General features: G+C 39.5%; 7 protein-coding genes, 3 long non-coding RNA genes and 2 pseudogenes across 13 annotated transcripts; 6 read left to right on the top strand and 6 right to left on the bottom strand.

The window, feature by feature from the left end:
* Positions 1–4,013: 4,013 nt before the first annotated feature.
* Positions 4,014–9,878, bottom strand: LOC149095866 (uncharacterized). Its single transcript, XM_089281714.1, has 7 exons — positions 9,751–9,878; positions 9,429–9,521; positions 9,132–9,197; positions 8,709–8,888; positions 6,878–6,979; positions 5,244–5,442; positions 4,014–4,505 (listed from the first exon to the last, which is right to left on the bottom strand). Exons 2-7 carry the CDS (start codon positions 9,432–9,434, stop codon positions 4,285–4,287), a joined length of 774 nt encoding a protein of 257 aa, XP_089137840.1. The 5' UTR covers positions 9,435–9,521; positions 9,751–9,878; the 3' UTR covers positions 4,014–4,284.
* A 2,939-nt stretch (positions 9,879–12,817) lies between these two features.
* LOC149095867 (uncharacterized) lies at positions 12,818–13,689 on the top strand (annotated as a pseudogene).
* Positions 13,690–14,620: 931 nt separating this feature from the next.
* On the top strand, positions 14,621–32,198 carry LOC149095868 (proprotein convertase subtilisin/kexin type 4-like). Its single transcript, XM_089281699.1, has 13 exons — positions 14,621–14,841; positions 18,855–18,959; positions 19,079–19,168; positions 22,164–22,289; positions 23,443–23,513; positions 25,106–25,194; positions 26,415–26,599; positions 27,311–27,526; positions 28,008–28,108; positions 28,612–28,845; positions 28,997–29,289; positions 29,639–29,809; positions 30,824–32,198. Exons 1-13 carry the CDS (start codon positions 14,668–14,670, stop codon positions 31,174–31,176), a joined length of 2,208 nt encoding a protein of 735 aa, XP_089137825.1. The 5' UTR covers positions 14,621–14,667; the 3' UTR covers positions 31,177–32,198.
* Positions 32,199–45,434: 13,236 nt separating this feature from the next.
* On the bottom strand, positions 45,435–47,166 carry LOC149095869 (uncharacterized). The gene has a single exon (XM_089281728.1). The coding sequence runs from the start codon at positions 46,641–46,643 to the stop codon at positions 46,107–46,109; it is 537 nt and encodes a 178-aa protein (XP_089137854.1). The 5' UTR covers positions 46,644–47,166; the 3' UTR covers positions 45,435–46,106.
* A 637-nt stretch (positions 47,167–47,803) lies between these two features.
* On the bottom strand, positions 47,804–91,987 carry LOC149095870 (proprotein convertase subtilisin/kexin type 4-like). 2 transcript variants are annotated; one of them, XM_089281697.1, is made up of 20 exons: positions 91,534–91,987; positions 89,443–89,553; positions 88,788–88,847; positions 88,083–88,208; positions 84,752–84,816; positions 81,531–81,616; positions 79,229–79,407; positions 78,525–78,749; positions 78,049–78,149; positions 73,862–73,992; positions 70,840–70,954; positions 69,295–69,620; positions 65,610–65,732; positions 65,137–65,325; positions 61,970–62,155; positions 61,114–61,224; positions 60,111–60,296; positions 59,303–59,413; positions 58,864–58,974; positions 47,804–51,221 (listed from the first exon to the last, which is right to left on the bottom strand). In XM_089281697.1, the coding sequence occupies exons 2-20, from the start codon at positions 89,530–89,532 to the stop codon at positions 51,217–51,219; spliced, it is 2,526 nt and encodes an 841-aa protein (XP_089137823.1). In that variant the 5' UTR covers positions 89,533–89,553; positions 91,534–91,987; the 3' UTR covers positions 47,804–51,216. The 2 variants fall into 2 exon arrangements, with proteins under 2 accessions (XP_089137823.1, XP_089137824.1); XM_089281698.1 differs by lacking the exon at positions 58,864–58,974.
* Positions 91,988–93,688: 1,701 nt separating this feature from the next.
* Positions 93,689–101,933, top strand: LOC149095871 (uncharacterized). 3 transcript variants are annotated; one of them, XM_089281717.1, is made up of 8 exons: positions 93,689–93,946; positions 95,176–95,296; positions 97,619–97,712; positions 97,940–98,008; positions 98,256–98,429; positions 99,168–99,269; positions 99,454–99,652; positions 101,636–101,933. In XM_089281717.1, exons 3-8 carry the CDS (start codon positions 97,710–97,712, stop codon positions 101,848–101,850), a joined length of 762 nt encoding a protein of 253 aa, XP_089137843.1. In that variant the 5' UTR covers positions 93,689–93,946; positions 95,176–95,296; positions 97,619–97,709; the 3' UTR covers positions 101,851–101,933. The 3 variants fall into 3 exon arrangements, with proteins under 3 accessions (XP_089137843.1, XP_089137844.1, XP_089137842.1); XM_089281718.1 differs by lacking the exon at positions 93,689–93,946 and having other exon boundaries at positions 95,175–95,296; XM_089281716.1 differs by lacking the exons at positions 93,689–93,946; positions 95,176–95,296 and adding an exon at positions 97,187–97,313.
* A 6,968-nt stretch (positions 101,934–108,901) lies between these two features.
* Positions 108,902–110,306, top strand: LOC149095872 (uncharacterized; annotated as a pseudogene).
* Positions 110,307–111,232: 926 nt separating this feature from the next.
* LOC149095873 (uncharacterized) lies at positions 111,233–112,021 on the bottom strand. The gene has a single exon (XM_089281462.1). It carries the CDS (start codon positions 112,019–112,021, stop codon positions 111,248–111,250), a length of 774 nt encoding a protein of 257 aa, XP_089137588.1. The 3' UTR covers positions 111,233–111,247.
* Positions 112,022–112,153: 132 nt separating this feature from the next.
* Positions 112,154–113,440, bottom strand: LOC149095874 (uncharacterized). The gene is made up of 3 exons (XM_089281463.1): positions 113,333–113,440; positions 112,414–113,242; positions 112,154–112,215 (listed from the first exon to the last, which is right to left on the bottom strand). The coding sequence occupies exons 1-3, from the start codon at positions 113,423–113,425 to the stop codon at positions 112,154–112,156; spliced, it is 984 nt and encodes a 327-aa protein (XP_089137589.1). The 5' UTR covers positions 113,426–113,440.
* Positions 113,441–132,929: 19,489 nt separating this feature from the next.
* On the top strand, positions 132,930–136,710 carry LOC149095875 (uncharacterized). The gene is made up of 2 exons (XR_016204696.1): positions 132,930–133,299; positions 136,542–136,710. It is a non-coding gene; the product is annotated as an uncharacterized LOC149095875 (long non-coding RNA).
* A 3,141-nt stretch (positions 136,711–139,851) lies between these two features.
* Positions 139,852–140,756, bottom strand: LOC149095876 (uncharacterized). Its single transcript, XR_016204703.1, has 2 exons — positions 140,617–140,756; positions 139,852–140,183 (listed from the first exon to the last, which is right to left on the bottom strand). It is a non-coding gene; the product is annotated as an uncharacterized LOC149095876 (long non-coding RNA).
* Positions 140,757–141,084: 328 nt separating this feature from the next.
* LOC149095877 (uncharacterized) lies at positions 141,085–142,431 on the top strand. Its single transcript, XR_016204700.1, has 2 exons — positions 141,085–141,221; positions 141,984–142,431. It is a non-coding gene; the product is annotated as an uncharacterized LOC149095877 (long non-coding RNA).
* Positions 142,432–143,698: the final 1,267 nt, after the last annotated feature.

Below are 143,698 nucleotides of genomic sequence, written 5' to 3' on the forward strand. Positions count from 1 at the left end.
AAACAAAGGAAAAGAAACGCCAAAGGATTGCGCAACTAAATGACAAGTACGTGTTTTGAGTCTCCTTATTTACAGGGGACGGGACCAAAACGGACGAGGGCGGGAGTCGGGAGATAAAGGTACGGGAAGCGGGAGAACAGGGTACGAGAAACAGGAGGTTCTGACCCCCTGTTTCGCCACCCTTCTTCCCCCCCCCCCCCTCCCCGCCCCACAAACAAAAAAAAAAATGTTAAACAGCAACTTAACTGAACCCGATTAATTTTTTTTTAGTTAGAGCACAAAATAATTATATATAAATGGAACAAATAGAACTGCAGTTTCATTACATAGGTCACAGGGGTCCTTATGAAGTGGCTAGCATAGTTAATAATTTCCACCCTCAGTAACTAGTCTAAGAAAATGTAAATGACACATGATGAAATTGGCGCGAAATAAGCAGAAAATTCCCCTGTGGTAGTGATCACATCAAAGCCATGCTTCGACATTGAAAGATGGATTCTTCAAGTAGTTTACAAGATTCTTTGTCTTCCGATAAAGAAATATTTGTGTCCAGGTACGATGAAGTATACAGGGTGAATTCTGAATATGTGACAGACACTATAAGTAAATTTATTATTTGGATATTAGACAAAGAGTTTGGTTCAAAAGGTCAGTGCACTATTTAAAAAAAATTATGACCTTGTCCTAGCATTTATTTTTCCCCTTGCAATTACCAGGGCTTGTTTAAGTGGATTAGTCATTAAATACTGATGCGGTATTGTACAGTGTCACTAAATTGTACTGTATACTATTTCTGCTGAAGAGGTAAAGTTTTGGCCAGGTTTGCGACGTCTGATGACGGCTTCTCTTCCGTGGACGACAGCGACAAACAAGCTGTCCCTATGGCCAGTAGTATTTTCAAGATCCTACCGGCTAGAGGACCTAGAGCGACCAGATCACAGGAAACTGAAAATATTTAACTGTAGAGTGATTCTAGTGTAGAGGGTCGTGAAGGTGTAAAATGGGAACTGGGATTTGCCCTTTTTTGGGCTGGGAAAATGGGATTTACTGCACTGGGACTGGGATTCAACCGCTGGGAATGGGATAAACAATTTCGAAAATGGGAAAGGGATTATTATTTTCAGTGCTCTCTGACCCTAATTTTTGACACCACTGCTTAATTGAGTCTATCCTTTTGAATAAAGGATTGAAATTCTGCATCATTAGACCTCAATAGACACATCGAATCATTACAGTTTTCGTTTCCGCGTTCTGGCAACCAGGCTCCACACGGTTTTATTGTTAAGTTTTGTCAGTTTTCCTGGTCAACGGTTTGTTGTGGATGGAATGATATGCGCATGTTTGCACGTGGCGGGAAAGATAAAAATCGTGTCCAAGTCGCGGACTATGATCATCGAAATCAAATATATTATCGCAAAAAATGCTGCAATACACACGGAAAATTGTCAACTTTCGTTAAACTTAAGCTGCAGCCCGAGAGAATTACAAAAGATAATTATGGAAAACTGTGGAGTTGAGGATTCTGCTGCGAAGAGGGGGTTTGCGGACCATGTACTAGAAATGTTTTGTGTGGACCACATTGAACCAGGTAACCCTAAAAAAAGCGCCTTTTGTAGTGCGAACTAATGATCAGATCGAAATGCGTAGAGAGTCAGAGTGAATCACGCGCCTTGTTCACCCGAGAGATTCAGCGAGTGCCACCTTTCAAAAAGGAACAGTAAACAACGTGTTTGAGAGTTCATCGTCTTCAACCTCAGGCTCAGCGGCTGCAACTTGTTGTGACACTGCTACCTGCACGAGCAACACAGACAATGACTTGGGTAAAACACCCAAAACGCCAACAAAGACCAGGAGGAAAAGTGGGGAGCGAGTTGCCCAGATATGGTGAAGCAGAGATGAGAGTGTGGTCAAAACGATACGTAAGTGTGTAAGCCAGCGAAGCGTACGACAAGACAACACCATGGAAAGAGCTGGGACACTGCCTCTGAATTTGTATGAAACACAGACATTGCTTCATCCATTAGATTTGCAGTTTGTACTTCCTCATGCGCAAAGCTCAGTGCCAGGGGAAAGTGCAGAACGTCCAGATGGTCAGTCTGACGAACAGCCTACGGAGGTTCTCACCTGCACTGATTAACGTGACGAGTATAACAGCAGCGCAAGTGGAGACAGCGAGTGTGACGAGGATTGTACAGATGATACAACTTGAAGTGGTTTGAATATGGTTATTCCAACAAGGGTTGGAAGACAAAGACTGCTCACCAGAAGAATGAGAGATTTTCTTCAGTCCAGGTGAAGGTATGTGAATCCAAACGACGTCAGTCCACGCTTTTAATTAATTATTCACATTAGTTTGCAAACAATTACTGGGAATAGGATTTTAGATTTGGTAACTGAGATTTAGACCAAATTTAAGCTAGGAACCGGGATTTGGCAAAAATTTGGGCTGGGAACTGGGATTTGGTACCCCCCTTCACGACCCTCTAGTGTAGTATAAAGCTAAAAAACAACGTATCAAACTATTCTACAAAGATAACTGTGCATGGACTTAAGTCCAATTACCTCATACACAAGCTGCCTCTCTGGCCGGTACTATTTTCAAGATCCTACCGGGTATAGGGACAAGGCAAAGGAAGTTTGAGTTCGGGGATCCACGGAATGAAGAGCTCAATAAAAAAAATTCGTCCTCAAGGAAAGACGTATTTAAAACTCTTGTGCCTAAGTCAAAGACGTCTACAGTGTGTTAGGGTACAAATTCACGGTTTAGGGTACAAACCCAAGATTAAAAGTTAACCAAATAATAACTTTTTCTTCTATGCAAATGTTTTTTGCTGCTTTGTTTTGTGTGTATTGTGATTATTAAAACTCAAAACAGAAGGCCAAACAATATACAGAAAACCTCAACGCAAAGTTACAAAACTCAAATCGAAATTTTACCTTTTCCTGGGTTATTTGGCTCTGAACAACCCGGCTCAGGAGCTACGCTTGTAGGCTGGCCTAAATCTATATATTATGATAATTTAAGTTCTCATATGATAAATATTGATTGGACAAAGTTTGAAAAAAAATCTATGTGCAGTTTTATTTCAGGAGAATAGAGCTTTTTCGACTGGGCGGTTTGTTGCCCCATTTCAGACCATGTGATGATTCTACTGAGAATTCTTCCTTTCAAATTTTCAAATAGTCATATGCATATGAATAAATAATTCTTAGGTGGATAAAAGAACAATTCTCTAGAGAATATCACGTGGTCTGTAATGGGACAACGAACGGCCCAAACGAAAAAGGTCTATTAAGGACTTTTACGCTACTTGTTTCTACGCATCCTTACTGCGCACGCAAATTCACACGCCACGTCATGCATGAGAGCGCGCGCTAATTGATAAAACGAACAATGATAATGCAGGTGGCCATTGCTATAGCTTTGCCTGGATTTAACGATCTTGGACGTTCGGTGCCCCCGAAAATCTATTTCTTTCAAGAAACAGATTTTATTTACGATTATCTCCACATTGTCCAAAAAATCAATGTGCGAGGTTAGAAAAAAATTCAAGATTTCTGTCCACGGGACATCGAATCCTGCCATCTTGCGGCTACAAGACGCTTGGAACTATGGTCGCTAAATGCAAACCTGTTCTTTAAGAAACCTCACCAGTTGCCTAAATTCACTTAATTGGTCCACTTAAACAATATTTGGCAGGGAACATTTCACTTCAAAGATCCAATTGCAAGCAATATTTTTGGGCTTAAAGACACTTTGGCCACACTTCGCTAACGAAGCCCTATTTTTTCAGATTTAGGGTGTTCTTCCGGGCCTGTTCTCTCCAAAACAAAGTCGGTGACCCCCCATTTTTTTTATATTTCTGACATAAAAAAATTCATCATCTTACAGTGGTAAAAGTCTCAGGAAAATAATTAATGTTGTAAAATTTTCACGCGAACGTCCTTAAATTAATGCCGGCGCCGCGTTATCAAGCAGTTTTTTACTGGTTTTTTTTTTCTTTTTTTCCACCTTTTGGTTCCTTTATGTGGGAGAAGCAGATAGATTCGTCAGCTGGGGTGACCAAGAATTCATTTCTCAAGGAAAACTTGCCACTACCGCTTTGTTTGTTGTTCTGAATACGTTTAAGGGATAAAAAATCCTAAGAAACAATGATGCTTTTCCTTAATCTCCACAAATTAGTTTTAACAAAATAACAAGTTTAGTTTTCAAAGCTGTATTTTATTTCTCCATGTGCATCCAATTTTGAACTATTTCGCTCACGATAGGACATTCCAATTCATTTAAGGACAACGAGTTGTGTAGCAAATCATGCTATTGAACAAGTGCTCATATTCCTCGCATACTAAACTAGATTGCGTGTTGAACTTGCAGTTTCTCACCCACCAAGTGCAGTGACGTTGACGGATCTCAAAACTATAGAGCCACGTTTCTGGATTGCATCTTCCTCCTGGAGCAATATTTTGCTCACAGAAAGGTAAGTTGTTAACGTCGATCTTTCTTGCTGTGGACACAAAAGAGGAATAAAAATGATATTAAGGCATGAACATATTTAAAAGCACTCGTATGAATAGTAATGGTGATAGTGACCACCGTGCGAGTCATATATGAATGACAAAATTCCAAGATTGCCAGTGGGGTTCAGCAAGTTTTTCAAGGGCACACAAAGAATAAGACGACGGTGAGTTCTGTAACAATTAATTTTCTTTTAAAACTTGAGAGTCAAATAGTAATAACTTCTAACTGTTTTTATATATGCATTTAATAATGTAACTTCTAGTTTCTGTCCACCCTTCAAACCGTCCATTTATTTCACTCCCGCCCAAGGGCACCACACTTTATCCAGGTGGGCAATTCCCTGGGCATAGACTATAAAACAGTCGGTCTATTTGGCTTGGCGTGACGAGCCGAAAGCGTTGATCCTAAGAACGATTCATGCGCAAGCTTAACGTGCCCAAAGCGAGTGAAGGTAATCAACCTCTCTGTGTCTCTCCCCAGTCTCACTCACCGTTTTGGCCTCTGCTCTGGACCTTACGTTCGAGGACAGGAGACTTAAGAAAAAAAGAGCCGAATATTTTACAGTCTACCTTAAGCATGGTTACCATTGTGAACACTAAAACTAAACTAAAGAAAGAAAATTAAGAGTAAGCATCCTAGTCAACAGAAGGAGAATTGAGCACGTCTATAAGACCATACTCGGGGTTACAAGAGGAAACACAACAGAAGTCAAGGTAGTATTTACCAGAACGAGTTCGTCCATCGTCCCTAAGGCCAGCTGCCGCAGAGCTCAACATGTTCAAGTCAACTTCTTGCAAGCGAAAGACTGGAAACAGGCCACAGAAGTCCTGCACTGCTTCTCTGAGGAGAGCTTTGTCGACCTCTTCTGAAACAGCCCAGTGCTTTTGGACAATGACCTTTCTTTTTGAAGAAGCTTCAGATACCTATGAGAAGTAAAAAAAAAAGAATAAGTTGCGAGTCGATAAAGAGATTTTTCAATACTTCCCGACGTTTAGCAAAGGAAAAGCGCAGCGCCTACTTAATTAAAACTCGGATTATAAGCTTACCACTGCATTAAAATAAGACCTCACCAACCCCCCCTCTCCCCCCCCCCCCCCAATTTCATTCACTATATTTATATCTAACCTTAAGAAAAGATGTTAAACTTGTTCTGATTATGATTCCCTATCTTAAAACGTGTTCGGTAGTGAGTGAGTGAGAACAGTTAGTCTAATGTTTCCAGAGCATGCTCATTGATATGATGTTTACGCTCATGTATCACTTGTGAAATCATTTGTGGTGTTCATTTATTGTCTGTAGAACTTGCTTTGTCCTTGATGTCCTTAGATTCAGAGAGTTTCACCACGCACTATGCGTCACGCTTTGAAGTAATACTAATACTTTTAAAACGAAAGATTCCTTCCTACGAAAAATTCCTTCCAATAAACAGTCCTCCAAAAAACTGTTTCGAATAAATATATACCCAAAATTTAAGATCTTGAAGTAAGAAAAAAATGTGGAGGACTACATGGTAAAACTATGTCACTCTTTTTAGCACATTTTTTATTATCACTTTTCATTTTTTTTATAGATGTCCAGTAAGCTGCACAAAGTTAGAGCAGCTTGAGTTGATTCATTGATCCTATGCGTTTCTCATGATACTACAAATTTCTTCAGGGATATGTTTCAAGGGACATATATTTTATCTTTACACCTGTGCGGTCTTTACGAGTTTCTCGGGTTACCTCACCCATCCAATTTTTGCGTTAGGTAATTGTGTATATCTCACCTGATGGCTCAATGGTATGTCAAAACCTTAGAAGCCAACTTTATAAAGATCTTTAGTTGAAACAAAACATATCCCTGAAGAAGTTTGTCATGTCAATCGAAATTCGTAGGATCAACAAATCTTGGGCTGCTCACTGAATATCCATAAAAGTCGTGTACAATACCCATTGTACGTTATTGTACTGAGATGACAGAAATTATAATATATAATTATAATATATCCCTGAAGAAGTTTGTCATGTCAATCGAAATTCGTAGGATCAACAAATCTTGGGCTGCTCACTGAATATCCATAAAAGTCGTGTGCAATACCCATTGTACGTTATTGTACTGAGATGACAGAAATTATAATATTAAATCAAATTCCTTTTAAGTCAATTATTCATCAATGGCCTTCGGGCTTGCCTTAAAGGCAACCTCGAAAGCTTCCTTTCTTTTCACTCCGCCATAGACTCAGGACAGCTACCATATTGACAATAGTTAATACTTTTTAAGATTTTCACTGTCTCTGGAAAAAAAAAAACCTTGCCTAATGTGTTTTTTTTTTTTTTTTATCTCGGGTCTTTGGCAACTTTTCAGTGATATTCGTACCCTTTGTAATCCAGTTCTTAGGTCAGCGGGTTTTGGCAAGTCGTTTGGCAGTGGCCCCAAATAACAAGTGGCCTTGGCATTGTCTCGACGCATCGATATATTCTAGAAAAAACAAAGTGACACAGGTTAGTATGGCAACTGCAGCCAGACTGAGATCGGGACATCCTCAATTGCAGAAGCTAATCAGATTGTCAAGGGAGTGTTCATTGTCCCTTCCGAATGTCGGAACAAGGAGGTGTTCGTGTTGTTGCACAGTGAAAAAAAAAAAAAACTGGGAAGAAGTTTGAAGCTTACGACCACGCGGCTAAATATTTAGTTAACCTTTATTTGCTAAGAAAAATAAACTGTTTCCTCGTTTCTAAGAAAAAATGCATTGTTTGTTTAATAGCGCGTTACTCGTCACGCAATTAGCGTTAAAGATATTAATTTTAAAAGTTCGTCAGTTGGCGTTGCGTCTGTGTTGTCTTAGACAGCCGTTACTTTGAAGCCCGGACAAACAAGGGAATAAAAGGACTTTGCTACTTTCTATGTATACCTAATTTTATTTTGTCATCCACGCTACGTCGAAAATAGGACAGTATTCGAAACGTTACTGTGAGACTGAGGAGCTAATCCGATTGTCAATTTCAACATAAGCATGAACTATTTTTGCACGTGACCTATGCGAGAATGAATCATTATATTATTGTTGATGCAAGATCACCACTTTGAGGCAATGACGTAATGGCATAAAGTCCAGACAAGGTTGCTTTCACAACATGAATATTTAGTGCTCGCTTCTGGCTAAGCTCTTCAATGATATCGAAAGAGACATAAACACACTGAATAAGGAGCAGAACTTTTGCTCCTTATAAATAGGGAGCAGAATTAATTTTGCATTTGATCAATTTTACACATCAAAAGTTGGCCGAGAGTCATTCATGACTAAAATTTATTAGCAATCTTTGCTTGTTTATAAGAAACCTTTAAAAAGACATTGGCTGATGCACACGTGTTTAAAACTCATATATTTCTTAGTTATATGACCTACATTTGTTTTCTACTATTTTACAGTAGTTTTTCTTGTTATACGATCAAAAAAGTGTGAATAAAGATTTAATTGACTTCTTCTTCAAAAAAAGTGTGAGGAAAAAAAATAATAAAAACAAAAACAATGGAAATTAAAAAATAAAAACTGCAACAGAAAGCTCAAAAATGCCCGGTTAAAGATTAATTTCTTTAGTGAAACCAACCAACCAACCAACAAACAAACAAAGAAAACCAAGCAAATTTTGATCTCTTTACCCATTTCCAATATTGTTAAATAAACTAGTCTTCGAGTAACCACTGCGTAAAGCCCCGGCCACGCGATCGCAACATTTCAACGCAGTATATTGCAACATTGTTGCCGCATGAAGTTGCGTGCGTTTGGCCACCCGGTTTCGACGTGTTGCAACATGCTGGGTGTTGTTGGCTCAAATTTGAAAATAGTCAAATTTTTAATGCGACAGTTGCCTACATTGCATTTGTACTCGTTTGGCCAGGTTCGTGCAACAATGTTGCGGCCGGGCATGCGCACTAGTTCGATTTTTAACACCCAACATGTACATGTCACAACAGGTCGCAACAGAGTGGCCAAACGCGCGCAGCATGTTGCACCCAACAATGTTGCGATATGTTGCGTTGAAGAGTTGCGATCGTTTGGCCGGAGCTTGCAAATGTTGGGCCAACAATGTTGTGATATGTTGTGCTGAAATGTTGCAATCGTTTGGCTGGGGCTTAAGGCTGGCTGCTAAACGTCATTTTTACGGCTTCGCAGATCGATTCGCACAAAACAACTACACACACTTACACTTTTGAAGTCATAAAGGTAGTCGGCTTCAGTGAGTCCATTGTGAGCTGGGACATGGAAGAACTCAAGATCATTTTTCTCGTCAATTGAGATTTTCTCAACATACTTTGTTCCTCTCTCCACAATATGAACTTTGATCTCATCCGAATTCTCAAATTCCACTGCATTTTCAGAGGGAATCTGTTAAACGAGAAATCCAAAACATTGGTTCTATTGAGTGATTTGAGGATAAGTAAGAGATCCGGATAAGTACACTTTCACTCTTGGCTGCATCAAAGTTTACGATCTGTTAAACTCCAAATTTCTTTCATAGTAAAGAACAAAAATAGTTACATAAGAGCCTCCCAAACGTGCCCGACCTTCCGGGCGAAAGTTACTAACTCCTCTTTAGATTACGATATTACGAATGAGGTAGTAACTTACCACTGAAGCACTTGCGTCAGAGATGCAGAAAAACAGAATAGAAACGATCACAGCAGTTGAAAAACTCTAAAAGAAAACGAAAACACTGAGAATTAGATCGTGAAAGATGCGACAATGCAAGTACTTGATCTTAACTACGCCAGATACGAGCAATATGAACTATACGGTCTGTCATATTAAATTATAGCATTTCTGTAAGTAAATAAATGGAGCTTTGATAAAACCAACTGTGTACTGCAGACGTGCATGGCTATAAATGTGCGAAAGGATAAATTGAATGAAGCATGATCAACTTACGGTCATCTTGGCAGTGAATTCAAGGCACTTTCTCAGCTTCTCCCACCTCGACAAACTGTTTTCAAAGGAACATTTTGTCGCTTTTATCTTGTTCTGAAAAGGAAATGAAACAAGAAACTCAAACATTATAACAATAATAATGATAATACCTGCGAGACGTAAATAATCTGTTTAGCACCTGAGGAAAAAGTGATTGCCCAAAACCATTCATTTCCTTAAACGCTAAACCTACAAATTGTTTTACTAGTTTTTGGCGCTGATTTACGAAGCAGTTATTAAGTTAGAGAAAGAGCAATTTGGAAAGATACAACTTAGCACGTACTATTTTTGAACGTAAGTTAAACGAAAAACTGTCTTAGCTTCTCTCTCCTTCACATACAACAAACTTTGCTTGCTTTTGTCTTCTTTGTCTCACAAGGATGAGAAAGCGACATAAGGAAGTACAACGAGATGATTATGAGAGGAAGATAATCTGTTTCAGTGACAAACAAAGGAAATATCAGTTCAACGAACTTCAATTTCCTTATTCGATACGTGCCATCATTAGTTCGTCTAACGCTGAAACTACTAACTGTTTACTGGATTTTTGTTTGTTCAATATGCCTCCGTGAAAAGGTCATCAGGCTGGAAGGGCATCACGTGTCTCAGTTGAAACGACGCCGTAAGTGAATTATTGGATGTCGCCACGGATTTCCGTGAAAGTATTATCACGTCACTAATAGTTAAAGCGAAGCGCTTTTTTTTCTTTGGCGCGGGGTGGGGGGGGGGGGGGTTAGGGGGGGTCACTTCTATTTACAACCCCGTCTTAACAGTAAAATCCCTGACAAGCGTGCGTAATGTAAGCTGTAAATAACAATCACAAACAGTTCGTCGGGAAAATATCAAAAGCAGTAAATATTTAATCGAATAACGATTCAAGGGATTCTGAAGAGGGATAATAAAAGTTACAAATCTATTAGTTAACAAATTACTTTCCAGTTTTCACGAGGAAGAAAACAAGAACTTTGACTCGTAGTGTAAATCCTCAATTACACTCGGATCCGTACGATTACCCATAGTAATACTTTCCGAGTTCTCTCGCTATTTTTAAAACAGGAGCGGCGTTTCAGGTTTCAGGTTTTAGGTTTTAGGTTTTACTTTACGCAGCACATAAAAACTACGCAAAGTCCCAATTGTGTCACATAACAAAATAAGTAACGCTTACTTATGCCGATCATAGGTTAGTAGGTTAGTTAATTGATAGTGTTTGGAAATCGCGCTCTTACGCTGGCGCTTTGAAGGAAAACCCCATCAAGCTATTCATTTTCTGAAAGCTTAATAGTTATAGAATACAACTACATCTTTGAAATTTTCTAAAAAGTTATTGTTGCAGTGATATTAAAAGAAATACCCAGAAATAATGCTTTGCTTAAACTGGTTCGCTTCCGCGCGTGAATCATCGGAGCGGCGCGATTAACATCGGAAATGTTTTCGCACACATCACCCTCAAAAAGGGTGTCGGCGATTTTCCAGATGTGGTTTGGTTTTTTTTTCTACGCCCTCCTAAACTTTGATATTTTCAATTCGGACGTTTCCTTCCACTAAAGAGACCATCCCTTTGAAACGGATGCAAAATTAAAGAAAGGCCGACACCCTTTTTCGAAGGGAATTCAGCCAATTCTGTCGGAAGACGCGCGTAAACCAACTAAAAATGTGCAGTTTTATTTTATTGAGAGAAAGACGAAAAATCTTTTATGAGATTGTTATGATTAGGTGTTAAAAATCCCCTCCGCACTGACAGACGTCGGCATGGGTGAATTTACCACAACAATGGCTTATGAAGACTTGAAATAAACAGACGTCGGAAACCCGTCGCAGTGAAATCGTCCGCCGAGAAGCGACAAACTACCAAGAGCTTGCTTTATACAGGTTTGTTTTTAAACTGCCATGATTTCTTTTACTTAGAAGAATTCGTCGACGGCATTGGTATTTTGTTGCTAGAGTTAAGGCTTCTTCGTTCTTCAGACATTTTTTGAGACCATGCCTCGTGAGGCGAAAAGAGGAAACCTCAAGATCCACACCGTCTACATCTACATCTGCGCTTGACTCTCTCGTTGTCGAAGTTTCGGAATCGCGTCCGTTCTCTAGCAATTTCCTGCGACTAGCACTTGTTGTATTTTGTCCTTCAGCTTCATTGGCGGGACTAGTGTCCTCGAGTTCCTTCAACCATTCTTCTTGGTTACAGTGCGACCCACGGTCGCTCAGAGGTTCTACCAGCTAAAGATCTTGTTCGGCGTTCGGTTTTTTCGCATTTTTCGTAAAAATCCACCAACCATGATACCTTTATATATCAAATGCGTAACAGGCCCGCTCTTGAATGTTTATTATTATCATTATTATTATCATTATTATTATTATTATTATTATTATTATTATTATTATTATTATCATTATCATTATCATTGTTATTGTTAAATGTTCCATTTGCTTTTTCGACCAAGGTACGCGTTATTTTGAAGATAGTGAATTGATTTTCATTGGAATCAAAACTAATCAAATTTGTACTGTGCACTTAAATGAGGAATTTTCTTGTTCTTCACACAGACCCCGCGTTTTCCACGCAGACCCCGTGTTTTTCACGTGCAGTCCCCGTGTTTTCCACGCAGACCCCGTGTTTTCCATGCAGACCCCGTGTTTTCAGGGCAGTTATGGAGTTTACGGAGATTCGGCCTCTAGTCATGATTGTATTTTTAACACGGTATTGTAACTGTCAAAAAACCGTCAAATAGGCTGAGCAATATTACAGGAATCTCTTTGTGTTTTGATCCAGAAGGTTTTGTTGAAATTGTCCTTGGATTTTAGGGACCGTTCATTTTTTATAAGGTGGGGGCGGGGGGGGGGGGATTGGTGGGATTTGGGGGGTCCATGCGAAAAATGGCTTTCGAGGGGGGGCCATTCCAAAAAAATAAGGGAAAAAGGGGGGGTCACGTGAAATATTTTAGTAAAACTTTAAAATGGCATAATGTTTGAATATCAAAAAAATTGCTATAGAATAAACATAGAAGGCAGGATACAAATTTATTACAAATTTCCCCTCTGCTTTAAAAAAACGTTTGGCGACGATAAGCATTTGTAGCTACTGAAAAGAAGTATTTAACACTGTTATTTTCGAATGCAACTTTCACTGGCACTCATCTTCATCTTCGCTGTCGTCGAGTTCTTCGTCGCCGCTTGTGCTGCTATGGGAGTCTCTTTCACCAATGCTGCAAGAGGCAGCAATGCTTTCCGTCAGAGTGTACTCTTCAGGGTACATGAAGGTGTAAACATAATCTCTGACTTCCTGCTCAAGGTTGGTGGTGATTCTGCTTCTTGCAGCATTAGTGAAATAATTCCCTTCCAAGAGCTGTGCGATGTATGGCCCATCTCTTCAAAATAACGACGTGGCGTGGACTGGACTACCCATAGAAAGATACCCTAAACCAGTTACTGACCATTCCTGCCTACCGGAATTCCACTACCTCTCCTACCAGAAGACCCCAAAAGAAGGGCGTGATCGAGATGACTGGCAGCCAAGGGTCCAAGCGAAGAAAGAGCATGGAAGTGGCAGGCTGGCTTTCTGACCCAGAGAGCGTTGCTCTATTTGGAGATAAGTTTATTGTCAAATCAAAGTTTGTGGTGGATTATCTTCAGCATCTTGAAGTGCTGGAATTTAAAAGGAAAAAGAGAGCAGAAGAAAAGGCAAAGTTAAGTAGGGACGCGAAAGATAAATCATATGAGGATTATCCTTGGACTGAGTTGTGCGAAGATCTAACCAAGCTAAAAAAGCTACGTGTTCCAGAACTAAACAAGTACTTGAACCACCACGGGCTGAAGCAGCATTTGAAAAGCAGTAAGAGTGAGAACGTAAAGGCAATTATAAGACATTCATGCTCGCAGCAGAAGAGTCCTCTCAGAGCTGGCCAACCAACACTGAGAAATGCCAGGACAGTGATGCCATTGACTCTGGGGGAGAAGATGACTCAAGTGACGTCATTCTTGCATTCATCAATTCAGATGAGGAAGATGCCAATGAGAGGCTAAATGCCACACGCTCAGGGCGAGTCATAACTAGGAGATCCGAAATTGACTTCTCTTTCTTTTGATTTGTTTTTTAAACAACAGCTCTCTGTAGTATAGGAATTGTAAATATTGTCTTCATGGTGAGCACAATAACGTGAAGTAGGGGGATAATAGATAAATATTAAAAAAGTTGAAATCTAAATATTGTTTGTTCAATTTTTTTGGGGGGGTGTCATCCCAAAAAATGACCGCCATAAGGGGGGGGATGTGAAAAAATTGGTAAGCCGAGGGGGTCATGCGATCTTTAAATGGTGTTTCCCAAATCCCACCAGCCCCCCCCCCCCCCTCCCTCATAAAAAATGAACGGTCCCTTATCACTTGTGAACGAATCATCTTAAAGGCTTTTGTTGTTGGGCCATCGTATTTTAACGAGGAATAAAACACAAATAGCGGTGATAAACATATTAAACTTACGCATTTTAATAACTTGACGTTTCGTATGCTACGCAACATACATTTTCAAAAGTGGAATAAAGACCGTTACAATTTTTGAAAACTATATATGAAATGTCAATAAGAGGTCTGGAAGCGAGATTAAGAAACATCTGTTTCTTAACAGTAAAACAATAAAAGCCTAAGCTTATTAATAAAGTATCAGCTTCTCACTGCTGACGTTTACATTAAGAGCCGGCTTAAGTTGTTGGATAAGCAAAGTTTCGAAGTTAATTCACGGTGAATTCTGGTTATTTTCAAGAATTTTAATTATTACAACGTACAGCCATTTTTACTTTCTAAATGTAATACCCAGCAATAAGTATTCTGGTCACGTTCTTCAGTCAACAAACTGAAATACGTGTTCGAAAAAACGAAACATTGATAAGCTCATTCAGTTTCCGCATATTTTATTCAAACGAAATGGGGAGGGGTGGGGAGATCTTTCATACCACTCAGAAAATTAAATTTATTTAATAAAGAGCAATCATAAAGTTCGAAAAAATACTGTAGATCTGCAGTGCGATGCGATCTTTTGAAGCTAGGTCAGACACTAATGGAAAAAAAAAAAAAAAACCATGCCAAACAGAGGTAACAAACAAGGGTCTCTCCACCTACCCTTAGTCGTGAAGAAAATGCATGCCAGGTCACTCAGCACAACTATAGCCAAAACAGCTCAACAGGAAGCGTTAATTCAACACTTGCTAAGATGGAGAACGCGAGCAAGGCAGTACTTTTGTGCTCTATTCTCCTACTGTTCCTCAGTGGAAATCAAATTTTTGCCACGGACATTTACACTAATATTTGGGCCGTGAAAGTTTATGGTGGTGTGCAAGACGCCAAGAAGTTAGCCGTCAAACATGGCTTGTCCTATGAAAGACACGTAAGTTAACTCAGTACACTTTAGTTTTTTGTCTGTGACTCTCGGATCCATTGAGGAAGTAAAGAACGGGACCTTCTCGGCATCTCACTAATGCAACATCGTACGACTGGATTCTCACAAATCGCTTGTGTATGTGGTTTAAAACTACAAATTCCGCCTTACTAATTATGAACGTTCTATTTTAGTCCATCGAGTTATGTAAGCTTTAAAGCTTACATTGTTTTTTCCTAAAAACGCCCTGATCTTCCAGCCAAAGATTGTTTAAATACACCTCCAATTTCGCAGGAGACCCGTTAAATTAGAGCGTAGTATTTTATCTGATGTTCCCCAGAATATTGAGCTAAAAGCTGTAGACAGCACATCACTTGATCAACACAAACTGTATTATTGCACCCTTTGTGAAATCTATGATGACATAATGGTCTTAATCTGGAAGTTCGATCTAGGTCGGCTTTAACCAACTTAAAAGCCTCGGAAATGGCCTTAGCCATAATTCCTGACACTGTTGCAAATCCTTCTTGCATGGCAGCTAAGGATATCTTCCTCTTGAAATTCTGTCATAGGAAATTTCCATAGGTTGGCAAAGCCTCGGAAATGGCATCAGCCATATTTCTGGACAGTGTTGCAATCTATCTTCCTCTTGAATTTCCTCATCTAGGATGTCTCTAGGTTGGCCTTAGCCAACTTAAAAGCCTCGGAAATGGCATTAGCGATATTTCTGGAAAGTGTTCCAATCTATCTCCCCGTCGAATTTCCTCATCTAGGATGTCTCTACAATCTTGGACAAAATAAATGGAACATCTGGACATCTGGACCACCCCTCCCCCCATTTCAATGATGCCAAAATGGCGCGTTTTTGCTCCTTCGCGCCTTCATCATTGCTTTGGGGGGGTTGGGGGATAATTGTTCCATTTTATTCTGTCCAAGATTGTAGGTCGGCCTTAGCCAACTTAAAAACCTCAGAAATGGTATTAGCCATATTTCTGGACAGTGTTGCAATCTGTCTTCCTCTTGAGTTTCCTCGGCTAGGATGTCTCTAGATTGACCTTAGCCGACTTAAAAGCCTTAAAAATGGCATTAGCCATATTCCGGGCAGTGCTACAAATCCTTCTTGCATGGCAGCTAAGGGAGCTGTCGAGGGTCCTTCACAAAGGAGAAATGCCAATCTTGGTGCCATTTTCCACAACAAATTGGACTTCAATAGGTGATTCCAGAAAATATCCATGCCATAGTACGAGCGGCATCTTGGATTTCCGAGGGAGAGGGGGGTTTCTTGGACTGGAATTCTGAAGGCATGGGAGGGTAACGCAGTTTGGAATTCCAAACGCATTTGGGGGTTTCAGCCCTGAATTTTCACAGGGGGAAGATGACGAAAGCTTCACTTGAAATCGCTGATCTGATAACTTTTCCAGTTTATATATCATCAAGCACGAACCAACTGTGGAAGAAGGGTAAACATTGATCAGGCAGGTGTTAGCAATCACGCAGAAAAGTGAGCGTATGGATGTTGTGGCAAGCTCCATATCAAATAGGTCTTACAGTTAATGGATGAATAAAATACAAAACAAGCTTGTGTTTGTTTCCAATCTAAAATTGTCAATCAACGATCTTGTTACGTGAGAAAAACTAGCACCAGTCTCTCGTTTCCAAATGGAACACCTGACAGATTTGTAGGCTGCATCACTAGTGGTCAGCAATTGTTACCTCTCATGCGAAAACGTACACTATGGCTATCCGTTCAAATGCCTAAAAACCGTTCGCTTGCCGTTTGCCATTCGTTTGTCATCCGTTCGTGATCGATGGGATGCCGTTCGAACAGATTGGATCATCTGTTCAGAAAAATTTCTAGCTGCTGCTATCTGTTCTAAAAAAGTCTTCATCCGTTCGAACGGCTGAGGTCTCCTGTTCGAATAAAATCTTAATCTGTTCGAATGACTGAAGTTATCTGTTCAAAAAAAATCTTCATCCGTTCGAAAGGCTGAGGTTATCCGTTCGAAAAAAATCGTCATCCGTTTGAATGGCTGCTGCTATCCATTCACAAAACCATTCAGCCGTTCGATCGGCCAACAGCATCCGATTGGATTCAGGTTTTCGAACGGCTGGGATTGTCTGCTCAGAAGGAACTTTATACAGCCACCCAAATGGCTGTGTTCGTTTAAAACAAACATTCAACTTTTCCGATTTAAACAGCCATATTTGTCCATTCTGAAAGAGAAACTGTATTTAAAATCATGGTTCAAGAAATCAATACTTTGAACAGATGTCATAACAGCTCATGTTATGCTGTGTTACGATTGTTTGCCGGTTCTATTCTGTTATAAGCTTTTGGTGTCCATTTCTAAGTTTTGTCAAGTTTTGAAAGCAGAATTGAAGAAGTGTGTAATAAAAATTGCAGCAATAGACCTACGGAAGGGAAGCAAAAACACATCCTTTATCAAAACGTCAAGATCTCCTGCATTTAGCCGCTAAGCCGTTTATAGCCATTCGTTCAACACAAACTGTTTTCCTCCGCCATTTGAACATCTGGAATCATATGTTCCAAATGTTTCTTTAGCAGTTTGAACGCCTGACGTCACCCGTTCGAAATTTTTCGTTAGCCATTCGAATGGCTGGCATCATCCGTTCAAAATTTTTCGTTAGCTGTTCAAACAGCTAGCATCACCCGTGCGAAATTTTTTATTCGCCGTTCGAATGGCTGACATCACCCGTTTGAATTTTTTCATACGCCGTTCGAACGGCTGGCGTCATCCTTTCGAAATTTTTCCTGTGCCGTTCGAATAGCAGGCATCATCTGTTCGAAATTTTTCCAGTGCTGTTCGAACATTTACAGCAACCGTTCGAAGTTTTCCCGTGGCCATTCAAACAGTATTTGGAACCGTTTTGAATGGCTGGAACATCCGTTTCTCATCTGTTCGTTAGCCGTTCGCCAGCCGTTCGTTTTGACCGTTTAACGGTTATTGGTTAGTGACATTTTCGCGTAAGAGGTCACAATTACTCAATGAACACAATTTTCAATATGGCAGGTGACGGCACATCATGAACTTTACTTTTGTCTTCCACTGGTATGAATATGATCTACTTTCCTGAAAATATGAGGGTAATGAATTGTAAACAAAAAGTTTTATTTGGTGGTAAGCAACTTATAGATAACACTTAGAAGGGAAAGCTACAGTGTACTTTATTAAACGTTAACAAACTTGAGTTGCTTGTTTGCGTGAGCAAAAATTGTGAGTAGAATTTTCTTGGAGGGGGAAAAAAGCGCAAGTTTCCCGTTCGGTAGAAGTTTTAGACAGTTAAACAGGATTTCCAAAGGGTATGAAAAAAAAATCAGAAATTCTGAAGGGGAAGAGGGGTTAACAATTTTGGAATGTCGAGGGCATGGGGGGTAGAGCATTTTGGAATTTCCTAAGGCAAGGGGGAGTCAAAATGTTCATGCCACCAGTGGTAAGGAATGGATATTTTCTGGAATCACCCAATGTCCTTGGACACTTTTACCTTGAGAGCTATAGCTGCTTTACTTTTTCTATCCAGATGTTTCCTTCCTCTGACTGGTATCTGTGTCTTTGTCAGGAATTCTAACGTACTTTAGAGCAAATTATTGCTGCAAATGTTCACTAGACATAAAAGACTTCTGTTCGCTTGAAAAGGTGACAACACACTGAGTTTGCGCAGGCACAATGCTATCTCATGTAAGACCTCAATGCGGTTACGGAATAGAATTCTGAATATACAAATATACATAATTTGACATAATTTGATCATTTTGATGCCCATTTCAAACCCATATTTTGATTTAATAGGCCACGTTATAACTTCAAGGGGGAAAAAAAATGACAGGAAGCAATACTAAAAATGTTTGAATTATCATTTGGAGATGTAGGTTTTGGGTTGAAAGGTCCACTTACATCTTCTGAAATTAAACAACTTACATGCAATTATATTTATGAGTGTTTACTAGGAAGCATAATGAATATATAAAGTACAAAACTAAATTTGATTTATTTACTTCTTAGCTCTTTGAGGACTATTACACTTTTAAAAGTCACGAGATACAGCATCGAGCAGAAAAGAAATCTGAGTCACTTGAGATTGACAGTAAGCTAGATTTGGATCAAAAGGTTAGAATTTCAAAAAGTTTTGTTTGATTTTGTATGTAGATACCATCCAAAAATTATAAATTTCCTTTATTGTAAATTCTAATTTACAGTTTATGTCCTAATAGTTTCTTTTTTAATAGGTTGAATGGTTTATGCAGCAGAAGGAAAAAGAATATCAACTACTGTCTACAGTTATCAGAGACCCTTTACTTAAGGAACAGTGGTATATTGTGAGTTGCCCATTTTATCTACTTTTAAAGAGTAGTTTGACACACAGTAGTTACTGATGACCATTGCCTAATGTTAACTTGCTAATGGATGTACATATGTACATTGTAACATTATACTTCTAGTTGCTTTATAAATTTCCGCTTACTCTAAACACAATATTGATGGTGACACCCATAACTGTGATATGTTTTTATCTTGGAAAATAACACTTCAATTGGTATGGATATCGATGGACACTCACTCCTGACCATCACCTCTTTGCTTCCTGTTCTGAAGACATTTCAAACATCCACTGACCATTGTAAAGAACTTTATTAGAGAGGCACAAGCTAGGTGTTCAAAGCGATTTTTCAGTTGTAGAGGGAATAGACCTCATGGTTCTTCTTACATAATTTGATTGTGAAGGAAAGTCTTTTTTGTTTTTTCTTCGCAAACCCATGTGACACTAGTGGTAATTTAGGGCGCAACAAAGGCAGCTAGCATATTTTGAGTTCAAAAATGATGAAAAAAAAAGTCATATATCAAATGATGAAAAGCTCCAGGTGATTTTTTAAACTTGCAAGAAATGGAAAGGCAAATACATTTCTTCAGGTAAATGGTTTCATGACAATAAATGAATGTGATAAAAATAACAACAGTGAAAAAGAAAGATTATTGCTATCCACAGAATGCGAACCTGAAACCTCCTGCATGTGAGGCAATTGACTAAGCAACTGTGCCACATCTACAACACCATTCATGATGGGAAGAATATTCATATTAATTAATGTGTACTGAAGTGCTGGGTAATTTACACAGCATGTTCAAGTGAGTTCTGAGTACGTACAGTTGAGCTGAAGTTCAAGTGAGTTGAAAACTGGCTCTGATCCTGTAAGTGAGTTGTTGCCGAGCTTGTACAAGTGGAGATGACACAATTTAACCTTGATTAAACTTTGGATGAAAAATGGCGAGGAGAATTGAGAGAACTTGAACATTGCATTTTGCTAGATACAGTAAGCTTATACGGTTGCTGTAAATTGATACATGTACAAGTATGGCCATGGTAAAATGATATGCCTTTCTTTGGTTGAACAAATGGTTGATGAAGAGAAGAAAAGACATTGCACATGGTTGCAAGTTTTGCAGTCACTGATATTGCCTTGGAAAGAGAAGAAAAAATTAATATTTATAAATTATTTACAAGGTAAACAAGAAATCATTCACAGTACAACACATAGGCATTTTACTTGGTCACGCAACCAAGTACTGACTCTGCCAAACAGGTCTTAACTTTGTTGATCTGACGAGACACGCTGCTGTTCTTGTGGTATTAATATTGATTCCATGCTGAACATAGAAAGGCAAAACAAATTTCAAAGCCCACACTTACCTAACCCTAGAGCCTATAATGTTGTTATCAATGCCTTCATAACTGAAGATCAGTTTTAGAACTCATCAAAGATATTAATATGCTAATTTGTAACCTTACATACATACATACATACATACATACATGCATACATTAATATACACGCATACATACACCCATAGGTACACACACATACATACATACATTTTGTTTTGTTTTCAAACCATTTTATTTTCATTTTTTAACCTTATATTTGTTGAGTGAAACAATGGAACTGGGCTAAGCTAAAGAGAATGCAGCTGTCAGTAATAACAAGATTTGGCAGGGAAATATTATTGAAGAACAAAAAATATGTATGGGTTATTGACCAAGTGTGAGGTCAAGATGGCTGGATATTGGCCAAGCTCTTTTTTTGCGTGGTCATGGACCGAGACGTAGTTGAGGTCCATAAACTCGCAAAAAAAGAACGAGGCCAATATCAAGCCATCTTGAATGAACAAGCTTGGTCAATAAAGGATTTTTTATGTGGCTTTTGGGGAAATTTTTCTTGCGGGACACGGCAGGTAGTCCCGAGCGGGCAAGATAGCTCCATCTTGCCCGCTCGGGTAGCCAATCACAGCGCAGGATTTGATTCATCTTGCTTGCTCACGGAACTAGCCATATAATAAATAATTATATAACTTAGAAAAGGAAAACCCAAAATACAGGGATTTTATTACTTGGTCGCGCATCTGGCCAGTACTATGCTTACCCTAATAGCTGTAGTTATTATATAAGAAGCTGTACTTTCCTTGTGATAGCATCTTCAAGAAGGATGACTTCATGAATGTTAATCTACAGTGCCACAATTCTCCTTACGTTTTCTGTTACTGTTACATTTTGTACTATTTCTTGCCAGGCCAGTGCACTTTAGCTTCATTCTTCACCTCTCTGGCTCAATATACATTTATATGATAATTGTATAAATTTTATAAGATATTGTAGGTCAAAATGAAATTCAGGTTAAAATGAAATTCCTTTCTTTGTCTCATAACCCTAATTATTCAGGGATCATGATTAATTAGGGTTAGAAGACAAATAGGAAATTGAGAATCAAACTAGGTTAAAATCATTTTAACCTGAATTTCATTTTTGCCTGGATTACTGTATGACCTTATGCATTAAAAACCCAGTTCAGTGGCATTAAAGCTGCCATACTTACTGATGATCCATTTTCCAGGTTGAGTGGTTCATAGCCACTTAAAGTTCCTAACAAGAAAATTCAGTAGTGCAACAACTAACTGTGACCAGCCAATCACATGCAGGCTGAGTCTTAAACAAAAAGGTCTGGCTAATTTTAGCTGCTAGCAGTAATTAAAATATAGAGTTTTAAAAATAATTTTACACCCTGTATTAAAAACTTTAAACCCTGGGTGCAGACAAAGCAACTGAAACCAGAAGCTTTGAAAAATAATTTGTTTTTGTCCTAGTGACTAAAAGCAATAACAAAAGGAGAGAACTATAGGACTACAGCTGCTGTAGGAGTATGCAATACTTTGTTTGGTCAACTGTTTTAATTTACCCAACTACATCTTGTATATAGACATATTAAATGATTTATAAATCTCTCCTATTTATGTTGAATCTTTCCTTGAATCTCTTTTTAGGAGAGACCTAAATATCCAACATACAACATCACTTCAGTTTGGCCGACGTACACAGGGAGAGGAATTCTGGTGGCAGTACTTGATGATGGAGTTAATGGGAATCATCCTGAACTATCATCTAATTATGTACTGATTTTGAATTGTTCAGTTTCCTTTTATTCTGTGCATTAACACTGGGGGTGGTGAATGGCAAAATCCAAGGTTTATGGAAAACCCTTCTTAACATCTGCATGAGACTGAGACTTTCAACAGGTTTTTAAAATCTGGGCCTAGGAATATGCTTTACAGAGAATAGCAAATGGGAGACTTGTTAGCTAATTGACTAACAATTGTGGCAAACCTGGTCATTAAGTGGTGACTTGGTATTTATTAACCTATATTCTTTTGAACCAGTTAGAATGACAGTCGTGAACAGTACAGGTGATCGTGAGTTCTAGCAATTGAAGAGCTGTGTTTGTATCAATCAGCCTTATGTTGCATTTTAGGCCGTTTTTTCTTTTTCTTGGCTCTGATCTGAAATAGCAAAATCAACATTGTTTCAGGGAGAAGGGGGGAAGATTGAGGGTCAGGGAGAGAAATGTTTTCAAGATGCTCAGAAATCAAATTTTACTGCTGAGTGTCCCATTACTTTGTCGCCCATTGTGGCTCTGATCTGCCTCAATCTCAGCAACTGGGCTACAAATTATATTTTAAACACTCACCTGGACTTTTTTCACTCATTTACACATTTTTTGGAAGAAAATCTGCCTGGGTCTAGATAGCTTTCTTTCAACCAACGATGGCTGTGTCTTATGCCAATACGATACATGTACATGTACATAAAATAATGATGCTTCTGTTTATAGTGTTCAAAGTTAAAATCAAATCCCTGAGAATCTTAGCTGTCTTCTAGTAACAGGGTTCGTACGGGTCCTGGAAAACCTGGAAAGTCCTGGAATTTTATTGTGGCATTTTCCAGGACTGGAAAGTCCTGGAAAAGGGCTACTGGTCCTGAAAAGTTCTGGAAATCTGTTAAACTCAAGTAAAAAAATATGAAATGTATGGCAGATAGTAAGGAGAATTAACATTAAGATCCTTGGAGTGAAAGGGTGAATGTGAATTTTAGAGTCCTGGAAAAATCAATCTGAGTCGTGGAAAAGTCCTGGAAAAGTCCAGGAAAAGTCCTGGAAATTTGTTTCTGAAAAAGGGTGCAAACCCTGTAGTAAGTCAAAGGAAAATAGGAAACAGAGCAGCGAATCTGAGGAACATTTTTGTTTGAAAAATATTTCTTCTCTTCCAGGTTGCATCTGCAAGTTATGATTATGTAGAAAATAATCCAGTACCAGTTCCAAGTGGAGGAACAGTGTCAGGGTATTTTATTTCCTTATTTTGGTTTGGTTTTTGTTTAAGATCTACCTTCAGAATAATTGGATCAAAATTTGAGTACTGCTCAATTAATGTACAATTAGAGACAGGCCTAACGGTGGAAGAGGGGGTGCTACTTCCCAAAAAAATTGGGTGGGGGTGGGTTGCCCGCTTCCCAAAACCCTTACCCTATTTATGACCAAAATCTGTGATTTTCCTCACCTATTTATGACCTGACCCAAAATTTGGTACCCTATTTATGACACAACCCTTAAATCAATACCCTGTTTCAGGCCCGCTTAATATAATTAGTTTCCTAGTTCAGACCAATGTTAAATTAATTAGAAGTTGACTGCAATTATTGCTGCAAACTTCTAGTCTTAAAAACATACTGTCCCAGAGTGCAAAAACCACAGTACCCTATTTATGACCAGAATGGCAAAAATCAATACCCTATTTTATGAGGAAAACAGCTGAAAAACCATACCCTTCTGGGGCCACACATACCTATACAGGGAGTACCCCCCTTCCAGGGGGAGGCTTATTTGAGAACAGATGCACTTTTTTGCCATCTCTTTTGAAGTGTTTATGTACCCAAACTGTAAACTGTAACATGGTTAAATCTTCTCAATATAGGGATTGAATTTACTCTTAAATGAACAAGACAAGTTTTTCCTAACTCAACATCAAACTAACCTTGATACACATAAATATTGAAAGATAGGAGCTAGCATATTGTTAAGTGCACTTGCATGTATCAGTAGCAAGCTTTTGTTAGTAGAATAGGGGTGTTGCTAAAAGAAATCACAATTAGGACTGAGTGGAATCCAATTTGATCTGTAAGTCAAATGCATGATTAGCAAAGTTGGACAACCCTTCAGGGGCAGTTCAGAACAAATTGGATGACACCCAGTCCTGTTACTAAATTTGCTCTGGACAGAAATTGCATACAATTTCACCAGAAGTAAGGCTGTGTTTTCTAGCCTGTGGATGAATGTTCATAAGTTCTGAGATAAAAAACGCTACAAATGGGTGCAAGTGCACGTCACATAACATTGTTGGATTCCTGGTTGTGGTATATAGTTAAAGAGTGTTTTTCAATTGAGTGTCGCAAAACCAAAACCAAGTCAGCTACTTACCAATTAGACTACTCACCCAATCTTAAACCATAATTAATAGTAAAACCAAAGTCAAAACCAAAATATTTGCCTTATTACTTTCTACACCCAATTGTACAGTATACTGATCTATTCTAATTCATGAACAAATAACTGAAGAAAGTTAGTATGTTTCATTTCCTTCTCACTTCCTGCCCTCTTAAGAGTCCCACTTCCTGCCCTTTTTCTTTCATACCACTCTGCCCCCTCTTCTCCTGAGCTCCTGCCCCAGCCCCCTGTCCACACCAATAAATTGTGGATGATGTAAAAAAAAATAAAGAAAGAAATACATGTACATCAGAAAAAGCAATTAGCCTTAGTTTACTGTGAGTCTTGGTTTAGAAAATACAAGGTTAAATTTGTTAGTTGTGTCTTATTTATTCACAGAATAATAAAATGTAGCTCTTCATGATAATGATTCTAAGTTGTTGATGATCCTAGACATGGTAACATGTGTGCTGGGGTTATAGCTGGAGCAGCTAATAACAACTTGTGTGGTGTGGGATTGGCATACAATGCCAAAATTGCAGGTAAGTCAGCTGGTCAAGATTAATAGCTTACAAAAAGCTGAATAACTGCCCTTATCTTGATACTGGTACATTGATAAATGGTGTGGGATTTAGAGGGTTTTTTCAGGTTTTTGGCCCCATGAAAGCCATCTTCCAAGATAGTTCCCAAGCATATAAATTTACACTCTGTTCAAAGCATACATGTATAATGATATACATGTAAGATCTAATTTAACTATTTACTAATGTTAAACTAATTTTAAGTCTATTTTATAAAAAAGCTATTTGGCCAGAACTCATTGCAGGTTATACACTGTAGTCTATTTAATTCTATTTTTTAAAACTCTTTTTCAATACATTTAATTACAATTCTGTTTAAAATAATAAAATAGATTAGAACTTAGGTTTAGTCAAAATATAGTTTGGAGGATTCAATCAGCCTGTTCTGTCTGCTTTCTGAAAAAGATTACACTAAAAGAATTTCTTTATTGGACGAAGAGGAAAATAGAATTGAAATAGTGGTATTTACAATCTATTCTTACAGTTTTGAGTGACTGTTTTTTGTTTGCATTGTATCTAAAAAGACAGCTAGTATTCGAAATACATCTACTTGTAAATACGTTCTTCTAAGGTAGAGAGCAGGTAGAATTGTATTAGTTTTATTGGAATTTGAATTTTGCAGTTTAGTATATATCACTGGATTCTATTTGGTTCCTACATGAATCAAAAGAGAATTTACTACCAGGCGGATCTGTTTTAAAAGACATTTGAAGCAGTAGTTGTTTGTCCCATGAAACTTGATAGCAGTTTAGGGTGGTCACAAAGTTTGGAGTTGGCAACTTAATGGTTGAAGTAGGTAGTTGATTTTGCCTTTCCTTGTAAAGACTGAGACAGTCATATACCGTAATAGATCAAAGTAACTGGCCAAGAACATGAAGTAATTGACGATTTGTGCTGGCAGTGGGCTGGTTTTGATGGCCCTGAGCAGGGAACCAATTTTCGTGGACCATAAAGCTGCTGCAAAAAAAGCCTTGAAAGTAGTAAGAAAATCTCGTTCTCCATTAAATATCCTCCGTTAATTAACTAATTTGGACTAAATGGATGTTATTAAATATATATATCAAGTGTACATAAGTAGAGATTAAATGGAAAAAAAAAAGAGAGAATAGATGTGAGACATGCCTTTGATGAAGAGGCAAAGAACTAAAGTAACTGCAAACTTTCAATCTCCCATACCTCAGGAGTTCGACTTTTCGATGACGATATTGGTGTCAGGTCAACAGATGCCACAGAGTCAGCTGCCCTGCTTCACAAAATCGAAATTGTTCATATTTACTCAAACAGCTGGGGACCAGGGGATGGGGGCTGGCAGGTTGCAGGTCCTGGAGTGCTGGCCAATCAAGCTTTAAAAAATGGAGCTAAAAAGGTACATTTTGAGTATAAGTTATGTGGTTTAACATGCTTTTCTACTAAGAGTAATGTAATAATTATTGATATTATAAAAATTAATACTAAGCCATTTAGCTGAGAGAAGCCACCGGCCTGCTGGCAAATAACACTGAACAGAGATTAATGGAGGATGATAGATGTTGCCTAGATGGAACAAAGAGGACTGGTGTTCATAGGTTTTACTTCTGTCAGGAAAAAAAAAAGAGAGAGAGAGAGAGAGAAAAGAAGAACCTTTTCCATATAGGGAGGGGGGCTAGGGAGGCGTCATCATGGTCTCATTATTAGTGTGCTCACCACCTGATCATGCGGTCCGAGTTTGAGTTTTGGCCGAGAACGTCGTGTTCTGTTCCTTGGTAAGACACTTTACCCTCACAGTGCCTCTCTCCAACCAGGTGCATACATGTAAATGAGTGCCGGTGAATTTAATGCTGGGGGTAACCCTGCGATGGAATAGCATCCCATCCAGGGGGGAGTAGAAATACTCCTAGTCACTTATGCTACAGAAACCGGGATTAGCACCAGCCTGATGGGCCACTTAGCTTGTATTCAGACTTAATCTTACTTTATTGGAAGCGCCATAAGCAAGAACGTTCTACCAGTCTCTCAGAAAATTAAGCAACAACAACAAAAGGAAAAGGAGACATAACCACTAACAACAAAGGAAACAGAACATTTTTTTTTCTTTCAGGGTAGAAGGGGCTTGGGTGCGATTTATGTCTTTGCAGCTGGAAATGGCGGCGTTTTTCAAGACAGTTGTGCCTATAACGGTTATGTTAATAGTATTTACACTATTGCAATCACCGGTTTAAACAAAAATGGTTCGAATCCAACCTATGCTGAAGACTGCCCTGGAATCATGGCCACAACTTACAGCAGAGACACATGGAAAGGATACGGAAAAGTTGTGAGTGAAACAGCTGTCAGCTTATGAAAGGTTTTACAGTTCTCCCCTTATCCCCCAACGCTTCTTTGCTTTTTCCCAAGAAGAAAGGGCCAGTAACCTTCTCTTTGGGGGCTGTGAAAACTAGTAAACTTTTTAATTAAGAGTACACTCTGAGTACCGCACTCTCTTCAATCCACTGTATATATCGGTATTGGTTGTTTGGTCTGGATATTTGGCCCTTTTATGAAACCCAATAATGACCAACAAGGTCTCTTTTTACGAACTTAAACTGTAAAGTGTTAAGCTGTGTACAATGAGAGCTGCGAATTCTAAGCTTGAAATTGAATTTAAAAACATTGAAGGGATATTTTAGTCTGGACGCCATGCAATTGTGGTGCCGTTGTGAAACCAGTTATCAGTTAATTAAAGTGGTTGTAAATGAAGAATAACTGCGTTGAATTAATCTCTTTCCCCTCGTTTGCCTATTTTTCCTTTCATGCAGATAACCGCTGATAAACAGTCTGGATGTATTGACAATTTTGGAGGAACGTCCGCAGCGGCAGCGATGGCTTCTGGTCTCATTGCACTGACACTTGAAGCAAAGTAATTGAAGACTTTATTTCTGAGTTTCAGTGTGAACATTGCTGTGTGGAGGGTGACATGATGGTAGAACGTAACTTTCTGCTTCGCCTCCCCTTTCCTATCGACCCCACTTGCCTCCCTCCCCTCGCGGTTAAATGGCCATTATTGTGCCGTAAGAAAATAAATCAAATTTTGTGTTAGCCCTCGCTGTAAGCGACCCTAACATTCTATGCCTTTAAGAGTGATCAGTTCCAAACCGTCCTTAGTTTTAGCTCTGACAACATCATGCACTTGGAGAACGTGTTTGATACAACTGACTTAATAGTAGAATTAAATTGAAGCACATTTCTCTCTGAATCGCAAACAAGGGAAGACTCCTCTAGAATATCATTGACCGTCACTGATGTTTACTACGTTTACTACTTCTTTGTAAGTTGATATTTTCTAGTGTGAAGTTATGTTAAAGCAGAATTATTAATCTATTTTGTGTGATGATCGTTACACCACTAGTTTTTGTCTTACAGTCCCGACTTAACATGGCGAGACGTGCAACACGTGATAGCCAGAAGCGCGAGACCAGCGCCTGGGGGAGTCCCACTAGAAAATGGAGAATGGGTAAGGAACAAAGCTGGCTTAACCTTCAGCAAGAGTTATGGCTTTGGACTGATGGATGCTGGCAAGATGGTGCACTTGGCCAAACACTGGAGAACAGTTCCGCAGCAACGAAGATGCGAGTTTAAAGGTCAAGATGAAAACAGGTTTGACTCAGTTTGTGGTTTGTGTTAAAAGTTTGTTGATGTGATTGCAGACTTCCGGTGATATAAAAAAAAAATGAAGCAGTTGAGACATAAAGCCTGCTACTATATGTATAAAATATTAATTACGATGCTTCTCTTCTTTCAATTACAGACCAATCCCTTCTGAGGTGTCGGTAACATTCGCTAGCTGCGAGATAAAATTCCTGGAACATGTTCAGGTCAAGGTAAATCTTGATTTCACGCGCCGAGGAGATCTGTATCTGGAGCTGGAGGCTCCTAGTGGTACAAAATCACCACTAACTAATCGACGGCATCTTGACAACTTCACCGGATTTAAAAATCTTACAAACTGGGTTATCGCTACCCTTTTTCATTGGGGAGAGAATCCTGAGGGACAATGGAAGGTGAAAATTGGAAATTTGGATAGGAGGTACCAAACTAAGGGTAAGTACAGATCGGCGACTTTCATCTCGAAATATTCCGTTAGTGTTAAATTGTACAGTAACTGAATAGTGTGAAAATGGTTTTGTTTTGTTTTGTGTATTTTTTGTTCTTAGTGCACAGTGCTTTCTACTTGTAACGAAAGCATTTTGGACCACGCCTGATTGTCTTCCTTTTATGTTCCACCTCAGAAACCTCAAGTTACCTGATCATAAAAATGCGGGTTAAATCTTCATTCATGTACATTGGTCGTTTGATTCATTAGTTAAACTGATTGCAGCCTTCTGAATCACATAGTGCCTTATGGAAGAGGACTTAAAACTAATGCTTGCGCTGTGTTTCTTCATTCTAGGTACACTTTATAGCTGGTCGTTAATTTTGTATGGAACCTCTGAGGATCCCCTTTCAAGGAACCGTCATGCCCCAAATAATTCCGGAAGCTTCACATTTCCAACATATGCAACAACATCATATCCTACAAAAGAACCTGCTACAATCTCGCCGCGACCAACTTCTAAACCTGGTAGGCGAAACTTGTCGGTTCGTCTTTTGTTTTTGTCGCCAAACACGAGATAATTAGGGACACTATTTAAAAATTGATTTTATGTTTACGGAGAATGCTGTTAAAGACCGGCAAAAAAAGTTTCATACAAGACTATTCATTCTAATAATATAAAGTAAGCACCACAGACAGCCAACCGATATTGCACAGACCATCCACTAATTCACACACAGTGGACAATTAATGCAGCTGTTAATTAGAAGCTCAGCGATGTTTACTTTCCTTAATTACGAAAAATTAGTTAAACTACAACTATGGACTAATTCTTCTGGAAAATGCGCAAAAACGTGAAATCATAACTACAGTACCTACAGAATAAGAGCACCCCTATTCCCCTTTTCAATGTTTGAAAATGGTAAAATGTAAACTTCTGTTAGATGAAAGTGTTATGCCAACATTACACAGTGGTGGGCAGGGGCAAAATGCGTATAGGATGACGTTTACTAACCCTTGTGACTAAGCTTGTTGCTTTTTGGGACATCTGGATCTGTTTTGATAAATCAGAATAAGTTTCCTGAAATGCCGTCAAAGTGATGGTGACTGGATAGTGGTCAGGAGTTTGTCCACTTGCTCAAAGGTTACAACCATTTTGTACGGCATCACAATCGGCACCACAGAAAAACACTGTTGATGTTTTTATACTCTTTTTGTGTGCTTGAAGGGCAAGGCTTTTTGATTCTTGCAGTCGTTTTGAGAAAACGGTATCTTTATCAGTGAGATAAAACGCTACTAAGCAAACACGCGTACGGTAATTTTACATGTATTTGCATCGACGACATACGCGTGTGTGCTGAAAAGTATCGGACGGAATTCTGACTGCAAGTTTCTTTAATTCCTCTTCTTTATAAACTTGCAAATGTGGAACAACTATACTCATTGCTTAGTGCTGCCCGCGTGACCTTTCAAGAGTAACAATTTCATTGACATGAGGTTCTTCAACATTTTTTCATGAAATTCCAATCTGTTTTTCCATAGGTCCCAAGAAGGTAATCCTGATCATCCTTATTAGTGTTGGCGTTCTTGTCCTAGCTGGGATTTGTCTTTATCTTTCTAATCGTCTGTGTCCTGAGTGTGTTCCTGTGTGCTGTGTGCTGTGTCTTGGTGTGTTATCTCGCCTGCTGGACCGTGTGCTCTCGTGTCTCTCTGAGCTGTGCCGATGCTGCCATGGTGACCGGAAGACAATCCACAGTGGGATAAACCAGACGCAAACAGAGCAGCAAGAAAAGCAACAGAAAGAGAAATGCGACGACCTTGCTAAATATCCCAGACCTGTCCGCCATGGCTCATCTGTATATTCGCCGGATACTAGTAAAGGATATATGGTTTAGAGCGTTATTTAAGGACGCTGGCTTGAAAATCTGCTAATGCATTTTTTTTTCAAACTTTAACTGCCATTAGGTAATGAGTAGGTCAGCTATTTCATTCCAGGTCTATATCGTGTGGAAAAATACCCTAATATTAAAAAAATGACGCAAGAAACTCGTCATGATCTCTAAGGATGTTAGTTCTGTTGCGTCATCCAAATTTTGCGATCCTTTTTCATAAAACTTAACCATTGAAGAAGCCGTGGCAGAGAGAGAGCTCAAAACACGGTAGAAAATTAGGGGCCACCGAGTGTCAAAGATCGTTAAATCTACGCAAACTGCGGTAACTAATAACACTATTGTTCAATTTTATTGCTTGACGAGCATGCTCATTACATGAAGTGTGCGGGATTGTGCGTTATTTGCGTGCGCAGTAATCATGCGCACCAACAATCAGCGCGAACATCCTTAATATAAAGAGACAGGAACGTCACTAAAGGCCAGGAAAAGAAAAAATAGCGCCATTGTATTTATTAAAAACAGGAAACAGAAAACAGAATTTATTCAATTAATGCCCGAAGGGGTTTAAACGTTTTCAGATATATGTGCAGTTTGAGTTTGATTGTTTGAACAATTGACAAGTTTTGTTTTATTTATTTGTTTGTTTGTATTTTTTTTAAATTAATATGTATTATAGGAGCGGTAACAGAAAAAGAAACAGAACTTGGTAAATTAAACCCCGAAGGGGCTTAAACGTTTTCAGATATATATGTACATTTTCATTTTGATTGTTTGAATACTTGACATGTTTTGTGTTTAGAACTTGGTTTTAGAAGAAAATAGCATTAAACATGATATTGTAGTAGCGATAAGGCCTTAGTAATTTAGTAATATTGTTCCTACAATTTTCATAGGGTATGGAATGTGCATGTTGAGTAAGGCTTATAAGACTGGTATAAAGTTTGTCGACAGTCATTGATCGGTCGTAGTACGTTCCTATCCAACAATTGTTAGATCAATAAATCATCTTTATGGCTTTCCTTGTATGATTTTCATTATCATTATTGCTTTCATTTCTTTCTTTCTTTCTTTCTTTCTTTCTTTCTTTCTTTCTTTCTTTCTTTCTTTCTTTCTTTTTTTTTCGTTTTTGGTCCGTGTGCCATTAAGTTGTAACGAATAAATAAATTAGTTATTGTAAATTCACACAAGACGAACGAGCGGTCAAATTTCGGGTAATCAGAATGGGCTCACCTTCAAACGCTCTTCACATGAGAATAAGCTATGATATGATAGAGTTATACTCGTTTTCTCATGGTTTGCCATCAAATAGCACCAGATTTCGACCTTGGACCCTCACTCCTCTCCAGAGACACTTAACAAGGTAGTTTTTAAGAAGTCATCTGGGACCTCCATGGCCACCAAATGCCTAACAGATTCTTTTTAGTTGCTGGGAAATTTCTATCAATCTACTCGTTTTTTTGTGTGTGTGTTTTTTTTTCAGCAGGAATGTCTCAACTGCACCATGATCTAGCAACTCGTCTTGTTAACGCTAGTCAACTGGCAGACACGTGACCCAGACTTGCGTCATGTGACAGTGGGGACGAGTCTACACCCGTTTAGTAGGGAGAGGAATGGGTGTGGCTCCAGAGGGCTTAGGTGATAGCAATTAGCTGTGGATCCATGGTCGTATCTAAACCTTCAGTGAGGAGAGGGAGGAATTCACACGGGTAAACAAAATTCAACAAGCTAGCGAGTACAAGCAATCTGCGTGAAATACCCGCATTCCAGCTTAGAGTAAGGTTAATGACGGTGAGTGCCCAGGAGTTTCCCAGACAGCGAGAAAACGGCTGGGAAACATAACTCAAAGAGCAGATCCGTTGAGTGTCCTTAACGCGTAGAAAAAGTCAGGCAGGGTTCGATTTTTTGTAATAGATTACGTTTTCAATTCCAAGCTCTTGCGCTGAATGGCAGTAAACTGGCGGTCCGAGAGAGCTGTCGCGTGATGACTGGGTTTACGGTTAGGGTGTGCCATATTGGTACCCTTCCGAAGGAGACCAACATTGCGTGTCCACACAAACCTCTATAAATGTGGGTGAAAAATGTCTGAATAACGCAGGTATGAAAAACGGTGGTGGTTCAAATATCAGACATCTATCAAATCTTGGATTCCTGATTGAACATATTGAATGGTCACCGTTTTTTCTTTCCAATGGCACGACAGTAAACTGACCAGCTATAGCGTGAAAGTGTCAAGCTCTTGGTTTTCGTCTTCTTTGACAATGGAACGCTCCACGGTAAAAAAGCAAACAAGACTTTTTGAGACATTAACCGAGATGAAAATCATTGGTCCTCCATAATTGTTATCCTTTAACTTGCCGCCAGTTTGTAAAGATGAACTTTATCGGTGTACAGATGGACTTCCGCTATCTGACAGCTCTCTTTAAAAAGTGGACAGTTAGAAATGGTCCCAACCACATAGAAACACTCTATTTTGAACCTTCCATGAGCAGACACCTGTCTTAAGCGGATAGTTTTTCTGGTCCAGAGGCCGTGTCTGCTTACGGGGAGGTTCGACTGGATTGGCTTCAGCGGGTCGTGTTCGGAGGGATTCCGGACACCGCTTCTGTGCGCTGTAATCACTTCGATTTTCCTCTCCAAATTCATGTGACGAAGGGGCGTTATGGTTTGACAGCGCCTGCCCTTAAGAGGAAGGGACGAGCTGAATATTCCCAAAATCTCGATTCCTTATGACTGCAAAAATGTCATCGACTGGATAAGGAAACGGGCTCCTTCGTCGGGCGCTATGATAAACAGGTGAACCATGTAAAGATCGGGAACATGAATATATATTCCATAAACCTTCCCTACAGATATGTTTGCGTCATCCAAACTCATGATGGTATATAGAAGAGAATGTAGCTAAATAAATATAGATGAATTCGGTTGAAATAGAGAAATTTTCACACCGCAGACGTTAAAAGTACATTTAAAACTTGTCTGTAGTGATCCGTAGTGGGATTTTGTTTTGTTTAGCATGTTGAGGAAAACCTTTTTTATCTCAGAATTTCTTGTGACTGGAAAACTGTGTCGTGAATCCGAAAGACGATATCATTGCTTCTGAGCCATTGTTATCCTCTTTTTCATCGGTCGAGTCTTCTCGTCGATTCTTAACCAACTCGAACTCTTTAAAGGTGTCAGTTAGGTGCTAAGACACGATCTACGATGCCATGTTTGTTTTGGATGCTGCGACTAAGAAAATTTGCTTTCGCGGACTCCCTAAAATATGTGAATGAACAAACACAATAAGAACCAAAAGACCTCTGGGGAGTAGGACAGAGGCAATTTCGTAATCTTTTCAAAGAGCCACTTGCTTCACCTTATCCGCAATGAAGTCTATTATTCCACTCGCGCTTGTTGTTGGATATGGGACGATTATAGCCGACTCATATCCAACGCGCGCTCGATTGTATTTCACAGACTCCGTTCGAAATATATAAGGGAACAAATGTTACACCGCTATTATAAGCAATGAGCATTTTATTATGAGCATAATAAAATATCTTAATAGTTTAACTATAAATAATAAAATTCAACCGAAGAGTAGAGGAGCATAGAGCTACTTTGGGGATAAGACCCCAACCCCAGACTGAATTTAAAAAGGGTTTATAGTAAAATGCTCTGAAAGTTGAAGCAGACGACCAGTCTGGATAAAAGCATTGCCAGCTGCTGTTGTAGATATACCACGCAAAGAGTGAGCTTTAAAAATTTGATTGTCTATTCCTGCTGCACTTACAAAAGTTCGTAGCCAACGCCCCAAAGTTGTGGAAGTGAAGTCCTGCGGGGCGTTTAAATGAAATGAAAAAAAAAAAAAAAACTTACCAGGAAGAGAAGACGAGATAACCGCACGAACTCATAGGTTGTTTACCATTTACCCAAAAATTCCGGAAATTTCGGATGGAATGTAAATGGAAAGCTTAATTTTGTCTCTCCGCAGGGAAATTTTCTCGGGAAAACGGGATTTTTTGGAAGGTAGACCAAAATTCCCAAACGGAAGTTTCGAATGGAAATGAGCGTTTCATTTGCTTGTTTTTACTAGTTCAAGGCCTTTTGGCTTGGATTGCCTTTGATCGCGAGGCTATTGAGCTCATCAATGATGAAAGATGGTTTCACAAATGCTTCAGTGCGGAGCATGTGATCTGCTTGCGCCTGGTATGTCTCTCTTTCATCTCATAAGTATGTTGGTGATCCCTCGACCCACCACGATGAGTAATCGGAGTAATATACCGTTATACGCTTTCTGGGGGTAGTTCCTCATGTGGAAAACCACACACATTAGGAAGCTTTACTTTTCGCGGGCGTATGGTGTTGTGGACCAGCAATGTTTTCGTATGTGCTTAGTGAAGTAGAATACAAACAGATACCAAAAAGCAGTGCCGCAGTAAATGAATATCCCCGTTGTTCATCTTATCGGAGCTTGTACGCTGAATTTAAATTTTTTGCAGCCTACAATAATTTAACTCCAAGAAATGGTGTGAATACTGAATGATGAATTCTTTTGTAACATGTTTATTTTTACTTATGGTTTTGATATGCCAATGGAAATAATATTCTGCACGATTTATTGACCCGTCTCCACTCTTGTAGTTCTCGAGGAAACTAGGAGACGTAGGGCGAAGGAAAAACACACACTTTAATTACACGAGCACGATGTAGCAAAAAGTCACAAGTTGCATTATGAATAGTGCTTATATATATTGGGGGCCTGGGAACTAACAAGCGACCGCAGACCGGAAGCCGAGGCAGGTTTCTAAGCGATACTACGACATCCCCCTTTTCTTAAGGGAAAAAAAACTGATCACAACAACTCTACGCTTAGAAATGAAAGCAAATGCGAAGACGCACGTACACACTGCATGCTTATAAGTTCAGGTTATCTGGAGCCTTGATTCTTCCACTGGATCTACAAAGTGGCTGTACAGGAGAAGGATCCGCAGTTGAGCTTGGCGATACAGACTCGGGTGGCTCCGCAGAGGAGCAGGCAGCGCTTACAGGGGATACGGGGGCACTACTGGTACTATGTTCTTCGCGATCCGCTGCACACGAGATGGAGTCGGCAACTGGAACATCGTCAGGGACTTCATCGCTTCGGAACTGAAAAGACGCTCCAGTAGCACGAAGATGACGACGGTTTTTCTGAAGTGTTCCACGTTTCTCAGTGGCTACCAGGTATGAACGTGGGGTATCTGCCACATATTGGACAATGCCTGGCGTCCAGGTACCGCTAGCTGGATTTAAGACTCGAATGCAATCTCCTGTGAACAGCGAACGAAGTGACTGCCGGCCTGTTTTATCATATCGCACCTTCTGCTTCTCTTGTCTGAGTTGACGTTTAAGGGGGTCTTATACTCTCAGATATAAATTTTTCTCCAGAAAACCATTTTTTTTGGAACATGGAGATTCAACATCCCTGTCCATTTGTAAATCGTATTTTGAAACGATTTTCCTCTAATTACTCCTGAATTTACGTGTAAATTAAGAAATTTGAACACTTCTAGCTATATTTCAACATAGCAACACCCATAGCAACCATTGTTTACAGTCTAAAAGTACTCACAAAATGGATTCAATTCAATACATTTTAATGATACTTTACACAAACGCTTTAAAGATGTGTAGTTATGAGAACTTTGCATCATGGTCCTGAACATTATTTCTTCTACCATCTTATACGCTCCTTATACTTGGATAACATTTCTATGACTGGTGTGTATTCGGGTGTTCAATGAAACATTTATGTAAAACCTTTAAATATACCCCTCCCCATGCCCCTAACCTCCCCCCCCCCCCCCCCCTAGTTCACAGGTCTAATTTGGGCTCTCGGAGACCGAAGTAAAACTTTAAAGCCTTATTTCTCAAAATGACCAAATAGACGGATCATCAATATCTTGCACAGGATATCTCCACTGGGTTTTAACTGAATGTTGTCAAATTTTCAACATTGATGAAGGACACAATTATCTAGGTCTTAAACCTCCAAAATTTGCAATTTATGAAATTTTTCCCTGTTATTTAGTTAATATAGTTAATATTAGTTAATATTAATACACTTTTTCAACATTTCACGAGAAAACCCCCCTCAAAACACTGTTTTCTGAGGTTTGTCTCCTGGACAACTTGCTTATGGACAGGATGAACTTAATTCCATACTTCTCGAACCATTCATTATTACGTTATCGTGTTTATAATGAACACCACTTTTTAACACTAAGGAGCTAGTTATTCATTAACTATCATGGCACGTGAGCTGGAAAAGCTCATTTTTGAAGTCAGAGTGCAAAGTCCTTTAACGTGATACCAAAACTGTTCCACAGAGTTGTTTTGCAAAAAAAAAAAAATTTAGGTCTAAGACCACCTTAATGTTGATGTCTCCACCTGCAGAGAACGAGGGCTTTAACACAGCTGGTAGATTTTTCTGATATACTCGGCCATTCAGAAGCTCTGCAGGTGAAGGTAGATCACGACTGAGGGGGGTACTACGGAGACAAAGCATAGCCAAATGAGGATCCTGGCCAGATTCCTTGCACTTGTGCAAAAGTTCCTTCGCAGTCTGCACTGTCCTCTCACTAAAACCATTGGACTGAGGATACAGGGATCTGGATGTGACGTGAGTAAATCCATAGCTACGACTGAACTCCTGGAAGGCAGCAGGTGTATACTGTGAGCCATTGTTTGTTACCAGTTTACTTCGAATCCCATGTTCCTCGAAGACAGGTGTGCAATGACTGCAGATGACTGGATGCTAGTGAGCTTTTTTTTTACCACAGGAAACTTACTATAGTAGTCAACGACTAACAGGTAGTTGGCATTGCTCCATTAGAATATATCATATACCATGGCTTCTGCGGTGCATCATGAGGCAGCAAAGGTTCCTTGACATTCAACTTCTGGTGACGCTGGGGGGAGGGGGGGGGGGCAGCTCTTAATCAGCTCTTCAATATCATGGTTGATTTTTGCCCAGGATACTGATCCCTTTGCCCTGAGCTTGCATTTCTCAGCACCCTGATGGGCATAATGTAGCTTTTTCAGGACATCAGGTTGAAGAGACTCAGGGATGACAATACGCGTGCCCTTCAGGATCAGGTCATCAGCTACGGTAAGCTCATCACGATACTTCCAGTGAGCATGAAGATAGGCGGGGCAGTTAGATCTCTTTTCAGGCCATCCATGCATAATGATTTCACGCAGGGCTTATAAGGTTGTATCCTTTTCAGTTTCTTCTCTCATCTGGGACAATCTCGTTGGGCTTGCATTAAGATTAAGATGGACCTCGTGTACAGAAACATCAAGCCCTTCTACAGCTTCACCATAACAAGAGCTGATTCTTGAAAGAGCGTCAGCGACAGGTATGTCCTTTCCGGGGACATATTTGATTTGTGCGTCGTACTTCTGTATGCGCAGGATCATCCTAGCGATGCGGGCTGGTGCACTTGACAGATGCTTTCTGAAGATAGCTTCTAGCGATTTGTGGTCGGATTCCAAAACAACGGGCCGGCCATAGGCATAATAATGGAACTTCTCCAAGCCAAACAGGACAGCTAACATTTCCATCTCAATGTTGGAGTAACGACTCTCCGTTGAGGTCAACAACTTGCTAGCGAACTCCACTGAACCATAAGCTTGTAGGAGAACAGCACCTAAACCCCTCTCTGAGGCATCCACCTGAATGGTTACAGGCTGGGTACTGTCAAAGTACTGCAACGAGGTAGGGGTCACGATTGCCTTCTTGATGCGGTCTGCGGCAGACTGATGCTCAGGACTCCAGACAAATTCACTTGTTTTCTTGGTGAGTGCCCAGAGACTAGCTGCTACGGATGGCAAGTTAGGAATGAAACGACTCAGGAACTGGACCATCCCAAGGAATGTTTGTAGATCTGCAAGGCTGGTCGAGGGGTCCATAGACAGTATGGAGTCGATCTTCCGTAGATCAGGCTGAGACCTTCAGCACCTATGACATGGTCAAAAAAGAGAATTGGATTGCACCTGAATTTACATTTGTCCAGGTTGAAGCGAAGAACAGTCTCACGAGCACACCGAAGAACAGCACGAAGGTTTTCATCATGATCGCTAAAATCACTGCTGTAGCCATACACAACAATGTCAGGCGCAACTCCAGTGACACATGGTAGGTCACCAAAGGTTTCGTCCACTTTCCTTTGGAAAATGTCTTGGGCACAAACTAGGCCGAAAGGCAGACGTAAAAATCTGTATCTTCCAAACGGCGAATTAAAGGTAGTCAACAGCGAGCTCTCCTGGGTAAGCTTGATATTCCAGTAACCGCTGCGTGCATCGAAGCCGTACACAAGGACAAAAAAATTATTTAAGTCTTCTTAAACATGGATTAATCATGTCTTAAACTCAAGTTTAGTCGGTTTAAGTTGATGTTTAAGACACTTAAACCTACCGTTTTAATGTTCTATTAATGATGGCAATTAAACTTGTCTGAAACTCATTTTTAAGTGATGCTTAATTGATGTACACAAAATTTCCTCAATTCAGTCTGTTCTTCGTTGTCATGTTTATGGAAATTCTGGCTCAAAATTTGCCAGTTAATAGTAATGATACTACTGGATAATAATTTGTTGTAGTCAGCTCAGTTGTTTTCATGATTACAATTGTTTTTAGAAACACCAACCCAGTTCTTTACTGAAATACCACCCATGTATGTACGCAATAACAGTTTTTTCCTTTTCAGGTGTCCTTTATTCACAGCATATGATCTGATGATTAAATTCCAAATGTGATAAATAATACTATGTCAAATACCATGTTTATGTAACTTTCACATAACAAAATTCTCCTATCTTCTAACCATTGATCACATGTTACTAAAAATAATCAGCAATATTTGCCTTCTTGAATAGAATGAAAGCATACTTCTTGTAGGCTTAAATTAACAGAAACAGTCATAATTTTCTACATAATAAAATGCCCAAATACACTCAGATCAAAGAGTGCAATGTCTGTAGTGTTAACCTCTATGGGCTGGGCTTACACCTGAGGGTAGGGGCCATTACTGACTTATTAGAAGTTTATGTTTTCACTCTCCCCTTCAATAATTGAAACTGAATTTGTCTATGATTAAAATATAAACTAAAGTAGGTGATAGTAATTCTAGTAATATATTATTCTTAAGGGGTAACCCGAAAACACTGGCCCCCGGTCCGCGGACCCCCACTACGGACCGGGTCCGCGGACTACCCTACGGACCACCCCACAAAATATAATAAAATTAATAAATGAAATATTTCATTTACGGGTTGTCTAATAGATTACTCGTGACGGCGAAATTCCGAACGTTACATTGTACAAATGTAACAGACCTGGGTTCAGGCTCGGGTGCAATTTAAATCATTACACATTGCTATTTCCTTTGCTGTGGCCATAGAATATACGAAAGACGCGTACGGGGAAGCCTCCGGGAAGCCTCGAAATTTGTGCTCTTTTCCCTCTGCTATTTTGTTTAGCCCATTTTCCCGTGGGTTCGTGAACTCGTTCCAGGCTTCACAATTTGCTCAGCGGAATAACAGATAGAAACAACAATTAACGGCCTAAAAATATATCTTCCATAACCTGATTAAGCTACGAATGGAAGGTAGGAACTTTCCTTCTTACCATCGTCATGTCCTTACGCTGAAAACAGCTTTTAGGCATTTTTTGGGGGAGGGGTGGGGGGTTGGGGTGTTAAAAACCCGAGTCTGTTACATTTGCAGAGTGCAACCACTCGAAAAATCACCGACACAAGTCTGAATCTATTTGACAACCCACAAGTGAAATCTTTATTTATTATTTTTTACACTACTTTAGGGTGGTCCGTAGAGGGGGTCCGTAGGGGTAGTCCATGGACCGGTCCGTAGGGTAGTCCGCGGACCGGGGGTCAGTGTTTTCGGGTTACCCATTCTTAAGTGCTCAGTGTGAGAATGGCTTGAGGCTTTGATATGCCTTGGGTTTCTTTTTAGTACTCAAGGCACAAGCACTTAGGCAAAGTCAAATGAAGTTGAAACACAAAATTCGACTCTCCAATTAATAAGCAAGCTAACACTTCCCTGTTTCACAAAGTGAAATAAAACTTTGAATATCCCACTGTCACAAGCAAAGCAAGCAGAAGTTATTCAAATGATGATCCGGGGTAGGCAGTGCCTGTAACCTTGCATTTTGTAGGGGAGGGAAGGGTACACACAGTCAAGAGTACACTGATAATATCACGGTTGACTCCTTAATTTTGCATGAAATTTCAGTGTTTACTTATGATCACATGTGAAATGTTAAAATTGCCATGGCAATGTTTGGCGTGAAACGTTTTAATACTATACTACCTGACATGCTACCAGAACGCCTAGGTTTTGCCATTGCCCTTGCATGCGGAGTTAGATTATTACGATGGGCTTTGTCCAGCTTTGCTTTGATGCTGGTGAGACGTGTCCTCTCCCAAGAAAACTTTCTCTTGGCATAACCAACAAGTTTCCTCTTCTTCTCTCCTGTGATGTTGTCTTCTTGGTCCTCATATTCAGACCCCTTACTGCTCATACAGCCCATGTACAGGATCTCCATTGTTAGCTGCTTCTCTCTGGGTGACATGGTTTCGTTATAAATTCAAAGCTGGAGCAACGTCTACCCAGTTTCTAATGAAATAAAAAATTGTTACTAACATGTACAATAATTGCAAAAATCTAGTGGTGTATGAAATTAAATGTGTCATACACCAGTGCTCTTAGCGACGCATACAAGGGAGTTGACCCAGTCAGTAGGCTCAGTAACCTTTGCTAAGATTTCTTGCTCAAGCAATGAGTCAAGTCCTTCTTCAGGGGCTCCCTGAGGGCCTCTGGAACTCTTCGTAGAGGGTGCACAACTCGGGGAACGGCAGGATCAACTGTTATGTGATATTCGCCCTGAAAGCAATCAACACCTTCAAAGCAATCTTTGAACTGTTTGAGCACCTGCTCTTCAGCAACTGGATCTGGGTCGCAGATAGGTCAAGGTGGGAGTGCTTGGTTTGGAAGCCCCTTCTTGGTTTGTGATGCTGAAATTCTTGGCTACCATGTTCAAATCTGTACATGTTGGTAGGCCTAGTATGGTTGGACCATCAGCATCAACAACATGAAATGGGTATGATCTACAGGAGCCACCATATTCCAGTTTGAGTACACAAGTGCCATGATAACCAACAGCATGTCCACCAAACGCAGTGATGATGGTGCTAGATGGTGTGAAGCTAGTGGGAATGCCACCAGGGTTACAGGATGCATTTGGGAAGATCGAATTGTACGTATTCAGAGGGATAACGTTTCCCTTAGCGCCAGTGTCAACCTTACACAAGAGCGGTTTCTTACAATGATCTGAGACCACTTCCACCTTTAGGAAGGCTTGAGTGTCATTCTTGGTGACCCGATTAACTGACAAGGTATGGAAGAATAGCTGATCTGGAACTGATGTTTGGGGGCTGTCTTCACTTTGATCACGAGCCTCAAGGCTATGGAAATGCTTCTTTCTATCAGGTTTCTCTTTTGGAGGTTTAGAATGCTGTTTATGATCACCCTTAGTCTTCCCCTTTTTGTCAGGCTTTGATTAACGAGACACTTTTCTCCAGTGATTCTCTTTTTCGCATGCACCGCATTTTGAACCATAAGCAGGACAAAAATGTCGTTCAGAAATATCGTACTCGGTGCCGCAACATCCATATAAACGAATCGTGGGGCAGCGGGGCCAGATGGAAGGATCACGATTTAGCGCGTCAATGTGAGTTGAAGTACCAGGTGAAATTTCTTTAATTTGGTTACTGGTGACCTCTTCAGTCCGGGCGATATTCAGCGCAGTATCAAGCGTGAGAGTGATGTCCTTGTCTAGGAGTTTGGTTTGCGTACGCTTGGAATTAGAACCAAAGATGACAGCATCGATGATATGCTCACCAGGGCTCGTAAACCGAGATTCTTCGACCAGAATTTGAATTTCTTCACAAATGAGTCCACTGTCTCACCAGGTTATTGCTTTAGGGTCCTTGAGATCCGAAAGTTGTTCTTCGGAGACAAGTAGTTTTCAAAGTTAGTCCAGTAGGTATCGAGTTTCTTCTTCTCCGCGGCAGATAAAGCCCAGGTGGAAACTAATTCGATGCCATCGTCGCCCGACCAGATGAGAAGGTAGTTTATTTGTTCTTCCACCGATTTTTCTTTCAGCGGGCCAGAGAAGTAAAGTTTCCATCGAGCTTTAAACTTCTTGAGCGCTTGAGGAGCGTCCGGCGAATGCCAATCCGTAGTCGGAATCGGTAACCCCGCGAGTTCCGCCATCTTGGTTCCGACGAGCGTGAAACAGGATTAACTATTGACCTGGTTCGCTGAAGATACGGTAGCGGTGAGCAGTTCAGAAATTGACAACCACTCCTGACACCATGTTGTAGTTCTCGAGTAAACTAGGAGGCGTACGGCGAAGGAAAAACACACGCTTAAATCACACGAGTACGATGTAGGAAGAAGTCACAAGTTACATTATGAATACTGCATATATATATATATATATATATATATATATATATATATATATATATATATATATATATATATATATATCGGGGGCCTGGGACTAACAAGCGACCACAGAGAGGAAGCTAAGACAGGTTTCTAAGCGATACTACGACATCCACCAACTGAAACTTGTTCAACTGTGTGTTTTAGCAGGACAGATACCCCAAGCTCCATCATCAGTGACAGTAGTGAATCAAGTTCTAGTGTTGTGCAACATGATGGAACTAGTTCATACTTAACAATTAGATTATTCGCTCTCGATTTCTATGAGGTGATAGTTGATGAGGCCGAAGGCCAAATTGACTATCACCTCATAGAAATCGAGAGCGAATAATCTAGTTGTTTTAGTAGAATTGTTACTAAAATTTAGTTCAAATAACGATTTCCAATTATTTCTTGAGATATTGTTAAACTTTGCGCCTGAAAAAGATCGCTCGGATTGAATTTTCATTTAAAATTGAAGTTGTGTACCCACGCGCGTCAGTTTTTTTAATAATTTCAACTTTTTTAAAAGTCAAGAAACCGTAAAAGTCCTTCGTTTAGACTTCTCAGGAATTTAATTATCCATTTGCGTCAAAATTTTCCTCCAAACCTTTGGAAAAACGAAAAAAAACGTCGCCTTTTCCTAGACGACCTCCAGCCACTGCACACTAATGGCTGATAGTGTTCAATGGCTCAGCCAACCAGATTACAGCATTTGCATTAGTATACTAGTAGAATTCTACTAATAAAGCTTACTGAGACAGGAAGAGGCACATGTGAAACTGTTCATTGCACTGTGGAAACAGTTTAAGGATTTAATAACTGAAGTAAAAAAGTCAAAAAAGGACATTTTGCATTTGAATTCAACAAAGAGTCAAAGGGAAAGGTGACAGGGGATCAGTACCTCAGAAAATGGGGAAAGCTTGTCTCGCATCATAAGGTGGTGGAAAACCATAACAACAAGCCAGGAAATGAGCGGAAAGCTAGGACATTCTTTGAGGTTATGTCTGAGTGCTTCGAAAAAGATGTCACTGTCAACCCAACCTATACAGTAGAGAGCTCAGCCCAGAAATTGGGGTTACTTTCCTCTAGCAAAGATTGTGATGATCTGCAGCTGGATAAAGATGAAGATGAAGATGACACAGATGAACCAGAGAAAGTGCCACATGATCGAAAGAAGAGAGTAAGATGCCGCAAACGGCCAGGAAGCCGCTCATCAGCAGCAGACATGCTCAACTTTTTAAAAGACTATGCTGAAAATAGAAAAAAAGTTGAGGAAGAAAAACTGAAGCTGGCTAGGGAGATAAATGAAGAGATGAAGGGCTTTTTCAACAGGTTCTTTTAATATATGGGGAAAAAGGTGAGTCTATGTCAAATCGTGACAGATACATTGATTGTTTGAATCAGCTCCCGTTTTCACAATAATTACCTTTGTAAGCTAGAAGTAAACCCTTGGATAGAATTGTTTGAATCTGTTGAACTGAATCATCAATTGAATAATCATCATGCTTAGAATGTTTCGTTTCAACAAGCAGCATACCCATGTTGAGTTTTATGGATGTTGGTTGTAGTCCAAATTGTTCTAAAAGTGCTCAAGCCAGCTATAGAAAAATCTTTAAAAAAATGTTGTTCTTTGTGGGTGATGAAACACATTTTCAACAACATTGTTGTGTAGTCATTTAGGACATATTGCCTTTACCGAGACAGAGAAATACTCTCTCTCGTGTCACATATCTAATCTACTTTATTCATCATTATCATTCCCTTTATTCCGTACAATTCTACTTTCACGCAGAACCAGTACTTTTACATCATGCAGTAGTTTCACAATGTTACAGTAACGAGTGATCGGCATAATAGCATAACGATGTTGCTATGGTAATCAATACGCTACAAATATCTTTTTTTGTCATGCTTGGTTTGCTTTGTTGACAATTTCACAACTTTAAATTTGATAAATAAAAGCTTTTTTGTCTGAAAAATGTTGAAACGTGAGATTACCTAAACAATGTAGACTGCACAGGGTCAGATCCATGACTTAAGGTAGCTGAACAACAGCGTGTTATTTTGAGAAGGAATAACATGTGGAACAGGTCAGGAACAAATATGTCAATACTTTATCAGTGCCATTTTCTTTTTTTTTTAGCAATCTTTGTACCCATGCTGCCTGGCACCAGAAATGAAGACTGAGGAGCATGCGCAAAAAACTGTGTTCAGCCACCTTAAAGCAAGGTGGGTCATCATTCAGTGTTAGTCAATGGGGGAGGGGGGCATACTCTTCTCCTTGAATTTGCCCCCTACAAGACACAAGAATCGCAGATTGCATGTACATGGATGCACTAGAAAACAATGAGGCAGTGCATTTTATAAGGAAAAACAAAACTTTTTCATCTTTTAATCTCATTTATTCAGAACCAAATTGCCATCAATAGCTGGGATTAAAACCGTTCTTACACTCCCAATAGCAATCCTTCCATAAACAACAATATTCATTAATTGAACTCTTTTAGCTTCTGCTACTCGTAGGCCATCTCGACCCCCTGGTGTAGAATCATTATTGGCATCACTTCCATGAGTACCATCATCATCATCATCATCATCATCATCATCATCATCATCATCGTCGTCGTCGTCGTCGTCGTCGTCAGTATTATCAAGAAAATAGCCCGCATCAAAATCATCCTTAAGAAGGCAGTAATTGTGCAAAACACATGAGGCTAAAATTAAATGAACCATCAGTTCTACATCTATATGATTTAGCAATCCCAACTTTCGCCAGCGCCCTTTTAAGAGGTGAATTGATCGTTCTACCACAGATCGCAAAGATGACAGTGTTTGGTTGAACTTCCGTTGTCTTGGAGTGAAGTGCCCGTTATCCCTAAAAGGGCTGATAAGCCACCTGAAAAGAAAAAGGTGTCTGTCTTTATATCGGACCATTTAGTTACCTTATAAGATCCAAATGAATCCATGAGAGCTAATTATTCATGTTGAATCATAGTTCTGTATTTTGATAAAATTTTATTTATTTTTTGGCGTGTAAGTTACATTGCATTCAACACTGTTGTTATGTGAAAACATTCAAGAAATCTCTCTAAGGTGTTTTCTGAGCTGGGAAAACAAAATACGGCACTGTTTCCAATGATCTGAAGGCCACAAGCCAAAAAAAAAAAATAATAATACTAATACTGAAATCGCAGCTGCAAAACATCACTGTGTTACTGTGAAGTATATATGAAATAATTCATATTTAAACTGCGGTTGTAGATTAAAGTGAAGAATGATCATCGCAGTAAATTTTCTAATTTAAGCAATTGGAAAGAAGAAGCCTGAGAAAATCAGGGCTTCAACGGGATTCGAACCCGTGACCTCCGCGATACCGGTGCGATGCTCTACCAACTGAGCTATGAAGCCACACATTGGGAGCGAGGTCAATTAATTGAGTTCATAGCTTCCCGTGAGGAGTGAAATGATGTGAAGGATATATGAAATAGTTCATATTTGAACTGCAGTTGTAGATGAAAGTGAAGAATGATCATCGCAGTAAATTTTCCGTGTTCGAATCCCGTTGAAGCCCTGATTTTTTCAGGCTTCTTCTTTCCAGTTGCTTAAATTGGAATATTTACTGCGATGATCATTCTTCACTTTCATCTACAACTGCAGTTCAAATATGAATTATTTCATGTATACTTCACATCATATCACTCCTCACGGGAAGCTATGAACTCAATTAATTGACCTCGCTCCCAATGTGTGGCTTCATAGCTCAGTTGGTAGAGCATTGCACCGGTATCGCGGAGGTCACGGGTTCGAATCCCGTTGAAGCCCTGATTTTCTCAGGCTTCTTCTTTCCAATTGCTTAAATTGGAAAATTTACTGCGATGATCATTCTTCACTTTCATCACTGTGTTACTGTTAACAAATAAATTCTCTTTACTTATTTCTTACATAATTATCCCACTAGTAGAAGGGAGGAATTCTTTGAATATCAATTCAACACAATTCACTTTGATGATTATTGTGTGGCCTCTATTAAGCCATAGTAGGGCAGGTGTTTAGAGAGGGTTCTTTGTCAAAATTAGGAGTTTTGATAGAAAGGATTTTGCTCAGTCCGCCACTCCTCTGTGCATTATTTTTTTCATCCTTTTCCATTGTCTACACTTCTCCTCACTCCACACAGGTTGTACGTTCAGTTACTTCTAGTTACTTTTAAGCATCCGTTTGTTTGTTTATGTTCCAATTTTCTAGCCAGAATTTTAGAAATGGTAGTTAAATGTAATCGCTCCTGCGTACACTACGTGCCATTTATTTACCACAACTGCTACTAATCTCGCAATCTGATTGGCTAATTTACCGTTGTCGATAAGAATCTAGACAACGCTGCTCGCGTCAATGTGTCACGCAATGACTTTTTCACCTCGCGCTCTTGCAAAAACATTTTCTTTTTTTTTATTAGTTGATATTGATTTATTGGTTGATGTGGTTTAGCGTTGTCTGTACTCTTATCGACAACGATACGCGTCATCACAGTAGTCAAAATTTGTTGTGGACTCACTCAGCTGCGCCCCGTGAGTCCACAACATTTTGGCCACTGTGATGACGCGTACTCGTTGTCGATAAGAGTACAGACAACGCTAAACCACATTCAATTTGCTAATTTGGTGATCAAAGTATATACAAGCTATTTTTCTGTTTTTCGTCGCGGTGTTTCTAAAAGAGATAGAAACATGTTCTCCGTGTTTCTTTCGAGTTTTAGTATAAATCTACTAGCATTCTATCACGAATGCCGTTCTCTGATTGGCTACGCTACTCACTATCTACTCTGTGATAGATAGTGAGTAGCGTAGCAGTGCGCGCTTGTTAACAAAATGACGGCCGCTTCTTGGCGTTTTCGAAGTATCTGTGAAGAGGATTTAGATAAAGGTTTGGAGGAGTAGTAGATTTGTACTAAAACAATTAGATTATTTGCTCTCGATTTCTATGCGTGATAGTTGACTCGGGCTGCGCCCTTATTAACTATCACGCGATAGAAATCTCGAGCTCATAATCTAATTGTTTAATAGAAACACTTGTGAAAGTGTGGGAGGATTCGAAAAAACTGCGGATTTCTCGTTCTCCCAAACTTGCACTCGCTTGTGTTTCTATTTAACAAATAGATTCGATGTTGCCGTGCGTCTGTTCAGTAATAGATCACAGATGACGTCAAACTGTGGTAAGAACAAAAAAGTGGCATACGAGGCGATAGCCGAGTGTGTCACTGATGTTCTTACCACATTTTGACGTCTTCTGTGATCTATTACTGAATCTATAACTGTGATCTATAACTGAATAAGTCAAGTCAGTTTTTGTCATCAGAGCAGCCCTGTGAGCCGAAAAGCTTGGATGTTGCCTCGAATATTGCAGGAGTTGAAAAACTACGCTCGGAAAACTTGGGGTTGTGGTCAACCTGGAGGCCATTCGATTCGAGTTTTGAATGAAAGGAGCGTTAGTGATGGTGGAAATTTGTGTCCTCTGTGGTTGGTGATTCTCAAATCAGTTTGAAATAGTGTCGAGACACCTTTTAGCTCCGATACAGTTGGCCGTGAGCTGTAGTGAGCTATACTTTGCTCGCTGCTGTGCTCTGAAACGGACTGGAACATTTGCATCGGAAAGCAAGATTATGTGTTTATTTTCAATGATTTTAAGAAGTGGTTTTAATGTTTCATTCCAGACAATCACTGTGTCAACAATTATTTTGAGACTGAGAAAAGTTCAATGTTTTAAATAAATTAATCTCATAAACATTTTGTTCATTGGGTTTGTTAAATTCGAGAAAAAGCAATGGTTCTCGGCTTACCAAGACCAATTTTGTGCTTGGTTTAGTCTCGCTCGACTGCCGACTGAGACTGCTCGAGTATTTTTCTGAGTCATTTTCTAAAATAGAAACGGCTTTATCTTTTTTCTTCCTGCTAGACTATGCTTCTGGTACCTGTTCAATGCCTGGACAAGACTTTCTTGTACCTTATCTTTTGCCCAGTCATGTAAAATATTATCTAAATTCTCAAAACTTTCCGTCATTTTAAAACACAGGGGGAAAAAATTTGAAATGATAACGTCAATCGTGCGTCTGTCCTCTAATAGATCATAGGCGAGAACCAATCAAAATGCGAGAATAACTTGGGTTATTATATAAAACTCGATAGAAACATGGTACATATTTTCTATTTCTTAAATAATTAGCGCGTGTAAAAATCCCACAGAAACCGGTCCATTTGTTTTTGACTATGAACTGGTGTAGGGAGTTATTTTACTTTCTATCAATAATTGACACTAAATTTATTTCATTGGGCGGAAATCAAAAATAAATAAATAAATAAATAAATAAATAAATAACAGTCACTGATTTTTTTTTTTTTTAAACGTGGCCTGGCCCTCAATGAAATCAATTAATATTTAACGTAATTTCTATCTGCTTTTCAAATTAACTGAAACAAATTTAAGGCCTGGGGCAAACGTCGAATCTTAGTGGAACTTAATTCGTCGAACCTATTAATTTTGAAATAGGTGGATGAATGGTGCGACGTTTGCCGAAATTAAATTCGACTCAGATTAGGCGGTCTTAGGCCAGGGCAAACGTCGAATCGCTGACGTTTGCCCTAAGCCTGGACAAGACGAAATTTGCTTTCCTAAGATTCTCCGAAAGCATGCTAAAATCTGCCGAGCTTTACGTTCACCACGGCCATGGTGAGTCACAATCCAATCAGAGCACGCTCAAAGTTGAACAGTATTGTTACTGAACACCTTGATCGAGCCACCTCAATTCCTGACGTAAAACACGCCCATATGATGCCGATTAGTTTTGACCATTGGACAAGAAATTACGAAGTATTAAGGGTCGTAGGCGTCGGTTTAGGCAGCATGTGAACTTCACGGCGAGGTAGATGAGATTAGTGGCTCTTTGAGAAAACTACGAAATTACAACTGTCGTACTCGGAGATCTTTTGGTTCTTATTGTATTTGTTCGTTTGTATATTCTACCAGTTATAAGCATGAACAAAATGTAATGTCTGGAAACTATGAACTGAACAGGCCAATGTGAATTGCGGTGTCACTGGAAAAACAAAGTTTAGTTATGCGACCAAACATCGTATTTAGTTATCAAGCAAAGTTGTAACTGGGCCATTGCCAAACACGCCCGTAAACCAAACTCGGGCTCAGTGGTCGACAGACACGCGCATGCGAAGGCTCACCTAACACACAGTGACACGTAAAGACGTACACACAATCGATTATTTGATAAGTTCTAGTCTTTAAAAATAATCGAAAAAAATCAAGATTTTGTTTTAACTGAAATTTATAATAGCCAACTTCGTTTCCAGAGCTTTTTTCTTGAAATTAAAAGTGGCAAAAACCCCTGGGAACGATGTTAGCTAGCGCTAGGAAACCATAGATCTTCTTGCACATTTTCTGGATTGAAGAATTGGGACAGGGTCCGTTGTAAAAGTAGAACTGGTACAAGCTGTCCGGAGCCGTATCAAGCTAAAAGAATCAAAGGAAACATTGACGTTTAGTAATTAATGCCAGACTAAAATAAGGTATTCTTAATAATGGCTATATAGAGTGATGGAATGCCATTCCATCTCTACGCAGACATGAAGTACTTGTGTATATGTTCTTTAGGTGGCTCACAGCGGTTTCCAGCTTTTTTTAAGCAGTCCTCTTTGAGGAGTCAATACTACCACTCCTTTTCCGTCAATGCAATGGTATGAAAACAAACTTGCCTCAATCGTTGGTGAACACGTTATGTTCATTTTGTGACCCAAAGGTTACCAGAGCAACCGCAAAAACATTCAGCCGAGCTTTAATTGCACGCTCAATTATAACTCAAAACAGAGTCCTTTGAATCGACTTATGACTTTCATTTTTTTTTTCTCTTTTGCTTAATTCGTTCAGTTCATATGTATATATGTCACACTATTCAGACTGGGGGCTACTACGACAACCAATCAAATTACCGGTTGAAAGGTAAATCGTGTGTGTCAAGACCTGTAAATTAAGATTCTATCCCAATTTTAGAACGGTCATCTTTGTTTTTCTACAAACAGGAGCAGGTATTCTTGTATTGGCCTTATACCGACTTTTCCGATGCTGTGTTTACTGTGGTTAAGCCCGGGACCAAAACATTAGTAAGTCACGCCCGCTCGACGGCAAAGAGGTTTCATGGACAGGAACGGTTGTTTCAGTGCCGAATGCACTATTTGGATGGCGAAGGGGTTTTCGCACATGATGGTATACAGGAAATTAATATATAGATTTAGGCCAGCCTAAAAGCGTAGCTCCTGTTGCGGGTTGTTCAGAGCCCCACAAGCTAACCCAGGAAAAGGTAGAATTTTGATTTGAGTTTTCAACTTTGCAGCGAGGTTTTCTGTATATTGTTTGGCCTTCTGTTCTGAGTTTTAAGCGTGCCTGCCTGTAAAAATCAGACAAATTCTTAATTTCGCGGCAAGGGTCGAAAATTCGATTTCGCTCATATTCCTATGGTAGACAGGCTAGGGCATGACAAAAACTACAGGATAGTTTTTTTTGGCAAAATATCCTTTTATTTCAAAGAAATATGCAAATTACCAAATTCCGTTAAAATCGTCCTTTGACGCACCATTTTATTAAACAAGTTTGAGAGCCTCGCATACAAAACCACATCGTTCTTCCGTCTTTAAAACACTCAAATATTTTTGTGCAATGTTTAAATGTGTACTGGGTTAATTTTAGGGAATGCTTCGTTGTGTTTTTGGGTGCAAAATAATTAAATTTCGAAGACATGTATTTCATTCACTTAAAAGTACTTCGTAAAAATAATTGATTTTCACCATGTGCGAAACCTTCAAATGGATTAAGCTTCTTGTGGTTGAATCGCAGAATGATGGTCTACAGATTCCTGTAAAAATTTCTTTGGGAAAATGATTGTGAGCGGCGCAAGAGCTTTTCAAAGTACGTTAAAAATGCAGATATTTGACCATCCGTCGTCAAATTTCAATTTACGGGTTAGACATATATTTTAACACGCGCCACATGTCTTGAGCTATATTAAGTTGAAATAGACACAGAGCTGATAATTTCGAAATGTTCTAACCTTATTTGCTGTAAAAGGCAGGTCCAAAAGCCGATTTGACGTGTTTCTGTCACCATTCGTCGCACACAAAGCAGAAGTTTGCTTTTGTTTACACAACGTCCGATGTACATCGCCAATTGTCAGCTTCTTTAACGGTCGAATACCGCGAATCTATGACCCTCTTTCGACACATATGATCATCATTGCATCTAAGTCAAAAACGGCCAAGTGATTTGTACATAGTTGCTTGCTTTGCACTACACCAAAATATTACGTTTGATCATCGTTTGATCTATCGCTGCTTGAATCCTTACTTGCAGCGTTCCTTGTTTGTTCGTCACGCAATGCTGTCATCCCATTTTAGGGGGTAGGGGTAGGACAATTTCTATCCTAATACGTAAGGCTCCGTAAGGCTTAGAACCACAGGAAGCGCACAATCTTGTTGAGTAGGAAGAGATTAAATTAAGCAATGAAAAGAATGAATAGTTAACCGTTTCCCGTGTTGTCATCTTTTACTAGACCACCGCTACCTACACGCCCTGCGTGATACCGTAACGCTAAACTCGTATCTAGGTCTTTTCGCGGGGTTACAAATTTCTTAGTGAACATGGAGTCAGTTCAAGACAATCATTATACACGTCATTCTCGGAGACCCAGGGGCAGTTAGTGGGAGCGGGGAAAAGTCTAAACCGGTGAGAAAAAAATTCTGGCGAAGACCCGTTTAGACTTTTTCCCTGCCCCCACTAACTGCCCCTGGGTCTCCTAGACTGACGTCTATCATGATTGTCTTGAATTGAATCCATGTTTACTAAGAAATTTAGCTAAATTTATAACTCGATAGTGAAAAAATATTCAAGGTACACCAACCTCTATTAAGCGGCCAACCCCTCTTAAGCGGCCACCTCCCATTTCCCCGAGGGTAGCCCACTGTATTATATGTAAACCAAAAATAATTGCACAGCGCGAAAAGACCTAGGTACGAGTTTAGCGTTACGGTATCACGCAGGGCGTGTAGGTAGCGGTGGTCTAGTAAAAGATGACAACACGGGCAATGGTTAACTATTCATTCTTTTCATTGCTTAATTTAATCTCTTCCTACTCAACAAGATTGTGTGCTCGCTGTGGTTCCAAGCCTTACGGAGCCTTACGTATTAGGATAGAAATTGTCCTACCCCTACCCCTACTCATGAAATGCTGAAGAAAAAGCGTGCTTCCTCAAGTCACCGGGAGTCAGTGAGCAGTGCAAAATGAGTTCTGTATAAAGTTTGAAACATCCAATAAAGGTGAATAACCCCCTAAAATGGGATGACAGCATTGCGTGACGAACAAACAAGGAACCGCTGCAAGCAAGGATTCAAGCGGCGATAGATCAAACGATGATCAAACGTAATATTTTGGTGTAGTGCAAAGCAAGAAACTTTGTACAAATCACTTAGCCGTTTTTGACTTAGATGCAATGGTGATCATATGTGTCGAAAGAGGGTCATAGATTCGCGGTATTCGACCGTTAAATAAGTTGACAGTTGGCGATGTACATCGGACGTTGTGTAAACAAAAGCAAACTTCTGCTTTGTGTGCGACGAATGGTGACAGAAACACGTCAAATCGGCTTTTGGACCTGCCTTTTACAGCAAATAAGGTTAGAACATATCAGCTCTGTGTCTATTTCAACTTAATATAGCTCAAGACATGTGGCGCGTGTTAAAATATATGTCTAACCCGTAAATTGAAATTTGACGACGGATGGTCAAATATCTGCATTTTTAACGTACTTTGAAAAGCTCTTGCGCCGCACACAATCATTTGCCCAAAGAAATTTTTACAGGAATCTGTCGACCATCGCTCTGCGATTCAACCACCAGAAGCTTAATCCATTTGAAGGTTTCGCACATGGTGAAAATCAATTATTTTTACGAAGTACTTTTAAGTGAATGAAATACATGTCTTCGAAATTTAATTATTTTGCACCCAAAAACACAACGAAGCATTCCCTAAAATTAACCCAGTACACATTTAAACATTGCACAAAAATATTTGAGTGTTTTAAAGACGGAAGAACGATGTGGTTTTGTATGCGAGGCTCTCAAACTTGTTTAATAAAATGGTGCGTCAAAGGACGATTTTAACGGAATTTGGTAATTTGCATATTTCTTTGAAATAAAAGGATATTTTGCCAAAAAAAAACTATCCTGTAGGTTTTGTCATGCCCTAGCCTGTCTACCATAGGAATATGAGCGAAATCGAATTTTCGACCCTTGCCGAGTTATTTTCCATATTTACGAACAGGGACTCTTAATAATCACCATATACACAAAACAAAGCAGCAAAAAACATTTGTGTAGAAGAAAAAGTTATAATTCGGTCAACTTTTAATCCTGGGTTAGCGTTAACCGCCTTCCGAACAATCCTGCCCTGTTTTCAACAAGTTAACCTGACATGAGCCCACAATCCAATCGAAAATCAGCACTTGGTCAGCGGTCAACTTCCAAAAAACGCGTGACCTCGATGAGCTGTAAACTTGAGCCCGCGATATGGTCACATGATACTGGTCAGCGGATACCTTGTTTTGACAGATGTCAATTGATCATAACATGGATGTCCAATATCAAAGAAGTTCACGGTAAAGCAAGGGTGCATATCTCTGTCAACCTATTATTTGGAGTAAGGCCGCCATGTTGCGCGACTCTGTCGCCGTCGCCGTCGCCGTCGTGCGTACGCGCCCACGAGCAATACCGCTAGCCATGATAATCATGAGAAAATCAACTCATGGGTTTCCTTTTCTTTCCTATATGAGTATGGGGCTCCGCTTGGCGGCCCTTCGGGCCGCCGGAGCTCCGCTATGATCTGAGCTCAGATAATGTTTGCATTACGTGTATCTCACGGAAAAGAAGTATGTAAAAGCAGTTTACGCTCGAACAAGGTTTTGCACTTTGTAGATGCAAGATAAGTCTCTATCAAGTAGTGCTGATTACGTTTAATAATGTCTTCTCGTGGACCGTTTCTTTGGAATCGATACTCATTTGAAGTGTTTTTCTTTGCCAAAACCAAAGAAAATACGGACGACCAGTTGAGAATGAGAACGCTTTTGTTTTTCTTTTCTATTTGTTATTCTCAAACTCATTAATAATTCATGAAGTTTAAAGAAAGAAAATCATGACCCTGCCGGTGTTTGAATATTTGATCTTAATTAGCATAGAGTTAACGATTTTATTTCTCAGTTTTCTTCTTACTTTTAGGTTCTATTGAGAAGATATATCACGCACTCGAGACAGTGTTTGATCAAATTTCCAAACACCTCGTGGTTCGTCCAAAATTCTCCGCTGCGCGTCGTATTTTCAACTCTGTTCTCGGTGTTTGGAAATGTGGTCAAACGCAGTCTTTCGTGTTTGATATATTACTTACAAATGGTAACTAGGCACTTCTGTTTTTCAGTGTTTGCGATTAAAACTGACGAATCAGTGAATCTTGTTCCCACGGTCAGAAACAAGCAAACAAGGTAGACGCTAATCTAGCGGCACGCCCAGAAACTTCAACTTAAGCCACGTCCACACTACGCCTGAGAATTTCAAAACGTAGATTTATTTTAGGGTTAGGCCTACCGTCCACACTAATCCGTCATGAAAACCGTAGCTTTTCGAAATCGCTCTTCTAACTAGAGGAATTTGCGCTTTATTGTGGACGGAAAACATTTTGAAAAAGAATGTTTTTAACAACGATGACGTCACGATAATCGTGATTTTCCTCAGACACAAATCCAAAATTTCCGCAGCCTAGTGTGTGGGCGGTAACATTTTTATGTTTTCAGAGTGGAACGACGTTTTCAAATTTCACCGACGTACTAGGAAGGGACTTTAATATAAACTTTTGTGTGTTCTGCGGGATTTTAATGTCTTACATTAATAGCGATTCTTAAATGAGGAATTTTTATCAGAGATTTTCTAAACTGCTTGACGTGTGGAATCTTTTCCAATATTTCTGCAGACTCCACGTCGGTAAGTTAAACCGCAGTTTAATTTGATTAGACTTTGAGGTGGCACAGTGATTCTTTTGTTTTGAAACAGACTCCTCGCGCAATTTTTCGCTTTGTGTGAAAAAGGTAGGAGGGTTTTCAGGGCCCCTTAAGTTTTCGAAAATATAAGGTGGCTCTGAGTTCTCACTCCTAAAAATTTTCTCTTTTGGCTTTGCAAAAAGTTGAGGCGTGTCTCGCTGATTACAATGCGATGATAAAAAAATGCGGAGGTTACCGGACTCATCTTTTTTTAAATTATAAGCTCTTAAAGCAAAAACTAAGGGCCGTGTGTTTCTTACAGATTGTACCATTGCCACTGTAATTAATAATATCGAGAAAACGATCATGACTTCTTAATGAATGGGCATGATATAAATAATATGTACTTATTGACTGAGTGGGAGGGCCGGACGGGAAAATATTTGGCTCGAGGTCAGGACGTACGGACCGAGCGCGGCAAGGTCCGTACGTTCTGACCGAGAGCCAAATATTTTTCCGTCCGGCCCGACCTTACTCAGTCAATAAGCATTTTATCATATGACCATTTGTGTTGAAAATTTTGAAAATTCTGTTTGACAGAACCTAAATAGGACGCGATTACATAACATCAGACGGCCGCGCGCGGAACGACTACAATAAAAAACTTGTCACTTATTTCTTCGCGTCGAACAACAAACTCACAATTCATCGAAAAACACGACTCATTTCCTCATGTAAAGTCCACAATTACAATTCATGCTAAAAAGCCAACAGAAAGTTGATATAAAGCTGTCAACAATATGTCAAAACTATCAACACTTAGCGAGGGACAAAAGTTCGCTTCACGCTTCACTGAAATTGTTCACAAATCTTCTTCATCTGAGGACTCAAGAAAATGTCGGGGTCGTTTCAAGCTTTTCGTCGAACAAAAAACACAAGCGAGTTTTATTTTCTGGATGAACTGTACGGTAATGAACTTGTGTTCGTACTCAGTTTTGTCTCTTCAAACAACACTGATGTAGAAACTGCAGAGCAATTTATCCTCCTGTACACAAGGTATGTTTGTCATTTCTCTGGTTTAACCAACTTCTCCCAGAAACTCTGGAAACTCGAGGAAAAAATTTAACTGATTTAAGCTTATACGTACTTTGTTTTGTTCGCGTTGCTGGTTTTCTTGCTTTTGACCCACGATGAATTCTTTGATGCTTTCCACTGAAAGAAGTTTCGCCTCAAGACTGTTTGCTTATTCCAAAGGTTAATTATCGGACAGTTCATCCAGAAAAGTTGTTTTCTTGAACGCCTACAGGTTTGCTTGTTGTTGGCTTCTGAGAAAGTTGTTTGTGAGGAGTGTTAACTTTCTTTCAAAGCTTTCGGAATAGTTCTGCATCGGACAGTTCGCCTGGATAGTAGAATTCACTCTCAGAATGTTAACTTTCATCACTCATCTTGAAGAGAACAAACTTTTGCAGCAAAAAAAATTGTTTTTGTCATTAACTCCCATCGATTTTGCTGTTCGCGTTTCTAGTAGGGCCGTACGCATTTCTAGTAGGGCCGTACGGGTTTTTCCGGCCCTATCACTTCGACGCGTACGGCCCTCATACGAGAACTTTTTTATTATGGTTTTCAGGGGAAATTGCGCGCGGGGCCGTACGGGTCATATGATAAGAACTCTTATCGTCTTAACTGAACAAGAATGGTAAAATAGATCCATAAAACTACAAGTGTGAAAAATACTGGAAAACTCTTTTCAGCCGCCTAAAGTCTACTAAGGTCGTCATGATAAGAGGAATTCTGAGATGATTGTTGAACTGTGTGTTAATGATAAACAGCAGGAGCCTGTTGCTAATTTGAAGAAGTCTGTTTCTAAAAGTAAGCAGATCTCATAAATTGAAGCAACGTTACCTTTAATGTTTGGAAATTAGTATCTTTGGCAATAATTAAAACTACGATTTAGTAAATGAATGATTGATTGAATTGATGAATTGATTTATTGACTCACTGACTGACTGACTAATTAAATAGTCGACTGAGTGCCAGCAATTATAACACGGAACAAACAAAGGGAGCTTCAGTTAAACAATTACCTTGACAAACACCACAAGTCTTCCTACACATTTTCTTGACAGAAGGATGGGAGCAGTGACCGTTGTTAAAGTAGAATTGGCAATTGCTGCCACTATTCACGTCACTGCAAGCTGAAGTGAACGAGAAAGTGTTATCAGCGACATGTTGACTTAAAAAGGACCACTTTGTAGTAAGTAAAAACTGCTTCAACGCCTTTTCAGGAGTAAAACATCAGCTGTGACCAAAACTGGTCCAGAAAGCTCACAACATAAACGATGACGAGATATGTTGTTGAAACGACGTCATTATTTTCAAAAAGACGCCATCTTAGATTTTTTGAATTTTTGTTTAAATGTCACAAAATCACCAACGAGAGCTGCTTGCAAGGTAATTATTTGGTTAATTGCATGCATGTAAGTATAACAACGGAAGCCGAGCAATCTTCAGTTACACAATTACCTTGACAAACGCCACAAGTCTTCCTGCACATTTTCTTGACAGAAGGATTGGAGCAGTGACCGTTGCTCAAGTAGAATCGACAATTACTGCCACTATTCATGTCACTGCAAGCTGAAGTAAATGAGAAAGTATTATAAGCGATATTGTGACTTTTAAATAGAACTGATTTATCAAACATCATCTGTAAACCAATACTGAAGACATGATTGATTATCGCAATTATATACACAGCTTTAACAGCTGTGAAATTAAAGCCTAAGAAAACAATCAACGGGATTCCAACCCCTGAACTAAAACTGGTCCAAAATCCACACAACATGAAACAATGACGCCATTGCCGTTTCCAAACAGAACGCCATATTGGATTTTATGAATTATATAAAACGTTACAAATTCTTCAAAATCAATACACCATTTTGCTTATGCTAGCTCCAGTCCGTTGTGGGGGCAAAATTTGATGTATTTAATGAATTAACGATACCATTTTTGGCCGAGTGATCACTTCTTGCCCCCACAAGGGAATGGAACTAGGAAATATTTGCATCAGCAAAATGGCCTATTCTTTGGTTGATTACACACATGTGATTAAAACAAAAGAAACTATTGGCGGTTTTCATGTGACGTGATCATTTTTCAAAACAAAAAATTACTAGTCCTTCTCAAGTTTTAGTTTCATCAGATGTAAGACCGTCTAAGAACTTGACATTTTACAACTTTTAAACTTAACGAGGCTCTTCATTTTTTATAGACCACGTTTCAGTGTGTGCACTGTGGCTTGTACGAGCGAAAAAGAATTTAATAAGTTTACCTTGACACCTACGGACGTTACAAATTCTTGTTTCTGTTTCGGGTCCCAGGATGCTGCAGCCTCTTCCTCCGTTTTCCGGTCGGGGATTTGTGCAGGAACGAGAACGTTGTTGAGTTCCTCTACCGCATCGCTGGCTACATGAGCCCCAGTCACTCCACTGAGAGTATCTTCCGTGAATGGGGATTTCTGAAAATAAAAAAAATCCGTGTGTAAACAAGGAAAGTCTACGACCAATAAACTTGGACTCGATACTCTTAACTCTCTCTCCTTGCTCCCCTTCATTCACTCCTCACCCTGATCCTTTTTCGTACTTTGCCTTTCAATGCTAAAAATATTGTAATCTGCCAATTGTATTTTCTTTCTAAAAAGCATGCAAATAACAACTTTCTATTTATGTAAACAAGTAGCCTAAGGCATTGCCCACGCCTTTTATAGGATTCGTCCTTTCGAGGTTTAAATAGGGGGTGGCGGTAGGCGGGAAACCATATAATCACTTAAACAGTTAAATTTGTGCAATAAAAATAATAAGTAGAGAAAAGATATTTTTTGACAAGAAATTATTCAGCAGTGACAAAAGCATGGCGTGGTAGTTATGTCAGTGTTGTAATACTAGTTGCGTCTAGAATGTGTCAACCACTCGGAATAATTAAGCTATGATGCGTGCAGAATGTGTGAACCGCTGGGTTTATTTACGCTATTAATTATTATTCAATTTGAGTGGAGTTTAACCGTCGTTCGGTTTAAATGCAAACTTAGTGTCAGTCGCTTCGCGTTCGAGAAAGTAATAAAACTAGAGAGTCAAATAGCACGAGGAAACAGTCAGCAACGGAGTGTTTTTTTTCATTTGCAGTTGCTGTCAAGTAGTTTTAGATGAGACCCTGAAAGGACGCCCTCTTGATCATTGTGTAAACATCTATATTGACGAATTTGCACTGGCTTTTCTAATGCTTTAAGATATTTCTAAAGTGCTGATATTAACTTAAAAGATATTGAAAAGACAAACCTTGACAAACGCCACAAGTCTTCCTGCACATTTTCTTGACAGAAGGATTGGAGCAGTGACCGTTGTTAAAGTAGAATTGACAATTGCTGCCACTATTCATGTCACTGCAGGCTGAAGGAAATGAGAATGTGTTATCAGCAAAATGCTGACCTAAAAAGAACCACTTCATTTTAAATAGAAACTGATTCAACACCTTAAGCTTTCGAACATCAACTGTGACCAAAACTGGTCCAAAAACTCTATAACCTAGAATTATTACTTCATTATTTTCAAACAGCTACCGTCTTAGATAACTTGGATAACTTGGATTTTACGATTTTTTAGTCTGTAAATTCTTGATATTTTTATTGATTTCTGGGCGCTCACCAGAGTACAAATATGACTCTCGTTACCATACTGAGCTGTATAAATTTGTGTCAAAGTTTGTGTGGAAGTACATTTGTGACGGAAAACTGGACTACGGAACATTTTAAATCAAATTCTTGACTTCTTTTCTTTAATGGTTTCAATTTTACTTCTCCGTGGCATGACAAAAAAAAAAAAAAGAAAAAAGAAAAGAAAAGAAAAAAAACAGCAATTTATAATTTTTTAAAAAAAGATTCCTATCAAACTACGCTTGCCCCAGATCAAAGACCCTCGACCAATGGCATATCATACCAATTTGTTCCTGTATAACTTTGATGAAAAGTTACGGATTTAGCGTTCTTTTCTTTCATGAATTTAAAATACGAGCGTTTGTTGATGAGGGCCTGAATAGCCTCCTACCCCGTTAAGTAGGGTTTATGATGAGGTGCATAGTCGTATAACGCTGCGGTTTCAGTATATGATCGCACGAAAAAGAATTTAAAAAGTTTACCTTGGCACCTATGGATGTTACAAATTCTTGTTTCCGTTCCGGGTCCCAGGCTGCTGCAGTTTCTTCCTCCGTTTTTCGGTCGAGGATTTGTGCAGTAACGAGAACGTCGTTGAGTTCCTCCACCACATTGCTGGCTACATGAGCTCCAGTAGCTCCACTGCGAGTATCTTCCGTTGATCTGGATTTCTGAAAATACAAAAATAGGTTTGTAAACAAGGAAAGACTATAAGAGTAAACCTGGACGCTATACTCGAAACCTTCTCCTTAGGCCACATCTGGTCACTCCTTACTCTAATCTTATTTTTTCATACTTTGCCTTTTATACTAGACACGCTGTAGTCTGCTAATTGCTTTTTCATTCTGAGGAACATGCAAATAAGAACTCGTGTCACGTAAAAAGTAGCCCAAAGCACTGTCCATGCGTTTTACATAATTTGTCTTTTGGAGCTTTAAATAAAGGGAGGCGGAAGTCCATGCATGCGGTGGCTGTACACGCAGTCCGAGCGGCAATTTTAAACCGAGCTGTCTTACCCTAATGACACGATTTAATACTTTTCTTCACAGCTAAAGAAAATATCACGAACGTAGAAATGCATAAAATATGTAAGATGAGTAATAAAAATATTTGTTAAATTAAAAATTGGAAATAAAACAATGAGACAATAATAATAATAATAATAATAATAATAATAATAATAATAATAAATCAGGAGCCATAATCGGGGACGGAGACCGTAAGTCTTATGATATGCGCGCACCTATGATATGGGACAATTTTTCTATTTTTAGAACAAATTGCGCCACCATGACGACATATATCCGCGCGGATCCACGCACATGTCGGGGGTTCTCGCAAGGATGTTGTCACGTTCCGTGATGAAATGGTGAGAGTTGCGAGATTCTCTTGCAGATTTTTCACAGCGACGGCAGGGAATAAGGCAATGAATAAGATCCAGGGCTCTTACATGTAGGTTTATGTTCTGAGCTGATGGAAAAGGTGAGTTTTTCAGGGTTGAAAACAAGACTTCAATTTCGCGCTGTGAATGAATAATATCTGCTCGCGCTAGTTGAACGCGTAAGCGTTTGCGTTTGTTCTGTAAAGAAAAATTATGAAAGAAAACTCTTTACTCTGGTATCGAGCTAATTTGAGAGTTTCTCAAACAATGCTTAATCTTAACCAGAACCTGCTTTTGATAGTTTCTTATTGTTTCTGTTTGTTTGGCGAGTTTGCAAAAGTTTTGGAGTAGCTCATTTGCACAGTGCAGCGCGTGCACTTTCAAGTCCGAGTCGATGTTTTCAATTGTCAACAAATCTTGACAAAGATTTCTTTCGTTGTCTTTTGTGCTGAGATGCTGCAACAATTTTTACCAACGCCAAAAGGCTACTAACATCATATGTGTTTCTTTAACACAGTGAAATTTTACACTGCGAAAATAAAATAGACAAGGAGTTTTGATAACTAAACCAACAAAATCGAAATCGTTGTTCGAATTGATTACAGAAATCGTCATCGTAACTTATTTACTGATTTTACTTATGATTATTTCTGCTGTATTCACATATTTTCAGCTAGGCTTTTAATACGTTCTCAAACATTTATCAAGCTTAAACATATTTAAAAACTTCGCTCGATGTAAGTTGCCACACGAAAGTGCGGGAGTTCAATTTGTCATGTTTTACTGACTGTACAAAACACACATCGGCGGGCGCTCTTATTCATCGACAACAGACAATTTGTTGGATTTTTACACAACCAAAACTGAGCAGCGTCTACAGACATAAACTTATTGTCACTTATTGGGCCTTGATAAAACATTAAGCGTTGCTTACAATTCAGGCGAAACTCAAACTTGCAATTATTTTTTTACTTTTCGGTCGCGATCGGCTGTCGAAATCCTCGCAAGCGCGTGGCAATAGGAGGGACACTTTGAAGTCCAGAAACGCTGCTATATCCAACTATATCCAACAGGTTTTTTGTTGTGTTATGGAAAAGTTGTTAATGTTCAGCATGTGTGAAACTTCAGTAGAGTGGAGTAATGTGGAGCTCTTGTAAAAGAAGTAGCGGAACATAACTTGGTCAGTGATATAAAGCGGGATATAACTAAATTCGACACTATCTTACTTCACTCAAGCTGGAGCAGCTTACGACGAAAATACTTAAGTGAAAATTCCAACAGACATGAACGTATTGAGTTGTGGGCCAAAAGTATCAAATTATTTCGGGCATTTTGGACGCCATTTCCCCGCACTACATCCGCAAAAATCCTCGCAGCGTTTACGCGCGTGTACCGCACATGATGACGCAATTTGTTCTAATAATAGAAAAATTGTCCCATATCATGGGGACAGCCCCAATACTAGAAATAGCGCGCGCTTACGGTCTCCGTCCCCGATTATGGCTCCTGTAATGAATCCAATAACTTTGCGCGGATTGAATCGCACGGGAAGGTTGTAACGTACCATGGACAAATTGACTCATCCTAACATTTTTAACAGTCTGTGAGTATCCTCCGTGATTGATGATTTTTGTAAATAGGAAAATCTTTTCGCAAACAAAGGGCTGGCTCCCAAAGACAAACTCCTAACGCCCTTGTTCATTGAAGGTGGGCAACAGTGGAGTGAAGTACCAGTAGTCTTTGGTACTGTAACCTCTTCCAGGCGTTCCAGTTAGTTGCAGCGCAGCGAAAAAAAAAAAAAAAAAACGGCGAGCGACTCTCTCTCGCCGCGCTTCTCCCCTATTTTTCGTGCCGCGCCCCAACTAACTGAACATCTGGAAGAGGCTATTGGTACTGGGACCACGACAGAAGCTGTGAAGGTCTGGGAGGAACCCTGAACAAACTGGAAAACAAGGGCTATGACAAGTCTACAGAGGGCTAGTAACCCTCTCAGACTCAATCTCTGACTACAGAAACCGAAAAAGCTTTATGTGTACCATAGCTTGCTAAGAACTGAGATGATCAAACAAAGGCTTAAACGGGGTGGTTGGAAAACTCTTCCTAGACCCCCTTTGTTTTCTCGCTATCCTCATCTTTTCCCTACTTTGTCTTTCAGTTTGAAACTTACTTCCTTTCCTCCCTTTCGTGCTCATCAAGATCCTCGACCAATGCAATATCATATCAATCTATTTCCAGCTTTAATGAATTTCAAGTTACAAGCGTGCAGTTTACCTGGGCACCGTCTGCGGTTGTAACAAACTCTTGTTTCTGTTTCGGGTCCTAGGCTGGTGCAGTCTCTTCCGCCGTTTTTCGGTCGAGGATTTGTGCAATAACGAGAACGTTGCTGAGTTCCTTCACCACATTGCTGGCTACATAAGCTCCAATAGCTCCACTGTGAGTATCTTCCGTGAATGGGGATTACTAAAAGAAAAAAAGAAAAATCCGTTCGCAAACAAGGAAAGTCATAAAACAGTAAACTTTGACGCGAAGCCTGGAACTCCATCTCCCCCTATTCTAATCTTTTCTCGTGCTTTCCCTTTCAATGCTGGAAATACTGTCTTTTCTCGATCGATTCGTTGCCTTTTGAGGAGGCTCTCTTCCTCGTCATTCCTAGTCATTGTTTGAGTGCCAATGCTCAGAAAATTTCAATTCCATTCATTAACTACGTATATCAGAAAGAGTTTCATTCTTTTTACATTACGGACCTTTTTCGCGACGGTAGATATCGACTGTCTCTATACTCTTTGTCCCTCTGTCGACATGCTTGTTATATGCAAGAGGGTCGTCTTTAGTTCCGTAAAAGATTAACTTCAAACCTCGTAGTCGACCTGTTTAGGGAAACAAGAGTCAACGGGTGAGCTGTTGATTGGAAGCAAAATTATAGTTACAACGACATTTGAAGTGCAAATGGCTCGGCTTAGCCGCTGTATTGTTTATTGTACAGAAAAAAAGTTCTGCTTTTATTGATGATTTTATACTTTTAGATAACAAAACAAAAATTAAGCTTTATATAGTCTGCAGGGTTGCTTTCATGGGCAAGCACTGAATAAGTTCGTGTCAGTTTAAAGCAATATTTTGGTTTTATGGTTATGACTTAAGTATTGCTTTTCTTTCCACGCCACATTTTCCCTAATATATCTCTGTCCTTCTAGCCAGGATTAGATTCAGTATTTTATTAATTCAAGTTTATTCGCTTTCCGTACTTTACAACTTCACTTAATTTCATTACCTAACTAGTACGCTCGACAAAACTGTGCTGGATCGACGTTTTACGACAAGAAAAATAAAACAAGCATAAAGCAATGGCGGATCCAGACCTCGAGCTAAGAGGGGGGAGAGGGGTGGTTTTGTTTTCCTTGCCTTGCCGGCTTCTCTTCCTTCTGTGATTTCTTTTTGTTTTACGCGAACAATGGGGGGGAGGGGGGGGGGGCTCCCCTAGATCCGCCACTGTAAAGTGATGCAAATAATTTTGGAATTGTCCTCTAAATTCCAAACATGGATAGTTTTTTTTTTTTTTTTTTCACACAGAGTAGGCAAGTTTACAGCATAGCCAAATTGAAAACTACTGAAAATGACGCGATTTTGGGAAAAAATAGTCATAGTTTTCATCGACATGCAACGTAGCGTTAGACCAGTCTGTTTTTTTTTTTTTCTTTTTTTTTTTTTTTTTCGCGCGCGAAGAACATTGTTACGAGTTAGGGTACTTGTTTGTCATGAATTCGACGAGATGGCACGAGGAAGGTGAAATAATCCATCTAAACAGCACCTCATCAGCGATTTAGACAATCAGATCCCTCAAAGAAGGACCATAGAGCAAACCAAACCAAGTTATTTCAAGCTCCTATTTAAGAATATGTGAGAGAATGGCAAGCTCCTGGTATATGAGCCCAGAAAGAGATTCGAAAACATTTCGAGAAGCACAAATAGCAGTGTCTGAAGTCTTTGGCTGACAACGCCTTAACACAGCAGCATTATTTTGTGCAATTGTGGCTTGTCTGAGGCGCGAGCTATATGCTGCCATCTCCAAAACAGGTGGAAGACTAATCTAGTGGCAAGAACAGTTTAAAGACTTTTTTAAAGAAGATGAAAGTCTGAAGAAAGAATCGCATTTCAGTGGCCAAATAAGTTGTTAAGTCTTTCTCGTGCTTTTTTGTCAAATTCTTTTCAAAAAATACACAAACACGTAATTGTGTTCTGCGCAAAACAACACTTCAAATGTGACCTTTTTGGTCGTGGATACGCGAAGCGTAGAAACGACCATTATTATGGGACAGAGTATGCAAATGTGTCACTCACTCAGATGTAAACGTTTGGCCTACATCGTGGAGAGCTTGGGTACGAATTTCTCGAAGACCTCCAGAGTTGAGAGCGGCCATTTTGGCGGTTAATAAGCTTCGCTTTTGTAAATATGTAGTATTTTGCCTATACGCTTTTGCTTACACATAGATGAAAGCTGAGAGAGGTCTTTTATGACTGTGGTCATGTATGGGTCACAACAGCGCGGCAGCAAGGTCAAAGAATTGATGAGAGCCAAAGTCAGGAAAATAGACGTGAATATTAGGCTCATAGCTTTTTTCTTGGCTAGGGAATTTGATGGTTTTCCATTTGCTTTCTCTCCTTGTAGAGTCCAAGGTAAGCCCAAGGCAGCCTGTCTCTGTATTGTGTTCTTTTCTTTTTACGTTCACATTGAAATTCTGGCGGTGCTCGAATTTTAAATTCCAAACCCGTGATTTAATTTTATGTTTTAAAAAAAAGAGACTGCGTAGATCTACTTCTTGCGAGAGAGATCTACTGTCCAATCTTGCCAAACACAAGCCATGTCAAACAGGGATAGTGGTGATGTACGTATAATTTTATGAACCTTGTAGAAACGAGATATGTAAACAATCGGAATCAAAAGTTGAAATAAACCTTCATTGTACATGTCAACAATCGTTTTGAATATTTCTGCATTGCTAGTTGCCAAGATAGGAATAAAATACTGTGATTTCCGTTTCCAAAGGAAAAAAAAAATTCCTATTTTGATTGTCTACATTAAAATCTGCAATACCCTTTATATTTGTATTGTTTCAAGCTGCGGGGGACGGGGCAGAGGGGAAGGGTCCCTATTCTTGACTCAAGGTGCATTTTTTATCAAGCGGGAGGTATGACAAAGAGGCCGGGATTTTAAACATTCATCGCTAATTCATCCCCGAAAAGAGATGTAACGGGTTTACCGTAGGTTTGTGAAAGGGGTTTCAAGCTGGAAGCTACATTTGTATGAAAGAGTAACCTTTTCTGGAGAAAAAAAAAACAGTATACACTCTACACTATAGACTGTACAAAAGGGAAAGGATTTGAACGTTGGGGCAGAGCCTCCTTGTGTAAAACTTGGTTAGGTCCCTTCTCCCTCCCGAAGTTTAACGGAGTCATTGCTAATAGCTGTTTGAAAGATTTAAGGTTTAACTTTGTGTGTAGATATTGACAAGGTTTAACCTTGTGTGTAGATATTGACTGCGAAGACTCTTTGAACTTCTCGAGACATTGGCTCGTCAATCCTCTAAGCTCAAGGGGAGTTTGTAACTTCCAGCTGGCTGATAGCGAGCGTTAATTTGTTAGTGAATCTTATAAGTGAAACTATGAGCGAACCTTCTAGCACTCTCGGGCGAGCACTATATCAGCAAAATTATGAATCAATCATAACAAAACAAAACGATTGGAAAACATAAGTAGGACAACTTATAAGTCCATAGTATCCAACAAAAACTTTCTTGTGGCAAACAAGAAGAAACGCAGTTACTAAACTGGATATAAACAAAATTATCTACGGTAACGCAAAATTCCCGGTGGTCAAGGTGTTCCGGGTAATTTGTAAAGACCGCACACGTCTTAAGAGGAAAATTTTAGTTTTTAGAGTGGGATAAACGTTTAAATTGTAACAAACAAAATCCTGTATATGTTGTGCTTCAAGGGCAGAGTTATTTTAACTTTTTTTCATGACCTTGTTATCTTCAAACCCCGGTCAAGCATATAGTAGCTGATCGAACGAGATCTCTTCATTTTGTAAGCAATGACATAATTTCCTTTGATTTTTATCAAAAATCACGTGATTTTGCACATTTTTTAATTCAGTTACCAACGTTGGACGCCCTGTACGCACGTCTTCCTAGCGTGATGTAAATGAAAATGGCTTTCCATGAGTGGAATTAAATAAAGTCTAAGACAATCACAAAATTATTTGCGCCGCTTTGCTTGTTTTACTTTCATGTTGTAAAACGTCGATCCAGAACAGTTTTGTCCAGCGTACTATTGACGTCGACCGGCAATTTTAGCTGTTAACTATTATATCAACTATCTATTACATCTACAAAGAATAATTTAATTACCCAGGCATTTTGTTTTATGTTTTACCTTTTCCAGTGTTCCTCCTAGGTTTGGTGTTGTGTATCGTTATATTCCACTGTCCGACAGGATTTTCTCCCCAGTAATGTAAACTGGTTACTGTCAAATTTTTAAAGGTCTTGAAACCGGCCACACTGTCTAACGTCCGGGAATAAAACAGTTTGGACTGAGTTCCGTTCGGTGATTTCGAAACCATTTCCAGGTCACCTCGACGGGGAAAACTTAGACTGACTTCTGCTTGCATATGTTCCAGGTATTGAATGCTGCAATCGTCTTGCTTCAGATATAATGTGACGCGTAAGTCGCCACGCGGGGGAAAATCTAAACCAAAGGTACTTTTGAAAGAAAGAAACAAAGTTTAATTTAACAAAACCTTGTCTGGTTACGTAAACTCATGACATAGGTGTCAGTCAGTCGCACTATCAAAATTGAATAACTATGGAATTTTTATTGTAAGTTGAATTTGGGCAATTTCTTTAGCTATCAGTTAGAAGTTTAGCTTGTTTTTATACGCTATCAGCAGATTTTGCAGTTCTCAGGTCTCAGCTATCAGTTAAAAAGGCTTCATTTCGCAGCTGTCAGTTAAGATTCCAAGCAATTCTAAGCTATCAGTTGAACCCAATCCAAAACCTCTTAAACTTTTTAGACTGAAATCGTAGAAGCCTTGGACAAAATCTGTATACTATATCTTATACTAAAATGGTTATAAAATCACCATTTTTAGCCTCCGACACACAAATAAAGCTAAGTAACTTACATTAGTTACAGGGAAAACATGAAGAGTGTACCGAACAATTTTTGGAGACCCGATTTAACTCCACTCAGTCTCGTGTAAACCATTAAACTGTGGTATAGCGTAAGTAGCAATTTTATGTTGAAATACTTATCGTATCTGGAACGCCACTAGTTGCAAACAATAGAGACAACCTCATTAACCCTCGGACCTACAAAGGCCTGGGAAGTGGACGCAATTCTCAAAATGGGTTTATCCTTGGATGCTCAGAAAAAAAAAAAAAAAGTAGTCGCCCAAACCATTGACACCTGGAGCTATTGGCGAAAACGGTTCAGATATGTTTTATGCACTTTGGACATTTCAGCGTGGATATAAGGTAAATTAGCTCCAATCTACCCAAAAAAGCCATTTGAAACATTCCACAAACTTTCCGTCTTTAGATTTTTCGTTCTTTTTAATTTTATTTTCTTCGGCTTTCCTTTTCCGGGTTAGGCGACAATGCATGGATAAATATGGCACTTTCTTGTTTACGGTTACTGAGTATAACATAGCAACCGTGTTCAACAGGATTTATTGAATTTCAGCGATAATTGCACCGTCCCGCGGGTATGACCTTTTTATATAACGCTTCTATACTGATCGGAATAGACAATTGCCTTTTCCTTTTTGCTGTGAAAAACATTGTATCCCATGACAAATGCAATACAAAGCTTTGCTCATGGTGAGTTAGGTTTTTGTTTGATCCCAAGGAAATCTCGATAAACAGTGACAATTGGTATTGTTTCCCACCCGACTAGACATAAGTGATATTGGATAATTACTTCGTGATATTGAGGTAGATTTCACAAGAGAGCTGAGGAGGTACAGATTGCCATTCCTTCGCGTATTCAATCATTTTGACAGCATCCATCAGTCCAAATCCATAGTCCTTGCTCACTGAAATAAAAAAAGCCGAATTTCTTAAGAATTAGCAAAAGGTGAAAAAAAGGGTTCAATTTCTTTGGGCGGGGACACAAGCTTTATAGTTACAATAAGCACTTAAGAGTGTCTGCCTGTAAAAATCAGACAAATTCTTAATTTCGCGGCAAGGGTCAAAAATTTGATTTCGCTCGTATTTTCATGGTAGATAGGCTAGGGCATGACAAAAACTACTGGATAGTTTTTTTTGGCAAAATATCCTTTTATTTCAAAGAAATATGCATATTACCAAATTCCGTTAAAATCGTCATTTGACGCACCATTTTATTACACAAGTTTGAGAGCCTCGCATGTAAAACCACATCGTTCTTCCGTCTTTAAAACACTCAAATATTTTTCTGCAATGCTTAAATGTGTACTGGGTTGATTTTAGGGAATGTTGCGTTGTCTTTTTGGGTGCAAAATAATTAAATTTCGAAGACATGTATTTCATTCACTTAAAAGTACTTCGTGAATATAATTAATTTTCACCATGTGCGAAACTTTCAAATGGATCAAGCTTCTGGTGGTTGAATCGCAGAAAGATGGTCTACAGACTCCTGTAAAAATTTCTCTGGGCAAATGATTGTGAACGACGCGAGAGCTTTCCAAAGTACGTCAAAAATGCAAATATTTGACCATCAGTCGTCAAATTTCAATTTACGGGTTAGACGTATATTTTAGCATGCGCCACACGACTTGACCTATAATAAGTTGAAATAGACACAGAGCTGATAATTTCGAAATGTTCTAACCTTATTTGTTGGTAAAGGCAGGTCCAAAGCCGATTTGACGTGTTTCTAGTCGATCTCTCACCATTCGTCGCACATAAAGCAGAAGTTTGCTATTGTTTACACAAGGTTAACGTCCGATGTACATCGCCTACTGTCAACCTATTATTGGTCGAATACTATGAATCTGTGACCATCTTTCCGCCCTTATGAACATCACTGTATCTAAGTCTAAAACGGCTAAGTCATTTGGAGATAGTTGCTTGCTTTACGCTTCGCCAAAATATTGCGTTTGATCGATTGCTGACCATTGCTGATAAGCGTGTGGGCGCAACACAATCTTACAGCCGTTATTTGTTCGTCACGCAATGCTGTCACGGCATATGCTGCACATTTTGATTATTTTTGTATAAGTGAAACAATTTAATCATTGTTCATCTGTTTGTTCATATATATAATAATATGTGTACATTTATATAATCGTGTTCTATAGTGTACGTGGCGTCGGTTCAAATCACGTTTGTTGTACGTTCTGACGTTTCAGACAACAGCTGATAAAGCTAGTGCCTGTACTCACTAGAATTTTAAGAAAATCACCATAAACAAATTATAGATCAATGAAGCAAGAACTAGCTGAAATAAAAATAGGAAATCATTCTTTTCATTTCTTAATTCAATCTCTTCCTACTGAACACGATTGTGTTCTCCCAGTGATTCCAAGCCTTACGGAGCCTTACTTATTAGGATAGAAATTGTCCTACCCCTACTCCCTAAAATGGGATGACAGCATTGCGTGACGAACAAGGAACCACTGCAAGCAAGGATTCAAGCCATCAAACTATGATGATCAAACGTAATAGTTTGGTGTAGTGCAAAGCAAGCAACTATCTACAAATGACTTAGCCGTTTTTGACTTAGATGCAGTGGTGATCATATGTGTCGAAAGAGGGTCACAGATTCATGGTATTCGACCGTTAAATAAGTTGCCAGATGGCGATGTACATCGGACGTTATGTAAACAAACGCAAACTTCTGCTTTATGAGCGAAGAATGAGAGATCGACTAGAAACACGTCAAATCGGCTTTGGACCTGCCTTTTACAGCAAATGAGGTTAGAACATTTCGAAATTATCAGCTGTGTGTCTATTTCAACTTAACATAGGTCAAGTCATGTGGCGCATGCTAAAATATACGTCTAACCCGTAAATTGAAATTTGACGACTGATGGTCAAATATTTGCATTTTTTGACGTACTTTGAAGAGCTCTCGCGTCGCTCGCAATCATTTGCCCAAAGAAATTTTTACAGGAGTCTGTAGACCATCCTTCTGCTATTCAACCACTAGAAGCTTGATCCATTTGAAGGTTTCGCACATGGTGAAAATTGATTATATTCACGAAGCACTTTTAAGTGAATGAAATACATGTCTTCGAAATTTAATTATCTTGCACCCAAAAAGACAACGCAGCAGTCCCTACAATCAACCCAGTACACATTTAAGCATTGCACAAAAATATTTCAGTGTTTTAAAGACGGAAGAATAATGTGGTTTTACATGCGAGGCTCTCAAACTTGTGTAATAAAATGGTGCGTTAAATGACGACTTTAACGGAATTTGGTAATATGCATATTTCTTTGAAATAAAAGGATATTTTGCCAAAAAAACTATCCAGTAGTTTTTGTCATGCCCTAGCCTATCTACCATGAAAATATGAGCGAAATCGAAGTTTCGACCCTTGCCGAGTTATTTTCCATTTTTATGGACAGGGACTCTTAATGACTGGCCCCAAGGCAAACCGTGAGTTTTGTTTCCCCAAGACCCTCAATGTTCCCCGAGGCGAAACCTCCGAACTCAAAAATAGGAAAAAACTGCGAAGAAATCGTTTGCTTGAGGCCAGCTGGCTCACAAATTTTCCGCGGTTTCAAGGAGCACGGCCTGATCACGTGCGAGTCGAGAGTTCAAGTTTTTGTTTCCTAAAGGAGTCAGTGAGTTTTGTTCGCCCTAACACGTTCTCCTGTAATTGGAAAAGATATTTAAGGTGGGAGGTATAAGAAGAAACTCTATCTATCAATAGGGCAGGAAAAAGTCAAGAAATTTGGTCGGTATTAAACTTTACAATTTACCTTTGACCAAAACACGCAATCAGCAGATTTACCTTTAAGGTCAACCGCGTTTTTTATCCAGGTTGTCCCGGGACGACTGACACTCTGACGATTTACTGGAGGACCCAAGGGCTTTGAACTTCTAGCAATTAAGTGTTGAACGTCACGCCACGTCAACTCTTTGCTAAAAACAGTATAAAATGCATTGTTCAATGAGTAAAGGATCGATATATTAACTCTTTCTCAAAGAAACCCACATACATGATGGACTCCCACATCGTAAAACTTTTGAACAGAAACAGATTGTTAGCAATTTTGTTTTTGCAGTCAACTCTCTGTATGGCAGACTCCATCGGGACCGTCACCAAATGCTCGCCGTATGAACAGTGTAGACTGACACTAAACATCTTGGGATAGTAAAACGGACCGTAAGTCACTGACATGGTATTTGGTGTGCAAACCGGCACGCAAAGTAGTCTTATTTGTTCTAGCCAAAGTTAAGAACTTTTAAGAACTATAATGTACAGAATAACACAAACTGACAAAAAAAGCGAAAAAAAAAAAATAATTAAATTTAAAAATATAAAACTGAGCAAACTAAGTATCGAACGAATGAATAGATAAATAAACTTGTAGTTGCCATCATGTTTGTGTGTGTGTGTGTGTATGTGTGTGTGTGTGTGTGTGTGTGTGTGTGTGTGTGTGTGTGTGTGTGTCACTAGGGACAGCCGCTTCGTAGACTGCTAAAATACCGTTTTCTGTTATGGTTAGAAACCAAGAAAGGATTTGCTTTTTGACCCCCGCACATGGTGACGTGCATAGTGTTTGCAATGTTTCATCAATTTATTCGGTCTCGCGAAATCCCTATGAGTGAATTTCTTTAAAGGTCATCGGTAAAAGACTGGTAAAGCTACCGGTGACACACTGACCGCAAAGCCGTCTGATAGTATTTAAATTACGCTATAGCGTGAATTCTATGATCAGCTACAGGCAGTTGTGGAGAAGGTGCCACGTAGGGATGTGAGAATTGTTATGGGAGACCTGAACGCTAAGGTGGGGACGGACAACGCGGATAGAGAGAAGGTGATGGGTAGACCTAAAGCATGAGCTGAAATGAATGACAATGGTGTGAGGTGGGCGGATTTCTGTTTGGTAAACGAGTTTGTGATTGGTGGAACACTGTTCCCTCACACGAAGTGTCATAGGCGGACATGGGTGTCTCTTGATGGTGGTACGGAGAATCAGATCGACTATACGGCTTTTAGTAAAAGATGGAGGAGTTCGCTGTAGAATTTTCGTGTCAAGCGGGGGCAGATGCTGGGTCAGACCACCACCTGCTGCTGGCAAAAGTCAGGCTAAAGATTGCCAAAGTAAAAAAGGGGAAACTTACAGAGTGCGTTTTGAGGTCAGTAAGTGAGAGATAAGGGACATGTTCAACCTGACGCTGCACAACAGATTTGAGGCTCTGCAGCAGCTGATTGAGGAAGAGGAACTGCCTATGGAGGAAGAATGGAGGCAGATCGAGCAAGGCCACGTGAAGACCTGTGATCATGAGAAGGTACTGGGTCGGGTGAAGACAAAAAAGAAGGAGTGGATCAGTAAGGAGACCCCGGAGATAATTGACCTAAGAACGAAAGCAAAAAATACTGAGAACAGGACAAGATGCCAGGACAAGAAAGCGGAGGAGGGATGCGAGTAAAAGGTGCCAGGAGCTGACTAGGACGGTGAAGAGAGGCTGTAGGAGAGACAAGAGGATGTATGTGGAGTCAGAGGTCGAGAGAACTGAGGAAGCTGGAAAGAGGGCTGATATGAAGACTTTACACGAGATCACAAGAGGGCTAAGTGGGAGGTTTCAGAGTATTTGTAAGCCGGTGAGAAATGAGGCAGGCGTGTTGCTTAACCATGAGGAGCCGCCCAACCCGTCAGAGTTAGAGCCAAGTGACGAATTAAACATCAAGACAGGTCACTTTACACGTGCTGAGATCAAGAACTCCATCAAAGAAGTTAAAGAACGGGAAGGCACCAGGATGTGACAATATACCGCCAGAGGCAATTAAAGGCTGGGCGCGAGGTGTCAGAGGAGGTTCTTTTGGATCTCTTTAACCAGATATGCAGTAAGGAGCAGGTACCAGAGGGGTGGAAGAAAGGTTTGCCGATCAAGCTGCCAAAGAAAGGCGATCTGAGCCACTGAAAGAACTGGCGTGACATCATGCTTTTGAACATGGTAACTAGGGTGTTCTGTAGAGTGATCTTAGAGCATATCAAGACCGCACTGGATGGACAGCTGCGAGAGGAGCAAGCGGGGTTTCGAGCTGGCCGAAGCTACACGGACCAAATAGCAATGCTGAGGATTACTGTGGAACAAAGCATTGAGTGGCAGTCCTCCTTGTACATCAACTTTATAGATTCCGAGAAGGCTTTCGATAGCACCAGCAGAGAGGTGTTGTGGAGGTTGCTGCGCCACTACGGGATGCCCGTCAAGATAGTTAAAATCATCACAGCTATTTATGAGAGTTTTTCTGCGTAGGTGGTACACAATGGACAGAGGACCGAACCATTGAACACGACGACTGGCGTCAGACAAGGCTGCCAGCTATCTGCCTTGCTGTTTCTGGTTGCCCTTGATTGGGTGACCAGGACAGCCTTTGGTATCCAGTGGTCCTTCACAACATCTTTAGACGATCTTAATTTTGCGGATAACCTGGCCTTACTGTCGCACGAGCGCAGGACATGAGAGATAAGAAACAGGCCTCAAAGGAGCAAGGTGCAATGGTAGGCCTCAACATCAATGCTACAAAGACAAACATGATGCGTATCGGTACCAAATGCAGCGATGGTGTATTCATCAAAGGGGAGCAGGTCAAGAAAGTGGACGAATTCACGTACCTGGGGAGCATTGTTAGTAAGAAGGTAGGTACTGACAAGGACATCCAGGCACGCATTGAGAAGGCAAGGCAGGCATTTGCGATATTGAGGCCAATATGGCGGTCTACGGCACTGACGACTAAGAGTCTTTGGGCCAAATGTGAAGGCTGGGCTTCTGTATGGTTCTGAAACTTCGCGGCTGACCAGGAGATTAAAGCAGAAGTTGCAAGTGTTCATCAATAAGAGCCTGAGGAACATCCTGCGGATTTGGTGGCCTAGACGAATACGCAATGAGGAGCTCTGGAGACAAGCAGAGCAGCGACTGGTAAAGCAGGAGATAAGACAAAGAACTTGGGGTTGGATTGGCTACACGCGAAGGAGACCAGACGGAAACATAGCCAAGAGGGCGATAGAGTGGAACCCACAGGGGAAGCGCGAGAGAGGCAGACCCCAACACACCTGGAGGCGCAGAAGAATGGCAGAGTTGCCAGAGAGACAGCTCACGTGGCAGGAAGTAAAGCGCACTGCTCAAAATAGGGTCAGGTGGCGGGCACTAGTGGACGACCTATCTTCCATCAATAACGAAGAAGATTGAGTGAGTGACAGCGTGAATAATTGTTAAACTTGAACATCGCACGTCTTTGTACTAGGCTTCTAAATGTATATCTTGGATCTGAAATGTATTTTCTCCTACATCTCTCTCATTAATTTGGCCATCCTTCGTGGAGACAGGATTTCTACTTGATACTCGGATATGAAGACATGCATATTGTGGTTCTGTAGATTTCCTCGCTTTTATCAATTTATTCGGTTTGGTTGCTTATTGGTGAATTTCTTTACAGGTTATTTTGTCCAGTAAATTATTAGTGTATTATAAGAGTATCGATAAAAATTGCATTATAAATGCATTTATTCATTTGTTGTATAAATGCATTTATTCATTTATTATTATAACAATAGGCAGTGACGCATTCAACGTGAAAGCTGCTTACAACGAACCCAAAGCGTGAGAAAATGTCCAATCACTGACAAGCGAAGTTTGTTTTTACAGAAGGGCTTTCCCAAACCCTTAACATTCAGAATCCTTCGAACTTGGCACTACTTGACGTACATACAGCATATAGGTACTGACTGATCAGAATTTATCTTACTTTAAAAAGGAAACAACAGTTTTCATTTTACAAAGCATGTTTCCACATTCCTATGTCATCTTCAGTTGCAAATGTTCGACGGTTGTACATTTAAATTTTCACTGTATGCATGACAACGTTATATAATTACGCCATTAAATTTACGTTAACAATTTGAATATTGGAATACACTGGGAACAAAGGACAGCGCGCGCACGCCAACAACAGTTGAAACAGAATCTTACTTTGCCTGAAGGGCCAAAGCAATGATACCAGAAGCCACTGCAGCAGTGCCAGAAGTGCCTGGGAATCGCTCGGTGCAATCATTGGCTCCTTTAGAAGTGACCTATGAAAATATATGATATTATACGGTGGCATTTCGTCAATAAAACGCGGAAACAAGGTGCTCAAAATTTGAAAAATGAGGATGAAGTAGTTTTACAGATACCATAAATGTTATCTTATTAACCGAGCGCTACTTCTTGACCCCGCGCATATCTATTTTGCCTATATAAGGGGGTCCGTTCGCTGTGACTCCTCGTAAGCAATCTTTGCCTCTTTTAAGAAGCAATTATTGAACCCGTAAAACAAGCTCAGAGGTGAGAATTGGGTGAAAACAAATTAGCCAGAATTTAAGACAGAAGTCAAAGAGCCGAGCTGAGAACATTGGAATCGAGACCCGCTACAACAGAAATAGTTTCCAGTGTAATAAAACTCTCACCAAGGGCGGTACGAATTTGCCATATCTAAACATGTCCTGTCCATATGTCACCGCCATGATAGAAGCACAGTCCTCAGTATAGGCTGGTACTGACCCATCCCAATTCACTCCAGAGATAGCTATGGTGTGGATGTTGTTTACATAGCCACTAAACGCACAGCTATCACCTATTATTCCACCATTTCCTGCTGCAAAGACGAAAATGGATCCCTTGCCGCCACGGCCCTAAGAGTTTGCGAGAAAGTAATTACGAGTGCTAATTAATAAACAAGCTTCATTGGCTACCAGTATTAAAGGTTGCATTGCTTTCTCTTGTAATTTTTTAACCCGGCCTTTATTGATTCTTGAATTAGTGGAACATTACGCACCATCACATTTATGGTGCTTTCAGAATAGAAACCTGTTAATTTACGATATCTGACAATTTAAAATGGTGTTGCTTCCAACTCGCCCTGATCGACTCGAAGCCGCGAAAATGGCTGACTTCAGATCAAGTGCAAAAAACGAAATGGTAACACGTTTTGTTTTAAAGTGCTGCTGAAACGAATTATTCATATCCTTGTTGTTAATTAGAACGCAATTTATAGTTCCCAATACGGACCTCACCACTTAATGCTCCTCTTCCATTTAGATAAAGAGAATGTATTGAACGGAGGGCATATTTCTCCAGCAACCTGGTATGCTATAACAGAGTTATAGCATACCAGTCGAGTTCCATTCTCAAGAACCTCTTTTAATAGAGGGCCTGGTCCCTTTACTTCAAATCCCCTGTCCCCAGGTCCCCAGCTGTTTGAGTATATGTCAATCAAATCCCTTTTGTAGCTCAAAGCCTTGGCTTCTAAAGGATCCGTTGAGCGAGTGCTGTCGTTGTACAGTCGAATACCTAACGAGAGGAATGAAGCAGACTAGCATTAATCTCACAGCTTCCAATAATAGCTTACTGGTCCAATGATTACCACAGTCGGTTGATGTTAATCGATTCCTGATTTAGCCATAAGTTGAGGACAAGACCGCTTTATAATAGATGTCTAACAATATCTACGCAGTCAAGCGAAAAAATAAAAAGATTTAAAGGTAGCACTGTAATCGACTTAAATCTTAACCAACGGGAGGGAGGGTGGGAGTACCACTATTCTACTTGCTTAACTGCATGTAGTTAGAGAGTTAAGTAGTAGGCCAAGATGGACTATTGTCTTAAGAAAAGACGGAATACTATTACATGGCTAGCTCTGTGAGTGGGCAAAATTAACCGAATCCTGCGCGCTATAATTGGCTACCCGAGTGGGAAAGATCGCGGTGTTTTGCCCGCTCGGGATTATCCGCTGTGTCCCGCAAGAAATTAGTGTTGTTTTTCTATATAATTAATTTCCCTATTGACCAAGCTTGTTAGGTCAAAATGGCTGGATATTTGTTTTTTCTTTTTTTGCTTGTTTATGGACCTCGACTCCGTCTCGGTCCATAAACATATACAAAAGAACTTGACCAATATCCAGCCATCTTGAAGTCACGCTTGGTGAATAACCCATATTTATCTTTTTCTCAGGTCGTGCGCGGTCGAAATTCAACAAATCCTACAACCTGATTGGTTCCTGATTGACTGGTTTATCCGGACCGCCACAGCGGGCGAAATCCGTCGAGTTGATCTAATTTCGTGAACAAATTAGCGGTAATCGTTAAGCTTTCGCCTTTTTTACACTTCCATAGACGATTAGTCAACGCAAGTTTATTTCTATTCACCTTTAAATGGCAAAGAAAGTCACTGTTAGTAAATTCAATTGAGTTTTTTGAAGTTGTGAGAGTTTGTTTGGCTGTTTGTAGCTCGGCGCTGTAATAAGGCGTAATCCTGTGTGTCTCTCTCTGTACAATTTTAAGTAAAAAATTGAACGTGCTTTAGTTAAACTAGTCGAGTTCACGCAATCCTAATCCAGTGCGTTGAATTTCCCTGTTCATCGATTTGCCATCCCTATACTGTCGTAGGGGCAAATAACATCATGAGTGCGCGCACTCAGTCACGAGTTAGATCCGATGGAGGTATGTATGAATAGGCGATGTGCATGACTACAACTACCAGAATCCTTCACTTTTTCTGTTTCTTATGCTAATCAGGACTTGGTATTTAAACCCCACTGGGAACTCAAAATGAAATACTGAAGAAAAAACGAAGGGAGTTCTGGTAGTTGTAGTCAAATGACGACAACGTGCAAATCTGCTATTCCGTAAAACACTAGACATAGTTTGGCGCTGTGAATTTCGACGACAAATAACTGAGCATGAATGTTTTGTAGCTCGACGCTCAGAAAATGTATACAAAGTCCGCGCCTGAAGTTTTGAGCCTCACTTCGTTTAATACAATCGCTCGGATTTTTCTTCGCTTTCACAAATAAAAAGGTTACATGATGAGCATGCAATATTTGTGACGGAACTGAACAATGGAATTATGATCGCACAGACACTGCTGTAGTCTTTGATTACTACACCAGTAGATAGCCTTATTTTGGTGCACATGTCATTATCGTGATGAAATGACCTTACAATGACTTCGTAATGACGTCATAATAACATCACCGACATTTTTTGGTGCAGTCTCACTCCTGATCATTCGTGGTCATTCGTGGTCATTCGTAGTCATTCGTGGCCACTTATGGTCACTCCTGGTAACTCGGGAGTACTTTTAACCCCTATCTCTTGAATATTGGATTTTAGTTGGACATGCGCGAGGCAGATCAGACGAGTGGGAGCGTGAACAAACTGACCGTCTAGGCCGTTTAATTTTGTAACATTTTATGATCGAATCTGCCGAAATTCTTATGAGTAAGAGAGGAAATATATATACAGATCGTCGAACTCTTCTACAAGCGACTCTCTGGACACAAAAAGCCTCCAAGCTTCCTGAATTACGCTGGGCGACTTTACGTGGAAGGAGACTACGAAAAATTGGGATTATTCCTTTCATGTTTGTATTATGTTACATGTTTCTAACCAAAAAGCACATTCACAATTCCTTACTCGAGATCTGTGCACCAAACGCGATTCCTACTCCGCACTTTGAGTTATTTCCTCCAGCGATGATCCCAGCACACTTTGTTCCGTGACTAGAATTGTATTACAAAGAGAAGACATGTACAGTTAAGCGTGTTTCCTTTTTTTTATTTTGCGAGGTTGTGCTAATCAATTTTAATAGTGGGAACCGGAGACAAGCAGATACAAGAACTAAAAACGTTCCAAACATTCTCAATGCGCCAGGCTTGTACCATTCAACAAAACCTGTTTTAAGAGGAATGACTCCCTAAATGTTCTTATTCGCTGTCGAAAGTCGCATTAAGCAGCGAACAATTTGTATCTGGGGAAAGCGAGGCGATTTTTATGATTGTGTTTCCCTATTTCCTGCAAATGATATGTACTACTTCCTCATGGCATTTAGAAATAGACACTGATAACAATTAATTGTAAACCTAAACTTACTGCTCTCGTTTACGCAATGTGGTATACATCCTGTTGAATCAAAACATTTTCTGCCCTAAGCAAAGTATTTGGTCCTTCGAGTCCAAATTTTGTTCAGCCAGTTGTGACGAAATATTTTACAATTGATTAAAATTTTGTTCGGCCGTCCGATCAAAATGTCTGTCATCCGTCAACGCAAAATATCTTGTAAATAACCAACGGTTTGGCTCCCGCGCGATTTCTAAGGTTTTATGAGTGCCTGCCTGTAAAAATCAGACAAATTCTTAATTTCGCGGCAAGGGTCAAAAATTTGATTTCGCTCGTATTTTCATGGTAGATAGGCTAGGGCATGACAAAAACTACTGGATAGTTTTTTTTGGCAAAATATCCTTTTATTTCAAAGAAATATGCATATTACCAAATTCCGTTAAAATCGTCATTTGACGCACCATTTTATTACACAAGTTTGAGAGCCTCGCATGTAAAACCACATCGTTCTTCCGTCTTTAAAACACTCAAATATTTTTCTGCAATGCTTAAATGTGTACTGGGTTGATTTTAGGGAATGTTGCGTTGTCTTTTTGGGTGCAAAATAATTAAATTTCGAAGACATGTATTTCATTCACTTAAAAGTACTTCGTGAATATAATTAATTTTCACCATGTGCGAAACTTTCAAATGGATCAAGCTTCTGGTGGTTGAATCGCAGAAAGATGGTCTACAGACTCCTGTAAAAATTTCTCTGGGCAAATGATTGTGAACGACGCGAGAGCTTTCCAAAGTACGTCAAAAATGCAAATATTTGACCATCAGTCGTCAAATTTCAATTTACGGGTTAGACGTATATTTTAGCATGCGCCACACGACTTGACCTATAATAAGTTGAAATAGACACAGAGCTGATAATTTCGAAATGTTCTAACCTTATTTGTTGGTAAAGGCAGGTCCAAAGCCGATTTGACGTGTTTCTAGTCGATCTCTCACCATTCGTCGCACATAAAGCAGAAGTTTGCTATTGTTTACACAAGGTTAACGTCCGATGTACATCGCCTACTGTCAACCTATTATTGGTCGAATACTATGAATCTGTGACCATCTTTCCGCCCTTATGAACATCACTGTATCTAAGTCTAAAACGGCTAAGTCATTTGGAGATAGTTGCTTGCTTTACGCTTCGCCAAAATATTGCGTTTGATCGATTGCTGACCATTGCTGATAAGCGTGTGGGCGCAACACAATCTTACAGCCGTTATTTGTTCGTCACGCAATGCTGTCACGGCATATGCTGCACATTTTGATTATTTTTGTATAAGTGAAACAATTTAATCATTGTTCATCTGTTTGTTCATATATATAATAATATGTGTACATTTATATAATCGTGTTCTATAGTGTACGTGGCGTCGGTTCAAATCACGTTTGTTGTACGTTCTGACGTTTCAGACAACAGCTGATAAAGCTAGTGCCTGTACTCACTAGAATTTTAAGAAAATCACCATAAACAAATTATAGATCAATGAAGCAAGAACTAGCTGAAATAAAAATAGGAAATCATTCTTTTCATTTCTTAATTCAATCTCTTCCTACTGAACACGATTGTGTTCTCCCAGTGATTCCAAGCCTTACGGAGCCTTACTTATTAGGATAGAAATTGTCCTACCCCTACTCCCTAAAATGGGATGACAGCATTGCGTGACGAACAAGGAACCACTGCAAGCAAGGATTCAAGCCATCAAACCATGATGATCAAACGTAATAGTTTGGTGTAGTGCAAAGCAAGCAACTATCTACAAATGACTTAGCCGTTTTTGACTTAGATGCAGTGGTGATCATATGTGTCGAAAGAGGGTCACAGATTCATGGTATTCGACCGTTAAATAAGTTGCCAGATGGCGATGTACATCGGACGTTATGTAAACAAACGCAAACTTCTGCTTTATGAGCGAAGAATGAGAGATCGACTAGAAACACGTCAAATCGGCTTTGGACCTGCCTTTTACAGCAAATGAGGTTAGAACATTTCGAAATTATCAGCTGTGTGTCTATTTCAACTTAACATAGGTCAAGTCATGTGGCGCATGCTAAAATATACGTCTAACCCGTAAATTGAAATTTGACGACTGATGGTCAAATATTTGCATTTTTTGACGTACTTTGAAGAGCTCTCGCGTCGCTCGCAATCATTTGCCCAAAGAAATTTTTACAGGAGTCTGTAGACCATCCTTCTGCTATTCAGCCACTAGAAGCTTGATCCATTTGAAGGTTTCGCACATGGTGAAAATTGATTATATTCACGAAGTACTTTTAAGTGAATGAAATACATGTCTTCGAAATTTAATTATTTTGCACCCAAAAAGACAACGCAACATTCCCTAAAATCAACCCAGTACACATTTAAGCATTGCACAAAAATATTTCAGTGTTTTAAAGACGGAAGAATAATGTGGTTTTGCATGCGAGACTCTCAAACTTGTGTAATAAAATGGTGCGTTAAATGACGACTTTAACGGAATTTGGTAATATGCATATTTCTTTGAAATAGAAGGATATTTTGCCAAAAAAAACTATCCAGTAGTTTTTGTCATGCCCTAGCCTATCTACCATGAAAATATGAGCGAAATCGAAGTTTCAACCATTGCCGAGTTATTTTCCATTTTTATGGACAGGGACTCTTATAATGCTTATCCCCAAATCAGGCATAAATGTTGTCTGTTGCTTAAATAGTTATTTCCAGTCTACAAGGGTGCCACGCAACGTTTTCACTTTGTATCATGACGCTTACATACCTGTCAGGGTTTCGAGTACTGTAGATTTCCTGGTCACTCAAAAAGTCATAACTTGCAACTGAGTTCTATGCAAAGAAAAGTGGCATTAGTCCAATTGAATTTATCTCTAGGAAGAAATTGATCAATGTGGCCACACATTTGTTCACCCAAACACATGTGCTTGCAAAAATATTTAAAACATACTCTAGGTCTCGGGTGGAGGACGCGCTGGTCTATAATGGTTAGCGCGCCTAACTTCGGATCTAGCGGTCCAGGTTCGAACCTTGTCCGGGAACATTGTGTTGTGCTTTAGGAAAAGGAGTTCGAATGGGTTGTCGGCGTATTTAATGCTGGGAAGTAACTCTGTGGTACGCTAGCATATTATCCAGCAGGGTCAATGGTATGGAAACCGGGATAAACTCCGGCCTTATGGACCACTCGGCAAGGCCTAGACCGTTTACCTTAGTCCTCGGACGCACAAGGTCATACCACGACTTATCTTGTCCCTAAGATGCTCCAAGTTTGTAAAAGTACTCAGAGAAATTTCTAAGAAAGTTGCTCAAAGGTTGCTCCGAAAAAAAAAGAAGGCATCATTGGCAGCAACTTCACAGTGTCTTTCTCTTTCCTAAACATCAAGGGAATGAACTCAGATAAATGGAAAAAGGACGTCAAACGATGACCATATTTTCCAGCTTTTGAAAGGGGAATACTCACACAGTTGAAGGAGTAAGTGGAAACGCAAATAATAGCAATACGAGAATAAAAAAATTAATAAATGAGTAGATAAAAGAATAAGAGATATAAACTTGTGCACATGTGTTTTAACTGTTCTAAGGTAAGAACGTAAAACGTAAAACTTGTTAATTTAGTTGCAATCAATAGATAGATAGATGGATAGATAGATCGATAGATAAATAGATAGATTTAACAAATAGATTCCATGTTGCCGTGCGTCTGTTCAGCAATAGATCACTAATGACGTCAAAATGTGCTAAGAACAAATTAATGGCACACGAGGCGAGGGTCGAGTGTGTCACTGATGTTCTTACCACATTTTGACGTCTTCTGTGATCTATTACTGAACAGACGCACGGCAACATGGACTCTATTTGTTTTACATAATAAAGAAACAAACTACTACAGATAAAGCTTTTTCTCCCGAATCTTTCACCATAACTCGAAAGTCGGCCTTTGCTCATTTAGGCGAACACGGAAAAAAGCCATTTGACGTGATCTATTGTCTATACAAAATGCAGCAATCTCATTGGTTGCTATACGTAGCAAAGAATTATGATTGGTTGAGGAAAATCACATTACTGTCAAACATGACTTGAAAGTTGCTTCTCGCGAAGTGAAAACTTACAGCGAAAGCAGAATTGAACTGCGAAATCTACAGCTCTTGATGAAATACTGGAAAGGTCAAGTCAGTTTTTGTCATCAGAGTAGCCTTGTGAGTCGAAAAGCTTGGATGTTGCCTTAAATATTGCAGGATTTTAAAAAATACTCTCGGAAAACTTGCGGTTGTGGCCAACACTGGGGGTTATTCGATTCGAGTTTTGAATGAAAGGAACGTTAGAGACGGTGGAAATTTGTGTCCTCTGTGGTTGGTGATTCTCAAATCAGTTTGATATAGTGTCGGAGACACCTTATAGCTGCGATACAGTTGGCAGTGAGCTGTAGTAGGCTATACTTTACTCGCTGCTGAGCCCTGAAACGGACTCCAACATTCGCGTCGGAAGGCAGGGTTATGTACTTATTTTAACTGATTTTAGAAGTGATGTTTTGATGTTTCATTCCTGGCATTAATCTGTGTCAACAATTATTTTGCGAATTATTTTGAGAAAAATTGAATTTTTTAAATAAGTTAATATCATAAACATTTTGTTTATTGGTTTCGTTAAATTCGAGACAATCAATGGTTTCTTACTTAACTGAAAGTAATTTCAAGACCAATTTTAGTAATTTTGTGTTTAGTTTAGTCTTACTCGACTACGTTTCTCGCTTTCTTTAAAGTGAACCAATCCTTTTTAGAACCCGATTTTATGGCTTTCGTTTTCAGCGAGTCCCTATTAAACATTTCTTTCTTGATTTCCGAATTAAGCCAAGGCGCTGGCTTATTTCGTACTTTTATAACTTTCTTTGGAGCGTGTTTATTGAGGATATTCAGAAAGTCGCTTTTCCGAAAGTGCCCTGCCTCATTAATAATAACTGAGTGAGAATCAAATTGCAGCAAATAAGAATTCTATATGTCTGATAGAAATGCATTCGCGTTAAATTTCTTAAAATTTCGAGTTTCAACATATCTTGGACTGCGTCTTAGGATACTAATTTTGCGAATGGCAAAAATAAGATTATGATCGCTTATAGATAGAGAATACACACCAGAATGCACAATACACTCCGTACTGTTCGTAATGAAAAGGTCAATCAGAGTAGAGGTGCTACTTGTTACTCTAATAGGTTCACTTATCACCTGCGTCAATTGGTACCCTTCAATAATATTAATGAGTCGTGTTGTGTACGAATCCCTAGAGTCTTGTAGGAGCTTACAATTTATATCGCCAGTTATGTAGATATCCGAGTAATCTAATTCACCCTTTTTAAAGGAGATTCAAAAACATCAAAATGCTCGACTGGCGAATGAGATGATCGATCCAAAAGTACCAAAAATGCTTTGGAAATTGGTTTGTAAATTTCTAACGTTAATAATTGAATAAACAGACAGACAGACGGAGAGATAGATAGATAGATAGATAGATAGATAGATAGATAGATAGATAGATAGATAGATAGATAGATAGATAGATAGGTAGATAGATAGGAAGGTAGGTAGGTAGGTAAACCGTACCAGAGCATATAACACACTTTGTGCACGTGCCCTAAATCAAAATGTGTGCACGTGCCCTTAATTCACCGGTAATAAAAATTTTGGTGTTAATACTGGCGCAATAGAAGTTAACAAATATTGCAAATAATAAGAAATAAAATAAACACCTGCAATGTCTCTTTGTCTAATGTTACTATTAAAATTGATAAAATTGTTCAGTGTCGTTTGCTGCCTATGAGATGGGTTCAGTTTTGACCAGAGATATGGGACCTAACACGGGGGGGGGGGGGTACTCCCAGAAACATTGGGTGGGGTGTGCGGCTCTCTTCCCAAAACCTTTGCTTATCTATGACTAGGATATGCGATATTCCCTACCCTATTTATGACCTGACCAAAAATTCGAAACCCTAATTATGGCCTGACCTTTAAATCAAAACCCTGTCTCTCTCATTTCTCACTTATAAAAATGTCTACGTATCCGGTTAAAAGGTTGCTGTCAAAACAAAATGAAAACTATAAACTTACGAAGTTTGGCAGCAAGTCAGGATGGTCTTTGTTGACGCCATCATCCACCACAGCCACGAGTACTCCTTCGCCCGTGTAACCTGCTTGCCATGCTGACTTTACATTCATTGAAACGGCAGTGTCGCCCTGTGATATAAACGGTCAGATTTGTAGTAAGGTAACCTGGAATTGATATTTCCCAAGCATGTTTGATTCTCCCACATTTAGAGTTTGAAGGTAACTGGTCTACGCCAAGAAACGACAAGAAAAATTATAACATAGCTGTCCTGCAAAACGGCACTGCTCGCTGCGTGAACTCAGAATGCCTGAGAAAAGCTAATTTGGCTTCGCGAGGGAAATCTCTTTCCGTTAGCAATGTGATAGGTAAATTGATTCCTGCTTTTAGCAGGTAGGGTTGTTTGAAGTAGCTTGAAATAGCGTCGGAAATCTAGAGTTCCTCTCGGCTGTGCGTCGAACAACACTTACGCTTCTTCCGTTCCTACTTTTCCTCCTTCACCATAACTAGATGGTGCACGCTAGTGCATAAAACAATAGCTAAACGGTTCTTAACCATGAACAAAATTTCCGTTTGGGAAAAATGTGTTACCTTGGAAGTTTCAATACAATACAACACAATGCAATGCAATGCAATACAATACAATGCTGTTTTATTATAAATGTATTTTAATGTAATAGGTCTGGACTTGATATGTAAACAGTGCTTACCAGATACCATGATTGCCACCTCATCCAACCTTCTTGTTGCCTTTCATTGTTGTCTGTTTTCTGATCATGGACAGACAGAGTTAATGACTTTAAACTTATTTTTCTCTATATGACAATAGCAATTTATTAACTAAAGAAAATGATACACGCTCTGGTTGGCTGAAAACCCTCCTTCAGTTTTCCTCACAGAGTAGGCGGGAAAGCGGCGTATCCTTATTTGTTAATTTACTTCATTTATTGAAACGTGAAGATATAGAATTCGGCAATCAGCTGGAGTGACAGTTCTAGGTGTAGGTAAAATTCTCATTTTACCCGGGGGCAACAGAATCCTACCAGCTATCCCTTGTGCAAAAACAGCATCAGCAACGCGCACAGGTTTAAAAATCTGGGGAAAATAACTGCCGTCATAATTATCGTTATCTGTCAAGTTTAGGAGGTGGGCGACAATAATATTAAGAGCCAGTTTTCTTTCACTACAGGCGGACACTCCACTGATAACGATTTGAAATAATGCAAATGGTGCCGCATAAAAGATGAAACGAAATATTAACCCTAATTCGAACACACACTTAGTGACGTGCTAACGCACACCTGCGGGTCTACTAAAAAAGGCATTCGCATGGCGGCCCTTGTAGCATGCACTCAAAAAACTCACCCCTCTTTCTGTCAACTCCTGTCCACCAACGAGGTTTGGCACCAGCAGTGGGATGGTAACACAGAGATAAATAAAAGCCACCAATTTCATTATTAGATTCGTAACTAGAGCCTAAAGAGAAAACAAACAAACCAAAAAACAACAACAACAACAAAGAACAGCAGTAGTTAGATTATGCCGGCATGGTAACGAAAATGTGAATGAGTTAAATCACTATCAAAAGAAAGCTGGTCGAGGTTTGCGTTGGCATAAAAGGAGATTTGCTGTACACCTAACGGAATCAACGGTCCATAAAATTTCTTCAATAATTTGTCACAGAACTACACTCTTTATTGTTTATAAGAATTTTGCTTTTCCCACCGAGGCTGAGTGGTCTTATCTTTCAGCCGATTTTGGGGGGAAAATATTCTTGTGAATATTCATTGTTCTTATATTACGGCGTATGTAGTTTCTGTTTTCGGAGGTATTAAGTGTCTAGATGGTATCAAGTAATTTGGAGCCTGACAGCCTGCAGGTATCAGAGCATCGAACATACGGCTAGTGCAGTTTTTGGTGCCTTTTGGTTACTTTTACCTTGTAGAGAAGGAAGGATTTCATATGGTTTAGTTAAAAACATATAATTGTATTGTATTTACAAATTTACAACACAAAAAAATTATTTTTTTCAAAATCTCAGCCTCGGGTTTATTCCTAAAATATTCTTAAAATTTCGCAAATTTCAGACTCGATATTCTTATGAAACATATTCTTATAAAAAAGAAAGAGCGTAAGTTGTTTCAGTGTCTCATTGGGCGAAGAGAATACGTTTTCACTATGACCATTAAAGTTGGATGCAGGGGTCGAGGCAAATAGGTCCGGCATGTTTGATTTTATCACTGATCTATCTTGCGTACCTAAAGCCGCAAGGTATCGTAACGGGGGATTCAAGAAGAGGTGGAATATATATTCGATAAGTTTGCTTTGTATGTAAACTTACGTATGCCAAAACTTGTGCACAGTAACCCAGCGGGAAGCATGGGCTGGAGATGACAATTAGTAATATGTGGAAATCAGTGTGTGTTAACCCAGCTTGAACACTGAAAATAGATCAAGACGAAGAAATAGTTGCTCTTAGTGTTCTTTTGGCTAAGAAATGAACTCTGATTGATCGTTGCTTCTTCAATATCGCGTGTTATTTAGGCCTCGCACGGGAAGAGACTATGACGGCTTCAACTAATATGGCCTGGATGATTTGTTTAAGAAAGTAATATGAAGAAATGGGGCAATAATATTTCGCAATAACATAAAGTTTCGTCGAAGATGACCGTGGAAAAGCGATTGCGTGGCACTTGGTAAGTTCCGTATAAAATGAGATGTTACTCGAGCATTGGCCGAAAAGTGTCTTTATTCTCAGTCAGTGCGTTTTGCACCTAGTCTGAAGTTTGTAGCCGCTCTGCAGTCTGCATTTTGTACTGATCCGGAGGAAGATCACTGAGGCTGGTAAGGAAAATGCAGAACAAAAACAAAAAGCCAAATAAAGAAAGAAAGAAAGAAAGAAAGAAAGAAAAAATAAATAAATAAATAAATAAATAAATAAATAAAACATATAGGACGGAAAATGAGAGCCCGCGATAGAGGGATGTCAAAACTTGGTCACGCGTCCAGGTGATGTGATGAGAAGCGGTAATTTGTTTGTGGTAAGGTAACGCCAATGGACTTAGACTTAATTTTTTGGTCCTCTTGCTTGACATACAAATTAGATATTACCTTCGGATTAAAAACTTAGTTCAGTGGCATCATGATTACCCCGTTCACAGACGATCTATTTCCAAGTTGAGAGGCTCATAGTCACCTTGATTTCCGGGTGTGAGAATTTCTCCCTGATTTTACGATATGCAAGCTTTTCGGTCTTTATTTAATGTACTCATAAGAGGATCAGGCCTGTGCTTAGTCCAGTAGACGAGTAAAGATTACGCGTTCACCTTCATAACCGTTAAGGGACGTAAATAGCAAATTTCTATCTTTATCAATCAAACGATGGTAATAGCGCTTTATAATGTCAGCTAAGATACCCTGGAATCAACAATTTATCATAAGTTAGTTTACATTTACCTTCACTGTTCCTTTCTTTTCATGCCAGGTGCTATTGGTTGAACTTAATTCTCAGCTAGCACTGAAAGAGTTTGTTGACTGCGAGACGTCTTATTCCAGTGAGGTCTTTCTGCAATTTCAAGATCTTCACTATAATTACCCTAATAAACAGGGTAATATTTCGCATTCAATGTGCATTAACCAGATCATTTCAGAATATATCATTTTGGAAGACGCTGAAGGAAGTAGCTACTTATTGGCCGAAGTTGTGCGGAAACGAAGTTAGGTAAGATACTAATGTCAAAGCGGCGAAGGAAGAAAATTCACGAAACATATAACGAGAACGTGTCCAAACGGTTAAGGAAGTGGCTTGGCCAAGACACGTCCCACGCCGTAAACAATGTCGAGTGAAAACGATCTTAGTAAGTTATTGGTGATATCAAAGCGCTGAAGGAACTGAGAATGCGTGTCGACAGAGGCTATTTAAAGGTCGAGGAAGTAAGTTGCCGAAGCACGTAACAAAATAGATATTTTATCTAAAAGGTTAAAACGACTAAACTGCGCGTGTGTTAACATCTTTAGCTTATCGTTAACATCTGACGGTTTATCTTTAATTCCCTAGTAAATGTCTTAGAAGAGCTCCCTCTCCAAAGCACGTATCTCATCTTTGGACAAAAGGAAGAAAAATGTTTTTTTTTCTTATTATCACTATTGCTAGTTTTCCCTTCCATTCCATTAATTACAAAAAAATCGAAACATTTCATTAAATCAAGTCAACAATCTGGGATGTGATTGATGATTTAAGTTTGTGTGGTTAAAAAAAATATATATATATATATGTCGAGCTTTGTTAGGAGACGACATGCCGGTGCCCTTCTGCGGGACGCCAACATGGTGGCCGTAATGTAATAGAAACATATGTCTTTGAGTTTTTTAATTGAAACGCAAAGTTATTACTCTAGAGCTGTGACACATAAATTAAAACTTCTTCTAGTGCAGGAGCTGCCCAGTTAACTTAAGTGATAAATCATCTTTTGACAGCCATTTCGTGACGACATTTAACGTCACGCATTTCACAGATTTTGTTTAATGGATGGTCTCACGCAAATATAACCAATAAGTCAACACTTGTTACCCAGGCAGTGAGGGCTGGGTTAAATTTCAGCTCCGTTGGTTTTTTTCCTCGTTCAGTCACAAGTCGCCGTTTGGTCTCTATAGCGCATGCGTCACCACAGGCGGTCCAAGCTCACAATGCGAGGAGTTATTTTTTTTTTTAATCTTTATGCGAACGTTCAGCGCGCGAAAAGTGACCCAGTTACCGCCGACATCTACTATTACATAACGAACGAGTTTGGTTACGCGAAACGTGACCTTCGCCTTGCAGCATATGGTGGTGTTGTGTTACAACGGTTTGACGTTATAAAGGTTTGTATGGGGAAAAACGGTAATCGACATTATAGCTGAAATTTTGGTATTTTTACAATAAAAATGGCTTGCCTCAATGCCTTGTTGTCTTTTCTATTGTCATCTCACTTCTCAGCTCGATCCGAAGCCTTTTAAGCAAGTTATCGCTTTTTGGTTTTCCTCTGCTCCATATGCTGCAAGGCGAAGGTCACGTTTCGCGTAACCAAACTCAGTCGTTATGTAATAGTAGATGTCGGCGGTAACTGGGTCACGTTTCGCGCGCTGAACGTTCGCATAAAGATTTAAAAAAAAAATAATAACCCCTCGCATTGTGAGCTTGGGTCCCTGTGGCGTCACCTGTGCATGCGTACAGCACATGGAATTTACAGAAGTTGTCGTCGTGAAGAGTTAGCACGGATTCCATGATTTCTAGGGCGATGAAATCATATACAAAAGAACACACCGTTCGAGGTAGACCAACACTAAAGGACGCTACAGTATTACGCAGGGTATGTAGGTAGCGGTGATCTAGTAAAAGATGACAACACGGGCAATGGTTAACTATTCATTCTTTTCATTGCTTAATTTAATCTCTTCCTACACAACAAGATTGTTTGCGCCCTGTGGTTCCGAGCCTTACGGAGCCTTACGTATTAGTATAGAAATTGTCCTACCCCTACCCCCTAAAATAAGATGACAGCATTGTGTGACGAACAAACAAGGAACCGCTGCAAGCAAGGATTCAAACAGCAGCAGCAGATCAAACGATGATCAAACGTGATATTTTCGTGTAGCGCAAAGCAAGCAACTATCTACAAATCACTTAGCCGTTTTTGACTTAGATTCAGTGGTGATCATATGTGTCGAAAGAGGGTCATAGATTCATGGTATTCGACCATTAAATAAGTTGACAGTTGGCGATGTACATCGGACGTTGTGTAGACAAAAGCAAACTTCTACTTTATGTGCGACGAATGGTGACAGAAACTCGTCAAATCGGCTTTTGGACCTGCCTTTTACAGCAAATAAGGTAAGAACATTTCGAAATTATCAGCTCTGTGTCTATTTCAACTTAATATAGCTCAAGACATGTGGCGCGAGCTAAAATATATGTCTAGCCCGTAAATAAAATTTGATGACGGATGGTCAAATATCTGCATTTTTAACGTACTTTGAAAAGCTCTTGCGCCGCTCATAATCATTTGGCCAAAGAAACTTTTACAGGAATCTGTAGACTATCCTTCTGCGATTCAATCACCAGAAGCTTAATCCATTTGAAGGTTTCGCATATAGTGAAAATCAATTATTTCTACCAAGTACTTTTAAGTGAATGAAATACATGTCTTCGAAATTTAATTATTTTGCACCCAGCAAAAACCGCAACATTCCCTAAAATCAACCCAGTACACATTTAAACATTTGAGTGTTTTAAAGACAGAAGAATGATGTGGTTTTGCATGCGAGGCTCTCAAACTTGTTTAATAAAATGGTGCGTCAAATGACGATTTTAACGGAATTTGGTAATTTGCATATTTCTTTGAAATAAAAGGATATTTTGCCAAAAAAACTATCCAGTAGTTTTTGTCATGCCCTAGCCTATCTACCATAAAAATTTGAGCGAAATTGAATTTTCGACCCTTGCCGTGTTATTTTCCATATTTAAGGACTGGTACTCTTAAATGTTTTCGCACTTTACTCAAGCGGTTGTCAACGCGACCATGCCGCCAGACAACCAGAGAAATGCAATTGCAACCCCCTAGCGACCCCTAGCAGGTTTCGCCATTCCCTGGGAAGGTTTAGTAATGTTTGTTTATATCGTCAACGGAAGATTACAACAGGAAAAGCGATGTCTACGAAACATTCAGCAGCTTATAAACCGAATCAGCAGATAAATGGAAAAGAAGGATAGCTTTTAAACAGGCCTAGTCGGCTTGCAAGCGAGTCGAGCGCAGATGTTTAACAGAACCTAAACTACTTTATTTTAGTTTTATACAGCTCTAAACCACTCTCTCTGCATTGTCCCTTACTTCCTTTGAAAGCTTTAGGGAAAATAAGCATTCAAATAGGATCCTTTAAAGTTCAGTTAATCGGATGAAGGCGTCTTTGACAACCTCTCAGGGAACCGTCATGATAGAAATTGTACTCACAGTGCAGCAATTTGCATTTGCCAGACCTTGCCAAAAAGGTTTGCACGTGGCTTACTTAATTCACTACTCAAATACTTCCTGAAATTCTGTAACCGATGTTTGCACTTCTTAGAAAGGCGGGCGGACGATAGGCGAGGGTTGATCAGTGACCGGGCTGAAGTTGTCTGCCAATTCGCCTGCTGTCAATTTATCCACCAGAAGTTCCGTCGTGAAGGAATATGCGGCCCCAAAAGGTATGATTTTGTAACCGTTTTGGTCGGAAACAAGGTATCGCTTTTGGACATTTTGGTCTGCTACGGTATGGTGTCGATGGGCTTACACGACTCCTTCTTTTGTTTTTTGTTCTTTGTTTTTATTTTTGTTCTCCGAACCTTTCTCAGGGTCCCAAGGAGGAGAGGGGGGGGGGGGGGGGGGCATCATTTCACTGCCTGGAGCCCTGATCTCTTTTACGTCCTGAGTCCGGAGCGTTGAAAGTTTTGCCGCGGGATTCAGAGTTCTAAGTAAAATTTCAATCATTTTTGGTACCCAGAAAATAAATGGAATCTAGTGAGGGGAAAGTGCTACAGATAAGGACATTATCACATTGAGTTTCTTTGTTTTCTGAAGATTTTAACCCTTAGGACAGTATTTAATTTAAAGCCTGCTCTGAAGAAGAGAGGCGGCCGAAGTAAATCAATCAAAAACGTTAGCAAGACTCCCATATTGGATTGAGGGTCAATCACATATTACAGCCCTTGCTATTTAAATAGCATTTGAAACTCACAGTTTAAATTCAACTTGTCAAGGAAAGATAACGTTCGGCAAACAAAAATCATCTTTATCAAAGAATAAAAGGGAAACTTTGATTAATGCATGAATGCCTAGTTTTTTTGGCTACCTCATTGAGGGAGGCAGCATGCATATTTCGTGGAGTACACAACGAGGAGAAAGTTAATCGAGCAAAGAAATATTAGTTTAAAGCGCTTGGAAATGCCATTTCCCTGGCATTATCCACAGTACAGTTTCTAAAATCAAAACATGGGAAAATGTTGCGTATTTAGTAACTTGTGCTTCCTGAGTATGCATCAACCGTTGGGATAACTGCAGAGGATTTTAATACGGGAGTCAAACCAGCCAATTTTTAAATCAACTGTTTTAAATCTTTAATAATCTCTAATATTCAAGTTTTAATCTTTACTAGTTAAAGATTCTTTTGGCTTCATTTTAACATAGCAGGATTTTCGAATGACCATGACTTTAAAAACTGCCTGAAACCTGAACGTTAGGGAAAAATAGCCTATGGGAACGTGAAGGCAAGCGCAAATGTATGTTACGACTGACAGGCTGCTGGAAGCGGGCAAACGACAGCAGGATTGGCCACAGGACAAGTTTTCCCGCCATTTATTACCTTTTCTGTTTCTCTTGTGAAAACAAAAACAAAAACAAAAACAAAAGCGAAAAAACACACACAAAAGAAAGAGTAAAAAGCGCAGAATTATCAATTCCGTTTGTTCCATGATATTATTATGGGTGAAAATTAGGTCTTATTGCCAAATATTTTCATGCGTGACTGAGGTTTTTTTCTTACCGTGAAAAGCGATTTACTGATTTTCCTTAACTATTCCTCTTTCAGAAAGTCTTAAGATCTTAATTATCGGGTGTTTAGATGTTCACTAAATCAGTCCATATTAATTATTTTATCATTATTATTATTACTATGATTATTATTATTATAAATATTATTACTATTATTATTATTATTATTATTATTATTATTATTATTATTTTCCCGACAAGTCGTTTGTCACTATTTACTTTTGTGTTACAATCTGGATTACCACTATCAGGTATAGAAATGTACTGTTTAACTTCGCGTTTGGCAGATTTGATCACGCTTATCTGAAATGATCAAGGAAAGCAAAACTAATTGAACTGATAAGGCATTGAAATATCGAATATATCTAAAGACGTGCGAATAGTTGCACAAAAATGTATGGCGACATCCAAAACTCAAATACAGCGTCGTTACAACTGAGACTCGTGGTGCCCTGCCAACCTGATGACCTTTTCACGGAAGCATATTGAACAAACAAAACACTGGTAAACAGTTAGTTGTTTCAGCGTTAGTTACGGCAGTAATGGCACGTATCAAATAAGGAAATTGAAGTTCGGTGAATTGATATTTCCTCTGTTTTTCAGAAAGAGCCATTTATTTTCCTCTCATAGCTACCTCGTTCTAGTTCCTTCATGCGTCGCTTTCTTTCCCTTGAGGTGAGACAAAGAGGACAAAAGCGAGCAAACTTTGTTGACTGTGGAGGAGAGAGAAGCTTAGACAGCTTTTCTCTTAACTTTGATTCAAAAATCTGACAACTTGTTAAGTTTTATCTTTTCAAATTCTCTTTCTGTAACATATTTCCTACCCCGTAAATTTGTGCCAGACACTTGTAAGCAATTTGTAGTTTCAGCGTTTAAGGAAATCATCATCTGTTTCCTCTGTTGCTAAACAGGTTATTCTCGCCTCGCAGTTGATTTTTATAGATTATACTTTTGAGTTTCTTGTGTCATTTCCTTTTCAGAACAGGATAAAAGTGACAAAATGTTCCTATGAAAACAGTTTGTTGAGGTGGGAGAAGCTGACTGCTAAAGTGCCTTGAATTCGCTGCCACGATGGTAAGTCGATCATCATTATAAATTTATCCTTGACACATTTACAGCGTAGCAAACTTGTAGACACAGTTGGTCTTATCAAAGTTAAAATGAACCAACAGAAATATTATAATTTAACTTGAAAGACTAGTTCGTCTTCTTCTTTAGATGTCGTATCTGGCGAAATTAGATCAAGTTCTTCATCATCGCAACTTTTACGGTCTCATTCTCAGGTTTTTATTTCCTTTTAGAGTTTTTCACCTGCTGTGATCGTTTCTATTCTGTTTTTCTGCATCTCTGACGTAACTGGTGCTTCGGTGGTAAGTTATTATCTGATTTTTCATATCGTAATCTACAGAGAAGTTAGTAACTTTCGCCTGGAAGATGAGATAGTTTAGTTCTTGTCGATGCCTTTTTGTTCTTTAGTTTCAGTGAGATTTGGAGTTGAACAAATCGTAACCCGGCTCTACAAGCTAGACTAAGCAATCTAGGACCACATAGAGATTAAACCCAGCATGGCGTAAGAATCCATTAATTAAGGTCGGCGCGAATTTCTTTTTTTGACAGACTCCCTCTGAAAATACAGTGAGAAATTCGGAGGAGTTCAACGTTCACATTGTGGAGAGAGGAACAAAGTATGTTGAGAAAATTGCAATTGACGAGAAAAATGATCTTGAGTTCTTCCATGTCCCAGCTCACAATGGACTCACTGAAGCCGACTACCTTTATGACTTCAAAAGTGTAAGTGTGTAAATTGCTTTGTACCGAATCGACCTGTGACGCAGTATAAATGAAGTCAAGCAGCCACCCTTAGGCAAAAGTTGCCAGCTGTTATTAACCGGGTTAATTATATGGCCAAGCGTGGTTGATGTGGACTCGTGGTTTATTTAACCACATGGTATGGGGTCCCAAGGATACAGCTGGCTCAGTACTTTCACGCTTTAGCTGCCAAATGCAAGAGCTACTTAAAATTTACGAATATTCTCCTCTTACTTTAGTATGAGTATATTTCTTTTTCCTATTACTGGCACGTTTGTCACGAAGCAAGTATTGAATATTTACGTCGCAAACATAAATTCGTCTTGTCATGGGAGATTTGCTAGTTAAGATGTATGTTCGCCAAGAGGTACAACATTATTGACCCACTGAAAGTTTTACAAAGCCTCTAACGCTTATTCCAATGATTGAGAGTTTGGCTCGGAGCGAAGGCTGGATATTCTCATTGCAAATCAGGAAACTGCCGCAATTTGCGAGATTTATATGAATAGGTACCATCGTGTCATTCGCGCAATACGTCAGCTTTAAAATTGCGGGAATTTCCATTAGTTAATTAAGGTTCAAACGTCTTTTAACTGTGAAACTATACCAACATTTTCTCGCCTCGATAGTCAAAAGTGATCATAAACACGTGCTTCTGGTCAACTGAGGACGTCCTTTCTTCAGTGTATCATGCTAACTAATGTCACTTGCTCTCTCTAGAAAATTTCAGTGCGTCGAGACAAAAGTAACGCCACTTGTTATTTGGGGCCATTGCCAGACGACTTGCCAAAGCCCGCTGACCTAAGGACTGATTTACAAATGGTACGAATATCACTGAAAAAGTTGCTAGATAAATCTGATTGTCCAGCATGAATTGGATCAATGTGGTTTATATATATGCTGTTAAATATTTTTGAGAGGTGGGGAGAGGAAGGGGAAGGAGGGCCTTATTATTCGAAACTAAAAGGTAGCCAGTGTTGAAAAATCTCTTTTACCATGCCCATAGGTATCTGAAGCTCCTTCCAAAAGCTCGGTCATTGTCCGAAAGTACTGGTCTGTTTCAGAAGAGGTCGACAAAGCTCTCCTCAGACAAGTTGTGCAGGACTTCTGTGGAGAGTTTCCAGTCTTTCGTTTGAAAGAAGTTGACATGAGTATGTTAAGTTCTTCGGCAGCTGGTTTCAGGGACGATGGACGAACTCGTTCTGGTAAGTATCATCTAGACAAGAAAATAAATGAAGATGAAATCTGTTGGAAGCATCAATTCCTTTTTTTAAGTATTATATTTCTTGCACTTTGTTAATTCTATTTTATAACTGTGGTCCAACTGTGGTCGCATAAGACTCGCATGATTATTAATGTCAACGGATTTTTTTTTTTTTTTTTTTTTTTTTTTGGTGCAGTTTAAAGACTTACTATCTGAAATTCACTTATCCAAAGTTTGAGACTTTTATGAGAGAATTGACGATTTTACAAACCCTCACAGTTTTGTCACTTCGTCATAAAAATGAGTTTGCGAATCGCGAAGTCAAAATACATACCTCTTCGTTCGATGGCCGTGACGTAAGTTACAAAGCGAGATTTTTCCCCATCGGTTAATGGCCAAAGCGCGAATTTTAGCGTGCGGGCCATAAATCGAAGGGGAAGATCAAGGATCCAAAACTTTCATTACGGACCGAGAAAACGAGGTGAGTAAGACATTTATTATATCTCTACTGTGTGTCTGACGGGTTCGGTAACGATTTCTGTTCACGTGGAACGGCTTCAAATTTCTGACGCACCTCGAATACAAAACGAGTCAATGTAAAATCGTTATTAAGGTGGCCGAACACAGTTTTCGCGCGCGCTTTTGCTCATTCGATTCAGCACTCGTACAAGGATTCCAAAAACAAACATGCCGTCAATAGAGCAATCATTTTATTTACTCAACACCCCCCCCCCCCCCCCCATCTGTGCTATTTTTCTTCATAATTGAACGCAGCGTATTGATGGTTTTAATCTCTTATTACAAAGATATGTTAGAAGAGGTAACGATGTAAGGAACCCAGCAATTCTCAGATTTTTCGTTGTTACCGAAAGAACCCAGTTAAATGCAGCGCATACGCAGTAAGTCAAAAAATTGTGATTGAATGGAAAATTGATTTCTCGGAAATACTCATTAGAATTTCACGAAATTTGGCACGAAAATACTTACGGAAATAAGCAACTGAAGTATTGGAAAAAAATTGAACTTTAACAAAGGAAATTCTAGATATTCCAGTGAACCTTCAACAAGTGATAATTAAAGATCTCTCTGTTAGGTTAGTATCAAAATGGTGTTAACTTGTGAGTATCTGTACAAGCTAGTTGCATGCAAATTGTAAAGAAAATCGAATGAATAGATTTTCTACAACTAAACGAAACCGACTTTAAAGGCCTGTATTTGTTTATTTATGTTGCCATGGTAACGGTACATACGTCAGCTTAACTATCAAAACCCAAAGTTTGTGTTGTTACCTTGCTTGCTGCCATTTTTGGCGACAGAGGGATCAAGGGTTTCAGAGAAAAAGGTGAATGAAACACAGGTATCGAAAACTGTGTTCAGCCACCTTAAGTGACTCTTAGTTAGCAGGTTGTGATACACAATTTCAGGAGTAAAAGTAAATTTAAACTTTTACTTGCTAAAAAAAAAAAATAAGAGCACTTGGCGTTAAATTGCAAAACATTTTGCCACAAAAAAAGATTTAAATTTTAGCAGGCCGTACAGTAGAATACCGCCCGCTAAATTGACCAATCACAGCACGCGTACTAATTGAGAGGTATTTTGGTGTCGGAAGATCGCGTCCTTATGGCGGAATGAAAGCAAGAGAAATGTATAAGACGCCAATATTACTTTTTGGCTGTATTGTTTGTCCGGTTTTCACCCTTCCAAAAATTCCTTGCTTACAGTGTAGAATGGCATGGGTCAAAAAAAAAAAAAAAAAAAAAAAAAAAAAAAAAAAAATGACCTTATCCACATTATTTTGGAGTAAAATCGACTCATTCATCTGTCCATTTTAAGGGCACAACTTTGACGGCTTGTAAAATCGTCAATTTTTGCCCTAAATGTATCAAATCCTGGAATCGTGTATCTCAAGCAATTTATGTTTTAAATATATAAAAATAATTTTCACTTTATGGGCACTTATTATTTTTATGTGTTCTCTTCACAGCCAGAACCATTCCTGCACATATTGGCTTTTGCGCTAACGGGTTTCCAAATACGCCATGCAATCCACAACAGTGGCTATACAGTTTACAGATCCGAGAAAATCACTGCACTTGGTGGGTGAGAGATTGCAAGTTCGACATCCAGCGAAAAACAGTATGCGGCAGTTGGAAACACAAGTTCAATAGCATGGTTTGCTACACAGTTCGTTGCCCTTAAGCGTACTGAAATGTCCTGAAATAAATATTACAAAATAGATTGTATGCGGAGTTATAAAATAAAATACAGTCTTGATAACTCAACTTGTGGAGAATTCGGATATCGTAAATCCACGAATCTAGGAGGAGACGGGGGACGCTCATTCGAGGGGCGCTTAAACTAGGGGAAGGGGGAGAGGGGGGAAGGGCAGGCGCTTGTTAAATTTTTCACAAATCGTGGCCTGACATGATCATACATCATCTGCGCATAATCAACAGCATTAGCTGTTTCTCGACATAAAAGCTGATCCTCAAGTTTAAATCGCGTTAGTGCTTGTGCTGTTTTTCCAAACTTATCGTGTTAACAAACTGAAACAATGTACAAACCTGTTTTTCCAAACTTATCGTGTTAACAAACTGAAACAATGTACAAATCTAATACTAAACGACGAAACCTCTACATCCTTTGTTGTCTCATTACTCGCCCACAAAACGGGGGGAGGGGACGGGGAGCGCTTATTCGAGGGTGGGACGCTTATTTTAACTTTTGGCTGACAGGAGAGGCGCTTATTAGAACAGGTAACTTATTGGAGGAGTGCACTAATTTGAGGATTAACGGGTACTCCCTTTCACTTTGCTAAAAACAAACAAACCAAAAAGCTAGCCAGCCAATTAATTCTTGGCCACCCCAGTTAGCACAGAGAAAAAAGAAGCTGGGGAAGCTACTTGGTAACCCGACGCGCCCTTTAAAATGATGGCTTGGCTCTCCCCTGGTAAAGATGCAGGGAACGCACGGTATACATTAGGGACACATCAAAGGGAGTTCACAATCTTTTTGAGCATGTAAACCAAAACAAAAATTTTGCACCCTGTGAAAAGGCCTAGGGACGAGTTTAGCGCTACAGGGTTTTGCGGACATATAGGTAGCGGTTTTCCCTGTAAGGTCCCGTAAAAGATGACAAGAGGAGACAAAGTTAAACGTTTCTTTCTTTTCATTTCTTCATTTACTCTCTTCCTACTCAACAAGATTGTGTGCTCCCTGTGGACTAACCGGCGTGATATTTGTCGAAAAAGATCATATGAACCATACTTACTCCCTCTATGTGTTACGATATAAGACTGCTAGTTAACATTTTTATACTGCAACATACATTATTTTAACGGAACAAGACTGGATGACCCTGGAAGGCCGAAAACGATTGTCATATTAAACAATTGCTAGTGAAAATTACGCTTATTGATCGGTTGGTGGTAGATTACCCCTATTGATTGGTTGGTGGTAAAGATTATTTTTATTGATCGTTTGGTGGTAAAGAGTACACTTATTAATGGTTTAGTGATAAATTTACCCTTAGTGATCGGTTGATAATAGATTACCCTTATTAATTGGTAGGTGGCAAGCTACCGTTTTTGCTGTGTTGGTGGTAAAAAGTACCCTTACTGATCGTTTGGTGACAAAGAGTTTCCTTATTGATCGTTTGGTGGTGAAGTTAACCTTATTGATCGTTTGACAGTATATTATCCTTATTGATCTGTTGGTGGTAGATTACCCTTATTAATGGTTTGGTAGTAAACATTACCCTTAGTGATCGTTTGGTGGTAAAGGTTACCCTGATCGATCGGTTGGTGGTAGATTAACCTTATTCATCGGTTGGTGGTAGATTATCCTTATTGATGGTTTGGCGGTAAAGAGCACCCTTATTGATGGTTTTGTGGTAGAGTGCCGATATTGATCGGTTGGTGATAAACATTATTATCGATCGTTTGGTGGTAAAGAGTACCCTTATCGATCGGCTGGTGCTAGATTTCCCTAATGTGATCGGTTGGTGGTAGATTGTCCTTATTGATCTTTTGATAGTAAAGAGTGCCCCTATTAAAGGTTTGGTGGTAAAAATTAACCTTATTGATCGTTTGGTGGTAAAGATTACCCTAATTACTCGGTTGGTGGTAGATTACCCTTATTGATCGGTTGATGGTAGATTACCCTTACTGATGGTTTTGTGGTAAACATTACCCTAATTTATCGTTTGCTGGTAAATTACCCATATTAATCGATTAGTGGTAGATTACCCTTATTCATGATTTGGTGGTAAAGATTACCCTTATTGATTGACTGGTGGTAGATTACCCTTATGCGATCGGTTGGAGGTAGATTACCCTTATTAATCGTTTGCTCGTAAAGAATACCCTTATTGATGGTCTGGTGGTAAAGATTACCCTGATTGATCGGAGAGAGAGGAAAAAGGAGTTAGAAATCAGTTTAGAGTTCGATCACAGAGCTCAACAAGAAGGTTAAGGCACAAGACAAAGCAATCAAACAGTTTCAAGAAGGTGTGAAGTCGCTAACCAAGCAAGTAAATGAAGAAAAGCTAAGATCGGTTAAACTGGAAAGCCAGAGCCGCCGAAACAGCTGCATGAACTTCTTTAATATACCTGAAGAGAAAGATGAGTCTTTCCAAATATCTGAAAAAGTTCTACGCAGGTTTGTGGAAGTGGAACTGAAACTAAGTAAGAAAGTTTTAAAGGAGATTTCCTTTGAGCGCGTCCATCGCATCGGAAAATCAAACTCCAACGATTCAAAGCCAAGGTCTCTCATTGCCAAATTTACGTTCCACAAAGACAAAGAATTTGTGCTAGCACAAGCAAAGAATCTCCGTGGCATAAACTTTGCAGTTCCTCGTGATTTCCCTAAAGAAATTGTTGCGAAAAGGAAGCTTTTGGTACCCATATTAAAGGACGCAAAGAAAAGCGGTCACGACGCCAGCTTAGTGTATGATAAGCTTCACATTAATGGACAATTATATAGGCCATAACTAGTCATCAAAACGTAAGATAAGTGGGCTTCGGAGTCAGTATCAGGCTCCTGCTCGTTCCCTTTTAGGTCTACTTCGTAAGGTTATTCTTAGCTCAAAGCACTACTGGCGTTATATTCACCTTCGACTGAGCCACAAAAGGCTCTTTAGTAAGCTTATGCGTTTGAGTGTCTATGTGTTAGTGTATAAATATATGCATTTATGTATATTATTTATTAAGGTTAAAGTTATGTCCAGTGTGAAAGCTCAATGGATCACACGCTTGGACTCCAATTTCTTGAGCAAGATCGTTCGCCCATCAGTGTAAAGTAGAAGTGCAGGTATGTATATGCTAAAATCATCTCATTCATCTTTGTTTATGGCGTACAATTTGTCTTGCACCACGGTTAAATGTCAGGAGCTTAAACAATGCGCGTAAAAGGAGGCATGCTTATCAATGGAATATGGAAAGAATACGGTCTACCGAATGGGGAGGCAAGGTGGTTTATTCCTACGGAACAAAACACAGTAGCGGCAATCTCGTTTTGTTCAATCCATCCCTTGATGTTGAAGTGGAAAACCATGAAACTGACCAGAAAGGTAGACTAATTATTTTGCGCGCTAAAATCGACGAATTCAGGTTTATTTTTACCAATGTTTATGCTTCGAGCGTTGGGATTTTTTGAAACTTTAAAATTGCGCCTGCGAAAATATGCCGACGAGAACATCATGATAGGAGGCGACTTGAATTGTTGTTCAACACCAGAAGACAAACAAGGCGGACGACCTACGGAGCAAAAACAACAATTAATTGATTCCATTCTTAATCTATGCAATTCTTTCAATTTATTGGATCTCTGGGGGAAACTTTATCTTAATGAATCGCTATTCACCTGGCAACAGAACTCATCAGCAATTCAATATAGGCTCGATTACTGGTTGGTGTCAAAACATATGCTTCCACAGGTGAAAGAATGTATTATTACTCCGGTTTCGTTTTCTGACCATTCAGCCGTCTCGTTCAAAATCCAGTCAGGCGATTTCTTTAAGAGAGGTCCTGGTTTTTTTCAAATTCAATAACTCACTTCTAAATGGTTATTGTTTCGTGAAAGGATTGAGTAAAACGATTCTGGAGTACGAGGGAAAATGTTATTTCTGACGAATGAGCTTACGAAGAAGGCCGAAATAACTGTTTTGCCGGCACGGGACATAACGCAGCCTGAGCTCCAGGCCGGTGCATCATGGGTAGAACGGAAGGGGTATATAAGGGGGAGTGTAGCACATGATAGTCATTTAGGCCTCTGAATCAACCCCGTTCAGAGCTCCGTTTTTTCATTTCAGTTTTTCAGGTATTTTTACTACACTTCCGACAGTCTTAACTATGTAAAGCCTCCGTACGAAAGGCTACCAATCGCCGGAGCATGAGTCATGGTTCCTACCCAGATTTCCTGCTTTTTTTCTCAATGGGTTTTTTACGGCCGGTTTTTTCTGGCTTCCGTTCTTATCGCACTTCTATTGTTAGCGGTTGCTCAGCTCCGTTATTATTATCCTCCTCTGTTTTAGCGTTCTGTACTTGTAATTTTTCTAGTCTACTAGCCTAAATGGTACGATATAGTTGCAATTTGCCGGGTTTTTTGGTCCAAAGAAGTGGACAACCCGGCCTAACTGACATAATATGCTTGTCTATGGGGTTTTTGTCCAACGTAGCGGACACCCCAGCCTAACTGGCATGATATGTTTGCATATGGGGTTTTCGGTCCAAAGTAGTGGACACCCCAGCTTAACTGGCATGATATGTTTGTACATGAGGTTTATGGGTCCAAAGTAGTGGACACCCCATCCTAACTGGCATGATACGTTTGTACATGGGGTTTTTTGGTCCAACGTAGTGAACACCCCAGCCTAAGTGGCGTGATAGGTTTGTACATGGGGTTTTTGGTCCAAAGTAGTCAACAACCCAGCCTAAGCGGCGTAATGTGTTTGTACATAGGGTTGTGAGGTCCAAAGTAGTGGACACCCCAGCCTAACTGGCATGAAATGTTTATGTACATCGGGATTTTCGTCCAAAGTTGTGGACACCCCAGCCTAATTGGCGTGATGTGTTTGTAAATGGGGATTGGTCCAAAGTTGTGGACAAACCAGGCTGTCAGCTAGTTGTGTGCAAATTTATTTGCTCTGTAACCTTAAACACGTTATATTTGTATACGCAGGATATTTTGGTGCAAAGTAGTGGACACTCTAGCCATAATGGCAGTCAGATGTAAAGCTCATTTAGTTTAAGTTATGTTTGTGCGCGTCCTACGTGTATGTGTAACAAATGAGCTCAGTCGTCAAATGCATCAGTTGTATTCACATCTACTCTGAAGATGAGCTTTTCACAAGAATCCACAAGGACAGATTGTACAAGTCGTCGGCGATAGCACTTTATACCTGTCTGACAAACAGTTATTGGATGATTTGTGTAGATTCTTATTCTTGTAGTTGCTGTCACGTAGTTTGGGTTGGTCCTTGCCAGGCCCTCCCCAAATAAACTTATTTGCCTATTAGCTGTGTTTTCATTCGTTGTGAAGTGGAGACAAAATATACAGCTACTTGCAAGATAAAAAGCTCTACTGGGACATGCTGGAAATGGAAATCTGAAGCTTCACAATGTTATTGCAAACAAATCGCAAGGAACAGAAAGAATGAAGCGGCTGTGCTACAGCAACAATTCTCCTCACTGCACAAATTAATGTGCACGACCCCTGGACAGGAGACTGTTGCAAAAAAATTTTATGGGGTAAAACTGAACCTTGAACAGATTTCCATACACAAAACAGAAGACGCCATGATTAGGAGTAAAGTAAGATGCTGCGAGCAAGGAGAGCGTAGCGCTCGTTATCGTTCCAATAAATGCATTACAAAACTAAAAGCCGAAAATCTTTCTCTGGTTACCCCCACCGAAATCCTGAAAGAGGAACACAGGTGCTACCAAAACCTCTACACTTTCACCTGCACAAACCCAAACGACACCTGTTTCGATTACTTCTTTGAAAGCCCGACCCTTTCAAAATTGACTGCCCAACTTTCCGACACTTGTGACGGTTTCTTAACAAAAGGAGAATGTCATGCCTCTCTAAGAGAATTTTCCAAGAGTAAATCTCCTGGCACAGACGGCTTCACTGCCGAATTTTATCGAAAGTTTTGAGAACTATTAGGACAGGAATTAGTCGACAGTCTCAATTACGCCTTCGAGATCGGTGAATTTTCGATTTCGCAAGAAAGGGTAATAATTACCCTTATTCCAAAAAAAGATGAAAATAAAGTTTTTCTAAATAACTGGACACCCATCTCGCTGCTAAACACAGATTACAAAATTGCCAGCAAAGCAATCGCTGCCAGAATCGTGAAAGTGTTACCAAGCCTTATTCATAGAGACAAGACCGGTTACATTAAAGGCCGCTTTATCGGACAAAATGTACGTTTAATCGCGGATATTATTGAATGCACGGATACGTTAGAAATCTCACGCATAGCATTGTTTCTAGAGTTTGAAAAGGCCTTTGACAGCTTAAAATGGAACTTCATTCTAAAGGCTCTAGAGACTTTTGGGTTCGGCGCGCCTTTAAGACAATGGGTTAAGACTTTTTGCAACAACATCCAAAGCTGCGTTATTAATAATGGCTAAGCAACGCCCTTTTTTGAATTACAACGAGGCGTTAGACAGGGGTGTCCGCTTTCCGGCATACTCTTTGTTATTGCTGTTGGAATTTTAGCAAATTCAATAAGAGATGACCAGTCGATAATGGGTATAAATATTAAAAGGAAGGAGTATAAGCTTTCACAATATGCAGACGACACCTCCTGTTTCGTGCGCGACATAGATTCAGCTGTAAAACTTTTCTAGAAATTAGAGGCTTTTAAAAGGTGTTCGGGATTAGAACTAAACAAAGCAAAAAATGAAGGCAATGTGGTTGGGAAAAAAACAGTCTAACACCCACAAACCTCTTTGGCATTAAGTGTGAGTGTCTGGGCGTTTGCGTCTTCCGCGACTCGGAAATATCCGCAAAAGATAATTTTGAAAAAAGATTGCTTGCTCTAAAAAATGTCTTAACATCGGGAACATAAACATTGCCAAAAATTTAGCTCTTTCAAAGACAGTTTTTATTGCCTCAGTTCTCAGCGTACCCAGTAGATTTGTTGACCAAGTAAGTAAGTAAGCTTCTTTCTAGCTTCGTATGGAACCACAACCCGCCTAAAATTAAGCATTCGACAATGATTGGTAAGATTAAGGACGGCGGACTTAATATGCCTGACTTTAAAATTATGAATAAATCTCTGAAAGCAGGTTGGGTAAAACGGTTCCTTAATCCTCAAACGCAGTCCTCGAAGACAATACTTTCTGATCTTTTACATCACGTAGGTGGCCCCCTGCTGTTGGAATGCAAGTCTTCTTTAAAAACTTTGCCTGAATTGTCCTTCCTACCACTTTTTCCGCGACGTCTTAAATGTTTGGGAAAAGAATATTTTGCACACTCCTACAACAAAGAAAGACATAGAAAATGAGATTTATGAAATAATCATCTTATCACAATCGGCGGAAAATCCATTTTTTGTCAACAATGGTACAATGCCGGAGTAAAGACCCTATCAGATATTCTGGACGAAGAAGGAAATTTCTTGTCCTTTCCTGAATTTAGGAAGAAGTATAAAATAAAAACAAACTTTCTACGTTATTTTGGGTTGTTCAACGCCATTCCAAAGTACTGGAAAGAAGTCTTTAACCACGGCCTTGAAAACGAATCAGTCAGTACAGGACAGTCGACACACCCTTTGAACATTATTTTATTTTGGACTTGTCGACAAGCACGCTCACTTTACGTCTCCAAAACGTTCCAAAAACCTACATCCAAAGCTCGCCTAATTAAGGCCGGTTTTACTGATCAGAGCATCGCGGCGTTATACAATGTCCAGTTTAAAATCACCAAAAACATAAAACTATTGATGTTTCAATTCAAAACAAACCACCATATTCTTTACACTCGCGACAAACTTTTCAGAGCTAAAATTATCAAAAATGGTGAATGTCAATTGTGTGGTGTAAGACAGGCCCTAGAGCATCTGTTCGTAGAATGTCGGCACGTCCAGTCTTTCTGGAACCATCTTGCCTCTTGGTGGAACTCTTGTAACTTGCCCAAGGTAGCTCTGATGAACAAAGCTAAAATATATGCACATCACCCCGAGAAGCGATCTTTCCGCGCTGTCAACCTTTGCCTGATAGTAGCCCGCTACTACATCTATACTGCAGCCAGAGAAAGTGAATCCTACAGCATAACAGCGTTCAAAGTATTGCTAAAAAGCAAACTATCCACGGAGTCACCAATCTTAAAGAAAAAAATTCGTAGATTTTTAGCGGAGCTCCGGCGGCCCGAAGGGCCGCCAAGCGGAGCCCCATACCCATATAGGGAAGAAAAGGAAACCCATGAGTTGATTTTCTCATGGTTATCAAGGCTAGCGGTATTGCTCGTGGGCGCGTACGCGCGACGGCGATGACGACGGGGTCGCGCAAGATGGCGGCCATACTCCAGCTAATAGGTTGACAGAGACATGCATCCTCGGTTTGTAGCGGAAGAATGCCATTTTTCTTGGCGGGATTTTTAAAGAAAAACGATAGCGGAGGTTGATCTTATGTTTTTATGACAGGGTTGCACTGAAGCAAAAAGCAGAAAGCAAGAATTAACAGGCAAAGAAGTAGCGAAGAAGATCGCGAAAAAGGCTGAGCGGCCCAGCGCTGAGGAACGGGGCGAAACAGTACTGAACAATGCCGTGAGTTATAGCGAGTCAAGGGCTAGAGAAAGGAGGTGAAATAATACCGAACAATGCCGTAAACCAAAGCTAACGAGGGCTATAGAGAGGAGGATACGGTATTCCCCATCATTTCCAACATGTTGAATTCTCCCACTGATCTGACTTTGTTGCCACAGTAGATATTCCATGGCAACTTTCGACTGATTTGTTTTTAGTCGCCAACCGTGGAGAGGCTCGAAAGCAATTGTGTTGGCTTCCATTCGGTTTTGTCGCAGGTCTCGATTGCATGCCGAAGCTATAGTAATATGACTGAAGGGGTCAAACTTTGTCTCTTTTTCAAAAAGCCGTTTGAAAGTAAGGCATCCCTCCTTCAGTAATTTCACGTCCGACTCGCAATATTCCAATATTCCAATATTCCAGCAATTCTTTCTGGAAATCGAACACTACATTCTCAGCTCTTTCTTTATCATGCCATTTCTCGAAGTCTTTACGGCCGTTGGCAGACATTGATTCAGGCATGTAAAATTCTTTCTCGGGAATTGGTCCCACGTAGTCTTGATTTTCAGGCGTGTTAAACAGGTGAGGAAAATAGCCCTTCTTTAACTCTGTCAATCCGAATGTCTTTGGAAATGCAGAAAGCGGCATTTGAAAAAATGACAGAGAATCAATAAAGTTAATATTGTCAAAGGTTAACTGGAGAAGTTTAGCTCCATTTCTGATTTGATTGAGGACCCTGTGTTGGCGATGATATTCCTCCACGACGAAATAGGAGTCGTAGCCAGAAAAGTTATGGGCCAAAACAGTTACATTGCGCGTGTCTTCTTCAGTTAACGTATCCAGTCATTCCAGGAAATCGCGAATGCAATCTTCACCTTTGAAGTGGAGTGGACAGTTATCATCCTCAGTTTCCGCTATTAAAAGATTAGGGATGTGTTTGCCAGTGTCTTGCATCGCCTCAATATCGAAGAAAACGAGAATGGGAGGCTTTTCATCATCATCATCATCATCATTACTATTATCCTCTGCTTCGGCTTCGGTTCGTCGCTTGCGTTTTTTCTTTTTCTTTCTCTTCTTCTTTTTTTCTTTTTTCTCTTCGGTTAGCTCTTCCGGTGTTTTAGGTACCTGAATAAAGCATCGGTGGCTTGCGGCCTCTATGTACTCGTGGCAAGAGGGACAGTCTATGTAACCGCATTCATGTTCTTGTTGCTTCTTGAGACCCACCAACAACTTTTTACAGCTACGACATTTGCGGCGTTGACTGCAAACACTGATGTTTTTGGAGTCAGCGGTTTTTCCCTTGTAGGATTTCGTCAGATGATTTTGAAAACAACCATCACGATAAAACATCCGCTTACAGGATCCGCAGGGTGTAGCTGGTAGCTGATTACGACACCTGGCCTCTGTAAAGTCCTCACATCCCGTTTGTAAGCAGGAAGAACAATGATCAGGGTTGTTTTCATAGGCGTGTTGACCTTCGTTATTGTAGGGTTTGAGACACCTTGCGCAGAAATAACTGTTACCAAAGAACCCAGGTAACGCAGTGATCACATTGTAGTGTTCATTACCATACAACAGTACCAATTGTTTTTCCTGAGGCTTTCCAAAAGAAGTCATGCTATAACCTCGGGTAGCGTCCACAAGTAAGAGCTGATAGGGACCTTACGCATATACGACGGCGACGGCGAGGACGACGCCTAGTAAAAAATGTGCCTTTATTTTACTTTGGAATTTCGCATTTATTTGAAACTATCCAGTGTGTTTGGCGGTATTAAAACTTGCCCTGCTGAATATGCTACGAATGCGTCCAGCTCCAAATAGAAATATGAAAAATTAGCCGTTGTGGTTCACGTTCTTCAGACAACGCAGAAATAGGTCATTTCACGTTGCTGTTTTGCAGAGGACGGTAAGGAAATGTACCAAGAATTATAATTCACGTGCACAGCCATTATCATAGTTTGCTCATCAAACCTTTTGTTTAGTGACGTTCTCGTTGCCGTTGCCGTTGCCGTCGTGTTTTGCGTAAGGTCCCTGATAATTGTTCAAGGACGGTGTCAATGCAAATCTAGTGAGTTCCTCGTAACCGCGTTTTCCCATTTCTACATTAGCTTCTATATGCAGCTTGATTACTTCATCTCTCTGGATAGGGTAACCTCTTCTGAAGCTGTTCCATTTAGGGTGATCATCCACTCTAGCTTTAGCTGTCACAATGGCGCGGGCGCAGCATAGTTCATCTTTGTTATCGATACTGATGACAGAACCTTTCAAACGTTTGAAAGTTTCTGGATTAGAATGTCCAGGTTTCAATTTTCGTTTCTGACCGCTACCGCGAGGAGATGTACGAACGTGTGTAAAAGATAATTGAAACGAATCATTCATTTCAAAGTTCTCGTTTGAGTTTAACACCTGTGACATTTGCTGCAGCAGACTGTCGACACGATCGCTACCATTTAACCATTCCCCCGCCGGTAACCCTCGATAAGCATAGCTGTTGACTAAGCGATTGCTGGCTAAATTGAAGTAGACACGATCAGCGGCTGGTATCCTGTCTCGGAGAATCACATTTTGGATTGTTCTATGTAATCCATGAGCAATTGCTGCTGCCAAGTTTTGTTGAGGTATAAATTGTCCCACCTGACGAATGTTGGAGGTGTAGTGACGCTCTCTAACGCCCATTTTTTTGCTGTGACTATCTACGTACGGGTTGAGTACAAATTCGAAGCGTCCAGGTTCTGTGGTAGCAAGACTTCCCCCCATTTGTTCTTGATTAGAGAGTTGACGTTCTGTAGCCTCGGCGACATTTGACAAAATCGTATCATCGATAGAGTCGTCAAGAATCTTGGAGAAAATATAAAATAAAATAAATAACCCGGTTCATCACAGCTTAAGTACACGAAATGTATTTTTGTTACAACATATTTAATTTACCTGTTGGAAATAACTGTTTTCTGGTCCATTCTCAATAGCAATAATGGCCTCCAACAATTCTTCATCGCTTATATCCTCAAAGTGGCTCGACATGGGGCGAAAATCTTATCCAGAGAAACAAAAGTTTAGTCAACGGTCCACCATCTGCAAATGATTTCTATCTAGCGAGTCCCAACTTTATTGGTGTCGTTAACTAATCATATTACAGGAAATGTCAGCACATTTCCAACATCCAGTCATATTGCACAAAAAGGACATCATATTTTCAACCACCAATCAAGTAACATATGACGTTATTGATCTATCATAATTACATTCACACACGCAGACCACCCGAAAAGTTTACTTAGTTTGTTAATTTAATTTTCCTGTAAATGAATAACAATTACACAACTCGCATGAAAACAAATGTCTTTATTAGTCTTTTAGCGTCCGTTCGATTCGCCTTAAAAGATAATAGCCTATTCAGTTAAGCTAACAGAGTCTAATCATTCAACGTTTAAGATAATAGTCCATTGTCACATTCTTGCGTGAAGTTTTCAACTCATATGCAAATTTCGTTATCCCCGCGGCCAATGGGACAAATTATTTGCATCGCGCGCTAAACTTAAATTTAGGAGTAACGGTTCCATTGTAACTTTAAGGTTTATAAAATACGATCGGACGAACGCTATAGCTTTGCTTATCCTAAATCCGTCCAGTGTTACTTGTGTTATACTGGTATAACGTTTCCAAGTCCGTCAGCGAGCTATTCAAAATCAAAAGAACTTCATTTCAAAAACCGTAACCGCCTCCGAATTCCAGACCTGATATAAAGGATTACAGCGAGCTATTCAAAATCAAAAGAACATCTTTTCAAAAACCGTAACCGCCTTCAAATTCCAGACCTGATATAAAGGATTACAGCGAGCTATTCAAAATCAAAAGAACATCTTTTCAAAAACCGTAACCGCCTTGTAAATCCGTCCAGTGTTACTTGTGTTATACTGGTAGAATTTTTCCAAGTCCGTCAGCGAGCTATTCAAAATCAAAAGAACTTCATTTCAAAAACCGTAACCGCCTTCGAATTCCAGACCTGATATAAAGAATTACAGCGAGCTATTCAAAATCAAAAGAACATCTTTTCAAAAACCGTAACCGCCTTCAAATTCCAGACCTGATATAAAGGATTACAGCGAGCTATTCAAAATCAAAAGAACTTCTTTTCAAAAACCGTAACCGCCTACAACCTCCAGGTCTGATTGAATCACGTATTGATATAAAAAACACAAAGGTTCATTATCGTTTCCATTCATTATCAGTGACTATTCAAAATCAAAAGAACTTCTATTGAATGCTCACACCCTCATTGAAATTCCAGGTTGTGATTAAAACATGTAGTGGTATTAAAAACCACAAAGGCTTATCCTTTCCATTCAATTTCAGTGACCTAATTCAAAATCAAAATAATTTCTTTTCAAAGTCCTTAGCCGTCTTCAAATTTTAGGTCTGATTAAATCATGTAAGTTAAAGTATGAAGTTATCTTTTCCATTCAATTTCAACGACCCATTTCAAAATAACGGTACGGATTTGTATTTGCCCGACATGTACTCCAATTTCAAGTTATATTTATTACCTCGTGAGAATCGTTGTCTTGGTCCGCGTTCTCAATAGAACGGACAGCCGCCAAGAGTGGTTCATCAATCAAATTCATTGCTGGTTTTGAGGACGCTGTCAAACTGAATTTTATGACGCTGCAGTTTTGATAATCGATAATCGATTTTGTGAATAATAAGTGCGCGTCTCCACGTGCTCTAGCACAAAATTAAAAGAACTGGGGAAAGCATGTTGGCCCATTGACTTTTATTAATGTGGTGGCTCCTAAAAGAGCCGTTTGGTTCTTACCTACATAAAGTCTGTAGGATTTTAATAGGTGGCCATACCTTGCTTCCTCTGCTTCAAGAAGACGTGATAAGGTCTGGAGAACGGATACGCCGTAATGACGTGGAATTTGTCGCCGCACGATTCCTTCCATGAAAAATAAACGCAAATCTCGTCCGTGGGAAAACCCCACGGACAGACTCCGATGACTTTCTTTATTTTGAATACGTACATGTAATAGTGGCCATGTCCCGTCTTGAAACCTTCTTCGACGATTTCATAATCGTCACTATCGACGAAAGTTTTTCTTGCCAGAAAGGCCACAGTTGACGTTAAATTAAACGTCCGCAGGAATTTGGATGCATTGAGATCCTTATCCAAATCCACGTGCCTTTCATTTATGTGCTCAGCATGGTCGTGAGATAGGATAACATAATCGTTTTCAAAACTGACCGCCATTTTTCCACGAGTGAGAATGAGAATATTTTTTCTCTACTATGCCTGATCTTTTATGAGCACACCCAAGTTGAATGACATGTACCATCTATGTTTAGCGAGCCAATCAGAATAGCGCGACGCTCTGTCGAACGAATCAGATTAGTGCATTATGGCGGCATGAACGGTGGGGTAGCCTTTGAAACACCGTGCCTTTGACTGGATGACCCTGAAATGCCGAAAACGAGCGTGTCTTAATACTGTCTATCTTTCTAAAGCATCTGGAGTCAAACTAGGGCATTCCCTGATCATTTTGAACATTTTGTCCATTCTGGGCCATGTTGGCAAAGAATGTCCCAAATGATCAGGGAATGCCCTAGTTTGACTCCAGATGCTTTAGAAAGATCGAGAGAAATTAGACACGCGCTCATTTTTCGGCCTCTCTGGGTCATCCAGTCCTGTTCCGTTGAATTGTTGGCAAAGAATGCTCCAAATGATCAGGGAATTCCATAGTCTGACTCCAGATGCTTGAGAAGGATCGACAGAAATTAGACACGGTCATTTTTTGGCGTTTCTTGGATAACAGAACAAGAATGGATGAAAAACCCTATCAGATTGTAAAAGTGAAAACTATGAAACATTTTTGTCTCCAAGCTTCTCATTTGGGGCCAAACCTGGGTCGCCGGCGTCGCTCGTAGCTTGTTAAGTGTCGCCCCAGATAGGATAATAGTTTTGTTATTTTGGACAAAATATGCTGTTCCTCTTCAAATTAAATCTGGAATTCTCAAGTTATCTATTAAAGGAGGCCAAAGCAAATTTCGCATTGTCCTTATTCTTGTTGGCTGCGAAGAAAACAGCTATTATCGCGTCGTTTCGGTGGGACAGTTTAGTTTTGACTGCCGCTCGTACTGCGGATGCAGCAGACGTATATAAGGAAGCATTTGTATACAAAACAAATTATACTTCGGTTCAATTTTACAATCGTGGACTAGTGCTAACCGGCTTCTAAACAACCCAGCCCTAATTATAACAAGTTAAACTGACATGACCCCGTGATCCAATCGAGAACCTGCACTTGCTCAGCGGTCAATTCTAAGCTTGAACCCGCGATGTGGTCACGAAATACTGGTCAGCAGATACCTTGTTCAGACCGTAACATGGATGTCCAATATCAAAGAAGGATGCTATAAACCAAGGGTGCATGTCTCTGTTAACCTATTAGCAAGAGTATAGCCGCCATCTTGCGCGACTCCGTTGCCGTCGTCGTCCTGCGTACGCCCCACGAGCAATACCGCTAGCCATGATCAGCATAAAAATATCAATTCATGGGTTTCCTTTACTTTCCTATATGAGTATGGGGCTCCGCTTGACGGCACTTCGACCGCCGGAGCTCCGTTATAAAAATTACCCTAATTGATCGGTTGCCGGTAAAGTTACCCTTATTGATTGTTTGTTGGTAGATTACCGTAGTGATCGTTTGGTAGTAAATACTACCCTTGTTGATTGTTTGATAATAAAAGCATTATCTTTATTGATCGTTTGCTGGTAGATTACCCTTATTGATCGTTTGGTGGTAATGATTACCTTTTATTATCGGTTGGTGGTAAAGATACCCTTATTGATCGATTGCTGGTAAAAAATACGATTATTGATCGGTTAATGGTAGATTACCCTTATTGATCGATTGGTAGTAAAGTTACCCTTAGTAATCGGTTGATGGTAGATTACCCTTATTAATCGGTTGCGGTAGATTACCGCTATTGATCGGTTGGTGGTAGATTACTCTTATTGACGGTCTGGTGGTAAATATTACCTTTACTGATCGTTTTGTGGTAAAGAGTGCCTTTATTAATGTGTAGGGATTAAAGATTACCTTTATTGATCGCAGTGGTGGTAAAGATTACCCTTATTCAAGAATCGCTAGTAAAAATTACGCTTATTGATCGGTTGGTGGTAGATTACCCCTATTGATTGGTTGATGGTAAAGATTACTTTTATTGATCGTTTGGTGGTAAAAAGTGAGTACCCTCATTAATGGTTTAGTGATCGGTTGATAATAGATTACCCTTATTAATCGGTAGGTGGTAAGCTACCGTTTTTGCTGGGTTGGTGGTAAAGAGTACCCTTACTGATCGTTTGGTGATAAAGAGTTTCCTTATTGATCGTTTGGTGGTAAAGTTAACCTTATTGATCGTTTGGCAGTGTTGGTGGTAGATTACCCTTATTAATGATTTGGTGGAAAAGTGAACCCTTATTGATCGTTTGGTGCTAAAATTACCCTTACTTATCGTTTGGTGGTAAAGATTACCCTTATTGATCGTTTGGTGGTGAAGTTAACCTTTCAGATCATTTGCTGATAGATTACCCTATTTATTGATCGGTTGGTGGTAGATTATCCCTATTAATTGGTTGGTAGAAAAGATTATTTTTATCGATCGTTTGGTGGTAAAGAGTACCCTTATTAATGGTTTAGTGATAAATTTACACTTAGTGATCGGTTGATAATAGGTTACCCTTACTAATCGGTAGGTGGTAAGTTACCCTTTTTGATGGGTTGGTGGTAAAGATTACCCTTACTGACTGGTTTGTGGTAGATTTCTTTACTGTGATCGGTTAGTGGTAGATTACCCTCAGTGATCGTTTGGTAGTAAAGGGTACCTAATTGATGGTCTGGTGGCAAAAATTACCCTTGTTGATCGTCTTGTGGTAAAGAGTACTTTTATTGGTGTGTAGGGATTAAAGATTACCTTTATTAATCGGTTTGTGGTAAAGATTACCCTTCTTGATGGTTTGGTGGTAAAGAGTGCCCTTATTTATCGTTTAGTGGTAAAGTTACCCTGACTGATCGTTTAATGGTAGATTACCCCTATTGATGGTTTGGTGAAAAAGAGTTTCCTTATTGATCGTTTGGTGTTAAAGTTAACCTTACTGATCGTTTGGCAGTATATTATCCTTATTGATCGGTTGGTGGTAGATTACCCTTATTTGTGGGAAACATTACCCTTAGTGATCGGTTGGTAATAAAGATTATCCTTATTAATTGATGGATTGGTGGTAATGATACCTCTTATTGATCATTCAGTGGTAGAGATTACCTTTATTAATCTGTTGGTGGTAGTGTCATAACCAGGGAAACGGAACCTTTCGAATAAACACTTTCGAATAATCAACACACGCTAACACACAACGCTCTCTAATTTACGTGTTGCGCCACGCACATGTGTATTACAAACTCGAGAAGTCTTATGACGTAACAAGAACCGTATGATATAACATCTCCTCTTGTTAACGAAGACAGTTTCTAATGTCAACAAATATCAACAGTAACTGAACCCAGTGTTATTGTCACTTTAGTTCGTAATCTTTCAAGTAGCTTGGAGACCACGAGTTGTCCTTGTAGGATAACGTTTCGCAGTAAAAATGGGAGTAGATTTAACTTCACATGTGAAATCTGGTTGAACCGTCAAGGCATCATCAATACCAGCTTGAATAGGAATAGCAGGCATGGAACTTGAACAAGCTAGTTTATTAGTGTCCCTGTTTCACAGGACAGGAAGAACTGGTTACGGAGTCTTCAGGAACGCAATGTTCGCAAGAGTCCATCAAATGAGGTTCATCGGGAGCGGCTGTAGCAAGAACTGGAGTACCTTGAATAAAGGAATCAGGAACAATCTCCGCTTGTTGGCCCACAAAGAACGTCATATCAGTTGGCACAAAATGGCGCTGAATCACTGGAGAGTTGGGTGCACGTGGTAGAGTATCATCTATAGATCGGCGAAGCTGTTGGTCCACTTGTCGGTTCCAAAGGTTGGCAAACACCTCAACCATGTAATGCCGTAAACCAAGGACCTCAGTGACAACTCCAGGTATCCACTTCTCCCTGCCTTCTACCATAATTACGTGCCAAAAGCGTATCACCTACATGGAACTGACGCAGGCCTCTCTTTGCGGTGCGATTGACCATGGAACTGTACTGACGAGCTCCAACATGCTTCTTAACTGAAGGAGTTAGCAAATCTAGGCGAGTACGTAGCCTCCGTCCCAACGCGAGTAACGCAGAGAAGGAGCTTCACCTGTAGTAGAATGTGGGGTGTTTCGATAAACCAATAGGTACTTGGCAATTACAGCGGACACATCTTTGCTGAGCTTGTTTGATTGCTGATTTCAAAATTTGGACACCACGCTCAGCCTGGCCATTGGTGGACGGTTTATAAGCTGCTGAAGTTCGATGTAGTAGGCATTGTTTGAGCAGAATTGTTCAAAGTCTCTTGTTGTAAACTGAGGACCATTGTCAGAAACAAGTATTTCAGGTAGGCAATGTCTGCTAAAGATATCACGCAACGCAGTGATGGTTGTTTGGGCTGTAGTATTTGTCATCTGAACAACCTCTGGGAATTTACTGTAGGCATCAACAACAACCATGTACATACAACCAGAAATTGGACCAGCAAAGTCCACATGAATGCGGGACCATGGTCGTTCTGGCAAAATCCAGGGATGAATTTGAACTGTAGGAGGTGCAGATCTCGTAGACTGGCAAGTGTTGCAGGAGGAAACAGTTCTCTCAATGCAGGAATCAATATTAGGCCACCAAACATAGGATCTTGCCAAGGCTTTCATTCTGGACATTCCAGGATGAGTGTCATGTAATTCCTGTAAGACCTCGTCTTGAAGTGAAGAAGGAACAACAGCACGAGTGCCCCATAATATGGAGCCTTGTTGGGTGGTCAATTCGTCACTTGCGCTCTGAAATGGTGCAAAGGCAGGATCCACCACATTTGGCCACCCGCCAATGATAAAACCGTATAATTGGGATAAAACAGGATCCACTCAAGTCTCCCTCTGGATCATCTGACTGGTCAAATTGGTCACAACGTCTGGCTCCAAGAAATAGCACACAATATTTTCACATCTTGGAGACCAGGTCTGAGGTAAAGGAAGACGCGACATGCTCTCGGCATCAGCATATGCTGTAAGTGCTGCGATACTCAATGTTGTAGTTGTATGATGCGAGGATCAGTGCCCACCTTTGAAGTCGAGTTGCGGCGTGCGCAGGAACTGGATTCTTTGGCCCGAACAGAGAGCTAGGGTCGATGATCAGTTAAAACTACGAACGAGTGACCATACTTATATTGGCGGGATAATTTCAATCCAAAAATAATGCTGAATGCTTCCTTTTCTATTTGGGAGTAATTTTTCTGAGCTGAAGTCAAAGAACATGAAGCAAAGGCCACAGGTCGAAATTGCCTATTTATTTTATGAGACAGGACAGCACCAGCACCATAAGATGAAGCATAACATGAAAGATAGAGAGGTAACGTGTGATCATAATGCACCAGTGTTTGCGAATTCAGTATCAGCTCCTTTGGGGCCACAAATGCATCTTCTTGAACTTTGGATCACTTCCATGGGGTATCCTTCTTTAACAGGTTGTCTAGAGGTGCAAGTATAGTAGAATGATGAGGCATAAACCGTGAATAAAACATGATAAGTCCCAGAAAAGACTTCAAGGCTGTGACATCGTTAGGCCTAGGGGAATCACGAACAGCGGCAAGTTTATTCTCAGTAGGATGGAGGCCTTCTCCGTCAATTTTATGACCCAGGTAAGTGACACATTTTTGTAGAAATTTGCACTTGGCTTTGTTCAGTCTAAAACCTGCCATAAGAAGCCGTTCCAAAACTAAAGAAAACGTGTGAAGCTGATCCTCTTCATCTTTTCCTGCCATAAGGATGTCATCAAGGCGACTGACAGCTTTTGGAATGTCGGACAGTAAATCATCCATCATCCTCTGGAAGATAGCTGAGCCAGAGTGAACGCCATTTGGCAGTCTCTTGAATGTAAATAATCTATGTGTGTGTTAATGGTGAGATCTCCTTGTGACTTCTGAGCAATGGGTATCTCGTGACATGCTTGTTTGATATCCAACACACTAAACACAGTGCACCCCTCAAGGCTGAATGCATGTCTTCAATCTGGGCATAGGGTACGTTTCCACATTCGCATATGCATTGTATGTCACACTAAAATCTCCGCAGACATGAACGTCTTCACTTTCCTTCTTTCCAACAACCACGATGGGCGCCGCACTAACAGCAGATGTAAAACGTTCAATCACGCCGTATTTTTCCATTTTCAGCAAGGTGCTCTCCACTTTCGATTGCAAAGCATAAGGAACAGCTCTGACTTTGTGCAATTTGGCCCCTTTACTTTCATTTAACACAACAGGCTTACCAGTGTAACGACCGAGCTCGGGCTGAAATAACTCACCATATTGCTGTAGAATAGAGTCCAATGTAGGATTTCCTTAAGATGCAGACGCAGAGGGGAATATAGACCCCAAATGATTCAACCCTGGTCACAGTTTTTCCAATCAAGTTTTATGTCCATGAGCCAGATTTGTCCAAACAAAGCAGAAGTACCCTCTTGTACCACTAGCAATGGCAGTGAGTGTGATCATCCTAAATATTCCACCTTCACGTACGCTTCCTCTAAAGGGTGCACAGTCTCATCTGTATAGGTAAACAGCACTACACTGGTTGGTGTCATGTCAACATCAGGGCAAAGTCTTTTGAAGAAACACATTGGTGCCAGAGACAAGGCGCATCCAGTGTCTAATTGCATACTACAATCATTGTTTTGAATCTTTAATGGAACTGAAATTTCCGACCTAGAGATGGCATTTACATCATACACCATATACAATTCGTCTTCCTCAAGCAACGGCTCTTCGGTTAACTCGTCCTCAAAACACACAGCATTTACTCCATTCTTCGTGTAAGCACGAGCAATATGTCCTCTTATGTTACAGTTGCGACATGTAGCATTTCTAAATTTGTATTTTGATCGCACGTGGCCAGCATTTCCACATGAAAAACAAGCATACGAATTCGACTGGGGAGAAGAGGGAAACAGAATTTACAGACTGGGTCAGTTGCTACTGAACTTGAACGCTCTCCTTCGCCGCAATTCATCCGCTCTAGCCACTCCCAAGGCTTGCTAAAATGTGCGATCTTCACTTAGGAGCTTTTTACGGATCACTGGATTTCGAATGCCGCAGACGAACTGGTCTCGAAGAGAACGGTTCAGGAATTCCCCGAAATTGCAAGTCGACATCAGATGTCTCAAACGGGTGTTGTAAACAGAGACGGTTTCGTTTTCATCTTGAAAGCAACGCGATTAATTACCGATGGAATCTAAAGGATTCAACGACCTCCAATCGTTTAGGTTTAAAATGCTGCTGTAGTAACTCACATAGCTGTTCAAATGTTTTGTCTTTCGGATTCACCGGACTGCACAAATCACGAAGAACGCTGTAAGTCTTTTTGCCGATCACAGAAATTATTACAGCTACCTTTTTCTTTTCTGCTGCAGCGATAACTGCTTCCGATACACTCGCTGGATAACTTCCAATGTTGTTTGCAACAAAGAACTGATTAAGTCTTTCCGAATAAACTGTAAATGTCTCGGTCGTAGAATCAAATTCTCCAATGGCACTCGTAGCAGCGTAGCCATGGCGGCGACCGTGACCACAACCATGAAAACACGAAACAACAAAACAGTGTTAGAGGGAATTATGCGGTGTACAAGTAAACCAGGAAGTAAACGAAGTAACATCTATCCCATCCTCGTCGCCAAATGTTATAACCAGAGAAACGGAATCGTTCGAATAAACGAATGACAATAAACAACACACGGTAACACACAAAACTCTTTAATCCACATGTCGCGCCACGCACATGTGCATTGCAAACTCAAGAAGTCTTATGACGTAAAAAAACCCTACGATATAACAGGTAGACTACGCTTATTAATGGTTTGGTGATAAAAATTAACCTTATTGATCGTTTGGTGGTAAAGATTACCCTAATTACTCGGTTGGCGGTAGATTACCCTTATTGATCGATTGATGGTAGATTACCCTTAGTGATGGTTTTGTGGTAAACATTACCCTAATTTATCGTTTAGTGGTAGATTACCCATGTTAATCGATTAGTAGTAAATTACCCTTATTCATGATTTGGAGGTAAAGATTACCCTTATTGATTGGCTGGTGGTAGATTACCCTTACGCGATCAGTTGGAGGTAGATTACCCTTATTAATCGTTTGGTGGTAAAGAATACCCTTATTGATGGTCTGGTGGTAAAGATTACCCTCATTGATCGGAGAGAGAGGAAAAGGGAGTTGGAAACCAGTTTAGAGATCGATCACAGAGCTCAACAAGAAGGTTGAGGCACAAGAAAAAGCAATCAAACACCTTCAAGAAGGTGTGAAGTCGCTAACCAAGCAAGTGAATGAAGAAAAGCTAAGATCAGTCAAGCTGGAAAGCCACAGCCTCCGAAACAACCTGAACTTCTTTAATATACCTGAAAAGAAAGATGAGTCTTTCCAAATATCTGAAAAAGTTCTATCCAGGTTTATAGAAATGGAACTGAAACTAAGTAAGAAAGTTTCAAAAGAGATTTCGTTTGAGCGCGTCCATCGGATCGAAAAATCAAACTCCAACGATTCAAAGCCAAGTCCTCTCACTGCCAAATTTACGTTCCACAAAGACAAAGAATTTGTGTTAGCACAAGCAAAGAATCTCCGTGGCATAAACTCTGCAGCTGCTCGTGATTTCCCTATAGAAATTGTTGCGAAGAGGAAGCTTCTGGTACCCATGTTAAAGGACGCAAAGAAGAGCGGTCACGACGCCAGCTTAGTGTATGATAAGCTTTACATTAATGGACAGTTATGTAGGCCATAATTAGTCATCAAAACGTAAGATAAGTAGGCTTTGGAGACAGTATCAGGCTCCTGCTCGTTCCCTTTTAGGTTACTTCGTAAGGTTATTCTTAGGTCAAAGAACTACTGGCGTTATATTCACCTTCGACTGAGCCACCAATGGCTCTTTAGTAAGCTTATGCGTGTGAGTGTCTATGTGTTAGCGTATGGATATATGCATTTATGTATATTATTTATTAAGGTTAAAGTTATGTTCAGTGTAAAAGCTCAATGGATCACATGCTTGGACTCCAATTTCTTGAGCAAGATCTTTCGTCCAACAGTGCAAAGTAGAAGTGCAGGTATGTATATGCTAAATTTATCTAGTTCTTTGTTTCTGGCGTACAATTTGCCTTGCACTACGGTTAAATGTCAGGGGCTTAAACAGTGCGCGCAAAGGGAGACAGGTTCCAAGTAATTTTTCTCCGAGAGGTTTACAGTTCACGAAATCTGGAAAGAATATAGTCTGCCGAACGGGGAGGCAAGGTGGTTTATTCCTACGGAACAAAACACAGTAGCGGCAATCTCGTTTTGTTCAATCCATCCTTTGATGTTGAAGTGGAAAACCATGAAACTGACCAGAAAGGTAGATTAATTATTTTGCGCGCTAAAATCGACGAATTTAGGTCTATTTTTACCAATGTTTATGCTCCGAACGATCAAAAAAAAAAGTTAGGATTTTTTGAAACTTTCAAATTACGCCTGCGAAAATATACCGACGAAATATCATAATAGGAGGCGACTTGAATTGTTGTTTAACACCAGAAGACAAACAAGGGGGACGACTTACGGAGCAAAAACAACAATTCATTGATTCCATTCTTAATCTATGCAATTCTTTCAATTTATTGGATCTCTTGAGGAAACTTCATCCCAATGAATCGCTATTCACCTGGCATCAGAACTCATCAGCAATTCAATGTAGGCTCGATTACTGGTTGGTGTCAAAACATCTGCTTCCACAAGTGAAAGAATGTATTATTACTCCGGTTTCGTTTTCTGACCATTCAGCCGTCTTGTTCAAAATCCAGTCAAGCGATTTCTGTAAGAGAGGTCCTTGTTTTTTCAAATTCAATAACTCACTTGTAAATGATTATTGTTTCGTGGAGGGGTTGAGTAAAAGAATTCCAGGGTACAAGGAAAAATGTTATTTCTGACGAATGAGCTTGCGAAGAAGGCCGAAATAACTATTTTGCCGGTACGGGACATAACGCGACCTGGGCTCCAGGCCGGTGCATCATGGGTAGAACGAAAGGGGTATATATGGGGGAGTGTAGCACGTGATAGTCAACTAGGTCTCTGAATCAACCCTGTTCAGAGCTCCGTTTGAGTTTTTCATTTTAGTTTTTCAGTTATTTTTACTACACTATCGACAGTCGTAACTTTGTAAAGTCTCCGTAGGGAAGGCTATTAATCGCCGGAGCATGAGTCATGGTTCCTACCCAGATTTCCAGCTTTTTTTACCAATGGGTTTTTTACGGCCTCCGTTTTTCTGGCCTCCGTTCTAATCGCACTTCTATTGTTAGCGGTTTCTCACCTCCGTTATTATTATCCTCTTCTGTATTAGCGTTCTTTACTTGTAATTTTTCTAGTTTACTAGCCTAAATGGTGCGATATAGTTGTAATTTGCCGGGGTTTTTGGTCCAAAGTAGTGGACAACCCGTCCTAACTGACATAATATGCTTGTCTATGGTGTTTTTTGTCCAACGTAGCGGACACCCCAGCCTAACTGGCATGCTTTGTTTGCATATGGGGTTTTCGGTCCAAAGTAGTGGACACCCCAGCCTAACTGGCATGATATGTTTTGTACATGAGGTTTTTTGGTCCAAAGTAGTGGACACCCCAGCCTAACTGGCGTGATATGTTTGTATATGGGTTTTTTGGTCCAAAGTAGTGAACACCCCAGCCTAAGTGGCGTGATATCTTTGTACATGGGATATTTTGGTCCAAAGTAGTGGACACCCCAGCCTAACTGGCCTGATATGTTTTTACATGAGGTTTTTTGGTCCAAAGTAGTGGACACCCCAGCCTAACTGGCGTGATATGTTTGTACATGGGTTTTTTGGTCCAAAGTAGTGGACACCCCAGCCTAACTGGCCTGATATGTTTTTACATGAGGTTTTTTGGTCCAAAGTAGTGGACACCCCAGCCTAACTGGCGTGATATGTTTGTACATGGGTTTTTTGGTCCAAAGTAGTGAACACCCAGGCCTAAGTGGCGTGATATGTTTGTACATGGAGCTTTTTGGTCCAAAGTAGTGAACACCCCAGCCTAACTGACATGATATGTTTGTTCATGGGGTTTTGTTGTCCAAAGTAGTGGACACCCCAGCCTAACTGGCACGATATGTTTGTACATGGGGTTTTGAGGTCCAAAGTAGTGGATACCCCAGCCTAACTGGCGTGATATGTTTGTGTACAGGGATTTTCGTCCAAAGTAGTGGACACCCCAGCCTAACTGGCATGAAATGTTTGTGTACATGGGGATTTTCGTCTAAAGTTATGGACACTCCAGCCTAACTGACATGATGTGTTTGTAAATGGGGATTGATCCAAAGTTGTGGACAAACCAGGCTGTCAGCTAGTTGTGTGCAAATTTATTTGCTCTGTAACCTTAAACACGTTATATTTGTATACGCAGGATATTTTGGTGCAAAGTAGTGGACACTAGTCATAATGGCAGTCAGATGTAAAGCGCGTTTATTTTGAGTTATGTTTGTGCGCGTCCTACGTGTATATGTAACAAATGTGCTCAGTCGTCAAGTACATATTGTATTCACATCTTCTCTGAAGATGAGCTTTGTACAAGAATCCACAAGGACAGATTGTACAAGTGGTTGGCGATAACACTTTATACCTGTGTGACGAACAGTTATTGGATGATTTATGTAGATTCTTATTCTTGTAGTTGCTGTCACGTAGTTTGGGTTGGTCCTTGCCAGGCCTTCGTCAAATAAACTTATTTGCCTACTAGCTTGTGTTTATTCGTTGTGAAGTGGAGACAAAATATACAGCTACTTGCAGGATAAAAGGCTCTACTGGGATATGCTGAAAATGAAAATCTGAAGCTTCACCATATGTTATTGCAAACAAATCGCAAAGAACAGAAAGAATGAAGCGGCTGTGTTACAGCAACAATTCTCCTCACTGCACAAATTCATGTGCCCGAACCCTGGACAGGAGACTGTAGCAAAAATATTTTATGAGGCAAAACTGAACCTTGAACAGATTTCAATGCACAAAACAGAAGGCGCCATGATTAGAACTAAAGCAAGATGGTGCGAGCTAGGAGAGCGTAGCACCCCTTATCTTTCCAATAAATACATTACAAAACTAAAAGCCCAAAATCGTTCTCTGGTTACCCCCACCGAAATCCTGAAAGAGGAACACAGGTACTACCAAAACCTCTACACTTTCACCTGCACAAACCCAAACGACACCTGTTCCGATGAGTTCTTTGAAAGCCCGACCCTTCCAAAATTGACCGCCCAACTTTCCGACACTTGTGACGGTTTCTTAACAAAAGAAGGATGTCATGCCTCTCTAAAAGAATTTTCCAAAAATAAATCTCCTGGCACAGACGGCTTCACTGCCGAATTTTATCGAAACTTTTGGGAGCTATTACGACAGGAATTAGTCAACAGTCGCAATTACGCCTTCGAGATCGGTGAGCTTTCGTTTCGCAAGAAAGGGGAATAATCACCCTTATTCCAAAAAAAGACGAAAATAAAGTTTTTCTAAATAACTAGAGACCCATCTCGCTGCCAAACACAAATTACAAAATTGCCACCAAGGCAATCGCTGCCAGAATCGCGAAGGTGCTACCTAGCCTTATTCATGGAGACAAGACCGGTTACATTAAAGGCCGCTTTATCGGACAAAATGTACGTTTAATCGCGGATATTATTGAATGCACGGATACGTCAGATATCGCAGGCAAAGCATTGTTTCTAGAATTTGACAAGGCCTTTGACAGCTGAGAATGGAACTTCACTCTAAAGGCTCTAGAGACTTTTGGGTTCGGCGCGATTTAAGACAATGGGTTAAGACTTTTTACAACAACATCCAAAGCTGCGTTACTAATAAAGGCTACGCAACGCCCTTTTTGGAATTACGAGGCGTTAGACAGGGGTGTCCGCTTTCCGGCATACTCTTTAATATTGCTGTTGGAATTTTAGCAAATTCAATAAGAGATGACCAGTCGATAATGGGTATAAATATTAAAAGGAAGGAGTATAAGCTTTCACAATATGCAGACGACACCTCGCTTTTTGCGAGAGAGATATGCTGTCCAATTGTGTCAAACATAAGCCGGACGCATGATGGCTGGTGATGTAGAGTTTTTTTTTTTTTACTTCTAGAAATGAGAGACTTAAACAAATTGAAATCAAAACTTGAAATAATTATGGAGAAGAGAATGCTTGATACTTTTCAACATAAGTATGTTCTCTAATCATTGCAAAAATCTATTAGAAGAGACGTATCAGCAATCCTTTTGAATATTACTGCGTTGCTAGTGAGATTAGCACAAACAATTACTAAGATATATAGAAATAAAATACCGTGATCTGTGTTTCCAAGAAAGAAAATTATTGTCATTTTACTTGCATACACTACAATATGTAGTACCCTTATTATTGATTGCACCAAGCTGGAGGATTTCTCCCTATAGTTGACCATAAAAGTGCCCTTTTTTCAGGCTGGAGGTATTATCAGATTTAACAGGACAGGGATTTCTAACATTAATTGATTATTTATCCAAGAAATAAGATATAGTGGGGCCACATGAGGTTTGTGAAAGGGATTTCAAGCTAGAAGCTACATGTATATGAAAGAGAAGCCTTTCCTATCAAAAAAACTATGTAAAATGGATAGGGTTTTGACCTTAGGGCAGAGCCTCCTTGTATAAAAGTTTGTTACTTCCCCTCCCCCTCCCCACGGAGGGGGAGGGGGAGAGATCAATAGGCCTTGATAAATATATCCCAAACCAAACTTAAAAAAAAAAAAAACACAAGAAACATGAATTTTTCTTAAGGGTTTAGCACACTATTTGTGAAAGTCAGCAAAATCAGCAAAAGATTAACTGGTTCATAGTATTATACATTCATTGTATTATTTCCTGCTGCAAAGCAAGCCGTTTAAAATGTAGGCAATCGGTTAACTGGGGAGCATTTGCCATTTTTTGTGCTAGCTGATGAGATGAGGTATTTGTTACTAGAGTGTAGGTATCTTTCAATCAATCACTCAATTAATCAATCAATCAATCAGTCAATCAATCAAACAGTCAGTCATTCAATCAATAATATTTTAGCTTCATTTATACCACGGAGTGCAAGCTCACACCATATCAAAACATAACCACAATAGCTCTAAATTGAGTGGATTCCCAAGAAAGCCTGCCTCTTTTTATGAAGCTCGCAAATAATTAATGGTTATTCCCTGAGTGCAGGTTGGATATGAGACGATGGATAGCTAACGAGGCATGTAGCATTGAGTTGACTATAATCATTTCATATCCAACAAGCGTGAGTGCAATAATCGTTTTTATTATACATTGTAATCACCATCTGTCTTCTAATTGGCTAAAAGCCTACAGTTAGTTCTGGGAAACAGCGCAACCTACAGATTACTTACTAATCTGCTAGCAGATTAGTAAATAATCCGCAGCTTGCGCACGCAATGCATGATTTCCAAGAGCAATGTCAAGTTCAAGTAAGAACATGGCTTATCGAAAATAAACTGTGCTCGGTGCGATAACGCGTTTGTTGTTATTTTCTTTAAAACAATGTATAATAAAACAATTATGAAATTCAGTTTTTGTGATATCCGAAATAATCAAGGTCTCGGTTAGTGTTATCAGCCTCAGCTGATAACACTTACCTCGACCTTGATTATCCCGGATATCACAAAAACCTCATCTAATAATTGTTTATAAAAATCAGATTATACATACAAACTTACCATATTTGTAGAGCATGGTATAATTCCTGTATAAAAGTAAAGTAAAGTCTGCATATTAGCCAGTGACCCACCAGGCCGGAACTTGTCCCGGTTTCCGTAGGATGAAGCGACTAGGAGTATTTCTCCTCACCCCTGGATGGGGTGCATTAAGTTCGATTCGCCGCTACTCATTTATACACCTGGGTGGAGAGAGGCACTGTGGGAGTAAAGTGTCTTGCCCAAGAACACAACACAATTTCTCCGGCCAGAGCTCAAACCCGGACCGCTCGATCCGGAGACGAGCGCACTAACCATGAGGCCACCGCGCCTCCCACATATACTAGTATTACGGCTAACGAGCCAATGAAAACTCAAATTGTATTATGCAATGATCCAGTTTTAAATAAAACTGATTGTATGTATGGCTTTACAAATTTAAATAAGACAAATCCATACATCACATTAATGTATGGTCAACAAGGCTAATTAAAAAAGATAGCAAAGAAGTCATTGTCTAAATCTCCAAATATAATAAGCTTACCTCTCGAACAATGTGATTATGATTTCTAAGTACAGTAAACAAATGCAGATCAACTCTAATATTGTAATTTATTTCACTTTTGAATATCTAATTTGGACAAAGAGAAAAGGTCACAGTTCATATTCAAACTAAGGCGAAGAAGCGTACTTACTCAAAAGGGTAAAAATATATTCCGCACATCGACGCCTTTACAGTCAACTGATCGTTGAATGACCTCTTCCATGACTTACATTTGTAAACAAGTAATTCCACTAATTCCATCCAAATGTAAAGCGATGAAATATATTACCCTCTTGTTTCCGAAAGTCTTGAGAAGGCGTCTGTGATTCATATATTGTTTTCAAACTCAAGCGGTACTGTCTTTGAATTTGTGGTCACCGATGGAGACATTTTAAACTTCTGACGCTTCAAAGCAGTGAATATTGGCTTTTAAAAGTACAATGGCTCCTGTAGAGCCTGCACTGGACATATGCCGTCTATCCTACCTTTCGCGAGGAACTTTACTCCCGATGTCTCAATTTTGTCGACACCTGAAATAAAAAAAGCAATTGCAAACGGGTTTCGTTATTTGTACTTAATTACGAAGCTTAATTCTCGACACGTAAAGGAAATGATAAGATGCAGAATTCAAGACCAAGCTCAAAATGAAAAATGATTTACCTTTAAAACTAAAAGCAGGGGAAACTAGAGATCACGCTTCCAACCGAAATGGCTGACTCAGACCACAGGCAGCCCAAGCTCTCTCTATGAACCACACAAGCAACACAATAATATGGCATCGAATTATAAGGGTTTCTATGGGATTTTCTACAAGATATCCATGGAGGTAGTTAAAAGTGAAAATTCTCAATAAAAATGGCGTATCTTATTCCATACGTTTGAGGACAAGGCGAAACACCTCAGTCGGAACAGCCTGCCGAACGAAGTCAAAAATCCCAGGCTAAAATGTACCCACGGCCACAAATCCACCGCAGAATTCAAGGGTAAAGGTTGATCTTTCATTTCAATCCTTTAGCCACACAATCGCAGTCCTGCGGAGCTTTCGCGTTGATCTTACGTTTCTTTGGTTTTGAAGCCATTTTGCAAAAGCGTTCTGTACGATTTTTATTTTGCATTGTAAATTCGACCTGAGGGGACCCCGGATGTTACAAGAAGTTTGGTTGACAAATTGCGGTCTAGTACCCCCGCGAGTCTTGGTTTGCCAACATGACGAGGCTACCAAGCCGATTTCAACGGTCGTTGGGTCGCGGATCAAACGACACGGAGTTCTTCCATAGTTTTATCGTTTCACTGGGGACACGAAGAGCCGCCTGGCGTCGCTCGCAGGGCTGCGATTGTGTGGCTAGAGGATTGAAATGAAAGATCAACCTTTGCCCTTGAAATCTGCGGTGGATTTGTGGCCGTGGGTACATTTTAGCCTGGGATTTTTGACTTCGTTCGGCAGGCTGTTCCGACTGAGGTGTTGCGCCTTGTCCTCTCTTTATAAAGGGAAAACCGGAATTCAAAAAAAGTCGCTTAAATCAAGTTCAATCGGTAAAATAACCACACCAGGAGCAAACAACACACGTATGAAATAAGGTAAGCCATTTTTATTGAGAATTTTCACTTTAACTACCTCCATGGATATCTTGTAGAAAATCCCATAGAAACCCTTATAATTCGATGCCATATTGTGTTGCTCGTGTGGTTCATAGAGAGAGCTTGGGCTGCCTGTGCTCAGACTAGTGCGCCGTGCGATACAAGACCACGTGACAGGCGCTGACGTACTCTCGTGGACAAATAAATCAATCAGATCATGCCATAATGTGGCTATACACTTGGTGTCAGCCACTCAAAAAAAGATGGTTCACCTATTCAAACCTTGAAAACATTGCTAAAAACCAGGGGCGGGGCAGAAGACTCCTGAAATTCGCGTATCTGGATTATCTGGATCATCCAGCAAAAAGTGACGTCACATCCGGTTTAAACTGTGCCGCGCAGCTCGTTTCACAAAGCGAAAAAATGGCGTTTCGATTGGGGAAGATTTTCCTCTATTTGCAAACCATCAGGTTGGTGTCCTTTCATACTGAGGATAGAAAGATGTTGCAGGCACATTTCTTCGACTTTTTAAGCAAAACTTTCGGCAAAACAGTATAGTTTAGTATTGTTTTGAAGGAAAATAACGGAGAGCCTTCTGTCATCGAATGGCGGATTTTACACATTTGCAAAACTGGTGTTGTTCCGACTTTTGGTTCTTATTGTTCGTGATTCGGTTATAACACTAAGTGCAATAGCCTATAATGTTAACAACAACCTGGATGAAGTATTGCTGGCCATAGTTTGCACTGTGCACTACGGGAACATGTTTAACAGAAGCCGTTTTTTTCTAAAAGTGAACACAGTTGAAGCTCTGTATCCACGAGTGTGTGGTGGAAAATCGTATACGCAAGGTTAGTATCCTATTTCCGTATCTCTTGTGGAATACTTTTTTTCTCTGCAAGAAATAATCTATGTTGAGAGCTAGAGTTCATTGTAAATGCGTGTTTTAGGGATATCAGATTTCCCAGAAAAGATCAACAAAGGGTGAAGCAGTCCAGATGAGTAGAACTAATTTCCTTCAGTCATCCAATGGTTAATTGTACATTCCTCTGTATTGTCTGAATTGCAATACTGGCCTGGGGATCAACTTCTTTGGGCAGTTCAAAAAGAGGGGGTTGGCCTGTTTAGGGTTAGCTCCCACTGGTATGGTATACCCTTACCTCTTAACTTCACCCCCGCTTTTGACAGGTACCCACTTCTGCTGTGACACGGGGGGTGGGGGGGGGGGGGCTACTCCCTTATATGCACTATATAGGTATGTGTGCCCCAAAGGGTATGGTTTTTCAGCCATTTTGGTCATAAATAAAGTATGGATTTTGGCCACTTTCATCTTGAATAGGGTAAGGGTTTTGTACTCTAGTCTTGAATTGGGTAATGTTGTTTAGAAGAAGCTACTTTTTCATCATTATTGATAAGACCATAAACAAAAAGCCTTCAAAAATTATGTTTAGGGCAACTATGTCAGCGGCAACGGTTCTAAAAAGGTTGTCAAATTTTTGATCTGGTCATAAAGAGGGTAGGGAAAATTGCAGATTTTGGTGATCAATAGAGCAAGGGTTTTGGGAAGCAGGCCACACACCCCCACCAATTTTTTCTGGTAGTACCCCCCTCCCGGGTACTGTAGAGTGGTTCATAAATAAATGCTGGACAGAATTCAAATTTTATCTCGTAATTAGCTTTAACCTGTACATTATTATCTATTAATAATGAAATAGAGAACATCTTCTCTCTTTCTATTCAACAATTGGACTATGAGGTCAAGGCTTCTTTGAGGTGATAGTTTGAGGCTGTATCAACCGTATTATCACCTGATGGGAATCTTGAGCTCGGAATCCAATAATATTGTTAAGTAGAATTGTATGATTTACCATTGTTTCTCTATCAAACTTCATACTTGGGTGCAATCATACAATCTGAAATTTTCATACTTGTAGGACTTCATAATTAGTTAAATTCAACTATTTTGAGATTTTAAAGTTATGTTCTTTATCAAATTAACTCAACAAGAGATGCTGTGAGAACACAGGTCGCTGGTGGTTGTTTACACAGCTTTTTTTAGTTCTTCCAAAGATCTATTTTCAACACCTCATCTTTCGTTAATCTGGTAGGGATACAATGTAGCTCTGTAGCAACAGGACCTTTGTTCATTATTTGATCAATGTTTAAACGGCATCTACCTTCCATCTCATAAAGAAAAAAGGAAAAATGGGTCTCATAGGCATGTATCAAATAATTCACAAAGGTCAGTTGTGATTGCTCCATTGTGGGTGGGCTGAAAGTTTTAGCTTGGTTTGATCTTAAAGTGATTTTTTGCCATTAATTCCCCATGCATTTGGCTGAATTTGACCCTGCATGATTCTTCAATTATTGATTATTGAATAATCAAATGTGCAAATTATAATCCCTCTTTGTTTGAGTTTCCCACAGTCATTCAATCACAGTGGGTTTTGCGAGTTAATTTTCTCTTCTTTGTAAATTGATATTTTTGCTTTAAATTTTAATAGCCATAGGTGTGTTTCCAGTAGAACTGTAAGCCTACCCACTTGATGTAATATTGGGTTGAGTGTAAGACATCATCAGTAACCTCATTTGCATATTTTACACATTTTTCAAACTTAAACATCTTTGAAACTGATGCAGATATTTGCAAAAGGTTAACAGCATTTTTAATCTTTTGTGGAATTCTATGTGATACACCTACAAATTCTGACTCAAGGGGTAAAAGTTAAATGAGAGAAGCACGTTAAAGCGTTGAGATGAAGAGAATTTTGGAGGGGAATTTGATGTGGATATTGAATTGACAGAGGTTGGCTTTGCTGTTGCTTTTGTTATTATCTTCTATATTTTTGAGGCAGAGTGGTTGTTGGCAAAAGCACAACTGGCAATGTCCTCACTGAGCTGTGTTTAGGTGTTTTTAGGTTTTTGTCTCTGACATTGAAGTTCAATTTAAGTAGTAATACACTGTCTTTACAATGGAACATATGGATATTAATAGTATAGTTATTTTAATACCCTCTTGCCAAAATTATAGTAATTTTATGGCTCAATTTCTACCTCTGCTTTAATTTGTTTACACCATTTTATTTTTTTAAACCAATTTAATGTCATCAAAGGAGAAGGGGGAATCTGAGAAAAATAATAAATTAGACCAGCAAACATAAATAAATTTGCAATGATTGCTCTCATTGTCTAGTGGAGATGAAGTGGACCAAAAGGTCAGAGATATGATGTTTGAATCTAGGTCTGTCTGTACAAAAGAAAAAAAAAAGATTTTATTGTAGTATGGGAGTATATTGGTAAGTTATGTTGGGGGGTTGATATGGGATCCTGACTGTACTGTTGTAGGGTAGGAATAGGGACTTAGGGGGTGGGTGGTGTGCTTGTGATTCTTTTCAAGAACCTGACTCTGAAAGTGAAAACAAACTGGTTTGAAAAATTTACAGCAGAGGTAAAAATTATACATTATATCTTGTTTTTCCTAGGTGGTAAATGAGCAAATACCCACAAGAGAAATACAGACAAGAGAGGCACTTTACTTCTCTTCTTAATCAGTGTTCTTCTGAATTCCTCTTGTTAAACTAAATTACTTTTTCTGTTGATCGAGATAACATTTTTACACTGGACTTTTTCTCTGAAACCCTTACTAACAAAATAATCATTGCTAACGAAAATTATACTTTTTACGATAACTGTAGAAATTGTTGTGCGCTCATTGGCTAATTTTCATCGTCAATAAGCAGACCTGTAGGCACATAAATTTATAATTTAAGAGATGTGTCAATGAGCAAGAGCATACAATTTGGCAATGAATTTGTTATTTAAAAAAAAAAACAAATTGATGTCAGTGTTTCATGTGTTTGCAGATGAGTGTTTGAGTGTATGCTATCGCCCCGTGGATCCACAGCAACTGTGACAACGTTATGACCAAATTCATGATCAATAATGTTCAAGACAGATGCATGAAAAACTGACGTCAATTTGTTAAACTGAGAAAGATCCGGTTGTTGGTCTTTTTGTGACTGATGGAGGTCTCTAAAAGTTCTCAGTTGTTGTTTAATTTTAGTGACTGTCATTTATGTTTGTATTTTTTTAGGTGGTTACCTCCCGGCATATACACCCCACACTGGCATACAATCCCTTGATTTAGATGATGCTGAACCTGCTTTTCCCATCTTTAACATACATGTAAGAGTGCCAGTGGACCTGTCCAAATATGATTCTTTTTACTGATAATGCAAATCATAATAAAGATACAAAGCCTCTCTGGTGTGATTTCTTCCTTTACAGTGAAGTGCAACCTATCCAAAAGTTGCATTCTGTAAAAGGTTTACAAAAATTATAAAATATAGGAGCTTCTCTGAAAGAATAGTTTGTTGTTTTTTTCTGTTCATTTTTTTCATTGAACATTTATATTTTCCTAATAAGCAGTTTCTTCACAACACATTTTAAGATGATAAATAGCCATAAAAATGACATTTTTATCTGTGAGTTCATTTTCAAGATTAAAAAAAGTTATAATATTTAAAAATAACTTTTTTTAATCTTGAAAATGATCTCAGAGATAAAAATGTCATTTTTATGGCTATTTATCATCTTAAAATGTGTTGTGAAGAAACTGCTTATTAGGAAAATATAAAATATATATTATATATTTTCTTTTCTTTGGGGAGGGGCTTTTTGAGAATTTCCCTAAAAATATCACAAGGTATAAAGGAAGGAGGGAAAATAAAAGTTATGTTTTCATTATCAGATTGAGTCTCTCTATGAAGCTGCAAAGTATGGTTATTATTTTAAACTGTTGTGGATAACGTTAGGCCCATTTTAATTAAAAATACAAATGGGAACTCGCAGTGATAATCACACAATCCCTAGGCACTGTTTAGTTTTTTAATTGCTCTTTTTCCAGAAAACAATTTGAACATCTTGTTACGTAAAGAGGGGGGTGGGGGGGGGGGGGGGTGGGGGGAGTTGGGAGGTATTCTACATAGTTTTAAATGGGGAAGCTCCATCTCAAGGTCCAACCCCTTAATACTGTATCCCTTTTCTTAACCCTTAGAAAGAAGTTTTAAAATATCTTTTTGAACAATATATCAGAATCCCCTCATTCTGGCTCAGGAGAGTAAATGAGAGATTATCAACAACATTTTAGAACCAGAAGAAAGGAAATCCCTGAAAGAAAGATTTCTGTACCCTTTCGTACACCTGAATTCAATTTGTCAGAAATCCCTTACCCTTAAATAGTAATATCTGAGGCCTGAAAACTTTTGAGCAGAGCTTCCCCATATATGTCATTACAAGGAGTCCTCCCACATACACAATTCAGGAACTCTTTACAAGTAGTGATGAAGCTGGCTGTAAGACTGGTCTGATCAGGCAGCTTCTTCAGTTTTTGAGTACAAACTTGTTACTCTCAGTCAACTTCTAGTATGGAACCTTTTCTTTTCCGGTCCCGGTCCAAGTTCACAGACACTACCGCAGCTAGCAATCACTTTCACACCACTAACACTAACAATGTCACTCGCAGTCTGGTTGTTCAGTTCCACCACACCATGTTTCATGGTCACTCATTGTCAGACATGAGTTCATAATAGCTTGTAACATTCACCAGCCTGGCAGTGTCATTGTTGCTATTACCTGTTCCCAGAGTTCCTTTTGTGGATTGGTGTTGAGGCATGATATTTCATTACTGTTTGCAAACAGTTTGTTAAGATCACACATTGAAAGAGTGATGAATCAAAATAATTGAACTCTATAAGACAGAATTGCTAGTGTTCTCTCATTCCCTGGGACTGAAATGTCTTGATGTAAGCTTGTATAGAGAAAGCACATTCAAAATAAGGCAAAATGTATGAGTAACCTTTCAAAATAAGCTGCAATTATGATAGGGATTAAAAGACAAGGAACTTGGTCAGCAAACAAGGCAAATGAAAGGAATTGAAGATATGAAAGGTGCATGCATGCTTGACCTCATAAGATCCGGGGGTATTGAAACCTTATAGTGTCGCTGACACTTAACACTGTTGAGAGGGTAAAATAAATTAGATTATAACTGGAGTAAAAACACGAGACACCCAAATTACTGAATCACCCATAAGAATATCTTGTTAATTTTTAAGGGGTTCACGGCCTGCCTACCCCTGCGAAATGAATTCCCAGTAGTCTGGGAATTCCTAGGAATTCCTAGGAATTCCTAGGAATTCCAAGTTATTCCAAGACATGCAAATTATGCTTTATCCAAGACCTTGGAATTTCTGGGAATATTTGGGAATAGTGGAAGTATGACTGGGAATTATTGGGAATTCCTAGGAATTCCAAGTTATTCCAAGCCATGCAAATTATGCTTAATCCAAGACCTTGGAATTTCTGGGAATATTTGGGAATAGTGAAAAGTATGACTGGGAATTATTGGGAATTCCTAGGAACTCCTATTACTTCCCAGACTGTTTTAAAAAATGTATTTGGAATATCTAGGAGTTTTTGGGAATAGCTAAATCACATGAAATATTGCTGGAAATTTCTATAAATTTCCCAAAATGTCAAAATTAAAGATGAACTCGGTGCATGAATCAGTTTCTGTGAATTAGTAAAAATCAACACGATCATTTCTCTGTAGTGAGTTCCATACCTTTTTATTGTTGTCAAGCTCCAAGATAATTATTTCCAGACAAAAAATGTACATTAATTCCAGTTTAAGTCTGACAACTCAACATAAAACTATAGCACTGATAATATTGCTTTTTAGATCCAACATGATTTGTTAGTGTATATGTGCCTGTATGGACCCGTAAATCAAACACCCAGAGTTTAACTGATAGAAAAATAGATGCTCTTAGATTTGATAAATAGATTAAGCAAAAAATTCTGTCATCATAAATGAATATATATTATTTACAATTTCAATAAAACCAAAAGTATATATATGCACGTATATATTTAATATAATTGTAGATTCACACACATACCCATCACAGCCCACTGTTGAACAATTTTTGACTTGATCCTGTATGACTTTAGGAAAAAGAGGAAGACATCTCTCACAGATGTCATAAATGAAAAGCTCACAGTTTCCACACACTTGCTGTACATTTGTAAAACTGTACTGTGACATTCTCTGGACAAATTACCGGTAGTTTCATTAAAACAAGGATATCTTTAGCAGCCTCTCATTGTCATACAATGTCTTGAAATTAAGGCCAGAATAGCCATACAGGCATATTCTTTGGCAGAAAATGTTTTTTTCTTGGGAACCATTAGTTTCACTTTCATCAGGGGAGTCCAGTGAATGGTCATCAGTGTCAGAGTTCTCAATTTCTTCAGAGGAGTCGGAACTGAAACTTCAACATCATTATCTGAATCACTGTCTGTGGACAAATCTGAGTTGTTGTGTATTACATCAACTGGTATTTTTGTAGTCTTTTCAGGTATTGGCAACTCAATTTTATCAAATGCTTCTGTGAAACTTGAATTCTTGCATAAAGGTTCACTCCATAATCCATCAAAGTCATCCACATTTTTGCCAACAGCCATCTCACTCAGGTGAGCCGAAAACTGTGAGGTGTTCTGTTCATGGTGTTGGAAATGATATCCAAGAAAAAGGGATGCAAGAGAGGGAGATGACGTCAACTGGCCTGTGAAGACTGCTTTAAGCGATTTATGTGGTCGAATCTTGTAGATTTTGGTATGGGTATAGTGGAATCATCAATATGTTTCTTGTATTTCCTTGTCCTCGCGGTCACTTTAATTCATGACACAACAAAATCAAAAGAATCAAAAAGATTATGAGTTAGTGGGAAACAAATAAATAACTGACATAAATAAATGACAATGCAAATAAAAAAAACCTACATCTTGATGTATTGAAAAGACTATAGATCTCATATCATGCTAATCCTTATAAATAATTCAAAGGAAAAAATGACAAGCATCGCAAATTTATACTTGCTGCATTGTGCTGACTGGGTGTTGAAATAGATTTGGTGGACTAATACAACAAGCTTAAGCTCATTTCGCAGAATTTATCTCGTTTCCTCAGGTCGATCTGAAACCTTTTAGGTGAATTTCAGCTTTTGGGGTTTTTAAAGAGCACACAATGCATTGCTTAGTTTGATTTATAATTTACAATTATAGGTTATCATAACAGAAAATCCCTATAAAATTGGATTCCTTACCTTTGCAGTGAACTTGATTCAAGTGCCTCATGATCCTTTATCTTGACAACCGTCGGGAACAGATCAACCAGTTAAAGTACGTTCCATTTTCCTCCTTGATTTATTCGTAAAAAGTTTGTGTAGTTTTTTCCTTTTGAAGCAAGACCCATCTTTCAAAAGACCACCAAAACAGCGTGGAAAGGGAAACAGACTTGCCATCGAAAGCGACTGGTCTGGCAACCTCGTTGCCAGTCTCTCTCTCCTTCTTCTCCCGTTTCCATTCTCTCCTCAACTGATCAACTGAACCAATCACAGCACGCGAATTTTCACGTGACTATCCTTGTGACTGAACGTGACAAAGATCGCGTTATTAATTCTCTTTTGGCGCCCATCTTTGAATTCAGCGTTAACGGCTGATCGCTCGTGCGTTTTATTAGATTTCACTTCCAAAATTATATCAAAATGGTTTTTGCTGCGGTCCTGTGACCAGAAGAAAACAGCGTGAGTGTCATTAACGAGAAACAAGTTATTCTTGGCGAAGATTTGGAGTTAAAAGAAAGTCTTACTGTGGATGTTTCAACGGGGAAGAATTCAAAGGACAGATTAGCCGTATACAAAATTATTTGGTGAGTAATCGAATTCAAGTAACCTTATATTATACAAAGTAAATTCTTGTATTTAGACAAAAGCTTTTGAATGAACTTTATCATCACGAATCATACACGAGTGGATCACTCAGTCATGGCATGAAATGAATTCTGGCTAAAGCAAAGTTGAAACAATTTAGGTTGCCCAGTGTGCATGCCTAAACAATTTGATTTGCGAGTAACAAGTTTCTCTCGCCTCACTTGTTCAAACGAAATAAATATAGCAGTTCTCTCTGATCCCAGTCAAAGTTCTTGATAAAAACTCCAACGAGGCAGCCAGTGTGCATGAGTTTGATATGTCTCCTGTGTGTTTCAGCCTGACTGTATGGCAGTCCATGTTGATCTTCAATTTTTGTCCATCCGTATATTCTTTTGTGTTTACTCTATTATTTAAATGTTCCTTAAATGTTTTAAGTGTCTTTTTTAGTATTTCTAATGTCTAAATTTGGCTAAAAACCGTGATATACACAGTGTATCCAATTCAAGAGTTGTTGATACACTTATAGAGGAAGGAAAACCTTGATTTAATCTACTGTAAGCTCAAGATTTATGTAACATATTTATCAATAGTATACAAGCACCTGCCATTATCAAGTCTTCTCTTTTAACATTTCAACCAGCTTACAGTCAGGTCTTAATTAGCTGCGTGTATTAAACTGTGAGCACATAAATATTTGGATCTCAGTCTTACAGTACCTCATATATATCGCAATGTACTGTATTTTTTTAATTTTGTTTTAGGTGTCATGCAACAAAGATGAAGATGAAGAGGCCAGCTGTTGACAGCGTAATTAGAGGGCAACAAAAGAAGCTGCGGAAACAAAAGAAATAACTGAACAGCAGCTAAGTTTGCCCAAACTCAGCCTTTTTTAATTTTAAGGATTGTTTCAGTTTTGTTCTTATAATTGATTCCTTACATTCATGAAAATCCAGATTTGTTCCACATAATAACAATAATTTAAGCTAAAATCTTGTGTATGGAAAATTGTTGGATTTGTAAACCAAAAAAGTAAGTAAATTATCTGAAAAAGTTCTCTTTTTATCAAACATGTAAAAGTTTGACCTTCATAGCTGTTTTCAGTTTTACTTTTAATTCTTGGTGTAATAAAAAAGAAACAGGATAATATTATTCTAATGACTTATGTTTAAATTCATGAAAGCCAATGTAATAAACCATTGATTTAAAGCCTGTTTGATGTGATATCAGTGACTTTATTTGTTATTTTAATGCTGGGCATTAATCATCAAAATTTTGTCTGGCCTACAAACGATACAAAATTCCCAGTTTTTCTCAGATTTTCCAAAAAATTCCAACCTATTCTCAAAAAATCCTACAAATTCCAAGTTATTCCCAGAAATTCCTAGGAATTTTTGAGAATTTTAAGGAATTTTCAAGGTGAGTATATTTCAGTTGGAATTCCTAGGAATTCCTAGGAATTCCAAGTCAGCTCTATGTAAACTTGGAATTCCTAGGAATTCCTAGGAATTCCGAGTCCGAATTACCGTGAAAATTCACACCTTAGATTCCTAGGAATTCCTAGGAATTCTTAGGAATTCCTAGGAATTTTTTCCTAGGAATTCCTAGGAATTCTTAAAGTTATCTCACAAGGGTATGTTGAAGGAAGCGTTTACCAATTAAGGAATTGCCAACGGAAAAGTTAAGATAACTTGTTCAAGGTTCTCAACCAATCGTAACAGAATTTATAACACCAGTTTGAGTCACAAGCAAGAACATGAATTTGCGCTAGTGTCGATCGGCAAGAAAGTTCCGCCGCGTAGTGTGTGTGGGTCTATTCCTGCAGTGAGATACGATTACCACCTCTAAAGTACTCTCGAGTGTTTGTCAAGGGTAAATTTGAAAAAAATGGGCTTCTGTTAAATAGGTTCTCCCACGTCTAGAAAACTTTCATTGTGCTTTTCTCTTAGTTTAATGCCTACCTAAGAGAATAGGATATTTGAATTGAGTGCTACACGCCTAGAATTCATTATTTCCACGCAAACGATGACTCCTGTGGAATTCAGCGAAGAAGAAACGACGACATTTCGTAAAAACAGACGCCTTCAGAAAAGCGTGTATTTGAATAAATAACCGTTCTGTTCCTCAAACAAACGATATGACGAGGAAGACGACAAAATATTGTTTATCATGGCCAAATAAAACGTTAGAAATATCCCGCCGATCACGAAATATTGCCATTTTACTTACTGAGAGAACGATTATGTCGCATTCAAATTTGATTTTGCCGCTCAGCCCCTTTTTCACCGGATGTGACGTCACTTTTTGTGGATGATCCAAACAGAAAAAAAGTGCCAGGCGTCACAGAGTGTTCTCCCCCGCCCCTGCTAAAAACTCATTACAATTTGCTCTCGTTTTAACTATCTACTTGGTATCTTAAGATTGACGGATATCAAAGTCTGTAGACAAATATCATAGCATGGTTTTTGCGGCGACTAGT

The sequence above is a fragment of the Orbicella faveolata genome, unplaced genomic scaffold (genome assembly GCF_042242905.1).
Source record: "Orbicella faveolata isolate gen_17 unplaced genomic scaffold, um_ofav_v1 contig_48, whole genome shotgun sequence".
Classification (NCBI taxonomy): Eukaryota; Metazoa; Cnidaria; class Anthozoa; order Scleractinia; family Merulinidae; genus Orbicella; species Orbicella faveolata.

What these genes read in the sequence shown, in the direction of transcription:
- LOC149095871 (XM_089281717.1), top strand. An exon ending in ACCTTTATGACTTCAAAAGT is followed by an intron (nt 98,430 to 99,167) that starts GTAAGTGTGTAA and finishes TGCTCTCTCTAG; the next exon opens with AAAATTTCAGTGCGTCGAGA. An exon ending in CGATGGACGAACTCGTTCTG is followed by an intron (nt 99,653 to 101,635) that starts GTAAGTATCATC and finishes TTCTCTTCACAG; the next exon opens with CCAGAACCATTCCTGCACAT.
- LOC149095869 (XM_089281728.1), bottom strand. Translation starts at nt 46,643, where the DNA reads ATGGTCCGATATAAAGACAGACACCTTTTTCTTTTCAGGTGGCTTATC.
- LOC149095870 (XM_089281697.1), bottom strand. Translation starts at nt 89,532, where the DNA reads ATGAAATTGGTGGCTTTTATTTATCTCTGTGTTACCATCCCACTGCTG. An exon ending in TTGAGAATGGAACTCGACTG is followed by an intron (nt 78,750 to 79,228) that starts GTATGCTATAAC and finishes GCAAACTCTTAG; the next exon opens with GGCCGTGGCGGCAAGGGATC. An exon ending in TAACGTCCGTAGGTGTCAAG is followed by an intron (nt 59,414 to 60,110) that starts GTAAACTTATTA and finishes CATTTACTTCAG; the next exon opens with CTTGCAGTGACATGAATAGT.
- LOC149095868 (XM_089281699.1), top strand. Translation starts at nt 14,668, where the DNA reads ATGGAGAACGCGAGCAAGGCAGTACTTTTGTGCTCTATTCTCCTACTG. An exon ending in GCTTGTCCTATGAAAGACAC is followed by an intron (nt 14,842 to 18,854) that starts GTAAGTTAACTC and finishes TTTACTTCTTAG; the next exon opens with CTCTTTGAGGACTATTACAC. An exon ending in GGAAAGGATACGGAAAAGTT is followed by an intron (nt 27,527 to 28,007) that starts GTGAGTGAAACA and finishes CCTTTCATGCAG; the next exon opens with ATAACCGCTGATAAACAGTC.
- LOC149095866 (XM_089281714.1), bottom strand. An exon ending in ACCTTTATGACTTCAAAAGT is followed by an intron (nt 6,980 to 8,708) that starts GTAAGTGTGTGT and finishes TGTTTTTTCTAG; the next exon opens with AATATATCGATGCGTCGAGA. An exon ending in CGATGGACGAACTCGTTCTG is followed by an intron (nt 4,506 to 5,243) that starts GTAAATACTACC and finishes TTGTGTCCACAG; the next exon opens with CAAGAAAGATCGACGTTAAC.
- LOC149095873 (XM_089281462.1), bottom strand. Translation starts at nt 112,021, where the DNA reads ATGACTTCTTTTGGAAAGCCTCAGGAAAAACAATTGGTACTGTTGTAT.
- LOC149095874 (XM_089281463.1), bottom strand. Translation starts at nt 113,425, where the DNA reads ATGTCGAGCCACTTTGAGGATATAAGCGATGAAGAATTGTTGGAGGCC. An exon ending in AAAACAGTTATTTCCAACAG is followed by an intron (nt 113,243 to 113,332) that starts GTAAATTAAATA and finishes ATTTTCTCCAAG; the next exon opens with ATTCTTGACGACTCTATCGA. An exon ending in ACCTTACGCAAAACACGACG is followed by an intron (nt 112,216 to 112,413) that starts GCAACGGCAACG and finishes TTCTATTTGGAG; the next exon opens with CTGGACGCATTCGTAGCATA.